This window comes from Cebidichthys violaceus, unplaced genomic scaffold (assembly GCF_023349555.1).
Source record: "Cebidichthys violaceus isolate CVI_PGR_0920_01 unplaced genomic scaffold, fCebVio1.0.p SCAF_9, whole genome shotgun sequence".
NCBI classification, from domain to species: domain Eukaryota; kingdom Metazoa; phylum Chordata; class Actinopteri; order Perciformes; family Stichaeidae; genus Cebidichthys; species Cebidichthys violaceus.
The window spans coordinates 8,616,058-8,758,013 of record NW_027176975.1 but is presented as its reverse complement, the minus strand read 5'-3'; the positions used below and the strand labels follow the sequence as shown (position 1 = coordinate 8,758,013).

At 42.2% G+C, this 141,956-nt stretch overlaps 9 protein-coding genes across 14 annotated transcripts in view; 5 read left to right on the top strand and 4 right to left on the bottom strand.

Moving 5' to 3' along the window:
• The window catches only part of LOC137866933 (junction-mediating and -regulatory protein-like), a 14,193-nt gene extending 9,069 nt beyond the window's left edge, over positions 1-5,124 (top strand). The window contains exons 4-10 of the mRNA XM_068703227.1: positions 1-87; positions 177-342; positions 537-706; positions 1,009-1,083; positions 1,172-1,267; positions 1,361-1,895; positions 1,987-5,124. The exon at positions 1-87 is cut by the window's left edge and continues 83 nt beyond it. Coding sequence (XP_068559328.1) covers positions 1-87; positions 177-342; positions 537-706; positions 1,009-1,083; positions 1,172-1,267; positions 1,361-1,895; positions 1,987-2,294 — 1,437 coding nt within the window. The 3' untranslated portion in view covers positions 2,295-5,124. The remainder of the gene's footprint in view (positions 88-176; positions 343-536; positions 707-1,008; positions 1,084-1,171; positions 1,268-1,360; positions 1,896-1,986) is intronic.
• A 305-nt stretch (positions 5,125-5,429) lies between these two features.
• Positions 5,430-27,812, bottom strand: homer1b (homer scaffold protein 1b). Of its 3 annotated transcripts, XM_068703231.1 has the most exons (9): positions 27,294-27,812; positions 21,705-21,861; positions 19,262-19,393; positions 16,985-17,077; positions 13,656-13,804; positions 8,544-8,700; positions 8,224-8,334; positions 8,046-8,126; positions 5,430-7,929 (listed from the first exon to the last, which is right to left on the bottom strand). In XM_068703231.1, exons 1-9 carry the CDS (start codon positions 27,311-27,313, stop codon positions 7,738-7,740), a joined length of 1,092 nt encoding a protein of 363 aa, XP_068559332.1. In that variant the 5' UTR covers positions 27,314-27,812; the 3' UTR covers positions 5,430-7,737. The 3 variants fall into 3 exon arrangements, with proteins under 3 accessions (XP_068559332.1, XP_068559331.1, XP_068559333.1); XM_068703230.1 differs by lacking the exon at positions 27,294-27,812 and having other exon boundaries at positions 21,705-22,236; XM_068703232.1 differs by lacking the exons at positions 5,430-7,929; positions 8,046-8,126; positions 8,224-8,334; positions 8,544-8,700 and adding an exon at positions 11,607-13,362.
• Positions 27,813-28,997: 1,185 nt separating this feature from the next.
• tent2 (terminal nucleotidyltransferase 2) lies at positions 28,998-34,953 on the top strand. The gene is made up of 15 exons (XM_068703228.1): positions 28,998-29,063; positions 29,374-29,539; positions 29,664-29,777; positions 30,332-30,560; positions 30,667-30,781; positions 30,859-30,947; positions 31,057-31,114; positions 31,305-31,371; positions 31,476-31,552; positions 31,711-31,839; positions 31,923-31,966; positions 32,224-32,360; positions 33,336-33,427; positions 33,554-33,633; positions 33,750-34,953. Exons 2-15 carry the CDS (start codon positions 29,418-29,420, stop codon positions 33,834-33,836), a joined length of 1,440 nt encoding a protein of 479 aa, XP_068559329.1. The 5' UTR covers positions 28,998-29,063; positions 29,374-29,417; the 3' UTR covers positions 33,837-34,953.
• A 1,043-nt stretch (positions 34,954-35,996) lies between these two features.
• On the top strand, positions 35,997-49,226 carry cmya5 (cardiomyopathy associated 5). Its single transcript, XM_068703226.1, has 14 exons — positions 35,997-36,242; positions 37,149-37,791; positions 37,997-40,879; positions 45,194-45,289; positions 45,434-45,652; positions 45,759-45,781; positions 45,941-46,065; positions 46,184-46,318; positions 46,618-46,764; positions 46,941-47,088; positions 47,342-47,475; positions 47,614-47,713; positions 47,786-47,962; positions 48,101-49,226. Exons 1-14 carry the CDS (start codon positions 36,136-36,138, stop codon positions 48,351-48,353), a joined length of 5,190 nt encoding a protein of 1,729 aa, XP_068559327.1. The 5' UTR covers positions 35,997-36,135; the 3' UTR covers positions 48,354-49,226.
• A 1,036-nt stretch (positions 49,227-50,262) lies between these two features.
• mtx3 (metaxin 3) lies at positions 50,263-56,393 on the bottom strand. 2 transcript variants are annotated; one of them, XM_068703937.1, is made up of 9 exons: positions 56,301-56,393; positions 55,142-55,211; positions 54,306-54,382; positions 54,100-54,192; positions 53,829-54,011; positions 53,668-53,744; positions 52,479-52,636; positions 52,106-52,194; positions 50,263-51,931 (listed from the first exon to the last, which is right to left on the bottom strand). In XM_068703937.1, the coding sequence occupies exons 1-9, from the start codon at positions 56,391-56,393 to the stop codon at positions 51,836-51,838; spliced, it is 936 nt and encodes a 311-aa protein (XP_068560038.1). In that variant the 3' UTR covers positions 50,263-51,835. The 2 variants fall into 2 exon arrangements, with proteins under 2 accessions (XP_068560038.1, XP_068560039.1); XM_068703938.1 differs by lacking the exon at positions 52,106-52,194 and having other exon boundaries at positions 51,841-51,931.
• A 1,879-nt stretch (positions 56,394-58,272) lies between these two features.
• thbs4a (thrombospondin 4a) lies at positions 58,273-66,769 on the top strand. The gene is made up of 23 exons (XM_068703068.1): positions 58,273-58,397; positions 59,298-59,495; positions 59,626-59,873; positions 60,048-60,150; positions 60,264-60,355; positions 61,185-61,236; positions 61,337-61,539; positions 61,625-61,762; positions 61,870-61,950; positions 62,036-62,188; positions 62,339-62,443; positions 62,542-62,649; positions 62,778-62,937; positions 63,956-64,074; positions 64,158-64,210; positions 64,290-64,374; positions 64,507-64,603; positions 64,704-64,882; positions 65,125-65,173; positions 65,304-65,500; positions 65,765-65,937; positions 66,031-66,170; positions 66,259-66,769. Exons 1-23 carry the CDS (start codon positions 58,316-58,318, stop codon positions 66,306-66,308), a joined length of 2,865 nt encoding a protein of 954 aa, XP_068559169.1. The 5' UTR covers positions 58,273-58,315; the 3' UTR covers positions 66,309-66,769.
• Positions 66,760-87,200, bottom strand: serinc5 (serine incorporator 5). Its single transcript, XM_068703069.1, has 12 exons — positions 87,100-87,200; positions 78,634-78,801; positions 75,537-75,715; positions 74,369-74,451; positions 73,882-73,975; positions 72,982-73,193; positions 72,621-72,713; positions 70,952-71,078; positions 70,328-70,397; positions 70,103-70,139; positions 69,489-69,633; positions 66,760-68,534 (listed from the first exon to the last, which is right to left on the bottom strand). Exons 1-12 carry the CDS (start codon positions 87,124-87,126, stop codon positions 68,390-68,392), a joined length of 1,380 nt encoding a protein of 459 aa, XP_068559170.1. The 5' UTR covers positions 87,127-87,200; the 3' UTR covers positions 66,760-68,389.
• A 1,643-nt stretch (positions 87,201-88,843) lies between these two features.
• On the bottom strand, positions 88,844-97,904 carry cdk7 (cyclin-dependent kinase 7). 2 transcript variants are annotated; one of them, XM_068704077.1, is made up of 12 exons: positions 97,886-97,904; positions 95,733-95,792; positions 95,603-95,636; positions 95,437-95,504; positions 95,249-95,317; positions 93,509-93,619; positions 93,313-93,431; positions 92,779-92,878; positions 92,593-92,679; positions 92,351-92,500; positions 91,650-91,788; positions 88,844-90,960 (listed from the first exon to the last, which is right to left on the bottom strand). In XM_068704077.1, exons 5-12 carry the CDS (start codon positions 95,264-95,266, stop codon positions 90,932-90,934), a joined length of 753 nt encoding a protein of 250 aa, XP_068560178.1. In that variant the 5' UTR covers positions 95,267-95,317; positions 95,437-95,504; positions 95,603-95,636; positions 95,733-95,792; positions 97,886-97,904; the 3' UTR covers positions 88,844-90,931. The 2 variants fall into 2 exon arrangements, with proteins under 2 accessions (XP_068560178.1, XP_068560177.1); XM_068704076.1 differs by lacking the exon at positions 97,886-97,904 and adding an exon at positions 96,043-96,152.
• Positions 97,905-103,757: 5,853 nt separating this feature from the next.
• Positions 103,758-137,539, top strand: setbp1 (SET binding protein 1). 2 transcript variants are annotated; one of them, XM_068704273.1, is made up of 7 exons: positions 103,758-104,533; positions 110,680-111,263; positions 124,810-125,219; positions 125,637-127,565; positions 127,705-127,912; positions 128,033-129,098; positions 132,688-137,539. In XM_068704273.1, the coding sequence occupies exons 2-7, from the start codon at positions 110,835-110,837 to the stop codon at positions 133,191-133,193; spliced, it is 4,548 nt and encodes a 1,515-aa protein (XP_068560374.1). In that variant the 5' UTR covers positions 103,758-104,533; positions 110,680-110,834; the 3' UTR covers positions 133,194-137,539. The 2 variants fall into 2 exon arrangements, with proteins under 2 accessions (XP_068560374.1, XP_068560375.1); XM_068704274.1 differs by lacking the exon at positions 103,758-104,533 and having other exon boundaries at positions 106,196-111,263.
• Positions 137,540-141,956: the final 4,417 nt, after the last annotated feature.

The following is a 141,956-nucleotide window of genomic DNA, read 5'->3' as shown; positions in this document are numbered from 1 at the left end:
CGCTACTCTGTCGCCAAGGAAACACTGCAGCTCCAGAGAGCTAGGGAAATCTGTCTGGAGCAGAGGAAACGCACACTTCGAGAGGAGGTGTGGTAGTAACACTCAACACCATACAAAACACATAAACACACACACACAGGTTTATTGAGGTGAGTTTTTTTGTCCCGTCCCCTCAGATGCAGAGTCTGTGTAGCAGTAAAGATGCCATGGCCCTCTTAGACCACATGGAGACACAGTACTATGAGCGCCAGCTCCAACTGTACGACATACAGGCTGAGATACTGCAGTGTGAAGAGCTGCTCCTCACCGCTCAACTAGACAGCATTCGCAGACAGATGTCAGGTATTTTGGCTAAATTCACAAGCTACTTTGAGTCCTGACAAGACACTATATTTCACAAATGATTCTGTTCTGTTGAAAGTTTATGGACCTGCTACAAGACAGTCTGAATGAATACTTTATGGCTAGTGTCTGTCAAACACATGACAGACATGTGTATCCACACAAGTCTTTATATTTATATATGTGTGTTTCAGAGTTTCAAGATGAGGTGGTGTACTATGACACCTTTGAAAGTGCAGATGATATAAAAGAGGACAATACAGCAGATAGAGAAGAGATGCGCAGACTTCAGGTCAGCGGTCGTCAGCTGGAGGCGAGAAGGGGGCGCATCACTGCCAAGCGCTCCTATCTGAGGAACAAAAGGGTGTGTGCACCTTATTCACATCAACACTTTTTTGCATTCCTGAAGTGTATCCAGTATTCTACACACTGTTGGTGCATACTATTGAAAATGTGGAATGGAGTGTGTAGTTTGCATTTTGTTTGATTGGGCTTCATATCTGAGCAGAAGTGACCATTGAAACGTTGTCCTGTTTAGCTCTTCTGCTATATCACAAAAAAAAAACTAAAATCACTAAAAAATATGCATTCGAATTGGAGTTTCAGTATGTATGATGCTGTGTCGATGAGTGTGTTGACATTTTCTTTCTTCCATTCTTTCTGCAGGAGATCTGTGTATCTAACCATAGTCAGAAACAGCAGACACGTGAAACCATCCACAAGGACTCCATATCCCACCAGGTCTTACATGTAGATGCTTTTTTATAATAACATGACAACTGTTAAGCATTGTCAGTAACATTCTTCTCTAAACCTCTACATTTGTCAGCTGAAAAATGAAGAAGAGGAAGACGAGGAAAAGAAGAATACCAGAGTTAGTCAGGAGAGGCAGAGAACTCTAGACAGACTACGCACTTTCAAGCAGGTATGTGCCCTCCTATTTTCGTAAATATCAATATAACACTTTTAATTTTTTTCTCACCAATCGACTTCCCTGTCTCGCTGTGTCTTTATCTAGCGGTACCCAGGTCAGGTGATTCTGAAGTCCATTCGACTACGCGTGGCCCACACCAGAAGAAGAGAGCGTGGAAGGAGCATGGAAATGAGTAGTGTGAGTGAGAGGGAGGAGCATGTGGACTGTGTCCAGGCGCGGGGCCACCCGCTGTGTCTCAGTACCAGTGTGCAGACGGACCCCAGCTCCACACTCACCACTCAGCCAGTCACAGTCCTCACAGCATCCCTTCCTCCTCTGCCTTCGCCCAGTCCTGCAGACTCCTCCTGCTCTCCCTGCTCCCTGTCCTCACTACTGGCATCCCCCATGTCCCCTCCTCCTCCACCTCCCCCTCCACCTCCCCTGCCAATTAAGGAAGAGCTTTTGCCTTCTGGTAGCCCAGCCCGGCATGGGCAGAAGGTTGAGGGGAAGAATGCAGCAGAAGAACTCTCCCTCTCCCCACTTGGTCCATTTATCCCTCGCTTCTTTGACAGCAGCCAACTGTTGAGTGCCCGGAAAAAGCTGAGGAAGACTCCAGAGTTTGACTCCCACAGCAGAAGAGGTACTGGAACCATTTAGTACCATAGTCGGCTCTTAGATTAGCAAGTTACAGCCCATCACAGTTTCTCTCCCTCTTCTCTTCCTGTATGCAGTGAGTTCGCCCATGGACGAGGTGCTAGCCTCCCTGAAGAGAGGCAGCTTCCACCTGAAGAAGGTCGACCAGCGGTCTCTGCCTCCTTCCACGGATGACGATGACCCCAATAGCATCCTGGCTCAGATCAGAAAGGGGGTCAAACTGAGGCGCGTCCCCAGGAAAGAGAGAAAGGACTATGGAGAGCTCCCGGCCTCCACCGACCCTCTGACCAGGAGCATCCATGAGGCGCTGCGCCGTATAAAGGAGGCCTCACCAGAGTCTGACTCAGACGACGACGGGCTGGCCGCCCATGACTGGGATAGCTAGGGTTCAACCCTCAGAAGCAACAACTAATACACACACAGATGCCTGCACACTCTAACACTGAACACACTGTACTGTAATGTACTGTAAAGTGCTGCGTTGTACTGTACACACACACACACACACACACACACACACACACACACACACACACACACACAGTTACTCATTCACTCACACTCAAGCACACACAGCCCAGTCACAGATAGTGACTATGCCATTGCCCGAGTCATACTGAATATCACCAACTCACCAACTGCTCCAAAAGTCTATGGTCAACCCGTTCCTTTGTTTTTCCCACTACATTCACCATCATGACGGACATCATTCGTGTTTTTATTTCTACTGTATGTTACTGTGGTTTTATTCTTGTATTTAGATTGTGACGTTGAAAAGCTCTGCACTGGCCTTTTGTGGCTACATTAACGTTCAGAAACAGCACATAACACATTTACGACTGACAGTTATTTGTGAAACTGAAAACCTCATACAAAAAGCTATTTGTGCTGAGTGTGAGGTGTGTGATTTTTTTTCGACTTGCTCCAAAGCATAAAAGTAAAAAACTTTAAGTCCAACCCAAATATGTAATGGGTATGGTTGATAATTTGGGATCATGTGGGAGATAAAAAAACAAATAGAAGATCCTACTGAGATTTGAAGTGGATTTAAACCATTACGCAATCACCTCTGCTGAAGCTCTCTTCTATTTTTACTAATGTACTATGACTGAACCACACTACTGTATGCTGCACAGCTGGTTTTGTCCAGTCACATGTGGGTGTGTTAGTGTCCAACAGGACCACTGCTTGTTTAATCTGACTGCACAAAGACTGTAAATCCTTTAGTCCGTCACACTAGACTTGTGCCCCTCCCCCGCACTTGTCTCCTTGCGACCTTCACCAACCCCAACTCTCACCATCTCTCTGGGTGAGAAAAAATGTATCAACCCATCTGTTCGACCGCAACATATGGCCAGGCTGGTGGGAGATATGGAGATTCACAGTAGGTTTATCATTTGGTGCCGAAACTAGCAACATCTCTGAGCAGAAGCTGGCCACCTAGAGTGGGAGAGGATTAGATAGATGAAGGGTCACCTGCAGAGATGCAGAGTTTCTTTAGCGGGGTGGAGGTCACGGTTAGTGTCAGTCATCTTGATAAAGTGTGGGCAGACTTGTTTGGTGATTCCCAAAATTTGTATGTGGGATAGTCACGGCAGAGCTGTGAAACTATTCACTCTCGTTTGAATGATGGATGGTTTGTGGGAGGCTAGATTCTCTCAGCGCTGTAGGGAGTCACTGTGGGCCGAGGAGCAGGCGGTCGTGATGGATGTGGTTTCTGCTGCCATCTTATTCACTTTCTCTCCTCTTCTCTATTGCGTCTTTTCTAATTTCTTTCACAACACTCAGTGGGCAGAAGCACACAGTAGGAGGTCTGTTACTCACAGTGCTATAAGTGAAAACATGTTCATGCACACATGGACTCACACATTAAACTCACAGCCAACATGTGCAGAAACATAGCGGCAAAGTGAGTCCACAGCCTCTACCCATAAGTCTTCATTTTTTTTAAATTATTTCAGCACTTTCATGGTACATAGTACAAACTCTTCACTTTATCTGTACAGTAACAACTTTTTTTTTCATCACTGGTGAAACATTATATCTGCTGTAGATGAGTCTGTTTAAAAGCACTGAACATGTGAAACTGGACCTACAGAGGTGTGATGGAAGGATAGTATGAGAGGACCTGTGGGGAAGTTTAGCGGCAGAGGAATTTACGCTAGCATACATGTTAACATGAAGCAAAAAGATGTGAATTCATAAACAAATCTCTGAGTCTGAAACAGCCTCGGTATGCACCCTCTCAAAAAACTTTGATGCAAAGATTTGTGCTTTTTCTCTTGTTATTGTGTTGAGAGCCGTTCCCAGTTTAATCATGAACGGGCACTAATGTAGAAAGAGCAGGCATGGAAGTATATGTCACATTTATTCATCTTGAAAATAGCTCAGTGCTAAAGAGAGTTTATTGTTTTCCTGGCAGACCAAACCTGAGGCACTTTTACATGTCTCCTGTCACTGTCAGCACTATATGTTCATCTATGGTGTCCTCATCATGTAGCATGAGTCAGCGCTCTAACCCTGACCTGACTCTAAACTTAGACCTAACCCAGACTTACCTGACTTGATGTCACTATAACTGATCAGGGCAGAGTTTCCCAAAAGATGTTAGCGGTAAAGTTTACGTTGCTCCACTAAACAATGACCAACAAAGTGCTCACAATTTTGGGAAACTGGGCTCAGAATGTGACACCATGGCCATGAATCAATTACCCGACTGACCTTAGAAACACACTGTTATGTTTTACACTGATCTTTATCTATAAATAATCTTAACACAGCTAATTGTCAGCTAACTGTAATTTTACATTGCATTCCACTGCTTTGTTTGAATCCTGTTTTTTTCCCAAAGCATTTCCAGCCAAACCTTTTTGTGATGTGTTTGCTTCTGAACATTTCCTATGGAGACCTGTTATCCACACAGGCAGACTATATGACCCGCTGTCTGAATACGGCAGTCTGACACTTGAGAAGTGCAATATCAATATAGAGAAGTGCAAGCAAAGGGATGAAACAAGTTAATGGGTGATGAGTTCAGATCGATTGCCTAAAACAATGGACTTATTAATTGCTGCAGTTGTTTTTACACAGTAGTGTATAAACATACTGTTCCAAGAATACCTTTTTGCATTTAGTCCTGCCAATTACATTTATTCAAACCTTTTTTTATTATTTACAATCTTGCCCCTGCATTTGAATAAAACCCTGTGAAGCAACTTTTGAGATTGTCTGTTTCACTGTTTAATAATTTAGTTAATAATGTGTTTCTTAAAAAACAAAGAACAGAAGCAATTTGCACACACTGAATTCTGCTGTCTCTGTATTTGAATATAAAACATAGCATTTCTCAGTTCACAGAGGTGTGTTCTCAGCCTGGTAGGGCTGTCTTTGTTGGAATTCAACAAAGGATTTAGTTTGGCTGAAGCACCAACAGGTGCGTCTCCTGATCATTTTTTCACCAGCATTTGGTAAATCCTTTCACCTGTAAACACACAAGTCTCACCAATCTACGAACATCATAAGCCTGAGGTACCTCTTTAATATCATGAGTTCAAAATTACTTTAAATAGTCAAAAATATTGCCAGTCTTCTCATACCTCTAAATACAATAATAATACCTACATTTAAATACCATAAGTTACAAAACAGGAGAATGAAAAGCTTCTTATCCACTACTGTACAAAGGCATTCATTAACAATAGCATTAATATCAGGGTATTCCATCTCTGTCATTCGACTGTCAAAGTTAAACCAGAAAGAAAAAAAAATGGGTAACTTCCTTTACATGGGTCTTATTCCAGTGTATTAACCTGTGTAACTAACTACAATATTGGCATTAAATAATTATGCTGTGCTAGTATTAAATGCAAATCTCTTGATATATAATGTAGTTACAACACTGTAATAACATAGTGCAAACAGAGTGCTCAATTGAAAGGTAGAATAAGCAGAATTTCATGTGAGGATATCGCTTTTAAGAAATGTTAAGATTTTAAAGGAGATTTTCAAATGCAGTTTTGGGATTTTACCGGTACATGAGCTGCTTCAGAAGTGTATGTTTCGGTACAGAACGTTTAACACTATGTGTTTACATTGTGTTGTTACGTATTTTAAATATATATTGAAGAGGTTTTCATTGTTCACCTACAGAATATATACTCTACAATAACTATGTAATACTTTTCCATTGGTTAATACACAACAATAAGCCACTGCAGGGCATTACTGCATTTGAGTTATCCATCCATTCATTTACAATGTCATGAGTAGAAAGTTACCTTATACAGTTCTAGAATTATATCATCAGTGTTATATTCTGTGTAAAAAAAAGAATAGAAACTGAGTCCAGTTCTATATTCACCCGTGAGGAGTGAAAATCTGTGGCCAGTTTCACTGAGGGTGGAGATTTACGAACACGTAGATGACACTCTATAAGCCCTTCACTAAGCATTACTTCGACCAGACAGGGCTGCCACACAGGTTCGCGGTCAACAGTAGTTCACTTTCTGTCGGACAGGGGGGGATCAGCTGAGTTGCATCTGACCTATCTGCATGAGTCCACTGAGTAGAGTACCTGATAGAGTAATATAGAGGTGTTGTATAGAGCCTGTCTGGTATTGCTCAGTGTTTGTGTGTGTGTGTGTGTGTGTGTGTGTGTGTGTGTGTGTGTGTGTGTGTGTGGGCCTTGATGTCTAAAAACAGGGTCTTTCTCTCACAGCACAAATCACACACACATATTATATACAAACATGTGTCAACGCATATGTGCTTTGAAGGCACACGTTATGTCGAAGGTCAGGCCTTATTTGGGGACACACGCCACACTGATTTTGGCAGGAAGACAGGTCAGGTGTCTGCGACGGTGGAAGCAGTCTGGATACAGGAATTCTCAAGTCAGGGCACATGCCCTCTAAAATTTCAGTGTGGCATGAACAATGCCTCTGCAAGATTCAATAGTCAACTATCATGTCAGATTTTAAATAGGGTGTGGATATAAGCAGTCATTCTGGATAAGTAAACCAAACTTCATTTCCCAGCAGCCCTGTGTGCCCTGGCCTATAGGTAAGACTGACTGATTCGTTGAGAGCCAGCCTTTAATTTTCTGTTGACACTCCGCTGGCAGCCCGTGGTCAAACATGGGACTCTGTTTCTCTGTTCAGCACTTCTCTGTACAGTAAGTCACTTTGGATCAAAGCATCTGCTAGTTAGAGGACACTATTTTGGGGGGATTTGGCAGCTTTGGCGCAGTTCTCTGAGTCTTAACAGCAATTATTTCCACATGACTTTCAACATTCCCCTTGGGGGGGCAGTTTAGAGAGGAAGAAAAGGTGTGTGTGTGTGTGTGTGTGTGTGTGTGTGTGTGTGTGTGTGATGTTGTGATGCTGCAAGCTGTGGTGCAGCTCCCCCAGTCAAACAGCAGATGGCACTGAGGCACAGATCTCAAGTTAACTCTTTGAGAGTGTGTAGGTGGTTTGGGAAGCAGTTGCAGAGTGCCACAACATGCACCTCTACCTCTGGAGAGATCAATTCAACTAAGGTTACACCTACACCAGCCAATCAGAAGGCAAGATGAGGTAGTCCCTGCGTTGTCTTGAACTACAGGTGTGACTGCGGTTGGTTGGAGCTCGATGCCGCCAAGGTAAGTTGGGGAGTTAGCTGCCCTTTTTGAGCTAAATCAGAATTGGGGCAGCGTAGTGTCTCAGTTTTGATGTGCGTGGAGTGTAGGAGGAAGGTGGGGCATGGTGGGTTAAATCAAAGTGTGTGAGTTGCGGGTGTCAGTATGTAAATTATCATATGGCTCTGTCTGTGAAGATTAGGCAGCTCCGTCTCTAGCTGGCCTCCTCTATCAGCCGAGCCAAGGTGTCTCTGAGCTCTGTCAGCTCAAAGATCTTGCCGTCCAGCAGCTCCAGCAGCGTCCGCAGGCTCTTCCTGAAATTCTCCTGCTCCTCCTGGTTCTCCTCCAGCCGCTGCTCGGCCCCTGCCAGCTGCTCCTCCAGCACCCGACCGCGCAGCTCTGTCTCCTGGAGAAGGAGAGACAGTATTGTTGGCAGGTTTGTGTCATTGGGAGGTAAATAATAATGTAGGACGTGCTTATTGGGAAACAGTTACATGTTTAATGCATATTTGTATCGCTCACCTCAAGTTTCTGGGTTAGTGTGTCTTTCTGCTCCATCAGGTCATTCATGTTTTCCAATTCCTCTTTTAATTTTTCCATTTCCTGGAGGACATAAAAAGCAGATTAAAAAGCTGTGTAACATGAACCAAAACATTTCAAGCAGGGCACTTCCCCCAATCACACACACATGCAAACACACCTCTTCTTTATCCCTTAGTGTATTCTCTAGTTCCTCTATGGTTTGGTTGAGTTCAGTCTTCTGTGATTTGATCACTGGTGTTTGGTTGCTCTGACACTCGAGCTCCGTCACCTAAAAGGACAAGATGGAGTCAAGATTTAGATCCAGGGAGATAGATGGACACAACAGAATCATGATCTTAACCCATCTTTTATTACCAGATAACCTCTTCTTTATTCTCTCTCATGCCAACAATCATCTGCCCTCTGTTTTTTATTCCCTCCTATTTGATATGAATTAATTAATCACACAAGCAAGTATTTCTGTGCTCCATCCCTCACCCGTTTGTGTAGTCTCTCAGCCTCTTCCTGGTAGGCAGCCAGTTGTTGTTTCCACTGTTTGACGTTGGCCGTGGACTCCAGCAGAGCTGCAGTTAGCTTGGCATTGTTCCCCTTTAGGGCCTCCAGCTCAGCCTCCCAGTGTTTTGTCATGGCAGGGCTGCAGAACACAGAGAGGTTCATACTGTCAGTTTACCAAAAGCAACATGAGATAATAAGTGTTCATGTTTTCATGCTATGGATGTAAGATGTGGGATTCTGAAAGCTCATGATGTCTGATTCTGCTAAACTGAAGTTGTGAATGTGAAGGTTTATTTTTCTACAACATATTAGAACTTTTATTGTTTGTAAAACATCCATCCATCCATCAATCGATTATGAGAATACAGGACCGTGGCTCTTTGTGGTCATTTTGTATCTATTTGTGGTCATTTTGAGTGTTTTTGTGTCTCTTTGATTCACATTTAGTAGGTTAAGCCTAGAGCCACACAATCACTCGAGCCCCTAGGCCGGTACTGCTGGGGACCATTCAAAAATCCATCCATCCTTCCATCCAGTTTTGCCCCAGCACTAAAAGCTAACAAAGGCTGCAGTGGGCACTCAAATTGGATACCACTTCCTGGCCTGTAGCTGTGAAAGCAGCTGTCTGCCACATGAGTTGTAATCTGAGATTATATCGTCAGACTGGCTGGAGCCTAATCTGGTCCAGCTACTCACAGATGAGAAGATGAGATGAGAGATAAGGGAAAAAGTGATTGACTTGCATGATGGAGAGGCATGTGTGGGAGAAAGAGGCTGGTGAAAAAAATGTTTGCACATGGTCTGGGTAGTCGATAGTTCGGAGTTGTAGTGTAATATTAGATATATGTACAAACTCAACTTTCTGGAGGGAAAATGCTTCCGCTGTGCATCTCCCCTGTTAAATCTGAGCATTGCAGGCATTCATTTAAGATTTTCATAATGCCCACTCGCTGTCTCTCACATAATGTCTGACCTGAGTGGGAGATTGTATGAGAGACCTAAACGTTGTTGAGTACTGACATCGAGTCGAGTACCTTTGAAAAGAAGCTCCTACTCCCACATACTTCACAGTAATTCTTCACAGCGGTGGAAACAGATACACAGAAAAACACAAAAGCAAGCTTGGCTTGCTCAAGAAATGTTGAGGGTCTGTGTATGACCCATAACAATGTTGTTTTCAGTTTTGTTCCGCCCCCTCGCTGACACACACGCACACACTGCAGCAGTACTCCACTATGCCATAACGCCCACTCTAAAGTGTAAAAGAGAGAAAGCCCAGGTCTAATTCACGCAGAACTCCCACGGTGCCTTCAGTTCTTACACAACAGCCACCCCCTCTGTGAGTGCAAGTGTGTCTGCGTGTGTGACGCATAGGAGGGAGACGACACTTCATCCTACACATGCACATATTAACTGACACACAACCACTCACACACACATATACACACATGGAGCGATGCTGTCACCAAGACACACAGCCCCGCCAATGTATAAACCCCACACACCAGCTCGCAGAGCAGGAGAGCAGGCGAGACGTCAAGATGTGAAGATGGAGATAGACGGAGAAAGCAAGCAAGAGCGATAGAGGGAGAATCAGAGGAGAGAAAAGAGTGCAAGATGTTTTGACACTGGTGTTTGTCTTCATTAAAAGAGTCTGGCTGAAAGGTCTCAGGGGGGCACCTGAGCACAATTCTGGCTGAGGACAGCAGAGCAGAGCTGAAGGTGTGTGAGAAACACGGTGGGTAAGTTAGCTGCTACTGTGTCAATGAACTGCTGTTTGTAAATATGATGTGATTATTTACTCAATATGATTGCCTTATCATGAGGATTTTATTTGCTAATGATATTTTCTAGTTGCTGATCATTATATAATTTTGTTATAATTGCACTTTTTGTCAAGAGCCAACTGTGATGTTAAACTGTAGAAACAATTATTTTTGCATCAGCTTGAGATTGTTAGGAAATTTTGCAATGCTTTTGAATACTATAATAAAAAATATTTGAATCACAGACTAAAAAATTCTGTATCTGGTTGAGAAGATTACATCTGTGTTACAGATTCAATTTTATCTGTTTTTATCTGTTTTGTGAGAGCATTATTCTGCTACAACAGACAATGTTATGACGAGACACCAGATTTTGTGGGGTGTCAGTTTACTTTTGTATTGTATTTATTTAGAAGATTTAAACTGGTTTTAAATTTATTTATTCATTTTTCTAACTGAATTAAGACTGTATTTTGCTGATTGTACACATTGCCAATAAGCCATGACTCTTGAATAAAATATCGACACTCTGTTTTTGGTTTTACTACTTCCCTATGTAAAGTATAATTCTCCTCCCAAGCTCAATAAAGATAAAAAACACAAAACATAAACTTGAAGGTTTTTCTCCAGCCGCATCCTGACCGCTGTGCGTTGTCAGCCAGGTTCTTCCTCCTCACAGAGCACTTCAAGAAGCAGGGAGCCAGAGCGGTTGCCATGGCAGCACTGGAGGAACGGAGGCGCTCGTAGACATCGGCACCGTCTCCGTTCACACAAGCCTACCACAAGCCCACCGACAGACACCTACATCCGCTAATGCCAGAAGACCATTCACATATAGCCGAGGCAGTCCCAACAAAAGTCTTCCAATATTCAGAAAACCATTCAAAATGACTCCACTGCAGACCTGCCAAACACGCCTACATCCTGCGATATAAAAAAAAAAACTCTCACAGCCCAGCAAACGGCTGTATCTCCTCCTTCTCTCTCTTCCTCTGCCATATGCACCCACACAAACCTGCCTACACAGCCCCACTAAGCAGCAGAGTGGTGTATATGTTATGGATATAAGTCATCATCTAATTCCAGACTCATGGCAAAGAGACAAACCAAGATCATAAAGGTGTGGTGCAAAAAAAGACAGCTTCAATGTGTTAATATATGTGGGTCTGAACCCTCGTGCCTAATATACAAGTAAACACGTTCAAAATACACTACAAACATTTTTATTCTTTTCTTTTGACTACAAAATAAACTATAAGCGTATAAACCGTTACACAAATTGACAGAAAATACATTTTAACTGCAGCTTAAGGTTCATGAAATGCTGAAGGAGCTTCGGTACATGGTGATAGACATGTGAGATGATGCATGTGTAAGATGTTAAATGGAAGAAGAATGAATGATAGAGAGAACAGAAAAAAGAGGATTATGTGGTGAAATATTTGAACGGTCCTAGCATCTACCCTCTCTGCATATGCCTCTGAGAAAATGTTAGACTGAGGTTTGCTTGTTACGTCCATGCTTGCAGTCGTGAATGCCGAGAGTCAACCCAGTCTCCCACGCATGCAGCATTAATAGACACATCAGCAGCAAGGCTGCAGCAGGCAGTGGGTGTCCTCTCTACATTCTGCTCTCACTGCACACTCAGATCTGTATAGCCTTAGCGAGTTCATGATGTAGCGGTAGGGATTTCTAAGCGTTAGCACTTGAGCTTGTCACAGCTTTAGAGACTTCAACAAACTATTAAAAATAACTCTGTCGCAAAAGATCTCTACAATGATGTTTAAATATTTAAAAATGTTTTAAGCCTCCTCTCAGACACCCACCGTTAAGCAAAAAAGAATGATAATACATTAAGCGATTGATTGATATCTTTAATTAATAAGAATCGCAGCCAGAGAAATAATGAAATGAGAATACAGAGATTTTACAAGTGAAAAGACTTCCGTGTACAGTCGACGACAGGTGACAGTAGATAAAAGGAACATTTCCTTTCCTGAGAAAAAAAACTCTTCACTCACTCAAATGATTCAAACTCATTACCCGTGCCCTCCTGTTCAGTTTATTTGTTGTAGCGTGTGTGCAGTTGGTGGATGTTTAGGTATCAGTGACTCATGTGCAGACTTTATACAATACACCTCTCTCTTTCTCTGTCGTTCTCTCTTTCCAGCTTCTGACACACACACACACACACACACACACACACACACACACACACACTGTGTGTCCATCTGTCTTGCTCTTTCTCTGCCTCCCACTACCCACAGTATGTTATATAAGTCTTACATAAACGCTTAATCAACACCTTTTTGGTGAACCACACAGCCACACCTCTTCAGAAAGCCATTATACAAATCCAAAAAATATACATGTCACTTTGACCTTATTATCTTACACAATCTACTGTATATGAACCAGTATTGACAATCAAAAAGGAATATGAATTATCCATTTCAATATTCAGTCAACTGACAGGACACAAAAACAGCAGGAATGTATACAATGTAACAGTGGTGCTGCATGCATAGAAGTGACACCGTCACATATTCCTTAATGCGTCAAACAACATTAAAGTCAAAAGATTTTAATTTGCATTTAAAAAGATATTATTGCATTGCAGTTGGCAAACATATAAATAATATAATAAATAAATGTGAGATTTTCCTTTTACCAAGCATGCTCATTGGACAAAATCTTGAATAATTTCTCTTTCCCGAGAAACACTTAAAGTAACATCTTTTGCTGGTCCATGTGAAGTGACAGCGTGTGATTAAGAATGATATAATTCATTGCACCAATATTCCTCCTGACTGGAGCGTGTGCTGTTTAATCTTGTTTGTTAGCAGTTAGTAAACAAGCAGTGCACCAAGTTTTGTAAAGAAGACCCTCCCTGTTGCTGGCCTGCATTCAGGCTCTTATATTTGGGGAAAGTTTGTGCCTGAACATTTTTTGTTTTGCGTAGGTGTCGCAGTAGTCAGGACTTGTAATGACATCCCTATCAGAAAGAGCAGACCCGACAAGTCTTATACTGCTCCCTAGAGAGGAAAAACACGAGAGAGCAGCCGTGAATAGTAGGAGTTCACTACCATGCTGACGTGCAACATAAATTGGTGCATGCAGACGAAAAGAAAGACATAGAAGAAGAGGAATGAATACTTCTGTGCCTCAGACAGAAAAACAGTGAAAAAAATTATAATAATTAATGTATTTTAGTGTTCTTTGTGTGTAATCTATGTGAAATATGGAGGTATATGGTCAGACTGTTTCATCTGTACTGTGGCAAACATGACAACACGGGACAGTGAACACATCACCATGCGGGATGTACCTGTGTGCAAAGGCCAGTGCGTTCTGAGATGGCTCTGGACGGGTGTCTGAGTTGGGAGTTGTGTCACAAATGTCATCCGTGCCGTTGATGTTTTCCATGGGTGGAGTCACGGGGGTCAATGGTGACGAGAGCTCACCTCCTGGAGACTCCTGAAACAAAGTTGTTCAGCTGTTACTGCCAGTTAAAAAATCAATAAAACACTATTTAATTATTTTAATAATTTTATTCTTGCATACTAGGAATGCACATTTCTGACTTAATCAGTCCCAATACCAATACCTGGGCTTTTGGGTATAGGCCGATACTAAGTACCGATCCGATACCAGCGTTTAATTAATAAGCTGTGTGTAAGTGACTGGGATCATTCTTTTATGGTAAGGCAACATCAGGCTTGACTTAAACATTGCTTTCCTAACTTTGTAAAACAAGACGCAACAAATAAATACATATATATAAATGTACTTAGTTGTTATTTATTACAATAATAGTATCCAGTATCAGATCTGCCTATTTGTCACTAATACCCAATTCAGCTATTTGATTGAGTTTTGGACCGATATCCAATATCAGGATCTGTGTATCTCTAGACGAAAGAAATGTGTTTTGAAAGCCAAAAAAATGTGACATTTGTGACATTTCCATATAAATAAATATCTGTATGATACTCTCTAATGTCAATAATATTAACTAGTAATGATTAAACCTAGTGAGGTCAGAAGAGGCTTTTACATCTGCTACATTTTTTGTTTTTAATGGTGTCTGGCTGCATTTTCCAGAGACACAGCCTCAAGCATACTGGCGTGTTTAACATTACCAAAAACTGAAAAGAACTGGATAGTATTAAGCATGAGCTAAGAAAGACCACCACTTTAGGGCAGAAACTAACAACTATTCTCATAACTAATTAACCTGTCAATTATTTTTTTACGATTAATCAATTCATTTTTACACTATAACATTTCAAGCCCGGAGCTCATGATCACGTGTTTAAATGTCTAGTTTTGTTCGTCCAACAGTTCAAAACTTAGAAAATAGAGAAAAGCAGCAACTTGTATTTGAGAAGCAGAAACCAGTGGAATTTTTGATTTTTATTCCCTTGATAAATTACTTAAACAATTAAACAATTATTAAAATGTTTTTTTAATAGATTTTCTATAAATTTACTAGATGTTTAATTAACAAATAATTTCATACAATTTATAAAAAAGTACTTAGAATTAATAACTACAATATAATTAACTTATATATATATATATATGTTATATTATGAAATGCGTAATAATTAACTTGAGTGATCTTAACAACCTCTTATTACCAGAGATGGCAACAAGATAAAGAGACAAATCTCATTCGTCAATTTGAAAAAATAGAGGTGTGTTTATGTATTTTAGGGGGGTTGAGGTCTCTCACACTCATAAAGCTCTTGCTCTGGTGTTAGAATTGTAAGCATCTTAGTGAACAGTTGCACATGCCTATAGGCCGTTAAATAGCTTATAGCACTGGGAAATTGCAGAATTACAGATTAATGCTTATCTTTATATCCCATACAACCACAGAATTATACGAGAGACAAATCATTTAGCTGCTGCTTGCACATAAAACAAAGCTATTAAGACTCAGGGCTTGTGCACGATACAGTAGCACAATGGCACTGCCTGTATGTCTCTAATGGACAAGAAGGAAGGGGGAGATAAGAGAAAGATTATAGCGTAACAGTTTGCGCTCCACATTGATTAGTATAGCATTTAATATCTGTTCCCAATGCACATCCACTGAGGTCTGGCCTATTGGGACCAGCATATAGCATTCAGCTCTGTGTTTTCTCATCTTGTTTTTGTGGAACAATTCCTCTCTCATATTTTTTAGTTTCTAGTTTCTGTTTCTAGAATTAAGAGCGAAGAAAAGAGAGGATCTGGAGGTTGGAAAGAAAGCCAGCAGGCAGGTGAGTGAAACCGTGACTTTCAGTAGTGAAATAGAGCAGACAGCTCGAGTAGAGCACTGCATGCTTATAGCAGGAATACCGCAGCCTTTACGGTAACAGCAATCCCTCCAGTCCAGTTTCACCACCGTGGTAGTGGCCAGCGCACATGCAGTCTTCAACCCCTGATGAGAGCAAAGCTGTCCACTTGGCTTCATTAAAAACATCGTCCCATGGGAAGCACAAGGTATTGTGGCATTTCATGGGGGCCGCAGCATTAATAGTACAAGTAATAGACCGTAGTACAGCGGGGGGGGGTTTCCCCTAGCCTCCATAATGAACAGAAGAGGACACGAAGCCTGTTAACAGCCTTTAGATTACAGAACAGATTTCTCTGGGGATTTTCCTCTGAAACAAGCTAATTTTCTCACAGATGCAGTTACACATGCCCTAAAACACTCTATCGCTATCCCACACAAACAAGTACCTAACATACAGGCTAATTATGCTCCCTAATTTATGGAGAGTCCACAGACAGCTTTGTCTTTTTCTTATAATGTACAGGGTGGATACATACAGAGAACATTTACCATATTATTTTAGGACTATTATTCTTAACGTCAGTGTCAGGACCTCCCAGGAGTTCATGCAGCAGTGAAAGGTAACTTACATTACACAGTACATTTACACAAGTACTGCATGTAAGTACAATTTGAGACACTTTATAAATTTCAAAAGACAACATTGTGCTTTTTACTCAGCTGCGTTTATTCAACAAAATATATTTATTGGTTATTGTTTAGCTTTAGAGTTGTTGTTGTTGTTTTTTTAAACATTTGATTAACTTCTGAAATGCAATACATATTCAAATATTAGTGATTTCTAACCTTTTTGGCTGATGTCATGTTGGGACCCCTTTTCACATTTCACGTCTATGAGTTGTTTTGCAATTCCACCAAAGAAATATTCTCTACTCTTAAACTCTCTAAACCCCTTTAAACTTATAAGATGATTTTATTTAAATAACTTTTCTTTTGATACTTTTGTGCTGTAACTTTTGTGCTGAATAAAGGACTTGTTCTTGTAGTGGAGTATTTTCAAATGAATGTGTTGGTCCTTACTAAAGTAAAGAATCTGAATACTCTTCCACCATTAGTATCAGCTTTTTCAAAACATTTTCTCCTTTCTCCTATTTTCTATCCAATTATTTCTTATTTCATGAATTTGCCTCTACGCCTCCTCTGATAATGGATCAAACAAAACAACAGCAAAGGGAAAACACATTCTTTGGTTGACCTGTTCACCAGCTGTTCATTATACACACCATGCCTGTGACAGGAGGAGGTTAGTAGGCTGATAAAAAGGTTAGGAATGGGGGGGAGGGGGTTAAGATGGTGTGTACTGAACGTACCTGAGAAGGGGACGTGGCCATGTCCATCTTTTCTTGACTCTTCTCTTTAGCGAGCCGTGCTGCTTCTTTATACTCTGCAAATTTCTCTGCAAACTGGACACAGAAGACAGCCATAAGTATAAACTGTAATTCATACAATACTGTGGTTTAATCTGTGTAGTAAAGCCCTATGTGCATGGATGAACACACACACACACACACACACACACACACACACACACACACACACAGATCAGTGTGTAATAGGTCAGACGTGAAGGATAGGGTAAATCTGCTGCCAATATAGCGACACAGTTGAACTTAGAAAAGATGGCCCTTACCCATAATGCCTCAGCAGAAACATGAGCTAACTAGGTCACCATTAGTAACCTCTATATCATAGACATATACACACACAAGCACACACACACACACACACACACACACACACACACACACACACACACAGACAGAACAAAGTAGCCATTGTGTTTTCCTGGTTGAGTTTTTGTCTTTAATCAGAAGTTGTTGGGGGCTGAAGTTGATCTCCGGGGTTATTTTAGTCAAGGACAAAGATACATCCAGCGATCCTGAAGCAGTAAGGTGAGCTCAGCTGAGGGGCTTTGAGCAAATATAAACACCCTGGCACATTTCCCCAATGTCCCTTTAGGGTGTGGTTCATCACCGACACTACTCCCACAGTGTTACAGAGTAATTTAGTATATGCAGTACTGCACAGGGCTGAGTGGCGAGGAAATCCAATTGACAACACTGAAGCCGGTCTTGTGTCTGCTATTAGTGGAGTTCCAATAAGTAACTCAATATCTTTTCACTTCAGTGCAATATAATAGTTCTGGTCCAGTGATCTAAATGCAGTAGTTTTCAGTGTAAGTGTTTCAGGAGTGTTTGGCACTGCGGTTATCTGAGAGGTGAATCTGATTATTTCAAATTTAGACCACATAAAATACTTCTAACTGGCTGTTAAAACTGCACATTGATAGTTCCTCTCAACATGGTAAATTTAAGATATTTGAAGACATATTTCAATATACTGTATATCTTATAAATCATAAGAGAACAAACCATTGAAATAAAAAAAAGACTAATTTTAAAAAATGTCTTCAAATGTCTCAAATGTATGTAGCATGTTTGGTTTGACTGATTCACAGTGGTAATTACCATGTTGTGAGGAACTATAGCTGAGGTGTAGTTTTAACAATTAGAAGTATTTTATGTGGTCTAAAGTTGAAAAAAAAACAGATTCAGTATTAGAATATTACATGTTAACACATTCATACAATAGGAAAATAACTTTACTACTTTATTTACCTGGAAAAGAAGACCTGAGTGTGCATATTGTTCTATAGTAACTGTCCACCTTAAAGTCACATAATTAGATACTCCATCAATTGGGTAAACCATGAATTTAGTTTTGCACTTTCATACATTTTGGGGCCTTGGGAGAAACATATCTTTAAAAAGGAATGGTCCGAATCAAAGCAGCAGAAACTGAGATACCCTTACTTTTGCTCACTAACTGGAGTAATGCCCGAAGAACCAAGCCGAAACTTAGATGACTCTGGTGACGTCATCAGGGTTACATATACATAATATAACTGTTTTCACAGGTCACATGACAAATAAACTAAACCAAGGTAAAATTGGTGGAGTTCCCCTTTAGTCTCTAAGGCACCCACCACAAGGTCCATCTTTGGGCTGCCAAACCATTTCCAGAATTTTTCACTTCTTAAACTTAGGTGTACAAAGAGGGAGATGATTGGGAAAGGGAAGTTTAAGATATTACTGTAACAATAGGTTTGATGGTTGTGTGTGTGTGTGTGTGTGTGTGTGTGTGTGTGTGTGTGTGTGTGTGTGTGTGTGTGTGTGTGTGTGTTCTTCTGACAGTGGGAATGGTGTAAGCCTACCCGATTCACGATAGAGCTTAATCATACTGCAGAGGAGAAAATCACCACCTACTCTCACTCTCACAGACACATACACACACACACACACACACACACACACACACACACACACACACACACACACACACAGTGAACACACAGATATGCATAACTTTCATAAACACACACAGAAAAAAGCCTCATTAAGGCTAACTGCCAAGCAGATTCTATACCTTGAAAGAAGCTATAGCAACTAGAGTGAAAAGAAAGTTGAAAATTCCATCCTCTCTCTGGGACTGGGGGAGAAGAAGAAAAAAGAAGCCTCCCCGTGATTGATGTGTGGTTTGTGTGTGTGAGTGTGTTTGTGTGTGTGTGGGTTGGATGGGGGTGGTACCTTGGCTAGATGATGCTCAGTGGAGAATCCCAGGCCGTAGACAGTGTTCGCTCGACTGTCCGCCCACTGGCCAAACTTCTGTGAGGTCTTTGTGAACGTCATGTTGGGACTGATAGTGCTGTTGATTATTGCCTGCAGGACATAGGGAACCCACTTAATACATATTAAATCAACTTAATTACTGCAGTGTAATGTGTATGTGTGAGTACTAGAAACAGAGGATCAAATGAAGAGCCAAGGACAATTTTTAGCCCCAAGTACGTGTTTTTTGTATGTCTGACTGAAGATTACTGCCACAAATCAGAACTACAGATGAAAACATCAATGAAACATTATATTTTTGAGAACACACAATTGACATATTAAAAACTCAGCTGCAAATGTTGGTATTAGTGCCTTGATCATGTGTCTTTCAGACTCTCCAAACAGTATTGTAGTGCCAAAACACTTTGCCAATTAGTCAATTGATAGAAAAAGTATCGTCAACAATTTCAATAATCAATTTATCATTTAAAATGTTTATCAAGCAACATTCATGCTTCTCAAATGTAAAGTTTTAATGCATCACATGTGGCTTCTGGGTAATTCTAGATAATTAGCCTACTTTTTACATATTTATGACAAATTTATATTGTGTGTGTGAATGGTCTGTGCTGGGAGATTACATACCTTATCAATTAGTCAAAAAATAATAATTGATCATAGTTCCAGTCCTATACTTCATTAGAACAAATAGTGCTGTTTCTGTTTGTGTGTGTGTGTGTGTGTGTGTATGTGTGTGTGTGTGTGTGTGTGTGTGTGTGTGTGTGTGTGTGTGTGTGTGTGTGTGTGTGTGTGCGCGTGTGTGTGTGCGTGTGCGTGTGTGTGCGTGAGTGTGTGTGTGTGCATGAGAGACAGGGGAAGTTAACAGAGGGCAGCTGAGTTTGACTTTAAAGCCTTCAGCCATGGATTCAGTGATCCACGGTTAGTTAGACAAAACCTACACCAACGTGAGCATGTACATGTATACACACACACACACACACACACACACACACACACATACACAGAGTGATGGCAGAGAGGCACAGTGGCAGATAGAATCATCTGATGGGGAGACACTAGGAAATGAGGTAGTGGTCATGGAAAAAGTAAAAAACTGAATCTGAAAGTTGGTGAACACTGAAATATTGAGAGCTTGAAGTTCAAGTGTAAATCTGGCAATATTTTACATTTTCCTTATTGTCCTACCAACAAATATTGTATGTGTATCCAAAGTATAATTTATTCCTCTGTGCCATTTACCTGTATTGTTGTCCAAAAACTATTAAAAACACAGTGAGCCACACTGGCTGTCACATTGATTTAAAAGGATAAACCTGGACTCCCCTAGTTCATCTAAAGACCCATTATGGACAGTCTTGTTTACTTTGAGTCAATCCCACATACGGCACACCGTTCTGCTGCCATAAATACTTAATAGCCCACTAAATTTGCTCCTGAAAATAGCCACCAACAACTGCACTATTTACTCCTATTTGAGAAACACATTTTATGAAATGATTGAACCTTTTGACTGGTTTCTAAAGATTAATATCTTCAGTAGGAACCAATGGGCTTGGGCGTAGTGCAACAGACAGGATTGTGGAAGTCAGAAAGTATTGAGAGACGTATTAATAGATTTGTTGAAAATAAGATTTATTTCTTACAAGAGCTAAAACATAAGGCTATCTCTAGATCTTATATAATCCAACCTCCCTTAAATAACACTAATGGAGAACAAATTAATGTCTGATCAATTAGCAGTGTTATGTAATGCTTGGCTTTCTGGTTGGCATCAATACATAACGATGAGTTTGGGAGGGGTAGCAGTCTGTGAGTGTGTGTGTTACACAATAGTTGAATTTAGTGATCAACTATCTACTCCCATCGGTCCATCTCGATCCCCTACCTTCACACTTTTCTGTATTTGCCACTCTTGTTATTTCTTCTACCACACATTCTTCTCACTCTGTCATCTGTTTCTCTCATTTAACTTCACCCCTCCTCTCTCCTTAACTGGTGAGGACTGGTCCGTGCCTATAAATCACACCATGCTCAGCAGAAATATCCCTCTGGTTTCTCGAATAAGAATATCCTGAGACAGAAAGTGTAGACTCTGAAGTGCAGACAGACACACAGACACACAGACATGCGCACATAAACACAGTAGTTGCATGCCTACACACAATGAAACATGAGCTGTCAGTCTTGGGACAGGTTTCAATGCTGATCTCTTTTAAGATGTGTTTGCCCATTAGATTCCAGTAACACTTCCATTAACACTCAGTAGATCACAGTGCCACTAAAATCTCCCAGAGCGCTGTTTGACATCTTAATAAAACCACGTCAGTTGGCAGAAATTAAAAATAACAATGAATGGAGTATGGGAGGTGTACAGTAACAATCAGAATCAACCGCTCACCTTGGTGCCATCCAGGCTGATGATGCGGTAGACATTGCGCGTACTGTCGTAGAAGTAGGAGACAGTGACGGCATGCTTGCTGGTGGGCAGCCAGTTCTTCTTGGTGTTGGGGTCAATCTGGAAGACGTGGGCCCTCGTGCTGTAGATGGGCTGCTCCCTGAAGGGGACGAAGAAGAAGTGGTGAACCTCCTTGTGCCGCAACACCAACGTCTCACCAAACCCAGCGCCAGCACTGCAACTCCTACTGTCCACGGGGGAGTCAGATCGCCCTGGCAACCGAATTACCAACTCGCCATCCTCCATAGTTACACCACAGAAAGAGAGGCTGTCAAAGGACGACTACATGTACTCATTGTCTTGTACTGTATACATGGATAACAAGCTAACTGAGCCGTCAAACTACAGCAGAGTTCCCGCATACACCTTAAGTCCAAACCTCCTCTCTGACATCACCGCTGCTTGTAAATCAATACACTGAACGCATGCAGCTTTTCAACAGAAACTCTCTCTGTCTTTCAATCTTTGTAAGCCAGCGCCGTCTCTCCATGCTCTGATATGGAAATGCCTGCAGCACAGAGCGAGGGTCACACAGGGGAGCACAGAAGGGAAAGGAGAGGGTTTAAGGCTAAATATAGACAGTAGGCTACAGTTAACTACCAAAGACCCACCCCACCGAGCTGCAGTTTCCACACAGACAAACATAATGCATGTGCATATACAAACATGCACACATTATGGCACAGAATCATAAATCAGTATTTACGTCTGAGTGTAAATGTGGATTTGTGTCTCTGTAGCTCAGATCAGTAGATGATCAAAACTCCATGATGGGCTCAGTTTAAGATGACTTAATTCCTTATTGACCCCTATATGACACTCAACCCAGAGTTAGGATTCATCACTATTAATGTTGGAGATTATAATATTTTATGATATTATATATAGTGTTTGTTTGTTTTTTAACCATTAATTCGTCTGTCACTCATGCCCTTTGTCTATTTATCATTCTCACTTAGCTCTCACCATGCCCTCATATATTCCAGCATTGTTGTGGCTTCTTGGGTAATATCTACCGTCAGTACACACACACACACACACACACACACACACACACACACACACACACACACTCAAAGTGCAGGGTGCAGAGGGAGATATTCTGGGCTGGCAGTGTTGGCAGAGCAGGAGATAGAGAAGTGCTTACACTGCACTGAGGGGGTGATGGGGGACATCAAAGGCTTGCTGTATAAATGAATATTAAAATTCAGCAGCAGCACCCCTCCTGTGTGTGATTAGTCAAGACCGGGAAAGAAAGAAAAACATGGAGACAGGGGGACAGAGAGAGGGAAGTTAGACAGGAAGAGAAAGAGAATGATGGGGAATGTGGAGAGTATAGGAAGTCAGAGTGAATCTGGGATGATTAATGCCGCTTTACAAAGCTGCTTGTGGAGTGCTGTGCGCGAATTATCATAATCATCGACAGCAGTGTAAGTGGCGGACCTGTGAGTCATTTCAACTCACACCAGCACGGCCTGTCCGTATGATACGTGCAATAGCCGCTTGGCAACTGTCATCGTTTTTCATTGCATAATTTGATGGAGCTGTGGCAAACTTCTTGTTGCGTGATGGTGTTTGTACCAAACACAGCAACGCTCTTGTGCTTTGAAGAGTTCCAAAACGACACCCACCAGTTGTAAAAAATACTAACTCCTACAATTGTACTTTTAAAAGACACCACAATAAATAATGGAATGTGCTTTCAGAGTAAATTCTGCTTTCTTAAAAGATATATCCAACAATAATTTGTATGCTGATTTCCCTTCCTCAAAAACAGCCATCTCCATAACACAAAAGGCATCACTCTCATCACACATGCTTCCCACTATACAGTGACTCTGGTGTGAGCCAATAGCCAGAGTTATCGGTTAGGGGATTGCAATTCAGAACGCGTTGATCCTCTTGCACTCCAGCGTCAAACTCCGGCAGTAGCATGTAGGCTGCATGGCAGCTACACAGAGGTAGCAACAGGGACACAACAAAAGCATGAAAGCCTTAGAAGGCTGTCTATCTCCCATCAGTGCATGAGGGAAGTGCATACACGGGTGTGGATGTGAAAACTAAAGCTGCACACCCCAATATAGGAGGGGGGACATGATCAGAGGAATCACAGGATGAGGAGAGGAGAATAGAGAGAAAAACTAAGCGGGTAAGCCAGGGGGTAATTTCAGTGGGCGAATGAGTGGTAGGCCTACAGGAGAAAGTGTGGAGGAGGAAGGAAAAACAGAGAGGAGAAAGAGGAGGAAGTGTTTAGCATGCAGAGTGTATGGTGTGACACAAGGGCAGGTGATGGAACATGAATGTTAAAACAGTGAGAGGCGGCCGGAAGGAGGGATGAGAAGAACGTAGAGGAGGTAATGTGTAGAGGAGGATGGAGCTCTGAGAAGAAGATGAAGGAGTGGGAAGCTCTAAACTGCTAAACAGCGTGGTATAAACAATTATCTGGACTATGGTTGCTCAAATCTGAACTTCCAGAAACCCAATAAGAGTTTTTTAAGGGAAAAGCATGTTAGTGCTCAAATAGCTATGAGTGAGTAGTGTGCTCTTGCTGACATCCACAGAATGATGAGGATGATGATAATATGATATATAATACTCATGGATGGATGGTGTATGAGCCATATCATGAAAAGTAATATACAGATATACAGTATGTTGTGGTATAGTATAATACATACAGTTTTAACATTTTTTAACTCTTACGTGAAATGATGTGTTCTAGGAAACTGACTATTGAGTTATTGTTGTTGCTCATGTTGACATTGTGATAGTAAAATGTTGCTGTTTTTGAGATGGTCCCACTATGATTTATGACATCATGTCCAATAGTTAATTAGACTGGAGCAATGAATAGATTTTTAGATAGATTTTTCACAGTAAACCTTTAAAACTTCGATACCGGTTAAAGGTTTATTTCACATCAAATTACAGTTATTGCCAGGTTTTAAGTTTTGAAAAAAAAAAAAAAACGTTACAAGTGGACTGATTTGGGGACAGATTGGCTGATCTGGGGTATGTTGTGAATAAAAGGGTAAGTACACACAATTGCAAAAAAAAAAAAAAAAAAAAAAGGATTATCATTTGCCTCTTGTGGCATCTAGCAATAATAGTTTGGATTCATTTGCCTGGGTTTTAAGATATTTCTCTCTTCGTCCCAGTACAATGAAGGCAAATGAAAAATACATCTGAAAAAAAATATTTTTAGTCTTGAAAATCCAAAGAAGTCCCATGAAAGCTGTTTAGTGATGTTAGTGGAGTTTGTGGACCACGATTTAAATAAAAAATGGTGTTATGGATGTAAATATGCAACAAAAGCTTCCTGCATGGCTAGATAACACCGTTTGTTTTTTATGTTAAAATATAGATATTGATCAGTGAACAACACTGTACCAATGCCTACAGGGCATTTCAGATTAAAACAAACACACACACACAGACACACACACACACACACACACACACACACACACACACACACACACACAAACACATCTGCAGTTCCAGGAGTTGCAACAGGTGTGTCCTTTAGCGCCTCTTGTGCCTCAGGGGTTTAATGCACAGATGTGAACACTCAGTCTTTGAGTCATGGAGTGTAACCAAACACAAGCACGTGCACATCATTTTATACTACAAAAGGCATTTTCTTTTCTACTTCAGTGTGTCCCCTTTAACCATACAGCTGGCCCTCTTTCTGCAAACACTGACAGTGAAACAGAAGCATATTCAAATGGTCCTTCTCAGGATTTCTCACTTTCCCTTGCCACCTCCACCCAGCCTTTCTCCTGAAGTTTTCTTTGTTTCCAGAGTTCTTCATTAATTCAACAGGGTAGAGCATGAATGCAAGTAGATCTTATTTAATGTAGTGAGAGGTCAGTAATGACAGAGCGCTGTGTTGTTCCATCTAGTGGGAGCGGCTTTGATGACCTAAGATGTGCCCGTGAACACACACTCTCATACGCACACACACACACACACACACACACACACACACACACACACACACAAGCAAAGACAAAGACAGGGAGATAAACTGAGTCCATCTGTTCATTAATTGTATTAGCCCAAGGAAGTGAGAGCGCACCAGAGAGTTTTGACAGGCATCTCCAGTTCTCGCTCAACACTAATGTTCTTCTCTTTGCCATCCCCATTAGAGACACGTGGACGGAAGTCTGTCCGAAATCTGTCTGTGCCATTACTGCTAGACAGGCAGCTAGACAACAGATATGTGCGCTTTCATCTCATCTGCACATATTCAGACTTCAATAAACACATGTATGCAACATAGTGCTTTGAATCACCGTATACAATGTATTTCACTGTGAATCCATTGAGTCATTGAGTCGCTTGCATAACAGTAACTTAGTCACCAGTATGGCAGAGCCCAGTGGAGAGCTGAAACTGAGTGGGAGACTGCTGAATGATGTGCTGCCCACACTGTAGGAGGGCAGAGTGAGGGCCTGGGAAGCCTCCAGTGTATTGTAAATAGTTAATGCAGGAGTTTTGGCTGATGCCTTCAAATGGTACCATGCCTGTGCCATATTGTTAACCTCCTGCTGTGCAATTAATCACAATGAACTGCAGGAGACAGCCGTTAATGAACGACAGGCTTGGTTGGGGGAAATGGACCGCTGAGCTTGGGGTTAGGGGAAATGCAAATGAGCAGCGCTGTACACTGGCCAGATATTTTACTGATGGGTGACTGTTGTTGAGGAGGTGTAAGGTAGCGGTAACTGTGCTGCCATAGAGACAGGAAGCCGCTTTCTGTCACTGGAGCCTTGTGAAGCATTGTAGCTACTGACATTTCACTGCTTCTGAAATTATACTGTTCCCAAATCTTTTCTAGAACAGGACCCAGAACAGGATAGTACATCAGACCACAGAACTCTGACAATATTTGAGAAGAATTGCTGTTTTTTTATATGTCTTTCAGAATTACATAACTGTCTTTAATGCAGGAGGGGAGAAAACAGCATAACAGAGACACCAAGGAAAAACAGCATTTTCTAATTCACTCTCTCATTGTTCTAGTGCAATACTAGATAATTAAAGTATTGCTTAATTTAGGTGAGAACACCCAAAATCCCATATTCTTCCACTTTGGGAAACATTGCCGATTAGCTCACTATTTTGATCCTTAAAGTTTGACAATTTGGTCACTTCTGCACCCGCATTTGTGAGCCAGTATGTTGGGCCTAAAGTGTGTTTATATTTTAACAACAAAGCATATTCAGAGGAGAAAGAGGAACATGTTCATTTAATGTCTCAAAATGTGTTGTTTTAGTGAGCAACACATCAAGACCGTCAGAAGATCACCACTCAACCACACAGACAGCCTACCTAAGCTATCCACCGTCAAGTTCATTAGACGTCATATAAAACAGAGTGATACATTTTTACGCATACGCCCGGGTCACTGTCATATGCGTGGTGTGGTTTCCATGGGAGAGAAGTTCATAACCTGTGAAGCAGGCGCCGCCGATATAGATACAGAAATAAATTAAATGGACCCCTTTTTATAATAATCACACTTACCCCATTGTTATGGTTGACATGGAGGCGATTAGTGATCCTTTCCACTGGCAATAAAAACGTATATCTCAGATTGGCTGCTGCGTATGAAGGTCTTCTCTCTACACGACCGCCTTCAATGTTTCACTGTTGGTGCGTCTGCAGGAATTTTATGACAACTGGTCCATTACCCTTCCACTGTCACCGCATGAAATCACACATATGTCGTTCTGCACATGGCACTGAAATCAGAATTTGTCTCCTCCTTCGGCGTTGACCGTTTGGTGATGGAGCAGCAGTAGCGCGGAGGGAGATCCAGCGCGGAGTCCAATGGAGATCCGACAGGCGTTCTGCTGTTGTCGTGTAAAAACTACAGATCCTCGCTGGAAGGGTGGAGAAGCCTTTACTGGGAAAGACAACCCTCATTTAGCCACTTGATAACGCACAGAATCATACTGTCCACGCGCGTCTCTCTCTCTCTCTCTCTCTCTCTCTCTCTCTCTCTCTCTCTCTCTCTCTCTCGCCCTCCCTCTCTCTCATTACCACAGGCTCACAGTCTACACCCCCACTCTCTTGCCCAGACTACAGCTATTTCACAGCTATTCCACACAGCTTTACCTCTGCATTTCTATAATAAAGCCGATTTCTGATGTCGCTAGGACTAAACCAACTTGAGCTTATGCAACATCATTCATGCCTTTTCTACAAATGCACGTGCCTGCTCTCCTTATCAAAGTTGGTATGTGAAGTCGTTTGCATTGATTAAAACATCCTGTTTCTACGCTGTAGCTGTATGTGTGCTTTATTGATCTCAGCCTATCCACAGGCCCATACGCGTACCCCGCCCCCCAAACCGCTCCACATCTGGCTGATGCATCGCTTCCCTCCTACTCAGATCACTGTCAGTATTGAACTGCCTACGTCACGACACCATCCTCCGCAGTGACGTCACTCCGAGCTCAAGGGACTGATGTCATTTGATTCTTTATAGGATTATAAGAAGTTTATTGGTAAGTTGCCTACTCACCAAATACTAAAAGAAAATAGTAGTCCAAGGCTTTAATAGCCTAATTGTAAGTTAAGATTTCTGAATCTACATAGGACCTAATGTAAAGTAATCTGCATTTAGGTTTAAAATGACTGAATTATGCACCCTAGAGAACATAATATTGTACACTTATTTCTTATCATCTTATTCTTTTAATTCCTTCATATTCTCCTCTCCGGGTCTCTGTGAGCTGTTCTGTGATTTAATTATTTATTTTTCTAAATACATAATTGGTTCTATCTAAGTCAAAAGTTATTTTGAGGCAACAGCTTATTCTGAACCGTGGATATTGGAGGAGGAAGCTTTTTTAAGGAAGGCAGCAGTCAGTATAAAGATGTTCATGTATCATGGATAAAGTCAGCCATTTCTAGAATAACCCAAGGCTATAACCAGAGAATCTGAAGACTCATTTATGATCCAGGAGCTTGGGTAGCCTATGGAGTCGCTCCATGAGGAATGGAATGATGATGGACACAGTGGATCTGTGGTCTATGTGTAATTGACAACCTGACTGCAGTTATGGTGATTTTACTGCCGACTGAGATTTCCCGTTTCATAGCTTTAAGCTCTACATCCAAATTAAACTAATTTGGATACAGATACTTTTGCCCTTGGGTGGATTTATCTTTAACTCGCGTGGCCACGTCCCCTTTAAATCCAGTTCCATTACGTCATGGCATCAATGCGGAAGTAGGTTCTCAGGAAACTAGCGCCTTCAGTTTTGTTTACATGTGTCATGATATTTGGTACGTGTTACAGAGTTCAGTATTTGAGTAACATTCAGTGACATAATTCTATAGACAGTCTTTGTACAAATCTACAGTGAGGCAGGGTGAATGTTGTAATAATATCGTTACCGATAGTTGCATTAGCTAGCTACGTCTGAGCTAACTAACGTTAGCTCAATAGTAAGTTTCGGTTTCCAGAGAAAGTTCTTGTGACATTAACGTTACCATTGCTGTTGGGTGATTAGTTCAGTACTGGTGGTCGCCACAGTTCTTCAGTATTTGCGGACACGTTACCAGTCGTATTGTCGCTATGTTGTCTTGCTTTCAGGAAATCAGCGGAGTTAATGCTGGAGCTCTGTGAAGAACCGCAGCATGTTTCCCCACAACGCCGTACCGAGACAGCGGTCAGACTACCAGGACGACTTGTACCCGCCGCCAACACTCGTGCCCCGGTGCTACGATTACAACCACCAAAGGCTGGCTGGTGTCAACAAGTGAGCCTGACGAAGAAACTAATTGCTCTGGTGTGATAGACATCAGTAGCGTCACTAAACTAATACTAAATGCTACTTGTGCGCTTTTGTGTACTGCACAGTAATATGTGTGTTTGTGTGGTAGCTTCTATGTTCCTGGACAACATAGGTTCCCTACATATGAATGGAAGCCCAGACCACTCTCCCCAGTCCCTCCTTCAGTCCCTCCTCACACACCAACTATGATCAATAGGCGCAAGTATGATATTTCACCATTTATTCATGTGTAATCTGTCATTTATGAACATTTGCCTTTAACTTGTCTTGTCACATGTTTCCGTATTGTGGTGGGAAAATACAAGTATAAACATAAATTGAATGTTGTAAGGGAATAGTTAGTTTTATTATTCTGTTATATTTTATACTGTGAGATGAAAAGTACAGAGAATACTCTGACATTGTTAGTGATCTCACATTGTGAGTAAACATTGTGGTGCAGTTACATATGAGTAGATATACCTGCAAACAGAGGTAATCAACTAATGTTAACCAATGTGGTGATGGTCTTTTGTGTAACTTATGGTAGTATATCATATTCAATCAGAGAAATGTACACTATCTTCTCTAACCAATCTTGATGTTCCAGCAATAGGCATATGTCTCTTTGAAAGCATAAAGATGGACTGTTGAATACGGTATCAGTATCTGTTTTAGGTGCTTGCAAGTTTATTCTTGAGAATAAAACCTTGAAAGACAACTTTTCTCTTGGGAGTCTTGATTACAGAATTACCACCATCATCGTGTTTCTTGCAGGAGGCAGAATGAGGAATACAACCCCCACATTGTGAAGCGCCAACGCCTTGACCCCCCTTTAACTCAAGCCCCTCCCCCTCGTTGTCCTGGCCAAGTGGTGGCAGGGTCATCAAGATCATCCTTTGCTGGTTCTGATAGCTCTTATCACAGCCCAAGCACCCGTATCCAGCCTCAGGTCACTGCTGTCCCAAAAAGCTCCAACATCTTGCAAGCCTACGCTCAGGACAAGGTACTGTATTTTTGAATGGGCTTAACCTGCAGCTGATGTATATCCAGTCTGACTGTGCATGCAAGTATGCTTGGTTTAGTCAATGTACATGTGTTTGTGTCCTCAGTTAAGTGATCAAATGGTGGAGCTGTTTGAGGCGTGTCAGCAGCAAACTTCCGATTTGGCCCGGAAGGAGACGTGCCGAGCTCGGCTACAGAAAGACATACAGAGTGTCTATGCAGGTGTGTAGGAAATATACAGTTGCGTTCTACTCTGACTTTTTGTTGCGATCCCTATTCACTAAGGGCTTTTCTCACAGTGGCACGGCTTTACTTGACTGGATCTTCAATGAATGGATTGGGCTGCCGGAGCAGTGATGCTGATCTGTGTCTGGTCCTCAAGGGAAATGTGAGTATCCCTCACTCTGCGCTGTGTATGTCATCCAAAGTGTGTGTGTGTGTGTGTGTGTGTGTAGGTGTATTTACAATCGTGCATGTTTTTCTTTTTTCTGTTTTAGAAAAGACCTGATCCTATACATGTACTCTCTGTCCTCCAAAGGTTATTCAGGTCACTGTGTAAGTAATAGTACTTACACTACATTTTTAAATATATGTGAAATCATTTAGAATAGTTTTTTACATATTATTTGCTTTTCTCAGATGCCACAAGGTGGAGCTATTTACCTAGTGGAAATACAAGTTTCAGGTTTACAGGAAATTAAACTAAAACAACAAGGAATCTCATGATGTTGGTTTTGATTTGTAGCGTATGTAGAGAAGACTCAACTGATCAGAGCCAAAGTGCCCATCCTCAAGTTCAGAGAGAAAGGCAGGTAGGAGCCAACAATGTTTTAAGCTCATTTCTTTTTTATACAACATCAACAGAGTGAGAGAGATGTTTTAATTAGACTCTTTTAATACTCCTTACCCTCTTTAGTGATCTGGAGTTTGATCTGAATATCAACAACACAGTGGGCATCAGAAACACATTCCTTCTGAGGAGTTACGCCTATGGTGGGTGAGACAGTCAACAATACATACATTTTTATGGCACAAACTTTTCAAAGTTCCTTTCTTATTTTAAGTCATCCGCAGGCAGAGCATTTGATACTTGAAATGGAGACCATAACGTTTCTTGTTTTGACTTGCTGTGTTTGTGTGGTCTCTCTCAGCTGATCTCAGGATAAGACCCATGATCCTTGTTGTCAAGAAATGGGCACGGCACAATCAAATCAATGATGCCAGCAAAGGAACGTTGAGCAGCTACACACTTGTGCTGATGGTGCTGCACTACCTCCAGAGTCAGTACATTCAGACACACAGAGACAAGCTTTTTTTCAGTCCCATTTGTACTCTGTAATTATTGTGATTGTTTTCTTTACAGCTCTCAAGGAACCGGTCCTTCCCTCTCTACAGAGGGACTACCCAGTAAGTGTCTCTGTTGCTTTTGAAAATTAGTTTTGCTGTTAGCAGGTTCATTACAAGAGATGCAAACTTAAGTCAAATTTAACTGCCAAATCATAGGAAATGCATAAAATTACATGAAATGTAAACTGCCCTACAGACACGTCTCTCCATTGTTAGCCCTGGAAAAAGACATTTCAGCATTACTTTGACTTTGCTTCATCCATCACAAAGTGCTCAGTTATAAGTCTTGTGCTTCTGTCCTGTGCCTTGATTTTCAGGAGTGTTTTTATCACCTCATGGACATTGACATGGTTCCAGAGGGACCTAAACACATCCCCCGCTACATCTCAAGAAACCAATCCTCTCTGGGAGAGCTTCTTCTGGGCTTCCTCAAGTACTATGCTACAGACTTCAGGTATCACCCAAGGACATCACATTACTGAGTGTAGTGTTTCAGATGCACCCATGGTTCTTTTGCCTGCTTATGTTCTTGCACCCATTCCTCATCTCCTGCTCCTCTTGCCAACTTCTTCTACCTCTCCAGTCCCCCCATCTCCTCTCTCCTTCCTCTATCCTGCATCCTCGTCTCTGGTTTCATGTTTCTGGGTGAGGGAAAGGAGCAGGTGGGACCTTTGGCCTTACACAGCACTAACATGACATACCATGCTCCCTGTGTTTGCTGTATGTGTGTTACCGTGCCACGCCACAGTTTGCAAGGTTGAACTAAACCTCGCCACACAAACACGTTGATTTCGAACACGTTGATTTCTACATTTCACAGTATCAAACAGGTCACAGATGTTGAGGGTTTTGCATGTGCTTTTTGTTACTGCTGACATTTTTCAAAATCAAACTTTTTTTTTTACAGTGATGAGGACATTTTTTCTACCTTCTTGACTGAAATTTGTTTCAACCAACACTTATTAATAAGCTATCAAATTTAACTGAAATATTGACTGACATCTACCTTTAACATTAAGGCACATTCTTCTTTTTTTACTTTGAATGTTATGCATTCAATGAGGCTCCAATATTTAAGACTTAAGAGTTAAGACAGTTTAAGGTTTAATAGTTTGAAGGTTAATATGTCGACTCTCAGGTTTCAGTCAAGAAAAATTAGTTTGCAAAACTGTGCATATCACATGACAATTTGTATCTTTGAAAAAAATAAGTTATATGTTCACATTCCGTTTCATGCGGCACTGAATTAATATAAACCAACTGAGACTGGAAGGTACAGAATCTGAAAAAACTTCCCCCTTGTTTGTTGACAGTTATGTGTGCATATTTTGTAGTTGATTAGCTGAATTTGCAAAGCTACTAATCGTTTATTTCCAGTCTAACGAGCACTAAATAATGCCCTTGCTTTTGTGATTCCTGTGTCTTGCAGGTGGGATAAGCAAGTGATTTCTATTCGAGAGGCCAAGGCTTTGCCCAAGAACAACTCTCAAGCATGGAGAAACAAATACATATGTGTGGAAGGTAAACATTTCAGTGGAACTAACAGGCCAATGCGACCACCACTAAACAATTACCAGGAGCCTCAATGTAAGAAATGTCCCCGGTAATGTTACATATCCAGAGTTACAGTAACGCCTTGTGTTTCAGAGCCATTTGAGAGAAACAACGTTGCCAGGGCAGTCCATGAGAAGATCAAGTTTGATAAAATCAAAGCTGAGTTTGCCCAGGTATATGCCAGTCCTGATAACTCTGCTCTCTTCATATTGTTTTTCCTCCTCCAAGCCGCTGTGGGCCAGCTATGAGTTATTCATAATCTTCCTGCTTCCCATCTGTGTCTGCGCAGTCATGCCGGATTCTACAGGACAGGAAGGACCTGAACTCGATCCTCCCAGTCAGAGCCATCATTAATGAGGAGTTTTCCAGGAGATAAGGGGCTCCTCTAATTAGAAGAGCGGACAGGAGTCTTCTACCTCAAGACAGGCCTGTTCCCAGAAACAAAGAGACGTTTAGGATGTGCTGAGAGAGGAGCTCTGCTGCCTCCACACCTCACAGCCACAAATAATCTGGGACTCTGAATGCTCTGGATGCCTTGGTATTGCTCGCATACTGTATTTCCTGTTTTGAAAATACCGCACTAGACTTCAAATGCTTTGCAAACTTTGCCATATTATTCAAACTCATGATTCAAACTCAAAAATGTGTGGAATGGCACTAGAGGGCTCTGAAATCATAATCCTGTCGCATTAACTTGTAACAGAGATGCTGCACTGAAGCATGATAATGGTCAGTGTTACAAGAGATAGTCATTGATGTTACACGGCCCTCCCCCTCCCAACACACATTGCATTATGGGGTAAACGATGAGTACACTGCCAAATTACGAAAGACAAAATAATTCCTGCAACCTGCTCATATCTAGTTTAAATGGAAGCGTGTTTCTCCTCTGATCTCAGTTTTAGTTATATCCACATTGTTAGAGCCATATTGCACCGTTCTGGAAGTCAATAATTTGCTTCTGCAACACATCTGCAGAGTATATACAGTATATTGTCTTCAGCCTGTGTGGACCAACTTGTAACATCAAAGTCTTTTTTCTATTTTTCTAGATCAGTAGTCACACTATGGTGGGTTTAAATGCCATTCTCTTTTTTTCTACAGATGCATTAAATACCCTCTCGTTTTTCATTCTCACATTGTTTAATTTTCTGAGCTCCTCTGAAAACTGAGCTGTTAATTGAGGTTATGTGATGTTTAAGTTAAAGTCATCGTTTAAGTGACTCCAAGGTGATTATTAGAGGGCTGTGAAGAGGCCGGTCTCTGAATGTTGTAACTCCTTTAGCATTGGTCCTGATGTGTTGTGTTCTTTCCTCTAGACTGGTTGGGCCTACTGGATTTATTTGGACAGAAAATGATGTTATTCACTCGTTTTTGTTGACTTGATGCATACCTTATTTGAAGAATTTACTCTTCAAATTTATTTTCCTCGGTCCTTTTTTGTACATTACTGACTTTTAAAGGTTTATTTAAAAATTAAATCTATAAAGATGTGTGATTTCAGTTTTTTTGCTTTATATTTTTGAGCTATATGCAAAGCCCGCAATATTCTTAGCTATTCTACTATAAGTTCAAAAATCATCATTGCAGCTGTTGTTCATATTCAGATATGTTGACTTTGGTGTCATTTTTATATATATATATATATATATATATATATATATATATATATATATATATATATATATATATATATATATATATATATATATATATATATATATATATTTTCATGGGTATGGGAGGTAACAAGACTTAAAAATAAACACTGACTAATCCATTTCCATTTCAGATTTTATCCACAGGAACTATGTGCTTAACCTCGAACACACTTTGATCATAAGCATGAATACAATCCCATAGACCTGGTCTAATCCACCTAATATTTTAATGTCAGGTGTCATTTTGTTTTCTCAAGGTAATGCAGTTCATCAGCCATCATCGGAATGTCTGACATCATTCACGTTATAAGTGCTTGTAATTCACAGGCCTTAAAAAAAGATAATAAAACTAAAAGTTGCTCCTAGAAAAATGCACCTTTTTTTTTAAAGTGTTCTCTGCAGCCTCCTCTGGCAACTCTTGTGTTGATTAGTTTTTGTTATGTGGTTTGACACCTAATTACACAAAGTTTTATGACTTCTGCATAGTGCCAGTACTGCTAGGGGGGAGATGCCATACAAGACGTGTGTGTGAGTGGCCCCGTTTAGTGTTGCCACCGACAGAAGGGGGACCAAAGGGGTTACTGTTTCAGCACATGGCCTATATTTAACTAAGCAAGGGGGATTTTGATCTTAAAGTCAGACTGGCTCATTCAGCCATTAGCCACTGGCACAGACCACCTTAAGGATGATTTTTTTTCTAAATCTATAACAATCTTTTTATGATACATTCAACATCTAATGACTTCTTAGATCAAGTACACAAACAACAAACTCTAGACCCAGTGAGACCTACTGACTCTCCTCTTTCTAGCTCTACTCCCCTCTTTTCATTCCCCACTCAGTCTATTTCTGTCCCTGGCTGAGTCAGATGGACTGCTCCCAACTTAGAAGACACAAACAGGCACAGCAACTCTTTTCGAAATCAGAGTGGCTGAAAACATCTAGAGGACTCTATAATACACAGAAAAACAACATTGGGAACTACAAAGGGAAGAGCTGGAGGATATAAGCAAGATGGAGGAGTTTGAGAGTCTGGACTCGGAGGTGACAGAGTTTCAGAGTGAGGCTTCAGAGGCCATCAGCCAGGACGATGAAGACGAGGTGGAAGAACTGCAAAACAGGTCATTTACATACTTGAGCTAGCTTACAATCAGAATAACCTCAAATGTAGCTCACTTATCTTTGTGTGAAGTGGTGTGTTTTCTGCTTGGAGATCTTACCATGAAATATATTGAATGGAGTGTGAGAAACCACTTGTTTCTGGTGTACTCAGGTCAAACATTTTGCTTTAAAGACTGAATAGAGAAGTCTTACATCTGGAGAGTGTGACTGGACCAGTGCATCCAAGTGACACAAAGTTAATTTAAGACATTACATGATCATCTGTCAGGAATTGTCAGGCACTGCAGACAGCTCTATTCTAATATTTGAATTAATTCACCATATTTTACATCTTATTTATCATGTTTCATACTTGGAGCTCTAGTTTTCCTTGCCATGTCATAAATAGTAGAAGACACTGATATGTTGGATGCATCTGGGAAGGCCAGGCATCTCTTCTCTAATATTACATGAATGACGCTTTGGGACGTCACCTTGCTGTAACCCTGCAGGGGTTGAGCTGTATTGATAGCAGGTGAGTCAGCTCAGAGAACATTTGATCATTATTTTTTCAGCTCATCACTCACATTGGCAAACTGGCACCAGGTCTTGTCTAACGCCAGAGAGCTACACGTCTCAAGTAATCATCTTGAGAGTAGATCAGCGGGTGTTATCGTGTTTTAAGCTTAGATTTGTTAAGTCGCCTCAGGTGCAAAACATGAATTGGTGGTGGTGGTTTCCATGCTGGCACATCTTGCACAGATATGTTTTAATTTGATTAATTGGTTTGTTCTCTGCTTGCATACCATGAGCTGTGCCAAAAGGATCTCCTCTTGCAGACTGTTTAGTCATGCCCTCTCTCTTCTCGGAAACTGCACAAACAGCTTGCTTTCCTTCTTCTAACTGTCCATTTCTCACTCTTCCAGTCTGCGAGAGGCTGTCCAGGACCAGTCTGTGAAGCCTAAGTTCCAGTGCCTGATGGTGGATCCATCGTTCTCCATGGTAACTGTTCAGAGCGAGGACAGTGGTATTGTTTGGGAGACGGCCTCTAGTCGCTGCTCTACCCCTTGGGCCTCTGAAACCAGCTCCATCTCTGAAGGCTACAGCATGGATGGCTCTGGAGCTGCAGGAAAGATCACCATCATCTTTGATGAGGAAAAAATAGTCCGTAGGAGGACGAGGTCTGGAAGGAGCAGCAGGCTGGGGGACAGGCTGAGCCGACCTGGTAGTTCAAGATCAGCTTCAGCCCTGGGAGTAGAGAGACCTGAGATGGCGGAGATTTCTCTTCCCAATGTCAAACTGGAGACAAACGAAACAGAGCCAGACTTGGAGGAAATCAAAAACAAAGATCAGCAGCTGTTTACTTTGATTTCCGAGGGTTATGAGATTCTCAACATCAGAGTCCCCTCCAAACTTCCCACTGTGGACGAGGAAGAGAGCACAGAGTTGCAGGACAATTTGTCTTATTTGGACCAGACTCCGAAGATCAGGTCCCAAAACAGAAAAGACTGGACACTGCAACAAAATCATGCCCTGCCACAGGAGGAGGAATTACTGGATTACCAAGAGGTATTTATTCATTTCTCTATACAATTTGAGAGTTTTCAATAGATAGGTATTTCATTTTCAAAACTTTCCAACACTTGTTTTGGATTAATTTGGTATTTTCTGCCATCCACAAGAAATTACTTAAATATTCATTTGTCTAGTAGAATGCTGTTTTAAACACTTAATTGTCCTCTAGATTGACATGCTGGTTGTGATTTTTCCTCAGTCCTCAAAGCAAGACTCCTCTCAGCCATCAGCAGACACAGAGCTCAGACACACACCCACCCAGAAAGAGAGCACTGGCGACATAGACTACTTTGAAAAGTTTACCTTGGTTGATGTGGCGGTTCCTGGAGAAGAAGCTCCAGAGCTGCAGGAGGAAGCAGAACAGCCACAGGCGAAGTCCAAAGTTGAGGAGCAAAAGCCAGCTAAGGAGGCCACCACAGACAGCCCCTCTGCATCAGAAGACTCCTTTGTCTTTGTTACAGATGTGGAGATAGTGGGGGAACACCTTGATGAGGTCTTCTACGGAGAAGGAGCTCCTGCTGATGCATTGCAGCGGAGAGAAGACGATGAGGCGGAGAGTGTGATGAGAAGGAGACGAGTGAGCCACAGATCTTTAAAGGAGAATGGTTCAGTGTTGTTTGGGGGTGAAGACACTGTCCTCACACCCATTTTTCTCTCACCTGGACCCCCCAAGATCATTGACCAGATCCTGCTGGATGAGCCTACTGCCATGTCCTTCATGTACTCAGACCTTTACGAAGATGCTGTAGGCGAGAGGAGGAAGAGCGACGAGGAACACTCTGAGGCAGAGAGCGTGGCATCCGAGAAGACTTATAAGAGACGTTTGTCAGATTCAGAGGAGGCAGATGGCTACTTGGAGAAGTTTATTTTGAAGGATGAAACTCCCACAGTGGAGGTTCGACCAGAGTCAGTGGAGGAGGAGAGCGAGGGGAGGATGATGTGGTCGCACAGTGAGTTTGACATGACAGGATGTCTAACAAGAGTGGTCAGGGAAGAAGATGAGGACAAGGCAAAGACAGAGGAACCAAAGACACAAGAGGTTGGTGTTGGAGATGGGAGCGAAGATTTACAATCAGCCACATTTAAAGGGAAAAGAGAAATAATTACAGAGTCAAAAAAGGAGATAAAAGACATACAAGTCACCATGGTGACTGAAGAGCAGGCTGTCAGAGAGGCCTCTGACGAATCAATTCAGGTGTCCAAACTGAGAGAGGATCAGAAGGTAAAGAGAGACCAGACTGAGCCTCCTGAGAGCAGCATTGATAAACCACTAACTGAAACTCAGCAGGTAGACATTAAAGTAGAGAAAACAGAGGAGAGTGAGGAGCATCAGAGAGAAGTGCCAGCAGAAACAACTAGTATTATTGAAACTGAGCAGCCATTTCAGACACAAAAAGTGGTAGAAAAAACAGCTCAGGTGGTTTTAAATGCCACAGAGGAGACAGCTGTGGTAGCACCTGTAAGCAGTGAGGCACCTCACATCATCACTGAGATGAGTTTGTCTGAGGTGCCAGCTACTGACACCAAGATGATGGCTGATTATGAGAAAGACTTAACCGAGGCCATAGCAGAGGCCTCAGCTGAAGTGAAAGAGACTGAAAGACAGGAAATGCTCACCTCAACTGAAATAGAGACATCCGCTGAAACATCTCTGTGTGAGAAAGAAGCAGCAGCAGAAGTTGCACCTGTTGAGGTTATCACTGACTGTGATGCTGCAGTACATGCGTTAGTGGAGGTGATTGAAAAAGCAGTGGATGAAAAAGAGATCCAAACTCAAGTTCAGATTGATCTTCAGGAGGCAATAAGTGTTGAGACAGATATTCAAACAGCTGAAGGAGAAGAAAACCATGGCGTTCTAACAGAGGAAACTGCAGTTGAGAGCAAGTCGCCTGAATTCCTTACTGAAGGTGATCAAGAGTCAGAAGTTAAAGCAGAGATCTCAAGTGAAGTAACCGAACCTGCGATGTCAGATGAAGTAAAAATAGATTCCGATAAAACACAGATTGCAATTATTGAATCCATGCATCATCAACAGGAGGAGTCAGCAACAGACAGTGAGCTGATAACTGAACCCAAAGATAAAACACCCACAGAGGACACTGAGACTGTTACTCAGGGGATGGTGAATGTGGATGATGAGTTAATCCTCCTTGTCCCCAAAGGACAAGCTGTAGAGATGGACATAGAGATTGGTCAGTTATCAGAAAAGACTTCAAGTGATGCAGTAGCTCTCTCTGAACCTGACAGCATTTGTGGACGTCTCATAGCACCTGAAACCCTCACAACATGCCCAGAGACTCTTCAGGCACCGAATGAAGAAACAATGACAGAGCCTCAACTGGAAGTAAAACCAGACATAGTTCTGGAGGAAGACGCACTACCAAGAAACGAGTTAGACAGTAGGTACACTCCTCCAGCACCTGTGGAAGAGGCCCACACAGATGAGCAGAAGATGAAAAGGGACTTTGAGGAAGACAAGGGCGCATTTTCCCCTTTGAGGAGCTTTACTCCCCATGAGGATTTGTCCGGGCTACACAGCGAGGATATTAATTCAGGAGCAGCAAACGTAGAACAAAAAGCAGAGATTCACAAGGTGGACGATGCCCCAGAAACAAGCATTTTTACAGAGCATTCAAGTACAAAGATTGATCTGCACAGAGAAGATGTAGAACAAAAGATGGAGCATGACGAGGCAGTTGCAGAGGCTCCAGAGGTGACTGTTGACGAGCTTGAATATGAGGTAATATATAAACAAGATGCCAAAGAGATGCCGAAACCTGAAACACAGAGAAATGCAGAGGAACCAAAGCCTGAGTCTGGCCAGGAGAGAGATGAGAGAATGGAGACGGAGGAGGAGGAGGAGAAAGTCTTTGATCTGTCCCCAGATGATGAGGTCATAGAGGCTGACTATGAGATTATCGATGCAGAGGAAGAGAGTCAGGCTCGACTGGCTGCTGAGCTGCAGCAGATGAACAGGTTCTGTATCACCTGTGGATGTCTGCTGTCAGAGGACGACTGTGTGTCTGGAGAGCATCACAGCCACGAGGTTACTGCTGTGGACCAAGCCTACGAGGAAATAAAGGTAATGTACTGGGTGAATGGGAGTTTGGGAATGCTTAAAATTTGCTTTGGAGTTCATATTGATGGTTGTCACAGCTTTTTAACCCCAATATATAAATAAACAGAACTGGATACAGCGGTAGAGGAGGGGCCCTATTCATTCCAACAAAAGTTGCTCAGTGGCGCATGAAGCAAAAAAAGTTTGACTTCCGAGTATAAAATTCAAATGAAAAAAACGTGATCTTCCGCATTATATAGCCCAAAGAGCATGCGCACTAGCTTTTTCTTTAACCCCGCCTCCCAGCCCTCGGTCCAGCCTCCTTCTCAGACTATTTCACATGAAGGGAGGAAGCAAAATAACTTGCGCAATTTACAACTTTTAGGACCTAATGATTCAAATAACAGCTATTCAAGTATTTGTACTGAGAAGTAAAAAAAAAAGTATCCGCTGATTAACAGACATCTCTTTCCCAATGTAAGTCTATTTTTGGGCCCCATGGCATCACCATTTTGCATATCTTGTTAAATGGGTGCACAACATGACACATTATGTGCTCTTAAAGGGTTAAAAAGGCATTTTTCATTTCATCTTGACTTTATCTAATCTTATATCTGAGTTTTGTAACAGTGTGCTCAGAAGAGGTCTAACATGGAGATAGACCTCTCTGTAGTTGAACCTCACAGGTGTTTCTAAAAGTGTGTCCACCACATTTATACCAATGGGGATAGGTTAAATAACAGAAATGTTATTGGCCAGTAAGTACTATTAAATTAAAATGTATGGCTTAGTTAACATGCACAGTATTAGTAAAATGATCAATGAATATTACATATGGGAGAAGTATTGAATTTAAAGTACTAACAAAAACACATTTACCAAAATGTTGAAGTATTTCTTTTTAGATTTGTTTTTTCTTTTCGTTTTGTATGAGACGTCTCTAACAGCGTCTCCCAGATGTTTCATCATCTGAGCAGTCTCCCGCTGCAACAACGTTTCTCATTTCTGATGGCAAGCTGTAATCAAATAGCAGTTCATCATCATACGATTTACCAGCATTATTACAACACACGGTTGTGATCACACACACTTTACTGGCATTAGTTGGGTCATCATATCATAAAATGTTCCTAAATTAGGCCTCTATAACTTTTCCATTCATGCTGGCAGGCTGAATGCTGCAGGCTGCCATCAGGCTGAAGCCAAGCACATTGAACTGGTGTGATGTAATGCTCCGCTTTGATCAGTGAAAAGGTCCAGTGTGACATCATCAAGGGGAGACTGATATGTGATCTGCTCACACACTGTTCTCCCTCGCTGTCCCCATCGGTCAGTACAGGGTCAGCCATCTGCTTTGTTAATTTGAATTAATGTCACAGAACCTTCTAACAATTTGAAACACTATATTATTGTTGTCTTTTACTTGCAGTTTTCCAAAATCCATCATCCCACTTTTTAACCTGAACGCTCATGCCTTAGACACTTTATTTACAGGAGAGACTATTTAATGTTTTTCTGTAATCTGATGATACGTTAGACAACATGGATGAACAATTACAGGAAAGTATCTCACATCTAAATCAAAGGAAACCTGGAACAAAGAATGATCAAATCAAATGTGAATTTTATTTTAAATATGAGCTTTAAAATGTAGCATTCTGGTGTACTCTGAGAAGAATATTAAGTGATAAGACATTTACTTTAAGCAAAAAACTAATTTATTATTCAGTTATTAATCAGTATTTCAGCTCTTGAACCCTTTTACTGTATGACTTAATATTAATGGACTTCTACCGATACTGTAAAGCTGTTAGAATTGTAGCTATTTGCAATTAATATGCATTCAATCCAGGTCAATTATTTAAATCAAAATGATTATCTACTCTGGTTAAAGTAGTTTATCACGAGTAAAATAATAGCTGTGATTTAAAACTGCAAGCTTCCAATCTATACACACCTCTGCATTAGTTTGGAGACCACATGTTTCGTGGTCATAAAAAAAACAACCTGCAACCAGATCCGCCGGTGTTCCGGTTTAACGTTAATGAGTGACCGCGTGAACTGAACCGGGGCTGCATGTTTCATCATGTTACGTTTTTCCTCCTAAATCGTGATAATGACGAACGTTAACAGTCGACAACGTTCCGCATGCAGTGAACGTTAGCATTACCCCAGCAAGTCTGAACTGTAACGGACCATAACGTAACTTAAACTATAACGGAGGGAAATTAAGACGCTGTAGTCATCTTAATGCTGATTGGCCAAGACTCGACACATCAAAGATGTTTTATTGCGATCACGACATCACCTTTCTCCTCGTTTCACTCCAATCTGAGCAACCCCGGAATGGTCAGTTGACGTGGTTGCCGCAAAGAAGTGGCTGTTGTCGTTCTCATCAACAGTTGTATTGTTGCACTCACCTGTCAGAACTGCAGCGCGAAGTCCTTCACAATCTCCCCCAGGTTCACCTTCTCTTCTCGTTCATTCATAATTGAACGAGTCTGTGCTGAATGAGGCTCAACCCTCACACAGGGATTAACGGTCTCAATGAGCAGCGTTTAGCATGCGCGCTTTAAGACAGGTGTAACATTTATTAACTATGCCGAGGTGTGATAATGCTAACTATAACCACATCCCATGTGCAATTCCTTGGCCAAATTCCAATGTCCTCCGTAAACCATAAGCCCTGAACCCTCAAGGACTTAATTGACGTCACCTGGTAAGTGGTTGAGTGTGAGAGGCTGCAAGGGCTCGAAATGGTGTAAATATGAATGGGACAGCACTTTGCTGCAACATATCACCTTAAAATGAAAACGACAAAAAATAAGATGTATAACTGTGGGTATTTATTTTATACTTTGTACTCCCTGATTTGAACGTCTTCAGGCTCTTTCCTCACAAAATGAGGTCATTTCATAATATATATATATATATATATATATATATATATATATATATATAAAATTTTTTTTTTTTTTTTTTTTTTTTTTGTCAAAACATCTTCAATGACAAAATCAAATATTTAATGGATAAATAAATAAATATCCTCTGATTTCAAGTTTATTTTTTGTTCCATCTTTAACCCTTAATGTTTCTGTGTAAATATAATAAGACAGGCTAAACACACAGGAGCTGTCCTCTTTGTTTACATTTTTTTGAATGTCTCCATGCGTCCACTGGTTACCCCGTGTTTAACGTCACGTTGCTATGACTGGTGGGTAATTCCATTAGGCTTACGGAAAGGGTTCATAAAGGGCTCTTAGGCCAAATCCCAATGTCCCCCCTTACGGACTCACGGACTTTTAGGCGCGCTCCCGTGAAGTCCGTGAGGGTTTAGGATGTCCCACTGTCAAATCATCAAGTGTTTGAGGGCTCTCTCGCAGACATTTTGAGCCCTTTATGAACCCTTTCCGTATTACCCACAAGTCATAGCAACTTGACGTTAAACACGGGGTAACCAGTGGACGCATGGAGACGTTAAAAAAAAGGTAAACAAAGAACACGGCTCACATGTGTTCAGCCTGTCTTATTATATTTACACAGAAACATTAAGGGTTAAAGATGGAACAAAAAAAACATGAAATCAGAGGATAATTATTTATTTATCCATCAAATATTTGATTTTGTCATCAAAGATGTTTTGACAAAAACAAGTACATAGATTATATGAAATTACCTCATCTTGTGAGGAAAGAGCCGGAAGACGTTCAAATCAGGAAGTACAAAGTATAAAATAAATACACACAATTATACATCTTATTTTTTGTCGTTTTCATGGTAACGTGATATGTTGCAGTCCCATTCATATTTACACCATTTCGAGCCCTTGCAGCCTCTGACACTCAACCACTTACCAGGTGACGTCAATTAAGTCCTTGAGGGTTCAGGGCTTAGGGTTTACGGAGGACATTGGGATTTGGCCAAAATGTCTGCCAGAGAGCCCTCAAACACTTATGGATTTGACAGTGGGACATCCCTAAAACCTCACGGACTTCGCGGGAGCTTGCCTTAAAGTCTGTGAGTCCGTAAAGGGGGACATTGGGATTTGGCCCTTGTGATTGTGCCTCGAGGGGCCCCAGCACGTGAACGCGAACATGTGTAACAATCATTTCTGGAGTGTCTCCACTCTGGACGGAGCTCTGCCCTCCTGAGGCCTCAGAAACACCTGCAGCTTGTTCTCTGGTGCAGGTGCTGATTCGTCTCTTTTTTTTCTGTTCTATTCTCAAAGTAAAATGACCAAGTATACAAAAAACTACTTTGTTACAGTAACGAGAGTGAATGTAATGCGTTACTTCCAGACCAGAATTTTACCTGTACGTGTCATTTTTTTTAAATCAGGAGAAGCTGGGTGACTGGATCTCAGAGCTTCAGGGGAGGTCAGAGAACATCGAGGACCTGGTGTCAGAGATCGAACTGGCCTACAACTCTGTAGAGGTAAAAACTGTTTACATATTTAATACTTTCCCTTTTTAATATTTGCCATTAGATCAGTTTATAGGCTTCATTAAATGACAAGATGGACACTGTTACATTTGTAAATACAATATCTCTGTTTCCCTTCCCGCTACTCTCGACCAGGACCAGTGTGTGGAGAGCGAGGCAGCGATGCAGGTGCAGAATGAGGAGATGATGGCGCTGGTGATGGAGCAGTACAACGGCATGTCTGTCAGCATGGAAGAGGAGAAGAAGGCCAAACTGGAGCAGCTATATGACCAAATTGTCGCCTTCCAGGAGAGCATCGACACCGCCAAGGCCACTCTGGAGACCACGGCCAGAGAGGCCGAGACTGACGCACGGGTGAGTGAGTGTTGGGGATTATTGATCAGTGGTTTCGTATGCTGCCAATAATCAGGGTTTATGTCAAATTTCTGATGAATTCCTTTTCAATCTGTTCTCCCACTAGTCACCTGAAGACATTAATGCAAGGTAATGTGATTTCAGTGGATGGAGTGTGAGCCAGTGTGGTTTTCTAATACAGTTTGCTGCTTGACCTGCAGAGCTACCTAAACTCTGCTCAGTATATATCTTTTTTGACACTGACCTGTGGTTGTGGCCAAAGGCTAAAGGCTGTGTATGTGTGGTCAGTCTCAAGGCAGCTCTGGACTCAGCCATGTCACTGGAGCTGGGGCCCAAGGGATTACTGGTGTTCGAGGACTATGCCAGGGGCAACTCTTCTAGCCCTCACCTCGCACAGCGCAAGGGAATCCCAGGTAGCTCTGATACAAACATATCTTTGCAGATTTACCTGGCATCTACAATAAGTCTTGTACCATGTGCATATATATGTAGCAGTTATTAATCTTGTATGTCTCCTGGTCTGTGCCTCAGTGCCTCAGAGGCCTACGCTGCAGCCTCAGGAGCCAGGCTCAGCCACCAGCACCAGTGTCACTGTTTACTGGAAGGTCAACCCTGGAGATATCATAGACTGCTTCCAGGTCTACTGCATGGAGGATCCACAGGGAGGTAAATATGTTCAGGATGGTGTTACAGCTGGAAAATGGTGGCAAAAGTGCTCCCAGCCTATTTTTAATCACCATCTACTTCAGGTAAACTGACAGAAATTAAGTTTATTGGATCATTTCATTTTAAATTGAAAATTCTTATTTTTGTTTATTTAGAATAGGTCTTTTTGCACAAATAAACATTTTATAGATTATTATCTTGTACTATTTATAATAGGTATAGCTTTTGTTGATATGAAGTTTGTGATTTACTAAATACATACAAACAAGTGCATGTGCTGTGGCTGCTGTTGTCCACAGCTGTGTCAGAGGAGTACCGTGTGACAGTGAAGGAGAGCTATTGTGCCCTGGAGGAGCTGGAGCCTGACAAGACCTACAAGGTGTGGGTGATGGCTGTCAACTACACAGGCTGCTCTCTGCCCAGCGAGAGACTCTCCTTCAGAACTGGTCAGTCCCCACACTGAGCCAAAGTCACAACAAAACGACAACTTTGTCTGACAATGAAAAGCATAATTGTATTCGTTACTGGTATTTTGAAGCGAGTTTAGATTGGTAATTTATTTTGTGACATTACAGTATCTACATTGTGGTTATTGACCTGACTTATTCTCTCTTTGTGGCAGCTCCGTCAGTGCCAGTGATTGAAACAGAGCGCTGTACCGTCATGTGGGATTCAGCTACACTGCGGTGGAGCTCAGCAAATCTGACTCCTGAACAGAGTTACACCCTGGAGTACTGTCGCCAGTATGAACTAGAGGGAGAGGGGCTCAGGTGAGTGTTTGTTTTAACCAGACAGGGACATATATAGAAAAGTGCAGGCATTAAACATAATAGGAAATCCAGTCAATTTGGTTTGAAACAAAGTAAAAACGATCTGACATAAAAATATGAAGACATAACCATACTTCTTGCCCAAACTAGCCAGACAAATAATCTACAGTAAAGTATTTTATACAGTAAGGTTTATTCGTTTAATCTACTTTATACGTGTGCATGTATGTGGGTGTGTGTGACGTACTCCTAGGTCCATCTCAGGTATCAAAAGCTGCGAGCAGAGGGTTCTCCTGCAGCCCAATGAAAACTATCTGTTTTACATCAAAGCTGTGAATGAGTCTGGAGCCAGCGAACAGAGCGAGGCTGCCCTCATTTCCACCAAAGGTAACAGAACACTCACTTTAAACTGCGTTTGTACCTCCATTTGTGTGTAACATTACACAAATACAAAAACAGTACATAATTCCTGTAGTTTCCTCGACACATTTACACGTTATTTTCTCTTACCTGTAACTGTGTCAGGGACGAGGTTCCACCTGCTGAAAGCTTCAGCTCACCCCGCTCTGGAGCTGTCTGTGGACCAGAACACCCTGTACTACGACACACCATCAACAGACAAACAGTGAGTTTCAGTCAGCTCCAACCACCTAAGCTTATAAAGAATATTCATAAACCAAGTTTGTATGTATTCTAGGTGTCCATCCATCTTGGGTGAGTTGTTGCCAGCACAAGGACATTACTACTGGGAGACCCTCGTGTCAGGAAGCACGGCTTACAGGCTTGGAGTGGCTTACAACACAGCCAATAGAAACAGCCCACTGGGAGAAAACAACATGTCATGGTGTTTGCAGTGCATCCCTACACCATTGGGGTAGGGATCCCCCCCCCCCCCCCCCCCCCCCCCCCCCCCCACACACACACACACACACACACACACACACCCTTTACAGTACTTAAGTTCGCTATTCTGGTCTAAACCCTCCTTTCTTTGCTTTCTTTGTCTGTCCAGCTGCAGGTACCAGCTCCTCCACAGTGACATTCAGTCCAGTGTGTTTGTGATTGAGGTGCCTGAGCGAGTTGGTACTCTCCTGGATTACCAGCTCGGTCGCTTGTCTTTCTACAATGCCCAAAGCGGTCAGTTGTTGGGCACTTTCTGCCAGCGCTTCACCCAGCCGTGCCACCCTGCTCTGGCCCTGGAGGTGCCGGGCAGCCTGGAGGTCAGCATGGTGCTGGAGGTGCCGGAGTTTACCAAAGACAGCTAGCTCTACTATCTGCCTCACACACTGAGGAGTTTACAGTTCATGTTGGACTTCATTGGATTTGAATGATCTTAATGTATTATGACTCAACTTACTCACTGCATTACTGAGAAAACTGCAGATATGACAAGACGTAAAATACAGATACAGATATCCCACAGTAAAAGCAGAGGACATATTTCTACATACATACCATTCTTCTATGGGTTTGTGTGTTTATGTTAGATCAAAGCTAATCAATACTGCAATTATTCTCTAATTAACAGGAAATCAATTCAACGTTTATCTCTTTTAACAGCAATGTCTTGTCTAATATCTTATCTAAAATGTCTTGTAAATACCAAAGACAAAGGCAGTGAACATGAATGATGACGGTGTGAGATACTGGATTGAAATTTAGTGCCTTCAATTTGTTTCACAGGTGAGTGTCTTGTATTGTATTTTGTTTTGCCACAGGAGAGGTGAAATGTTGTGGATATAACACATGCTGATGGGATTCTTTTGTACTGTTTTGTAAATGTTCTTTGATTTATTCACGTTCCGTTTTCTCTTTCTTTAAACCCTTACTTATAGGTACTGTGAGGTGAGTAAAGGGTCTGACTGCATACTTAAGTCAAACACTCTGAATCATTACTGAGACAAACAATAGTTAAAGCCCTTTGGCGACACAGAGTTTATAGTGCCAAGAAACATACTGTGGGACTTTTAAACTGTATTTCATATTGTGAATTTGTGTAAATAACCTTTGTAAACAGATGTGATCTCATCTATATTTTGTTATGTGCGACAGCAGCAAGTGGAGATTAATTGTTTTCCTTTCTTTGTCTTGTAAACTGATTTTAACATCTGAGCTGAATGAACATATTTATTTTTCTATTTGCTCCACTGGACTGATTGTTTTTAGCTTTCTGACGTCCATTCACCAGTAGAGGGCCTCAGAGGGCTACTGTATTGGGAGCCATACACATCGCTGACGAAGCTACATAGTTCTCCAGGGGACATGTCATTTCTCAATTATTGCTAAACTAGTTTTCCAAGCACTCGTACTGTTTCCCCTCATCTCTGACACCTTTCCTCATTTCTGGGGAAACAGAGAGGAGGGGAGTGAAATGAAGAAGAGGGGTGTGGGGCATGCAGACTGTCAGGGAACAGCTGCAGGCTTCCATGTGATCCGATGGACTGCTCAGCTGGAAGAGGAAGGTCTCTTTGAAAAGGGACAGCCTCATTTTACAGGGACTGATAACACTGGATTATGAAGAACATCTTTTATTGTAGCTGAACTCAGGAAGCAGAAAGTTAAGACCCAGTCTCAGTGCTGCAAACTGTATTTGTACCTCGACAACAGAGTTCTTTTCAAACTCAAAAAAACACAAGAACAGGATAGCAATAGTGTCATTTAATCACAGATATTAAAAAGATAGAAATACGCAAGATATTTTTTGCAGCACAAAATTGTCAACATTGTAATTATTTCCCTTTGCCACACCTATTAAATAGCCAGCCAAGAGAAGCCTCAGCATGAGCCTCTACCTCCAATGACTTTGACAATATCTGATGTCAAGTATGAATCATCTCCTTTCAGCTAAATTACTCTCATTTTTTCCATGTCTAAGGCCAAAAACCAAACAAAGAGCTCACTGTCTTCCCAACATCTAAACAACCGACCATACAATAAGCATGGTGGGCAAGGGTAAAATCTTCTGTCACTATTACTGGAAAAACAAGTTACCCAATAGCTCGCCTTGTTGCTTCACCTTAGAAGATGGACGTTTTTTAAAGCACAATATATGACCCAAACAGCTCTCATATAATATAATAGAATATAATTAGGCTCCAGTTGACCGTTTACGGGCACATTTAGTGAAATGATAATATATTCATTTAGCTTCATAAGAAAAGACAGTGGTCGTGGTTGGATTATCATATTTGTATTTCAATTATATGATGACAGTTGTTACCAACCATCCAAACAAAATGACAGTAACAGTAACAGAAATGACAAAAGATAATCTGTGGTAATGTATCAAAGTTATGAACCATTAACATTTGGACAATTGCACAAAGACACCAGCAGTCATGAAGGCACACTGCAGCCTTATGGTCCTCACAAGCCTGATTTTGTAATTGACAACGCACGCACGCGCACGCATGCGCGCACACGCACACGCACACGCACACGCACACGCACACACACCAATGAATGCTTTTGTTTCAGGGTATGGTGCTTTAAAGGGAATGTAACTATAAATTGTTGTGTTTGGAAGTTTAAAATCATTTTTAAAAAGGCAGCTAATGAGACATTCCCAAATGGGACAGACACTTTAACAAGGTGTTAAATAGGCACAGCAAAAGACATCACAGCTGAAAAATCTAAACAAAATAAATGCTATACCTGTAAGATTGATTGTGGAAAAACCATGGCAACAATTGCGAGTGGATTGGTAATGACAGTTATCTTGCAAAACAAAGAAACTATAATAGAAAGACACACTGGTTTCTGATAGTCCTTGGGTAAACTCTCACACAAACACTCATTAGTCCCAAATATTCTGCATGAATAAGTTACTGCAGTGTGTATGAATTACCTCAGTGTATCTAGCAAAGACCGTGAAGAAGATGATCAGCCCTATTAGAGGAAATCACAAGTAAATTGCATTGATTTCCATCATGAAAATATTTACAACTATACAAGTATACAAAGCAGGGGAGATGAGCGCTAAACAAAATAAGTGGTTGTTTTTTCCTAGTCATGACTGTATACATACTGTACATAACACTAATTTAAATGTCATTAGAATTTACAGAAGGTTTTTACAGGAGATGAAAGATCTGAGATCACCATCATGCTAAAAAGAAAACTGATTTATTAACTGGAGTAACATAACTAAACAAATCCTCCCATTTGCTGCTCTAGCACAACTCTGCACCATGTTAGAGATCGACGCACATTTAACTAATTTCAATACCCTCATGACGCAGGTGAGGAAGTTTCACACGTGTCCTATGATGCATGAACTGAAGTGTGATGAAAAACAGGAAAGAAATTGAAAATACATATTTCTTACAGAAAACAAAAGGAAGAAGAGGTTAGGTGGTCACTTCTTTTCCCTGCTGGACTTTTACTTTCCTTCGACTTTTCCTTTGAACTTTCTGTGTCTTTCTCATCAAACGCCACTTCATAGAATTCCATCCATAACCACATACATGCACTCAACCTTTTTCTAAAACCTCACACATGCACTTTTCCATCTCTTTCAGACCAACAGCTTTGAAATCAATCATCATTATGTTTCTATAAAATAGCCTCTTTAATAGTTATATAGTCATACTTCCAATAATTATTAGGTTATTTTCCATTCAAACCATATTTCCCCTGGATGACATTTTTTTTTTGAGTTTAGGATGTTGAGTCAGAACTGCACCTTTCATCTACAGGCTGTCTCTCCTCCATTCTTAAGCCTGGATCAGGGTTGACGGGTCAGGGGTCAGGCAGGAGTAGAGCTCTGCTCACTGGCCAGACTGGGTTTAGAGTCTGATCTGTGGGGTTTGTGCTGAGGGCTGCTGCGGAGGTTGTCATCCATCTACAGTACAGGATGTCCAGTTTAGTTAGAGCACACATGCAGCCAGAGGCAGATAATACAATGACAATGATTCATTAAGAAACACTATATATACTTTTAGTACAGCTGAGACTGTACCTGCCAAATGCAACCATGCACCCATGCAAAGAGATGATAAAAGGAAAGCAGAAGCACCTTCTCTATTAAGTTGGACTCTTTGTTTACAAGCTGAGTTAGTTTCTGGAGGTTGGCATCCATTGTTTCCTGAACAGGTGGGGGGGGACCTGGAGAGAAATGATGTAAGGGGACACCCACAGAGAAGATAGCAGAGAGTCAGTGGAGGAGGAACAGCGTTAGGCTGATGACCACCCAGAAAAAGAGCAGGTACAAAGAGCAAGCACGCCGTGAAACAAAGATGTGAGAAGAAGGGAGATGCTGATGATGTTAGTAGTTTTGTGTGCTTGTGTATGTATATCATGTAAAATGTCCCCTGCATCTTTGTATGTGTGGATTTCACCAAGCTAAAGCCCAAGAGTGCGAGTATTTCCAGTGCGTGCAGCGATCTTACAAGGGTGGTCCGAGCTGAAGTAGACAGCGAGAATGTTGTCACAGAAGCTTGTGAGGTTATCGAGCTGTCTGAGGTGGCTCTGCAGAGGGCTGCTGGGGAGACTGGCTTTGTAAATTGGAGCCACAAAACCAAACACAAAGGCGTCCAGGCTGGTCGGCCTACCAACACAGACAAAAATAAATTATGCACACACAGAGACAAGCGACATTGCGCTATACGAGACATCACATGCAGTTTTACTCATTGTCAGTGTTCCATAAATCTGAATTACAATTGATATGTTTGTCTTAATAAAAGCCAGAAAGCATTTTCTGTGTCTGATTTCTCTCAGAATTATTCTGAAATACACTTCAGAGGACCCATTCCCTCTAATATGACGATCATCAACTTGACAACTTCAATACTATGAGAGAAATCCAAATACATGGACCAAAATTTGGCCATTTATTGTGATCAATTGTAATCAAATGGCCAACTAAATATTTAATCAATAATATTCATTCATTCATTCATTCATTCATTCATTCATCTTCGTCCGCTTATCCGGGATCGGGTCGCGGGGGCAACAGCTCCAGCAGGGGACCCCAAACTTCCCTTTCCCGGGCCACATCAGCCAGCTCTGACTGGGGGATCCCGAGGCGCTCCCAGGCCAGTTTGGAGATATAGTCCCTCCACCTGGTCCTGGGCCTCCCTCGGGGTCTCCTCCCAGCTGGTCGTGCCTGGAACACCTCCCTAGGGAGGCGCCCAGGTGGCATCCTCACCAGATGCCCGAACCACCTCAACTGGCTCCTTTCCACGCAAAGAAGCAGCGGCTCTACTCCGAGTCCCTCACGGATGACCGAACTTCTCACCCTATCTCTAAGGGAGATGCCAGCCACCCTCCTGAGGAAACCCATTTCGGCCGCTTGTACCCGCGATCTAATTCTTTCGGTCATGACCCAGTCCACACGACCATAGGTGAGGGTAGGAACGAAGATTGCCCGGTAGATAGAGAGCTTTGATTAATGAATAATATATTTTTTTTAAATTAAAACTAACCCAGACAAAGACTCTGAACAACAAATTCAATAAAATAAGAACATCCATCCCAAATTTTCATGATTTTTCAATTTTCTGTCTCATGTGCAATAGCTTTGCACATGAATGTAATGTACATATATGGTCCATCAAAGGACATTAAAGCACTCACAAGTTGCCAAAGAAGTAGTTTGCAGTTCCCAGTCTGTATGAGAGGAGATTCAGGCACTCTTTAGCATCACTGTAGATCTGAGGCAGACAGGGAGAAAGATTTACAGTTTACAAAGAGTTGACACAACATGTGACTGATGAATCAGACAAGTAAATGTTTACCTTTCCCTCGACCTCAGTGATTCTGTGTAGCGGCGCCTCTCCTTTCGTTAGAAGGATGCGGGAGAGGGCGGTGTTGGCATAGTGATTGGGGACGAAAAAGTTAAGAGGGAATGGCGAGCGTGAAGCAAACCATGGCCGCGTCAGATTGGCGTAGTTTTCTGCATCCACCCAGAAAGTGTGCAACTGTGGGACACAAAGCATCACTCTAATTAAAATCATTACTCACAGATTAGTTCTCATCAGGGATCAAGCAGAGGAGAGATGGTGTTACCAGAGCTGGTCGTAGTTTCTCTTCAAGCAGAGCGATGTACGCCATGGTGTCTGCTCCTTGTCTGGCTGTCAGTTCATAGTCTGCATTAAACCTCTGAAAAAAGAACAATCACATGTATTACAGTAGATCTACTGAATCTCCTACACGAGTTTTGGGACATAATGACCAGGTGACGGACAGTGAGCAGCATTGGAATTCACTGTTACCTGTTTTCTCAGGAAGTTGAGAATATTTGTAGGTTCTTGAACTGCAGAGTCTCCACACAGCAACTCTGGGACTGTCGCTGTAAGTTGAACGACAGGAAGAAGATATTACAATTCAAGACAAAGCTAGCATCTGGTGTTGCATCTGCATTCAAGTTATTAAGATCTTGTAATCAACAATATATTGTGTACCCACAAGTTAGATGAATTCACTCCCTTTTGTAACCCAATCAGATGCATAAAAACATTAAATCCAAGCTTTAAATCTGTGTTTTTCAATCTTTTCTGGCACATTTTGGGGTCCATAAAATGTTCATGACTTGGTGCTTCCCTGAGCCTTCCACTTAGCACTTATTGTTTTCATACTAACTTGTTGCACTTATTGTTTTCGTATTACTTATAGCACTAACTGTTTTTCTTGTTTCTGCACTGTACTTTGGCTCTGAGTTATGCTCTGCTTCATGATCTTAGATGCTTGTTTGGAAAAGGAAATGTACTTATGACTTCTGGTGACTAGTAGTTCTTTTGATTACCAATGTTGATGCACTTATTGTAAGTCGCTTTGGATAAAAGCGTCTGCTAAATGACTGTAATGTAATGTAATGTAATGGTCAAATAGTGTTAGTCATCATGTGATTTTTAGTATGCACACTGTTGTAGTGTAGGTTCCTACATTATTATATACATCTAATATTGATATATTTTCCAAACTAAAATGTACTGTATATATTTAAAACATATTCCTATCAGTTAGCCACATATGTACTGTATATTAAGCAATTCCCATGTGGTGTCTGGACCACGCTGTTATGTAATTCCGGTTCATAGCTGCGGCCCACCTGTTAGAGTTTTCCATGTCCAGTCAATAGGAGAAACTGTCACTTTTGCCCCAGAAAACTTGGCGTATGCCTGAAAGAAAACACACTTTTTAAAAAAAGAGAAGAAAAAAGAAGCAAAACCATGAGCAAGAAGAAAAGAAATCTCACCAAAATGAATTCAATTAGATGTATAACGAAATCAACCATGGTTTCCACTACCAATTATTTTTGTATCGAATAATTTGTTGATTATTTTTTGGGCTAAAAAAATTTAAAATAATAGAAAACAGGCTATTACAAATGTATGGAGTCTGAGGTGAAGTCTTAAAATGTTTTATTTTGTCTGATTAACAGTCCAACACCCAAAAAATGTCCAGTTTACAATCAATAAAATAGACAAAAGCAGCAAAACACATCACAGGAGGAGCTAGATCCATAGAATGTTTGTAATATAAAATAACAAACATTTAATTGGTTATTTTAAATCGATTAACCATTTCCCTGAATGTCTGTTTCCGGGTGGTGAACAGGACTATCCCTGACTAACTGACACTTTATATATAACGTTATATATTAGACTGCTGTCAATAAAGTAACACAACGCATTAGTATCGCTCACCAACGTCTCATGCTTTTAGGGTGACACACACGACATCTGTCAGAAAATGAGTCAAAGTGTCACCTTGTGGCAAAAGTAATAACTGCATAGATTCACTGACTGAGCCAGCAAACTCCTCACTGTTCATGTTCTGACAAGGTTATTTATTAGATGGGTCATCGTCGATAGCTAGCTAACGAGGGTAATAATTAATAAATAAACAATATGAATGAAAACCTCAGGATCAACAAGCTGACCTTGAAGGACCACATTTATGTTCCCAATGAGAGTGACTTCTGACAGCCAGGAGCAGACCATGCAGTCAGCACAGTTAAGTTGCAGCTGGGCAAAAAAACGATATATATATATATCAATATCAATATTATTGTCAATCCTGCAGACCGAGCTGAGCATGAGCAGCTAGCTGAACAGGCAAACTGCAGGAGGCAAGTTAGCATTGAAGCTAACCAGAAATACCCAGAGAACACGCAAAGAACACCGGAAAAGAAACATTTCGTCTCGAAAGGATGGCTCGATAGAATGACCGTATGTTTTATTCATTCAAGCAGACGACAACGTTACCTGCACTATTAGAGACTCGGTGTGGACAGAAGGCAAACCCCAGTCTCCTCCCCAGCATCTCAGCTCCATGGCAGCCGCCATGTTTTGATTCATAGAAGGGAGCTGGTGACGTCACTAGGTGACATATCGTAAGTGAAGAAATTAAACAGGTGGTGGATGTCAAGCGCTAAGATGACATATATGTGTTTTGAATATGCTTTTTTTCAGAAATCTGTCTCTGGCTTATGTTATTAAACTGTAATGGTTTATTCTCAGTTAAAAGGTCAGTTTGTTAAAACGATTACTTCACTTAAAGGGTCATACAATGGTAAGTAATGATGAGGAACTCAGCATGATGCACCTTTATGAGAGGGGGCACAGAACAAGTAAACATAATGAGAAAGAATTTGTCAACATAATCCAACATGGATGAGAACCTGTAATAACATCTATGACAAAATTTGAACTCTACAAATTCATGACAACTGGGCAGCACTATCTGTTGAAGAAGGTTGTGTGATTAGATCGAAAACTGCAGAACAGCTACTAATAGACCTTGTGGTGAGACTGTTTTACCAAGCAAAGTCAATTATGAACTCTATATTAATAGGGAAATTGTGCCCTTTCAGAATGTAGCCTATTTTCTTATTTTCAGTAACAATAGCATGATGGACTGACAGTCGGACTGTTGAAGGCTGCCAGGTGTTTGGTCGGAGACCAGACAGCCAGACACAAACGGATGCACGTTGATAATGCTCTGAGGGATGGTAAATGTCTCTCCTTGGCTCGGAGCAGCTGCTGAGATGTTGAAATGTACTTGAGGTTTGTAGAGAAAGTTTTAAGACGAGTACCAGACATCTATCATGAAATGTTTCCAGGGTCCCGAGTCCAGCCCTCTTTGTCCTTCCCTTCCCACATTCTCCAACAGATGGAATTTAGAAAAGGTTTACAGTGGCATGTAGAACAAGTTAGATTCAATTAAATTAAAATTAAATATAAATGAAAAACATCTGGTATACAGTTATTCAATTTAACTGGCTCACTGGAGATGAGCTAGGAGATCAAATACACATCTATGACACAGGTTTTTAAAAACATTGGCCAGCTGGAATCAAGTTTTCCTCCTTGAAGACCCAGGTACAATCCATTTCAGACATTTGTTTGAGTTGGCTGACTGTGTACAAGCTGATTTAGAGTACTTTTTATGCTATTATATTACTAATCCCCAGAAGATAGTTCATATAAAGACTCAAGGAATAAAAACATTATCATGACTCTAAATAAAATAGGGTTATAAATGCATGAAAATGCTCACATTTAGTTCATACAGTATATTACATTATTTTATTTATGCAGCACCTTTCAAGCGTAAATACAAAGTGCTTTCTAGACTAAAAGTATTTAATTAATACAAAATTTAAAAAATAGTCAGAAATCTATTTAAGCACTTTCATGTATGCAGACAAAAATGAGAGCACATCAATCAGCACTGGGCCCATACATAAACACATGCAAAATAAAATAAATAAGTTTATTTATAATTAAGTTAGATGTGGATAAGAGAAATACGCTCATATAAAGCAGGTAAAATTGAAGTAAAGGAAATACCCACATATATAAACAAATAAAATTAAAATCTCAAGTAAAAGTATTGTATTGTACAATGTATAATTCCTTATTTATTTTTTTGTGCATGTAGTAATAAATGCTCCAGCTTTTACACCTAGTGACTATTATGATTTATCATTTGATGAAGCTATAGCAAGGGGACACTCCCTCAAACTATTAAAATAGTTCCTACACTGTGCCACTTTCGCAATAGAGCGAAGACACTCCCCTTTGCTTTAAAAGCTGTGCCTGTGTCCACAAAACCATCTCACCTCTGCTGAGATTTTGCTTCAACATCTGGATTTTCTTCATTCTGTGTTAAAATAGGCGATTGATCTGCGATAGGCTTACTGATCTACAAGTGGAAACTCAATTATTTCTTCAGGAACACTGCTTCTGCTGAGGTGTGTCCCATACTGAAGTACTAAATGATGGATGTGTGGGCCAGAGCTGCGGCTCTGTCTCTGGTGCTGCAACAGCTGGCGCTCACTGTCACGGCTCAAGGCATCAGTAAGTACTCTTCACCATCTATGCCCCTTTGGAAAAAAAGCATTTTTGTGTCTGTATCAGCATATTTCAACTGACTGTCTTTTCCTAACAATCTGTTGTCTGATCTTACAACTTCTATTCTTCAGCAACCCTGCAAATAACAAGGATAATTCTCCTAATTTCAAATTTTTTTGTGGTTAGTAGAATTTGCCATCCAGGATCTTGTAACAGTCTGACCTAAATGAGTAAATCAGTTTTAGATGGTAAAACAACTCTAACTGCCATCTGAGAAAGTGCATGTGCAAAACTTTGATTTGCCCGGAATCCACACGCAAATGTTTCCACATAATTTCCTGTCACTTTGTATTATTCTTGAATTTAACTAATGGCTGTGTGCAAGTGTTTTTGTGTATGTATATGTGTGTACGTGTCTTTGTGCGTGAGTGTGTAGAAAGTGTGGGCGTGAGGCAGTGGGTTTGTTCCAGTGGAAAGAGTTTATTGCTCCTCCTTTCTGCAGCTCCAGTCTACCTCTCTATAAAACACAGCAGGACACATGTTGTGCACTTACTTACACACACACACACACACACACACACACACACACACAGGTATACTGTCACACATAAAGTACAATAGTGCACTGACTCAGCAGTAGCAATCTGCAGTACACTGTGAGCCATAGCCATCAAGACACACACTGAAAAAACTCAATAGTGACAAAAAAGAAACCCAGCACCACTAGTGTACCAGATTGAGTGCTTTCAGTTGGTATGTGAATATTTCCTACGCTATTGACTGACCACTATACTGTGTGTTTCCCTTACTATCTGTGTTAAACTGTGACTTTTCTCTGTCACAATTATGATTCAATCTGTTAACAACAGTACAATGCAGGTTTTTAACAATCCTCTCCTGTGTTAGTCTATGACCTGCTGGTGTCTCCAGACTGCCTGCCAGACTTGCTCCAAGGAAGCCTGAAGAACAAAGGGCGAGATGAGGCGTTCCTCCTCTCCTCCTTCAGGCTCCACAGCAAGGCCCCCACCTCTCTCTACAGTGTCATCAACCCCAAAGACAACACCAAGTACCTGGAGGTCAGCGTGCAGGCCAAACTGAGCAAGGGTGAATTATTCTATTAAAACACATACTGGCGTTATACAGTCTGCATTATCAGCTATCTGTTTTAACTTGTGTTCTCCTGCTGCCTTTCGCTGCCTCCCTGTCTTTTATTCTCGCTTCTCTCCATCTCTAGTGACCATTCGTTACCAGAAGACTGACGGCCGTTTTGTCACAACCAGTTTCAACCACGCTTCCCTGGCAGATGGCCGAGATCACCATGTGATGCTACATGCCAGAGGTCTACAGGGCGGCCCACCTCGCCTCAACATCTATGTAGACTGCAGACTGGCGCACAGTTTGGATGATCTGCCCACTGCGTTTGGGTCACTCCCCCCTGGTTCAAACAAGGTGGCACTTAGGACCCTGCAGTCGAGTGCACAGGTGAATAAGTGGCTTACAGTTGAGAGTAATTTCATATTTGATGGCAGAGATATAGGCTGCATAAAAAATTAGTAAAGCCCCAATATTACTGCGTAAATATGAATACTTTTAGCGCAGTGCAATAACTAGACATGCCACATGTATATCATTCCAGTTTGTTTCTTTCTTTGCAAGGATGAACTGACAGACTTGAAGCTGGTGATAGAGGACACCATAGACAATGTGGCGACTCTGCAGGACTGCAGCGTGGATCAGCGTGAATCTCTGCCGCTGCTGAGTGAGAACACTTTGCAACCAACTGTCTGACATCACCTCATCATTAGAACTTAAACCGGCTAGATGTGGGATGTGTATCTAATACTCTAATTCTGATTGGTGAAATTATTTCAGGCATTCAGGGAGGCAGGACGGCACATGACCAGGCCACCATGGAGGAGCTGAAGAGCATGCTATCTGAGATGAAGGAGCTTCTCCACAAGCAGGTATCCCAGCTCTGAATCCCAGACTTGTGTGTATAACATGGGTAACTGATGGAAAGAGAAAACACAACAATTAAAAATTGTTCAAGATGATTTGGAAAAATAAATCAAAGTCTAAATCATAGAGGTCTAATAAACAGTCCAATAATTTGTTGTTTGCCACCTGTTCCTTTTTTTAAGACCAGGTTGATGCTGAGATTAAATTAAATGGATAAAGAAAGAGAAACTTTTCTTGGAAAACATTGGATAGCAGAAAATGTGGACAGGTCCCTGGTTGTTTAGAGTAGTTACCTAATTTAAAAGTGGAAGAATGTGGGCTGATTCATAACCATTTGGAAATTAATTTTTCCTCTGGATAAGATTGGTTTTGCAATAAAATCAGCAATTTGTTATGAAAAGTGAGAATCCAGACTGTGAGGACCTGCTGGCGTTCTCTTGTTGCAAGACTGTATGTATAACCTCTGCAACAGACAGCTGAGTAAAAGCAAAATTCACCTCAGCAGCAGATAGATGTGGATGATATTAGACGTTCATTTAAAGCAGAGGATTTGTAAAGAGATAAGGCATCAAACAGGGAGGCTGAGGCAATAAAGCACTTGTTCTATAGTTCAACCTCTTAGACTTGTCGTGCACATTGAGAGAATCCTCCATAAAAGAAACAGATCGCCAGAGCTTTCCTTAGCAGACACAAATTTTAGTCTCATTCAGATTTTCAATAGGTATTGAAACATAAGATTGTGATTTGCCTCCAGTGATATAAGCTGTAAAGTAATAACACTATTACCCAAAATAGTTTGTCCTGACTAACACTTCTTCACTGCGTTTCTTTAAGATTAAGGAGACAACTTTTCTGAGGAATACTATCGCAGAGTGTCTTGCCTGTGGTAAGCAGTACAAAAATCATGATCATGTTAAGAGTATTTAGATACTGACAAAGTGACATTTCAACAAGGTGCTTTCATATCTGGCTATGTGTGCCCACAGGTCTCGGGGGTAATCCAACCAACACAGGTCCAGCTCCAAGTCCACCGCAGTTTGTCATTCAGCCTCGGCCTCTGACTCAGTGCCCACCTGGCACCTGTTTCAGACAGAACATGTGCATCCGTTCAGAGTCTGGGGCTTTTCACTGTGCCCCCTGTCCTGATGGATATACAGGAGACGGGGTGCACTGTGACGATGTAGATGAGGTATGTATTATTTGTTTCCTGGAATCTGCAACCAGTAAAACTAGCAGTAATTATCATTTGATCGTGTTTATTTTGTATATTTTAGTGCCAGTTTAATCCATGTTACCCTGGTGTCCGGTGTGTAAACACTGCTCCTGGTTTTCGCTGTGAGAAATGCCCTCTGGGATACAGTGGACCAGAGATAACTGGAGTGGGAGTGTCCTATGCTAAGTCCCACAAACAGGTACAACAAACACTATTACTACACTGTATATAAAAACATTCCTACTGTTGGATATATCTGTGCCTGTTGGCAGAATGTGAATTATATCTTCTATCTGTTCTTTCCAGGTGTGTGACGATATAGATGAGTGTCTGGGCCCGTTAAAGAATGGAGGTTGCACTGCCAACTCGCACTGCTACAACACTATAGTGAGGCCACTGTAACTAGAATATGGTTATTGTCACACTCTCTTAGCAGGAGGACTGTTTTTTGACCTAGTATTCTCCTAACCAGGGCTCCTTCCGCTGCGGAGAGTGTAAAACTGGCTTCACAGGTGACCAGGTGGGAGGCTGCCATGGTACCAGGCTTTGCCCAAACGGTCAACCCAGCCCCTGTGACACCAATGCTGAGTGTGTCGTGGAGAGAGACGGCAGCATTAGCTGTGTGGTAAGGATTTAGAAATTACTGAAGTCATATTCGACTGTATACGTACCACTGGGTCATGAGTGTGAATCACTAAAGATTGTGCTGTTCCTCATTACATCATCTACATAAAACATCATAACATTACTTTTTCTTCTTGTACGTGTGTGTTAGTGTGGAGTTGGTTGGGCAGGTAATGGCTATGTGTGTGGAAAGGACACAGATATTGACGCATATCCTGACAATAAGCTCCAGTGCAGAGACAACAACTGTAAGCAGGTATACTCATTTCAACACCCCCTACCCTTTTTTTTTGCATTTATTTCATGCTAGTATTATACATTAATGCTGTGTGTGTTTTACTGTGTTGTCTCCAGGATAACTGTGTCTTTGTGCCAAACTCTGGCCAAGAGGATGCAGACAGGGACGGGCTGGGTGACTCCTGTGATGACGATGCAGACAGTGATGGCATTATTAACATAGATGTAGGTAACTTAGTTCCACAGGACTAGCAGACAAATGTTGATGGGTTCTAACATTTGAATGAACAGGAATTTTTACTCGCTCACTTGAGCCCCTGCACTGTACAGTAAACCCTTTTTTTCTGTCCTAGGACAACTGCTGGCTCGTACCTAACGTGGAGCAAAGGAACAGCGATAAGGATCTCCATGGCGACGCCTGTGACAACTGCATAACAGCTGAAAATCCCTCACAGAGGGACACCGATCAGGACGGGCTGGGAGATGAATGTGATGATGATATGGATGGGGACGGTAAGTGTGTTTGTTATTATATAACAGTCAAATTATTATTATTGTCACATAGTTTTGTGATTGCTGTACATCCCTGGGTGTAGTTGGAGGGGCAATTTTTGTTAATGGTCACATTGAATGAAAAGGTTGGATGGTCATTACTGTGGGAGGTGTAGTAACTAGGCCATAACTACTTTTATTGCATCAATTAGAGGTAATATATGGAGGAACACATTGTGAAACCAAGTGACTGACAATCACATTAAACAACTAACGTTACCATGTCTGTGAGGGCTATCCAAACCACAGCCTGTCGGTACCAGACTGTCTAGACAAGAAGACAACCTTTACCATCCTGTTTGGTGGAAAGTGTGGGCATTTCTGTTGCTTTCACTGGACTGGCAGCACTTTATCTGTTCAAAACATCTCCCTGGTATTTTTGTGTCTGTTTCCAATTCACATCCTCTACCAGTTAGATCATTGGCTTTCATGGAAACAACTCAAGCCTAGAAGACTAAAAACACCAGTAGAAAACAGTGTTAAATGCTAAAATGTTCCAACTGGAATTGAAGGTGTAAAAACGTCTCACATACTTCACTTGATTGACCTTTTCAAGCACCTCTCATTTGTTCCTTTAGAAACACAGTTTTAACTTCTTGTCTTCGTGTGTGCTCACATGTTTACCTTTGCATGCTTACGCATGTTGCATGTTGGGACTCTGTTTGTAGATGTACATTCCTTTTGGCAGAGCTCCAATCTCTTGATCATTTGGTTATGTCTTTAACTCCAAGGCTGGATTGCTAAGCGCTTGGTCATGTCTGTCTCCTCTCTAAAAGCATTTTTCCACAGTAAGCCTCCGCCAGGCATTGAAAGCCACTGGAAACTATTTCACCTTCTTCTTCAACAAACATTGCCATCTGGTCATGCATTTGACAGACGGTGTCTGCAGACTGTGTTCTGTCAGGCTTTTTTGATTTTCCTGTCAACGTTTTTACACATGACGCAGAAATAAAAAGGCCTGAGTTGTTGATGTTTGCAGGCTATAAGAATATCCTCGACAACTGCCAGCGAGTCCCCAATGCAGACCAGAAAGACAGAGACAACGATGGGGTGGGAGATGCCTGTGACAGTTGTCCTGATGTTGCCAACCCTAACCAGGTAACAAACCAAACAATGTCCTAAAAAAAGACTCATCTGATGTTGCTACTCTGACCAACCGTGTTTGTTTTGTCTACCTGCAGTCTGACTCAGATGATGACCTTGTAGGAGATACCTGTGACGACAACATAGACAGGTAGAGCCCTCTGTCATGACCAGTGGTATGAATGTATATACAGATGTGTAATTCTTTTGACCGACCTCCTCTTTGTCAGTGATGGTGATGGCCACCAGAACACAAAAGACAACTGTCCCACAATCATCAACTCCTCTCAGCTGGACACTGACAAGGATGGAATGGTTTTAATCTCCTTATTCATACTTTACTTAATTTATTAGATTAAGCATATTTCATTAATTCCTCTCATGCATGCTGACATATAGATGGCTCTGTGTTTACCCTCCTCCAAATGTGCGATATAACCTTGATAGGGAGATGAATGCGACGATGACGATGACAACGACGGCATACTGGACAATGATGACAACTGCAGACTAGTCGCCAACCCAGACCAACAGGACACAGATAGTTAGTGTCACTTAATGTTTTTTCATTGGTGCGTACATGCATGTGTACAGTATGTGTCTGTGCTATGTGGTCCCTACTAAGCTGCATCCTTGTATTTCAGATAACAATGTTGGAGACGCATGCGAAGGAGATTTTGACAAAGACAACATCATTGACATAATTGACCACTGCCCAGAGAACGCTGAAATAACCCTGACCGACTTCAGAGCCTATCAGACCGTAGTGCTGGATCCAGAGGGGGACTCTCAGATTGATCCCAACTGGGTGGTCCTGAATCAGGTAAACAATAGCCAAAGTTCAACCCCCTTTCCTAGTCAGCCTCTGTTACAGTAACATTACAAGTTTTTGTATAAAGCTCATACCTGTTCCGTCCATATTCTTTACAAAATGAGTATAGTACTGTACTGGTAGTACAATTATTATTGTTGTTAGAATTCAACAACATATGTAATGAGTCCCATAATAGAACTAAAAGGAATAGGAATAAAATAAAGTGAAGCTGTTCTGATTTGTCCTGACAGGGCATGGAGATAGTTCAGACCATGAACTCTGACCCCGGCCTTGCAGTCGGTAAGCACAGAATACCTTCATGCTGTCTCATCCTCATCTGTTTGAATATTCCCATCTTCTTTGGTGTTTTTTTTGTCAGCCTTTGCCTCACATATATCGTGTCCTTCTTCTCCGCTGTCCTCATCTGCAGGCTACAAAGCGTTCAGTGGGGTTGACTTTGAGGGAACATTCCACGTTAACACGGTGACGGATGATGACTATGCTGGTTTCATCTTCGGCTACCAGGATTCCTCCTCCTTCTACGTGGTGATGTGGAAACAGACAGAACAAACCTACTGGCAGGCTGCACCCTTCAGAGCCGTTGCTGAGCCGGGAATACAACTCAAGGTAAATGGCTGCATTTCTATACACATTCACACGCCGGTGGCAGCGAGCTACAGTTCAAGGTGCTTGCCTGACCACCAGTAGCAATTTGATGTTCAATGTCTTGCCCAAGAACACTTTGACAGGAGGATCTGGGGATTGATCTGACAACCTTGTGATTAGTGGATGACCCACTCTGCCTCCTGAGTTACAGCTGGGGGAAGAGTGTTTACTTTCATCATCTCTTCTTTCCCTCTCTTATGCTATCTGTCTCTTTATTACTACTAGGTAGTTAAATCAAAGACGGGTCCTGGTGAGTATATGAGGAACTCACTCTGGCACACAGGAGACACCTCTGATCAGGTCCGGCTCCTGTGGAAGGACCCCAGGAACGTTGGCTGGAAGGACAAGGTGTCCTACCGCTGGTTCCTGCAGCATAGACCACAGGTTGGATACATCAGGTACATACATCAGGACACCTTCCAACACACGGAGACATACACACTCATACTGTGTGGACTGACTTAACTAGTTTCACCTCCTGTGTGAACCAGGGCTCGCTTCTTTGAGGGTTCGAAACTGGTGGCGGACACAGAAGTGATAATTGATACTAGTATGAGAGGCGGGAGACTAGGTGTGTTCTGCTTCTCTCAGGAAAACATAATCTGGTCCAATCTGAAGTACCGTTGCAACGGTGAGTGTCTGCAAGTTAGAGGCAGTCCTATCAGCTACATAAACTTCAAGTATTCCTAAACATCTCTTTTTCTTTCTCATCACCACAGACACTATTCCTGCTGACTACGAGGATCTCAATGCCCAGAACACAGAGTGAAGCCAGAGAAGGGGAGTGATCCATTAGGAAACAACTTAGCAGAGGAGCAGAGCTGGACTGCTGAAAACAAAAGAGTTAGAGGACACAAGTTAGAGAAAAAAAGTTTAGTGTGAGAGGGAACATGATGGACAGTTTTGGTGAGGGACTTTGGTGATGGTATTTTAATTTTGACATTTGAGCTAAACTGTAACATTGGGCATTATATACTTTACTTGTGTTTAACTGAAGCAGTACACTCTTGTATAAATCACCAGGTTGTATGTTTATGCAATATCTTAAATGCAATTCTATGAGCATTTTTTGAGTAGTGTTAAAGATGCAATACTATTTTTGAATGTGTTGGAAGTACAATAAATTCTGATCATTAAAGAAAACCTCTTTTTTTTTTTCCCCGAGATCATTGTGTTATTTACCTGTATGAGAGAAAACTTCAGCAAATAAAGACACCACATGGCGTTCAATGGCTGTTTTATTGAAAGAGTGTGAACAATGAATTGCATGGCACCCAAATCTCTGTATTTCAAACATACATCTTGGGTCATGCCGTCTGATTTAGGTTTTTGTTTAGATTGATATCAAAGCTGCAGAGCACCATTCAATTTCTACATTCATACCAAATGTTAAAATGCAGAAATGTTTCCAAAAAAATGAAGTCACCTGACAAAATTTGCATGTATATGAAACATAAACTGAATGAATGAATCCACAGATCACAGGACTTAAGCCAAAACGTACATAAAACGTGTTAGTAATACAATCAGACAAAAAGGACATTCTGATTTATAGATGAATGAGAAACAAAAATGACTTGCAGTTGACAATGTGCGATAAATTGTAATTTTTTTTACAATATAAAAAATCAGCTACACAGGAAAGCAGGTGGATGATTTTGTGTGAATTTGAATTCGGCAATAAACTCAACATCCAGTGTTGAATAACTTGCTAATAAAAGCAATTATGCTACCTTATTCTTACCACCATTATGAGATGACAAATGTAACAAAAGCCTTTATAACTGTACAGAAAACAGCTGATTTAAGTGTTTGTGTTTGCATGCAAATACTTTTCTCTGTTACTGACCAAACAATTCTGAGTAATTTGTTGTTTTCTGACTACCTTTGGCAAACATTCCTCATCTGTGACACTACAGCTCTTCCAGAGAGGCAGCCGCGGCACTCCACCAACGTCACTCTTACATAAGGCAGGTTGATTTGAAGAGCACTGCCCTGTACAACAACAACGACGGCAGGAAATGTTGTACAGATGACATGGATTTTCCTAAGAAAAAAGATCTTGCTCAAAAGGGAGCACTGACATTAATAAAATCTGAATTATCCTTGTAATCTAAGTGGAAACTTCACAACACTGGGTATAATATTGAAAAGGGTTTGTTCTGTTGCATAGAAAACTTCTACAAAAGGGAGCAATATAACAAAGCACAAACATACACAGCTTACATGTGAGCCTGAGATGAGTTCTTAAACAGAGCCAGGGACAAATCTATTTCAATTCCCACCACATTCCTTCACAAAATTAGTTCTGATTACTTAAGACACACGTAAATAAATACATTTTCTCTTGTAACATCTCTAACCCGAAATACATTTGTCCCAAAACTTTGCTATAACTTTATGGTCCAACCGTACAGAACTGAAATGTCTGGCTGAGAGTAAAAGCGAGAAGAAAAAAAAACACAGGCAATATTTACAAAATACACTTTAAATGAAATGATGAAGGAATCTATAGGGGCCGGATGATTCTCGTGTTTCACAATGTTATTTAACTCCCGTGATTCTTTATGTAATTTCAAATCTATAAGCAATACAAAACTCCATGAGTAAACTGGTAGTAAAAGATAACAAATTTACCATCAAGGTATCAACATTGTAAAACAAAGTAAAACACTATCATAAAAAACAAAAGGCAACAGACAATCCTCCATTTTGAACACTGAGGGTAGTGTGGGGTTGTGTTTCAAGGTAAGAGGGAGGGGTGGTACTCCCTTGGCTCAGCGTGAGAGCGTCTGCCTGGCCACGTCCCAAGAATCAGAGTAGCCTGACTCTAGTTTAGTGGCGGGGCTCTTAGGCCTCAAAGCGCTTCGGGCAGACCATGGGAGCGAAGAGAGTCCACATGTAGAGGATGAGACAGACCCAGCAGGAGGCCATCTTGATCCAGAACACTGACCAGCTCCCGTCTAACAGCTTCTCAATCTTATGGTCATTATAACTGCAAACGTAAGCACAAAACGAGAGAACTGAGCAACGACTACGAGACTCATTAACAGCTAAATGGTCCACTGTGTACACCAGCTAGATGATAACTTTAGTCTGTCTGGTTTTTGATGTTCAGTAAGTAGAAGTGGCTTATTTTCTCTCTCGGAAAACAGCTGGCTGCTACAGCCGAAATAAACGCTGCGAGAGTGAAACAAATCTGCAATGAGCTGAAATATGCTATAAAGCTCCATAGAGGGAAGGCAGAGTCAGGTGATTAATCCATATGCGTTAGTCACCATTAGTCCATAGTCATGTGATCCATGGTTATAACAAAAATATTGATTATAGCCACTTTAACCTAATTGAGACAATACTAAAGACCTGCAACCTTATCCTTAATCGTATCTTAATTAGAATAAAGTCACTACAGATATTTTTCATATCTGACATTTTAAACTTGTCATAGTAGGAGAAGCACAGGCATAACTAATAACATTAACAACGGCTCATACAATTAAGTGTCCCAGAAAGCCACACCAGGACCCTTGGAATGGCTTATCAAAATGGAAATCAGTCATTATTAAAATAAAACAAATATTATTAATAACACCTCTTATGCTAAGGCATGTCAAAATGTTTGCTGAGAAAAAAGTTTGTTAGCAAAAGGAATTAAATTAAATTAAATATATATTATTTATTTATATATTTTTGCATATGTATATGGCGTCAAAAACACCTGCATGTTGATACTGTTACTAATTATTTTTCCAGTTGACCAAACAAATATTCATCCTGTGATTGGATAATTCTACATATATTGCTTGTTCTAAGTTGGTTCTTATTTATTCTGCACTTAATGAAGTGAGGTCTGCTTAGTTCAGTCTGATCATCCACAGTGACTGTAGTACATGAGCATACCCATACTGTATATGTCCGAGCATTGTACCACAATCTGAGCATCACTTACTGGAACCAGTTGGTGACGGTCATCATGACATACAGGGATCCCAGGAAGAAGACAGAATGGAAGTAGGAGTAGCTGTAGATGGTTGCTTCTCTCTCATCATACATCACATTTTGGCCTCCACCAGTGTTCCTCTCCTCATAGTCATCTAAAAAGCACACATTAAAGAATTCAACGAGGATGTGAGGGAGTGACACTTTTAATGTGAGAAAATGCCTTATAACACTGATGTCATTCTGGATTTGCTTATTTAAAATACATGCAACTCCCAAATAGCATATTTGTACAAGTGGAAATATAATTCATATATAACTTTGTGTATTTCCAGCAGGGGGCAGTGTCACCCTACCCACAATTCCACTTTGCTTTTGGTCCTGCTTCACTGTGTCATACTACCCTCCTAGTAACAGTGACATCATCTATGTTTGCTGACCAATACTTTCTCACCCTCCGCAATCTGGCTGAGGAATAGCAATGAGCATAGCCCCTCTGTGAGCAAACACTACGGCTGGGTGCATATGCATACACACTGAACAGGCTGGAGTGGCAGGGGGGAGAGAGGGGGAGGAAAAAAACAAGACGAGACAGTGAGGGGACATTTTTTTGACTTTCCTCACCTGTGTCATCTCCAAAACAGAAACAGCAGCGAGCTCTCTGCAGGATGAAGGAAAACGTACAGGTTACCACCAAACTGGAATAGACACACATCTCTCTCGGGTCGAATTAGTTTAATTTAATAAGGACGTCTAATTAAAAGCATCTGGTCAATGGGTTTTTTTGGGACAAGTCCTGTTAATCTGTTTAACCACACACCCTAGTGAGATCTGAATATTTGTGTGTACCTCAGTCTCTGGCTCACTGTTCCTACACACTCTGAGTGCTGCAGAGCTTCGCCTGGTGGTGGACGTCAGGCTAGAGGGAGGGTGGAGAAAAAGATAGAAACACAGATGGAGGGAGAGAAGGGTTGTAATTCCGTCACAATGTATTTTTCCATTAATTTGAAGTTTCAGATTGCTGCAGAGTCTAATTCCCTCTCCTTCAGGGAACGGCCACAATAGACACGATGCCTCCACTTGATGGGAAACGCATGTGAACAAACGAAAAAAGCCATAGTTCTCTTCTGTCACACCCTTCGCTTAGCCACAGCCAATCATGCACTGCCTCTCAAGAGTCACAGCCAATCAAAACAACCCCGTCTCTGTCGCTACAGCCTGCCATGAAATGCTTACTGTTATTCAACATTGCATATAACAGAACTGCTGTTAATGGGTTTGGCATGTAGCCTCTACATAATCTCTCAACTCTTTAAATTTAATGATATAGCACTAAAAAGGGATAGTTTGTAGGGAAACCTGGCTTGTATTTGTCTAGACATTGAGATCAGGAAAAAGGAGAAGCAAGGTGTGTGCTTGTGTGTGAGTGTGTGTGTGTGTGTGTGTGTGTGTGTGTGTGTGTGTGTGTCTTACCAAGAGTAAAGGATGCAGCCAAAAAGGATAATGGTTCCAAAAGTGGTCACAATCTTCTTGTCGCTCTCAGTCTCAGAGTTGAAGAAAAACATACAAACGGTGGTGTTCACACCATCTCTTTCCACAACTAGACGGAAAGAATGGAGACAGAGATGGATGAGGCAAAAGAACAAGTAGAGGGAGTATTGTAAGGCAAGGGGATAATGTGAAAGATGCAGTGAGTGTGTGTGTATTTTCGCACAATGTATCGACAGCGGGAGGCGAAGGGAAAATAGAGACAGTGCAACTTACACTAAGTACAAAAGCACCAACATCCTCAGTAACAGCATACTTGAGTAAAGTAACAAAGTAACTTTGGAAGCATTTGCTGATATTAAATATGTATGGTAAGATTATCTTTACAATAGAGTCTTAGCATAGGATATTATCTTGACAGCTGCTGTGGAAATAGGAGCGCTGTAGGGATGGAAATGTACCTCACACTCTACAGTGATTTGTTTTAAAGGATCACAACTTTCTCTAAAGCTCCAAGTTAAACTTTGTTTATCTTTGTCAAAGAGATATGAATCCCTTATCTTAGACAGGCCTCACTATATTGTGCTTATAGGTTTATGGTTTTTACACTCGAGCGTACACATTTCACAGAACAGATGTGCAGGATGCCTTATCTGTAATGATAACATTGAACACTTGACTATCAAATCTGGGTCCTCAACCGTAACAGAACAGAAATATGATTTCTGGCTTCTGAAATTGAGGTGTTCCTCTTTGCTTTAAATGTGTGTTTTATTGTCTCCATTATTTGTGGTTAATTTGAACCAGATGACTTACAACCAATATTCATTATTAAAAGTCACATGTTATGATATGAGCATAAACATTTTTGTAATTTCTTCAGAGTTCTTTTTTTTAACTTGCAAGCTGCAGCTTGAGTAAACTGTCAAACCTCTGATGTCTCTTATATTCATCACCACCAATGAAATACATGCTAATCTTAAAACACCATTAAAACACTGTAGTTTCTTATGCCATTTTAAAAGGAGCAGTGTGTAGTATTTGGTGGCATCTAGAGGTGTGGTTGCAGATTGTAATCAAATGATTCCTTTCCAAGTCTGCGGTAATGTGAGCCGCCGAGTACAAAACTGTGGTAATGCTGTTTGCCCAACTCAGAGGACATCCATACCATATATAATACATAACATAATAACCATACATAATAACTCTGCTTTAGGAGCAATGAAAGTCAGAAGGCGACTGGCGGTTTCACAAGTGTGTCAGAGAACTACCATGGCCTTCAGGTAACGTGAAAACGTGAGGGGCCCTCTCTAGAGTCAGTGTTGGGTTTGTCCATTCCGGGCTACTGTAGAAGGTGTTGCAACATGCCTGATGCCGTGAGGAGGCCCTGCTCCCTATTTAGATATGAAGGACTCATTCTAAGCTAACAAAATCACAAAGATTCTTATTTTCAGGTGATTATGCCCTAATGAAAACATAGTTATGAATATTATACTCCAAATCTGCTAATAGAACCCCCGAAATGCTACACAGTGGCCCCTTAAAAACACACTTCTCTAAACATAAAAGTGCACTCAACATGTATAATACCGGTTGATCGAACCCAACAATGGGAGTAACTACTAGTTGGAGATGGGTGTCTGGTCATACTCACTTTCTTTTGGTTTGCTGGAGAAGGCTGAGAAGGTGAGGTACATGACATACAGACTGATGACTCCTGGCTGCAGCAGGCCTGATGTGGGCTGCACTGCAGGGATACAACAAAGGTAAATAAAGGATTTAAATATCACTGGCTATACTGACAATAGATTCATGAGTTGGTACAAATGTATTTTACAAAATAGTGTAAGTATTGTAGCTAATAGTATTACTTATCGTGTGTTGATATTTGTGAATTACTCTTTGTGATAAACATTCAAGCTTTCTATAAATGGCATCTAAGTGCAAATGCTCGTATTTTAATTTGTATTGCACAGTCAAATGAGATAATGTGCTTGTGTGTACAACTTCCTCACGTTTCTGTATGCATGGGGAGATGGCCAACAGGGAGACAATGAGGCACAGGCTGCCGTTGATGCCCAGGAAGATCTTGTTAAGCAAACAGGCCTCGGGGTCGGTGTAGAACACACCCATGAAGACCAAGGCCGCCACCGCACCACTGAACAGCATCAGAGTCACGAAGGCCAAAGCTGCGTACCACATACTGTTATAGTTCAGTCCTGAACTCCTGCAGACAGACACACACACACACACACACACACAGACACACACAGAGAGAGAGAGAGAGAGAGAGAGAGAGAGAGAGAGAGAGAGAAAACAAACAACAGAAAAGAAAAAACACAAGATGAACAAGGGTAACGCAAATTAAATAAGAAAAAAAGATCAAGTGAACAGGGGAAAAAAGCAAGAAAACTGACACAGGAGAGATTGGCCTAAAGAAAAATTCAAAGAAAGAGAAAGTTATGTTAGTGAGTTATTTCTGCAGTCTGCCGAGATGGAAAGACAGGTTTATGGTTCTTTAAGTGCTTTCACATTCATTTTATCTGGTCTGGAAATTCAAGGTTTTACTAAAAAACTAAATGGGCACAAGTGCACATACCAATACTTGTTTAGAAGTTTGGGTTTACTGCATTGGTTACTAAAATATTAGAAGTTTTTAAAACAATCTGCTGTGGTATGTGTGTGTTTGTGTGGGAGGGGAAAGGGAAACTGAGTGCAAACTCCTAAATCATTTGCATCCTGTAGTTCTAAACAGGGCCGGCCTGCTGACAAGCCTCCCCTCCGCCCACAAAAAAACAAAGCTACATGACTCCCTCTTTCCAAACCTTTTTTGGGGGATTTACGTAAGTGAGCTGGATTCTTTGAGTTACCTGGACCAAAGAGACAAAAGCGTATAGAAGACATGTTGCTCTCACCAGTTTGTGTTCCATCTGTGTGCAAACTCCACCAACAGCATGAGCTGGATCAGCAGGAAAAGGAACCCGCCAGCTGCTCCTATGTAGCGCCACACTGTGGCATTGAAGAGTTGGAGAGACGGGGAAATTGTTTTTGAGATAAGACGACCTTACAGCAGATATCTGTTACTTGTTGCACTTCGTGTTGTGAGATCATATTTAAACTACAGATAACGTGGCAGGTTCATTTTAGAAGTTTGACTAGAGGCCAGTATATTTGAGTGAGCTTGGAAAAGGATATGGCAAATGTAAAAAGAGAAAACATTAGTCGTTACTTCCGCTCTTCTTATTACTTTCCTGTGTCTTCAACTTTTTGCCACAACTGAGGTGGATTTACAGTACATGTATTTATGATCTATATTATTATGAATGTTACATATATGCCGAATACGAGCTTTAAAAAAAGATTACAGCAGTGTAGATTTACTATTGAGTGTGTTCTCTTTACCTTCCAGAAAAGTTTCCTCTTCCGGGATGAAGAAGGCTCCAGCGCAGCATCCCACCAGCACAATAAACTTCAGCAACCAGAACCTGACATTTAAATCATAACGTTAAACGTTGTACATTTTATTGAAAAAAGAAAAAAGAAATAACATATAAAACTATTTCTCCTGACAGAACAGATTCAGCTTTACTTAGACCAGAATTTTAATGTAGGAAGAGACATGCAAGAAATACATTTAGTATAATGAACCCAAAAATACTAATAAACATAGCTGGTGTCCAATGTAATGGGAAAAAATATATTCTTATATCATGAAATGTTTTAAAAGATGTAAAACTGAAAGGTAAGGTGAGGAACACAAATACTGACATAACACAGCAGTCCTATAGAAGTAGTTAATCAGTTTTAATGAACACAGTGTCTTGTTTCTCATGGCTGGTCACACACTCCCACTTCAGAAAGAGAAAGTGAAGACACAGTGTCTTCTTTGTCTGTATGGCAAGTTTGAGACGGACCGTAGAACAATCACTGACTCCCAGTTAACGCACCTGGCATGTGTTTAGATAAGAACGATAGCCAGGGTACGAGAACATCCACTCCCTGTCTATGATTTATCCCAGGGCGTGAACTCATGTGTGCATAAAATGGTTTGGTATCTTGTACGATGTTGAACTTTTCACCACAGACACTGACTGAGGTGGCTGTGGTGCATCTTTCCCTTGCAAGCAAAATAAAATAGAAGGGGACAACTTTGAATCATTTGAAGACTTCATTATTTTCTTTGAATTTGTGAACAAAACTCTTCTCCCGATTTATAATTAGAAGTTTTTCCAAAACACCAAGATAACAGGTGATTATGTTTATGACATAATTATGCTCAGAAAATCTATTGAGGGATCACTTGTAATGCTGCAGGATAAGGCTGTTTGCTTACAGTGATTTTTACTGTTCATATTCTTAGAAACTGAACCGTACTAATGCGGGCATTAATGAAAACATGCTTGCGAGTTATGTACCTACCTTCAGCCAAGTGTTAGAATTTCTTTCGCTTTTGCCTTAGAACTCACAAACGAGCACTATACATTAGCAGCCATGCATTATAGGTGAATATAAATTGTTTAATTACTGACGGGACAAAAGGGTAACAGAAAGAGGAAGAAGGCCTTCTTACCCGTTATGCACGTTCGCCCTCCAGCCTGTGCTGTTGGTGATGCGTATGGTGAAGAGAGCGAACAATAAGAAGAAGCAGGCCATTCCGAAGCACACCTTGTAGACAGCAGAGTAGCCAACCAGAGTTTTGCAGTTCTCCCCTGCATTAATCCTCTCACACAACTCATTGTAGAAGGGGATCTGATTGACAAAATCACAAATGCACAAAACACTTAGATTAGATAATTATGGAGTGCCCCACATCCCCCCCCCCCACCCCCCCCCCCCCCCCCCCCCCCCCCCACACACACACACACACACACACACACAAACAAACGCACACACCTCTGCTCATGTTTGTCTAGTACGCGGCCTCAGAGAAAAGGCCCAATAGCTTTTATTCTGAGCGTCACGCCTCTAAAGGAGCAGAAAGAGAGAACAGGCAACAACAACAACCCCTCTTTCTCTCCACGAAGCCTTCTTTCATTCCTCGTTCTCTACAGCCTGTTAGAGGGGCCTTACAACTAACTGTCAGTGTACACAAACAAAAGACACCGATGAATAAATTAACCGCCTTTTGTCAGCAAGTCAGAGGGGTTGAGAAGAGCGAAAAGCAGAGACAGCATGAGCACAAGAGAAAGATTGGCAGATCCGTTTTAAAATAAATATCCAAAATGTATTTCGACCCACAGTGAGCTGCATAAACAAGAACAGAGAAAAACTGGATAGAGTAGATAAGGACTTTGTTGTGGCCTTCAACAGGAAATTGGAAGTGCTTCAGTGGCTCAAAGCCAAGAGAAGAGACGACCTTTAAAAGATAACCACAGAATAGAGGTTCAAACATCTATTCCCTCCTCTGATACCCCCTGACTGTAGATACGTGAACCAAAGTCAAATACAAGAGCTGCTTTTCAAACACAAATAATTTTTTGAGAGAAATACAGACATTTACTTTGAGTCGGCTTTACTACTTATTGGCAGAGTATTTTGGTCTCTGAGGTTGTACACATGGGTGAGACGCCAGTGGATTGAGTTGTCATCACCTCAGTGTGCACCACAGTCCAGGCCAGATCACAACATAGAGTAAAAAGCCCATTTTGGAGCTTTTGTCTCGCGTTGAGGACCATATTAGCATGTCCATGGTGTCGTGATTAAGAGGGAAGGGGGCCGGCTGTTTCAGACAGCTGTAAATCTCTTGAGAAAAGACCAGCACTCTCATACGCACAATGGCTGCTCTCTTAGCCGGGACTTCCCACTGTGCTCAGTGTGTGACTGGCGGTGTGCGTGTAAATGTGTATATACGTGTGGGTGTAACTCAGCAGGCTTAGCGTGGGGCTATCAGAGGCCATTTTGTGCCTGGATAGGCCTTTTACAGGGTTTTCCTCTCACAAGAAGACACACAGTTGGGAGTCGTTTTCAATACTGTACAGTAAACACTGCCGGAGAAAACAGCAGAAGAAGGATGGTGGAAAAATATCAGTCTACAAATAGCCTGAAAAGCTTGCAGTCATTGCCATAGTAACAACAGAGTCAGTTGACGGTATTCTTCCCAGTCTTCAGAGTCTAGTGAATGCTGATACAGCAACTGTACTGTGTGGTACCTCGCAAAAGGGACGTCATTTCTCAAGCTCAGATATTCATCTATAAATGTTAACTCAGACAAAAGACAAGGAAGGATGAGAAGGCGATGTATCACTACAGCCTCACCAGGATAACCAACTATATTGTATCAGGAGCCATAGAAGCCTTCCAGTTAAGTTGGAGTTTTTCAGAAACAAACCACAGAAAAAGTCTGATAAAAATCCTGCATTATGTTGATTCAAAGACGTAAGTTTTGGGGGAAAAAAACACATGAAAGCCTTAAAGATCAAAAGAGAGAGCAGTAGGCCTCCTGTGTATACTTCAGAGGCTATGTGGGCGGTTAAAAACTAAAAACTATGAGCCTGAACTCCTGCCACCTTGATTATGGCCTCACCACTGAGAAGATACACGTGGGACCTCAAGGAAAAATAGTGGGATGTCTGCTTTGCCTGCAGCAATGTTATAAATCTTTAATTTTGCCTGTAAGCAATGACATGGCAACACTTGTACATTCTCCGAAATTGTATTCTATTTATGCCACAGAGCCAAACACAAAAGTTGGCTTACCTGACAAGAGAACATCCAATTTCAAACTATACAGTATGTGTGGAGAGTGAAGCCTACAAATTCATTCTTGCTCTTTCTGTAGTGGAGGAATACAGTGAGCCATGACCTTATATTGATCTAATGTCCTCTCTATTACCAGTTATGAACTTACTTTATATGACTGTATGTCTGAAGATAAGAAGTATCTGTGTCTCAAATAACAGTCAAGATCTGTCAGTACATCTGAAAATAAAATAAGTATCTACATCTGTGTAGCTTCAGAAGATGTATAAATGGATACTCAGAGAGGAGAAAATTGCTCTCTCAGCCTGAAACTCTGTTGAAGGTTGATTGTTCCCGCTTTGAAGTGTGGCATCTAAGACTCAGAAAGACACTCAGGATTTCCTTTCCTTTTCAGTTGTGCTCCATGTCAGCATGCGTTTCTGCTTACTGCACTCTACTGTCTAATGGCAGAGGTTACTGTTGGCTTGGTTATTAAAGCCTCTGAGCCGACCCCCACCTTTCGTATATGTGTATATGTATATGACGACAATAACCTGAACTTTTAAAACACAAATCATAACTATAATAAGCCTTATAAATGTGTCACCCCAAAAAGTCAGCAGGTATGCTGCTTCCAAAACAACTCATGAGCTCCAACCTGAGTTGATCAGAGTAGATGTCATTATAATTATTATCAGCAGTCATCACTTTACTACGAAGCACTTATCTGTTAAGAGTCTTTTAGGACTGAGTTTCGGAACCACTCCACTCACACTCCATTTAAAACGAAGCCGTTATGGAGCACAGATGAGAGCTTTAATTTTCTCTCTGTGCTGTTTATACCTTCTTGTAATCAACACTTTCAACCACTGACAATTCCAACAAATATATTCCTAAATATACCTGTAATTTACAGTTAAAAGAGCGTGTACATGTGTATGTGTTGTGGTTAGAGTGATACTTTGCTGTGTGTGATTTTTTGTACTTACATTGACTCGCAACTGCTCCTCCACAGTGGGGGACATCATGACGACACAGATGACGGTGACCAGCAGGAAGTAGAGGGCGTACATGATTCGGGTCCCTGTGGACTGCTTGATCTGGGGGCAGCAGCCACAGCAGCACGAGCAGGCCGCTGATCCACAGCAGCAGGCCAGCTGCACAGAGAGAACAATGGAGAAAAGAGGGAGGGACGGGCAAAACATTAGCATATCAATTTCAGAATTTTCCACACGTTATAAGCCATGTAACAGAGACAATGTATTTACATTCAATAGACATGGATAAGGAAAGACCGGGTTCATGTGTGCATTTTGCAACCACCTCCCTCAGCTACAGACGGAACGGAGCAACTAAAAATCCCCCATCAAATTTCTGCGAATGAGAGCAGTGGACAAAAAGTATAAAAACTAACAAAGACAAAAAACAGAGACAGAAAATAATAATCACATGGTCTCTTTCCTCTATCTTAAACCCATAATTGAGTTTAGACAACCTCCACAAAAAAAAAAAGAAGAAAAAAAACCTTGAACAGGAAAAGAAGGGAGGAAGCTCAGAGGAGCAACAGGGGAGGGATTCATTTTCCAGGATGGACCGACATGCAATGAACAGAATATGGACAGAAATAGCAGAAGTAAAATACTACAGTTGGTTAAACCTTAGAAGCCAAAACCAAAGTGCTACAGACACTTTAAGGCGGTGCCTTAAGGTGTCTCCTCCTCATGAAACACTATAAACACATAACACTTCCATCAACTCAAAGTTCAATGTTACAGTATCTAAGAGGACTGCTGTACTCTCCATGGATACTTTGGTGTTTACAGATATGGTGAGTTTATACCTTATAAAATGCAATATTCACTTGACACCCCTAAATTGTAAAAACGTTATAGTAAAAGGTGCATGGTCAAGCATTTAGAGCATCTAATGGTTTTTTATTAAATTGTTTAAAAGGTTGCAGCCATTGTGTCAAAATAGCGGCAGTATCTGATGCCTTCTGGGACATTTTCATCTTTCAATTACTGCAGGTCTGAGCCGAAAGACAAAATGATGGTAGCTTACTGGACAGGAGGACACTTACATTGAAGACATTCGCCTGAGTGTCTCTTTGCTCATTCACGGTTTCTATCACGGTCTCTTTCACAGTGCCAACTCTTGGTCAGTGCAGACAGTGAAGTCTTGTCCGAAAACACACACAAACAGAGGCCTACTCTGTTTCTTCTGACGGGCCTTCACAGTCTCTAAAAGACGGCCCTGTGTTCTATTTAGGAAAGACCAGGATCTATAATTATACAGTAAAGCTTCTTTCTGTAGCCGCCCCACCCTGCTTTCGTCTCCTACTCCTCGCCTGCAGAACGCACACACTGCTACGATGAGAGCTGAACTTCTGTTGTGGTCTACCGTTGAGGTGTGGCCCACTGTAAGGCTACGTTGGTGCTTCACTGCTGGAGGCTAACACGCACCATTTCCCTTTGTATTTCCTCCCCTTATGAGATGCAACTCATACTTTGCTAGTGATAAGGGAAAGGTGCAGGTAGGAAGACAAATGGTTAAAGAGTTAGGTAGCCATTATGGCATTAGGTGAGAGGTGAAAGGTGGAGAGAAATGATGTATACTTCAGATTCTTTAATAAGAGTAAAAAAAATCAACATCTCAGTGAATACAAATGTATTTTATTGTGTACTTAAGAGAGAAAGACTTCTCACAGCAAAATCAGCAAGTTATGAGAGGCTCTCTGTCCCTCAAGAAGATCCCATCCTCTCACACCAACTTCACCTTCACATTATTTGGACACAACATCCTCCTCAGTAATGGACTCAAAATGGTTGCTACATCCACACAGAAAGCTTGGCAGTCTAACCAGCTCATGGTGAAACTAGAATTATGCCACTTCATCGTTTTACGCTATTAAGACATTTGTGTGAAATTCTCAAAATAAACATAAGAATTCTCAAGTTATGGCCAAAAATGTGTTTTATGAGATCATAGTAACCCTTGACTGAACGCTCAAGGCGTTCCCTGAGATATTGCGTTCACAAAGATGGGTGGACGTGAGGTCACAGTGACCTGGACCTTTAGAAAATATAATCAGTTTAACCTTGAGTCCAGGTGGACATTTCTGCTAAATCTGAAGAAATTATCTCCTGGCGTTCCTGAGATGTAACATTCATGAGACGGGAGAGGACGGACAACCCAAAAGCCGGGGGGGACGTCAAAATTACATCGTCAGAGTCATACAACCAAGTCCACTATTGGTTCAAATGTTTTTTCTCCTGACACGTTAATGCATCCAGGCAAGATCAGTTCAATTTGCCTCTCAGTCATAACAGTAATCTTAGCCCAAGTCTGTGGGTCTGTGTCCTAAGCCAGGGTCTGTAATCTAGCCAGCATGTACTGATGCAGTAAAGCCAGTGTGCAACATTGTCTGATGTGTGGCGTTCCGCTCCAGATGCCAGTAATGTGCGCTACGCTGCAGACTCGTGGATCCACACAAGCACATGGTCAGGATCAAGTTATTCTCTGCCCACATGGCTCTGCCTCCCTGCTCCCTCTGTCCAGGGGATTCCCTGCCTGGTTGTTCTTGCCTGGAGCTGAAGAACGATTAGCAGTGGCCTTGCCTTTTAGATACAAGCTGTGTGGTGTTGGTTTGCTAGTTTTCTAAGTAGATTCCCATCTGAAACCAAACTCAATTATGTTTCCACCCTGTTCTGAGAAAAACATTGCTGTCTATTGCTCATGTTACAGAAGTAGAAATAATTACAATCAAGAACAAATAACTGCACCTTTTGGTTCAGAAATCAACAGTGTAGGGCACCATGGTAGCATTGTAAGTAAAGAATCCATCCTTCATCTGAAAATCTGGGTTCAGGCCCACGTGATAGTATGTGTGTGCCTTGTTGTAGCATCCTTGATACAAAAAATTAAAGCCTCCCAACGCCAAGAGTTTATTCAAGCACGAGTAAATAGGTCAACATACAAGGTTCACCTGTAACTCCCAAAATAAGAACAGCAGAAAAATAGGTTGTATCCTAAATTTGACATCCTTGTGCTATCTAGGCAACAAATAAAAAATCAACAAAGATCACGTGCAAACAATTTACCTGAGATACCACAGAAGAGTGCGTATGAAGAGGTTTGAAAATTCTGCCTCTTAGGCTGCATGTGTTATTTCTGCTTTTACGCATAAACAGACTTCAAGCCTTGAATCTAAACCAAGTTTTAAGTATGTGGCCCCTGGTCTCCATTTGATTACACACGTCTTAACAGGATGAGCGGTTTCCTTTTTCTCTGCTGGACCCATATGTGTTTCTCTATTCAGATTAACTAACCACAACAGACTGAATGTAAGCAGAAAAAACAACAACATAATGATTTAAGTCGTGAGAGTGTTTAAGTTTCATGCACACAGTTAGGGGGCCAAACTACAGCCAAACTGATGCAGGGAGGGGGAGCCAGGACAGGGGAATGTCTCGAGGAATTCCACCACACACAAATCCAAAAAGAGTATCCATGGTAACCAACGCTGACCCTACCCACTTAATGGGCCACCCTGCCTGCCCCTCCTCCGCTGCCCCACCAGCATGTCGACAGGTGGCCGGCGTGTCTGCAGCGTACACCCCTATAAAACCAACAGCAAACCTCCTACTTGTGTGTCATTTCGCTCTGGCCATCCGTCAAAAAGATCACCATCACATGCTGCAGCAAACATGGCACTTTGACCACTTGCGAGGTAGTCTAGCTTTACCAGACTTCAAATGAACCAAGTCTCTCACAACCCTCCACTGAAGGCCACAAGACTCCCTACACTGTGATTGTGGGACTCTTGAGAGACAAAGACTTGTCTCATTCACACTCAGGCTGAAGCTCTCCGTTTCACTCTCTTCATCTCATTTCCTCCATCCTCATCCTCCCCCACCCTGTTACTTGGGAGGAGTATTGTTATCATCTCATCTTTCTTCCTCCTTTTTGCCCTTTCTTTGTTGTCTTCAGCTGCCCTTTACCCTAAATCACTCATTCCCCAGCTACCCTCCAGCTGTTTTAGGGGTCGGTAGGATGACCATATTGCTCAAAGCGTGCGCACACACACACACACACACACACACACACACACACACACACACACACACAAACACACACACACACACAACATAGAAAGGATGGACACTGGACACAGCAGTGAGAATACCTTTAGGAAATTAACCTAAATGCCATTCAACATGAAGCAAGTGGTTAAACAAGGACTCTGACCTACAACTGGATGCTTAATCAACAAACGTGACACAGTCCTATATATAGACAGTAAGACCACATCTGTGACCTGTTTATCAGAGCAGTGATGATGATTACCATGTTTTTTCCCCCCTCCTCCATTCTCTACCGTCTTATTATCCTCAACCAACCAGTTATGTAAAGAATTGCAGTATTTTACAAACAGGAAATGGCAAGGGAAGCCAAAATCAACTGGGTGAACTCAGCACATAGCCACACAGACACTGCTGCTTACGCAATATAAACAAAAAATAGGTCACTCACTATATCACAGTAGGCACAGAGAAAGAGAATCAGGAGGGTTAGACAGATGCAGAGCTAGTTAAGGGATTTCTCCTCAAACAACCAGCATAGTTGGGCAGTGAGGACATCTGACCATGTCTGAGTGGAATTCCTAGGAAATAACCTAAAGAATAAAGTACTATTGGTCGTACATGTGGCATTTCTGAAAGGAGTATTTGGCGCCAGACTAAAGAAGCAATCTGTTCTTATTGCGGCTGGAGGGGACTTCCATTACCACGATTTAAACAGAGGGAACTACTTTCATCGTCCGATTTAAGATATTGACTTTATGTTTATCAGTAGTGAAAAGGCTAAAAGTTTTCAGTGGAAAAAAACTCCAGACAGACATGACTCATAGCTGAGATGAGCACTGTCAAAACAACTTTACAACTTGACAGTGTGACTGCTCAAATACATTCATCTTTGTTCCCCATCCTACTTCCTTTAGAACATTGTTCCTTACATAAGTAGACTGCTGTAGCTGGATGCTTTAAAATTGAGGGAACTACCTGTTAGTGAGAGCTTAATCATAGTGGCCACTGTGGATAAAGTTGGCCACAATGAATCATGACAGACCAACATCTCAGTCGAAACTGCAGAGGGTACACACCCTCTTATCTCAAATTACAACAATGCATAGGGCTGAAGGGAGCGAGGAGGAACCAGCACGAGGAAAAAAAGGAAAATATGTAAACGCGAAACAAAAAAACTTAAAAAAAATAAGACACATGGCAGAATCTTTCTCATACTTAAGTTCGGTTGGCGCAAGCTCCAGTCAAAGACTCCGTTTCCTCTCATGTTGTGACTGACAGCTCCACTATTGTTCATATAGCTAGGCAGCTGTATACACACAGCAAAAATGTATCACTGCTCTGTTTCCTATACACAAAGGGAAGGCTTTGCTTCTCTCTTGGCAAATACAGGGCCTAGCTACAACCAACAGAGAGGAACTTAAGTCCAATGGAAATAAAGGGAAAGACAGACAAAGAAGAAGGTACAGTGAAGAGCTGAGAAATAAGGGCAGAAATGAAACAATCCTGTGCAGACGAAGGAGTTCGTCACAAAAATAACCAAAGGAAACAGACCAAACAAGAACAGGGGGGGACAGTCAAAATACAAAGCAATATCAGATCAACGGGCACAGCCTTATCCGACGTCATGCTGTGTTTAGCCAACGGTCTGTTTCACTTCCCAAAGTGTATTGTTTACTAGTGTGACGCTTCAGAAAGCAATGGTTAAACACAGGATAATGTGCTTCCTAGCCACAGCCTTAATGTTGGCACCATTCAAAGAGTTAGCTGGCATTTCAGACGCTTACATCAGCACCTTCAACCTTTGCTCACAAATACTGAATTACACAGACAAGACATGGGAAGATGTGCAGAGGAGGAGCTTGCGTAAGACATTATGGCTGTCGCATGGCAGTTCAGAGGCAGACAAAAGAGATTGCCAGTGATGTCCCTGTGGGAAAACAAGCTCCTGCTGCTGCTGACCACAGCAAAATTCCAGAGGGGGTGCTGAAAATAGCAGACATGTCTCACAGGGATACAGTTGACCAGTTATTCTCAACATATGTGACCCAGAATGTTTGTTGGTACAGATGTTTGGTGAACGTATTTACCTGGGGTAATAGTTGTACAAGTCAAGTGATTTTACAGACGGACAGCTGTGTTGGTGTTTGTTGCTGGGCTACAGATAAATGCTCAGGATTTCACAATATTTGTTGATATGGGAAATCTCATTACAGTCAGCTGGCATTCTTGAGAATTGCAGAAATCGTTTTACAAAAACTGAAACAATCATGGAATGAATATATATATATATATATATATATATATATATATATATATATATATATAATATAAACACCAATAATAAAAGCAATATAATGTCTCCCATTCCTCATTTATCAAATACTTTTGGCTCTTTTGCAGCACCCTGAGAAAGGCAAGACAGCCAAGGCGTGGTGTACTGGAGAAGAAATGTGCAATGTCAAAACAGTCTTATTGATTGCACATTCACAGGCCAGGGACTAAGTGCTTGATGTCTTACTCAAGGACACTTTATCAGGACGGATACTTGCTGGACCACAGACTCTAGTGTCCTCTAGACTTATGTACAATGCCAGCGTGGCTTGTACCATAGCTGTGCTGCTTGAAACACCCACATGGTTTCAGTCCTGTCCCACACTTGCAGCCAACGCTTGCAGCGCTTTGGACAAAACTCAACATTAGCGGAAGCCTACCCTCTATCCCATCACAATATGGCATGCATCCCTGATCCCACTGCGAAATTACAAGTGAGCTGCTCCCACGCCATGCCTGCTCCCCTCTCCCAATCCAACCCAAACAACGCCTACCCTCCCTTACGTCCGCCTCCTAACCACAGGAAATTAACAGACCACACATCAATTTAGGCTACTCTAAAACTCAAGAGGGGCACATATATGCACACTCAAAAAAAGCTAATTACAAGTTTACAAATAGAGATGGCGACAAAACTAAATGGGGTGCCTGTGACAGGGATTAGCACCCCAGCAGCGTACACAAAACTGATTTTATTGTTTGCTCTTCTTAATCCTTCCCCGTTTCCATCACCCCGTATTTGAAAAGAACAGGAAATAGAAGTGAGCTCCCTTAGAGGAGGGATGCGTCTGTGTAATTAAATTCCTGACCAGCTCAGCTCAGCAGTGGTAACCCTATGGTCAAAAACAATCAGTTGGATAAAAAAAACACACACTCAGCATTGAAGAAAATCCTCTCTTGATTTACATATAAACCACGAGCTTGTTGTCTTTTCAAAGCAATTCTGCAACTTCATGTTATTACAGCCCTTAAATAATTCAGAAACATGAACAATGAAACCACCAATTAGTTTAATTGCTGGCTAAGTTGGAGATTATCTTCTTGATTAATCCTTTGATGCATAAAAAGACAGAAAATGGTTTTAGTCCTGCCAACAGTCCAAAACACAAAGAAGTTAAATGTACTATGATGGAGCACATAGAAAACCAGGTTATATTTGCAATTCATAAGCTAGAACTGGGAAAACATTTTTTGCCTAAACAATAAATCAATGAAATGATAAATCAATTATCAACATTGTTGATATTTAATCGGAACATGAATGATCAAACTATTGTTTCAGCTCCAAAAGCAGCCATGATATTTACAGTGGTGTGTATAATGTGGTTTATTGTAATTCAAACTGACCTCAAACATCTTAGAAGTGAGTCTGCCTTCTAGAATTAATTCTGCAACTATAACATATTGTCCATAACCAATTAAGAAAACACAATTGAAACCATAACATTTCTATAAGGCTGAGTGTACTGAGAGAAGAAGTACCAGACTAGCTTGTAATCGCTTTGGCCTGAAGTTGTTGAGCTCGCGAGCGAGATGTTCCTCATTGGTTGGAAAAGTGCAACTGTGCATTACTGAAAAGAAAACAAGAAAACCACAACGCAGACACAATTCCACCACATAAGCGACACATGAGCTCTGTAAACCCAAAATGTGTCTCGGTTTCCGTCCAACACATCTGTAAGATATGACGGTCTGTTAGCAGGTACTGTGTGGTGTGTGTGGCTGCTGTTTTAGCTCGTTGCCTCGTCTCTCTTTGTCTTCCAACGGCGATAACGTCAGATAACAGTGAAGTTATTCAATCATTTTTATAATAACTCCATATTGTTGATGAATAGCAGTGGCTGACATTGGTCTCGGGGATTCAACCGCGACGGGAAAACGACTCGCGCTAGCCGACGATGAATGGCTACAGATATGATACAAACAGTAGAAGAAGTCGACGTTACACCGAGCTTAACGCTCCACTGTAACGTGTCACAGCATCGTTCACAACCGTTGACCAACAGAATAAACAGCAGTAAGACGGTATTTGTTGCTCACCTGCGAGACACAACACGGCGTACACATTTTGCGGGGAGACAATAAATAAAATCCGTTGAAGAGTGTGAGGAGCTCGCTGCTACAGTCGCTTTCTTCCTCCACATGAGAACAACGCCCCCCCCCTTAATTCCTCCCTGTCTCTCCTCCCACTGCACATCACCAACACAAAGCCAGATGTCACAAATGAATTGCAATAAAACCTTAAATACATTAGAAGACCAAGGAATATTAAATGAATGTAGAACAATTTCATGAGATTTCACACTATTATTCAAAAAGATCTACAGTACATATGTCTACCGAGTGATCTGGAACTAAATATAATAATGCCCCACATAATGTAAATTACTTAACACCTATTTTCTATCACCTTTACATCTGGCTCATATTCAGTACCTTCATACGAGGCAGTGTGTTTAATTAATTTGTGGAGCTGTTGTATTTTTTTGCTGTGGGATAAAATGATTCCAACAGCTAGGGAGGTTATGGCTTGGTAAGGAATATGAATCTGTGTTGTTTTATGTTATGTTTTATATTATTGTGTCATACACATGCAAGTGCATCTTCAACATCCTCCAAATGACAGTCTTAAAGAAGACCAGTAAACCTGTCTGTTTTGGTTAAATTCTGCTTTACATAAGGCTTTACACAGTTTTATTCATGTCATGATCTTAATCATCCCACTGCAGATCATGCCATATGCTCATCTTGCTGATTCAGGCATATGAGCAAATTTCTTTCTCCCACCAAACTTGTGCTCATGTTCTGTAACAGTGTGTTGGTTCAACAGGGCTTTTCCTGGCCACTGAAACAGCCTTTGAATGAGCCTGAGCTGATAAGACTGCTACTGTAGCTCTCCATGACTGTGCTGCTATTTACCAGATCTGTCATCTGACCCAGTTACCCAGCACATACGCACTCACTGTAGCCACTCACTGCCACCACACAAAGTCATTGTGTCCCCTCTCAGTGCTGTATTGTGAGCATTTATGAATATAGGCACGAATCACACAGGCTGCCTTCTCTCTGAACTTATGGGACCATGACCGCAAACCCTCTGTGCCCAGGTCCAGAAAGTGGTCACACTAAACAGGATGATAAAATGTAAGCCTTTGTTTGGGATTTTTTTTTTACTAAAACTAGTCAGACATCCCTTAAGGGAAATTAATGCATGGTCTCATTGTGAGAACTGAAGCAGATGACATTTAACATTACACAGAAAATAGAAATCTGCACTGTTTTGTTAAATAATATGATTTGGTTAAATATAAAGACAGATTTTTTTTTTTTTTAAATATGTAATATACTCTCATTCTCTAATCTGATACTGTTTGACAGAAAACCAAAAGGGCAGCAGAACACCTGCCAGAGCATCAGGCCTCCAACATGTCAGACTGCGTTGAATCACAGTAATGTTGAAGAGAAAGGACAGCGAGGGTGCGATATACGAAGCGACACATTGTTGAATGAAACTGTCAAGCCAAGCGTCGCCCTGTCTGCCCTGAAGAAGCATTATGGCTTATGCCACAGAAACACAGTTTAACAAATACACACCTCAGTCCCTCTGACACGTGAATAAATAAACCACGGGTATAATTACAGTTGTGGTCAAAAGTTTACATACACTTGTAAAGAACATAATGTCATGGCTCTCTTGAGTTTCCAGTTATTTCTACAACTCTGATTTTTCTCTGATAGAGTGATTGGAACAGATACTTCTTTGTCACAAAAAACATTCATGAAGTTTGGTTCTTTCATGACTTTATTATGGGTTAACAGAAAAAGTGGCAAAATCTGCTGGGTCAAAAATATACATACAGCAACATGAATTAGCAATTTTGGTGACTTAGAAAGTTGTGTCAATGAAATGAGCTTCATAGCATGGCCTCTTAACTTCTTGTGAGTGATTATGAGTGACGACAACTGGTGACTTCTCTGAGGCCATTTAAATAGGGCTCATTGGATACAAACGCCCACAAACGCTACAATGGGAAAGTCAAAGGAGCTCAGCATGGATCTGAAAAAGCGAATCATTGACTTGAACAAGTCAGGAAAGTCACTTGGAGCCATTTCAAAGCAGCTGCAGGTCCCAAGAGCAACAGTGCAAACAATTGTTTGTAAGTGTAAAGTGCATGGCACTGTTTTGTCACTGCCACGATCAGGAAGAAAACGCAAGCTATCACCTGCTGCTGAGAGAAAATTGGTCAGGAGGGTGAAGAGTCAACCGAGAACCACCAAAAAGCAGATCTGCCAAGAATTACAAGCTGCTGGAACACAGGTGTCAGTGTCTACAGTCAAGTGTGTTTTGCATCTCCATGGACTGAGAGGCTGCCGTGCAAGAAGGAAGCCCTTGCTCCAAAAGCGGCACCTTAAGGCTCGACTGAAGTTTGCTGCTGATCACATGGACAAAGATAAGACCTTCTGGAGGAAAGTTCTGTGGTCAGACGAAACAAAAATCGAGCTGTTTGGCCACAATGCCGAGCAATATGTTTGGAGGAGAAAAGTTGAGGCCTTTAACCCCAAGAACACCATGCCTACCGTCAAGCACGGTGGTGGTAGTATTATGCTGTGGGGCTGTTTTGCTGCCAATGGAACTGGTGCTTTACAGAGAGTAAATGGGATAATGAAGAAGGAGAATTACCTTCAAATTCTTCAAGATAACCTAAAATCATCAGCCCGAAGGTTGGGTCTTGGGCGCAGTTGGGTGTTCCAACAGGACAATGACCCCAAACACACATCAAAAGTGGTAATGGAATGGCTAAATCAGGCTAGAATTAGGGTTTTAGAATGGCCTTCCCAAAGTCCTGACTTAAATCCCATTGAGAACATGTGGACAATGCTGAAGAAACAAGTCCATGTCAGAAAGCCATCAAATTTAACTGAACTGCACCATTTCTGTCAAGAGGAGTGGTCAAAGATTCAACGAGAAGCTTGCCAGAAGCTTGTGGATGGCTACCAAAAGAGCCTAATCGAAGTGAAAATGACCAAGGGACATGTAACCAAATATTACCACTGCTGTATGTATATTTTTGACCCAGCAGATTTGATCACTTTTTCTGTTAACCCATAATAAAGTCATGAAAGAACCAAACTTCATGAATGTTTTTGTGACAAAGAAGTATCTGTTCCAATCACTCTATCAGAGAAAAATCAGAGTTGTAGAAATAACAGGGAAACTCAAGAGAGCCATGACATTATGTTCTTTACAAGTGTATGTAAACTTTTGACCACAACTGTATGTCCACACATTAAACAGGAGAAAAAGTAGACCCTACGATTTTTTCAAACATGAAATCAGTCTGTATGAGGTGGACGGTATGGACGGTATTGTGTGAACTAGGACAAATATTTGAATCATATATTCCAATGTAGTTTCATGGTGAGCTCAGGTAGTCAGACCACAGTGTGAAAATCCCACATATGCATTTGCACTGTTTAAATATATATATATACACACATAAATAAAAGAAATCAGGCTTGTTTGTTTGGTTGTTCTTATTTTCAGTCACATAAATATACATATTACAACAGGCTCCCAGAGCTTAGGCATCATTGTTACAATGAAGGAAGACCAGACGCTATTGACCTCTGTTGTACAGCAGCCGATGGGGTGCTACAGACAGCAGCACCTTCGACCAAACTTTAGGCACAATTCTCAACTGATTTAACAGCTACTACCACTAAAATGTCCTAAAGTCGACCACATCTGAGCCCTTTGGTCTGTGCACTGCACTTCTTTTGTTTCATTCCAGTGGACGATCCTGAGCATTGCGGGACATCTGAGCCACAGAATGGTGTGAAGATGGTGATCATCTGATTACCAAAGGTCCCATCAGAAAATGAGCTTCTTCTTCATCACAGCTGAAAATAACACAAAGACTGTTGTTACAAAACATATTTAAAAAACACTTCAGAACAATACAGCAACATACTGTATCCACACTACATGTGCAAGTAAAACAAGCCTATAATGAGAAATCTGCTAACATCTAAAAATTCCGTCTACTTTAAGTATTTGGAAATTCTCTCTGTAATATACTGTAGCATACAGCATAGTGTATAGGCAAACCAGATATTTTCCAAACCACAGGAACTGGAAAAGCTTTGAACCTCCCAGTAACACCAAGGTCCTCCTTTAGTAAAACATAGCCTACCACAGTCCACTAAACTGTATGCGTGCGTGTTCTACTTTGCTATATTCTGAATTTCTAACTGCAGTTAAATGAGCAGCCAACACCCTTTGAATTGCTAGGTTCAATCATCGTGGTGTGCATAACCATGAGAACACAGGATCGGTTCACTGGGCGAACATTTCACAACATGCTTGATGTAAGTTTGGTCTGAATGGGATGTTCTAAAATGTCCAGCTCGTTCAAAGTCTGGCTCTAACATTCTGTGGCAGACACCGTTTAACCAGTTTTACCATAATAATAATAATAATAATAATAATAATAATAATAATAATATTGACCGGCTTTATTTTACTTTGGAGGTACTTTAGGATTAGGGGTACATATAGCAACTGTGAGCTAATAACATGTGTGGATTACTTGTCTCCAGGCCTTCAATTTTCCTCTTGAGCCCGACGGTTTCCTTTTCCCTCAGAGCCTCAGCTGAACAGTTGGGTCGGGGGAGTTGTGGACCAAGAGTGGGACCAGGTCGATTACTGAAGTACCTCATTTTCAGAGCCTGGAGAACAACAGACAACAGTAAAATGTCACAATAATGTTATAATGTCATCACCTGCTGATGGGCAATCAGTCCTTACAAAAGTATACTGCAAGTATGCATTTACAAGAGTATCTTCTTGTATACGTCAATTTTTTTTGTCACCTTATTTACTGAATGGAGTCTGAAAAAATGCCAAAAGATGTCGTAAACCGTTTCCAAGAAAAGATAAACTGTTTTATTCCTTTTATCTTACTCTTTGTTGTTCCTTTTTTTCTGTTTCCAAAATAGCTCTATACAAAGCATAATGCTGATCATTGGAAAATGTGTAGATTAAAAAAAGACATCTGGATATTTGTTCTAGACATGTTGATCAAACTCACCATTAGGGTAATGGTTTATTGAAATGTTTAACTTTTTATTGTTAGATTTTCTTGCAACACATCTCTCAATATATCTTAACTTTAAATGTAAAATGTTCCTTTAGACTTGTAGTCTTCAGTGTCAGCACACAATTAACAATAGCACATTATTCCTATAATGAGAGTATGAGAAAAGCTACTTTGCTTTAGTGGTGTGTTACCTGGGTAGCTGTGGTCCTCGTCAAGGGGTTAAAGGTGAACAGGCCCTGTAGCAGCTCTAGTAAGTCGTCTCCAGCTGCACTAAATATATGTTCCAGCGGTGTGCCAGGAAATATTTTGAAGGACACATAATCTGGTAGACTATTCATTCCCTGCAGACGTATAGGACAAACAAATTAAACAAGGGATTTCACTTGTGAGCAAAGCCAAAACATCGATCACTGGGAAAAAACAAGATACCAACCGGCCACGTCTCTTCTGAAGGCGTCCCAAGAGCCTCAAAGATCTTTGTCAGCTGGTCAAGATCTGAGTCTCCAGCCAGGAATGGTATCTACAGCAAAGGAGACATGCAGAGACGTAAGCAAGGAAGCAAAAATAACAGCATTCCTTGTTACTGAAGGAATATATCTTTGAAGTGAGGTTTGTGTACCCGAAGGAGTAACTCTGCCAAGATGCATCCCACTGCCCACATGTCAACACCCACACCGTACATCCTGGCACCAAACAGGAGCTCAGGGGAGCGGTACCACCTAGGAAAAGGATCAATAAACAGAGTTACTTTGTACAACACTTAAAACAGGCATTAAGTACGCTACTCCTCCAGAGAGATTGATCCTGTTGAACTAGAATGACGCCTACAGCACCTGGGAAACCTTAAGATTCTTTAGCCAATAGGGGCCGAGGTTTCCATGGGTCTAACCATCTATTTTAGAATATGTGCTGTCACACATGTCTTACCTTACCCATGTGTCGGCAATTAAGGCAAATTGAATCAACCAGTCTCAAACGTATCTCCAAATGACAGACAATTGACATTACATTTAACGAAATTAAGCACATGCGGATTAATTTATCTAAATTGATTTAGTTAAGGAGATTTAAGTGAAGCAAAAAAACAAGGTAATGTACAGATAAGTATAAGATCTGTATTATTAACACAATAAGTTGGACAAAAAGCACAGACCTGGTAACAACTTGATGTGTGTAGACTCTGTTGGGGCTGCCAAACGCTTTGGCCAAACCAAAATCAGCCAACTTCAACACTCCATTGCCGTCTAGCAGCAGATTATTGGGCTTCAGATCCTGTATGTACAAAGCAGCAAAATGTACATTACTGACTATGTGGTGCATGCGTGTGTGCGTGTTATAAGTGCTCTTACCCTGTGCAGGACCCAGTGGTGGTGCATATACTCTAATCCCTGTAGGGTCATGAGGATGTAGGCTTTGATGTTGGCCGGAGTCAGGACTAGGCTGGTGTCTTTGATGATCACCTTAAAAAAAACAAAGGGGCTTAAGTAAGGCCGGATATCTGAAAACTAATAATCTTCATCCATTACACTCTAGGCTCCACATTAAAAATGACTCCTACCAGATCAGATAAGAGAACCAAAGACAACATAGATACATCTCTGACGACGTAGACACAGCTGCTGCCAAGCTAAACAGCACAAACCAGATTCAACCTCTCACCCACAATCTCCATTGTTCCTCCAGCTCCACCATCACTGACTCCACTATCCTGCCACTTCATTTTATTGGTAAGAAAAGCATCGAACATCTGTAGTTGATAAGCTCATGCAGCCAAATGCAACCTTATGGCCTAAAAATAGTCTTTCAGCACCGGTGATCATATTTCACCCTCATGTCTGTCTGCTGCCTGTGCGACACTAATGGCATCAATTCGCTGTGAGAGCCAAGAGTGGAGTGTTATTGATTTTTTTTAAAGCGTATTTATCTTGTTTTGCATCGTTCTATTAGAGCCTGATATATATTGGTGGTGGGCGCCCATCTGGAGCCTTGTATGCTAAAACAAACCAGAGAAGGAAAATAAAAGCCTCAGTGACCTTGCAGAACCACTTAATGGTTAAACGGGAGCACTCACGCTGCTATCTTCGTCATCCTGCTCCTATTTTCAGTGCTACTTTGTACGTCTTCTGACCTTACACCCCTCAATTACACTCATTCTGTAGCCAGCTCAGCCAGTCACAGATAGAAAGCTGAACAAAGCATCAAACTAATTACTATCAGAGTTGCCCCACACCTAAAGTAGATATTTGTGAGGAAAATAAATCACTAATGAAACCCAGCTATTAAATGCTCTCTCCCTGATCTCAATTAAGGGCGAGGTAATAAAGACTGAAATTTCCATCTGGTGGCCCGCTAATGAAATGCAACATAAAGTTATTTAACAACCATGAATGAGTGTTGTAAACTCTCCACACAGAGACAGTGTATAGAGTACCCACCAGATATCAGTGTTAAATAAATAAACTGTATGTCTCACTGTGTGAACAGACTGGGATCATTCTTTTGTGATTTCAGGCTGAACTTAAACATTGCTTTCCTACCTCTGGAAAACAAAATGTAACAAAGAAATACATTGATATAAATTAGCTGAATTGTTGTTTATTATTTCAATAATAAATCCTACACCAGGTACATGGTAAACAATCCTTAAAGTTAACAGGAATCTCAATGCAAATATACACATTTTTAATGCAAAAAACAACTTATAAATAAACTTATAACTTATAAATAAAACAACTTGGTCAAAACCTAAACAGGGATCAAATACATTTCCAGTATATAATGTAAATATAAACATAGAATTTATTAGATGCCACAATTATCACCAATACCCAATACAGCTATTTGAGTCAGTATCGACCCAATATCCGGTGCATCCATATTAATGACAGACAAACACTTAGAGCTTTACTATTTTAAGTATTGGCTAATATCTTTCCTGATAAAACTTACTCAAGACGCACTCGGGGAAATGCAGTTTTTCAATGGGTTATTGTGAGAGTCTGCATAATATTGCACCATGTTATTCCGGTCTATCCCTTGAAAGACACAGACGGACAGAGATTTTCTGAAAAGGCAAGAAAGTGTCTCACCTCCAGGTCTGTTTCCATGAAATCAAACACCAGGCTGATGTTAGATTTGTGTCCAAAGGCGTCTAGCAGCTAAAAACACACAGAACATGACATGTTAATGCAACATGGTCGTTTTCCCTCACAAGTAATACCCTTTACATTTCATGAAGAAGATTAAAACAATGCTGACACAATGGATGTTTACCCACCCCAATGATATTTGTATGATGCAGTTCCTGCAGCAGTTTGATCTCTCGAAGAGCAGTCCTGTTAATACCTATTGATTAGAAATCATTCATTAGGTGGGTGGCAATGAGCTGCACTGTGTGGTAAAAACATCATATGTGTGCCAATAGTCATTCAGCATTTAATTACCATCTTTAGCCTCAGTTCTGTGGCCAACCTTAATCTGCAAGAAGAAGAAAAAAGACAACAACTTGTTGTTTACCGTCTGCATGGCATACAAATGCTAACAGGTGTCTACATTTATGCTACTTTGTTTTACCTTTTTAATGGCAACTATGGTATCAGTGGTTTTGTCCCTGGCTTTGTACACTGTGGCGAACTGGATGAGAGAAACAGAGAGAGATAAGTACAGAAACACAGCGCCCGAATGTCTATTTATTTTACAACACTGATGCTGTCAGCACAATAGCATGAACCAGCAAGGCTTTGTTGACATTAACAACCAGCTAACGCTTGTTAGCTTTGCTAACATGCTTTCTACACAGCCACTCAGAACCCGCGAGGAGAAGAACGTGGACAGATATTAAGACCGAGATTATTATTGCCGAATGATTATTGCCTCTGCCTACCTGACCCTCTCCGAGGAAATCCAGTTTCTCGTATCGTTTGTTTCTGGATTTTACATCATGCGCCATGGTGGCTAACTGTCAGTTTCACGAGGACACTTCCTGCCTAATTAAAGGTCCGTTTGTTCTCATTCCGGGTTAAAGGAGGTTTTGTATTGACCAACACCACCACCTACCGGTTCAGGTTTACACTGAGAACACTAACGTTACATCAACTTGGATAGCAGTATTATCAATTCTATTTAATTTTTAGGAATACAGTGAATTATCTTTTTACTAATTGATGTTGTGGATGCCGTGCCACAATCGTTTTACTGTATAATTGAATGAAGTGTGTTTACGTCATAAACGTTATTGTTATTTGCATTACTTTATTATGACGGTAACATGTAACGTCTACTACTACCACAAATATTAATAATAATAATGATAATAATAATGATAATCTCCCTGCTCCTTTTTCGGTCATGGAATGTGTAAATAGAGTTGTGTTCTGATTGTGAATATTTGTATGAACTACTGTGAGCAGAACAAATAATAAAATGATATCAAAACTAAATTAAATAATAATGTTTAGATAATATTCAAATATTTGCCGTCGTACACTTAGTTGGATTTCTTAAGCAACTAAAGAAAAATAAATCTCAGTTCAAATTTGATCTGTTATCAAATTACTAAATTTATGTAGCAGGTTTGTATAATATCATATTACATATATCATATAGCGTTTCTTTTTATGACTATTACCACAACCACTACAAATTAGAATATTAATACTGTGATTTTAATACAGTAAAACAAAATCATAGTAAACTTCATATGATTTCTTAATTATTGACAGAACCACAAAACTAATCTCAACTCAGATCGTATCTGTTCTCAAAGTCCTGTAACATTTCACAGTTATGATGCAATATGCAGTACTGTCATGTTCCAGACAGTTTGCCTTTTTTCATTTTTTTTTAGCAGTTACCAGTTTGACATTGGTCTCTTGGGAGTCTCTTCTGTCAGTTAGGAAGGTTTTGTGATCCATGCACCGCTGAACACATCTCTACATCCTATCTCCATACATATAGATACCCTCCCATCCCACAGGATTAGGCACAGCTCCTCTCCTTTGACCCCTCCCTGCCTCACACACACACACAGACACACACACACACATACACACACACACACACACACACACACACACACACACACACATGCACCCTTTCTCTCTTTGACTGACTTTCATTTTCATGTTAAGTTTGACAAGAGGAGTATGAAGGATCAGCAGGCCTAATACACCCCTCAGTCTTCCCTCAGATGCCTGCACATTCATATCCTGACAGCTCACAGATGTGACTGACAGGACCGTATGTGCCCATGCAACCATGCAGAAAAGAAAAGAAGAGAGGAGAGGAGAGAAGACAAGAGACTTTAGCAGCAGTCTAAATCTTTACTGGCATTGTATCATCAACCTTTAGGGACGCACAGGCGGCCTTAATGTGGAACATAACTGTCCGGTGGCGGACATAACTCAGACCCACTTACATCTTTCGCTCTAAAACAAATGTGACATCTTGATATCCTCCTCTAATTCTTGTTATGATTTGAGGGCATTATTGTGCTCATCCCTCTCAGTCTCTTTCTGAGGCTGTGGATGAGGAGAGTGGCAGCTGAGTTATGGAGGCATAAGTGATTCTGGTGGCGTTTACACAGTTTTTCACAGTAAATCTCATGATAGCATGGGTAACATTACACACAATAACTCACTCTGGTTATATGTCACATTAGCAGATGGTGATGCTGTTGAGCTGGTGTGTGTGTGCATGTGTGTGTGTGTTTGTGTGTTTAGGCCTACCTCTGTTTGACGGGCAGGAGGAGAGTGAAACCACAGGGCTGTTTATCAAACTCATAGGAAGTAGGTGTTGTTGAGCGAGGACGTGTCGCACCACCACATCCTGCTGCTGGGAGGCAGCTTCAGACGGGACAGTGTTCACACAATATACAGTAAACAACAAATGCAGGCCATGTGTTTTTTTGTGTGTTTGTGTGTGCCTGTGGTATGTGGCCACTTCATTCAATACTATACACTGATTGTATAGCCCTGATAATCTGACCAGTTGTCTTTGAGAGAGTGAAGAGGAGGCCATCAGTTGGTCCCTGACCAATTTTTTTTTACAGTTCATTTCCTCTTTGCATAACCCTGTCTAACACTAGTTCTGTCACACACACTGGCAGATTTGATTAAACCACCACCACCATCCACAAACCATGTATATCACATCACAATGCAGAAAACAAGATCTAAAAATCCATAGGCCATGTCTGAGAAAAAATAAAACTGTCAAAAGCTTCAGTCATGCCCTAAGCACATCTAAAAAGATTAAGATGAATATCGGACAGAATTTTGGTTATTGTACATTGACCTGCTCTTTCTGTTTTAGTTGGTCAAATTGCACCATTGGACTCCAGATTACTTGCCCTCTATTAGGTAAAAATATTGGAAAGATATGATTAAAAAGGAGTTTTGATACACTGACTGAATGTGTAGATGAAAAAATGATTCAGCGCTATCGCAGCGATCCGTATCATACACCTGCTACATCTCTGTCTACGTTTTACTCACCGAATCTCAGGGGAAGTGGCAGTGTTCTTTCATCAAGGGAGTTTTCCTCTTTGTTTCTGTTTCTGACTCTCTCACATAGGCCCACACAAACACACACACACACACACAAATGCAGCTGTATCTGACCACATGCACAGTTATAACACAACAGGATGTTGTAGGGTGGAAGTTTGAGGTGTGAAGGTTCACACAAGTCGTGACAAACAATATCTGTTTCTGAGAACTAATTATTTATTATTCACGTATATAATGGATGCTTTCATTCTTGATATATTGCTTGTTTTTTCTTTAGTAAAGCATAAAAGCCAGGAGTGAACCCAAATGTATCTAACTTCTGACATTGACATACTGCAACCACTCACAGTCCACAACATTAGTCACTTTGTTCATTACACGTTTATTTTTTTGCAAATGTCTGTAGTGACAAGACAATACAAAAGATGAAGGACAAACAGAAGGACAACCATTATCTTCCTTGCTGCCGTTTGTTTACAACCAACGCAGAGATTCATCAAATTGGTGCTGTCAGTCCTGGGCTCCATTGTTAGACGCCAGAACTGTCAGTTTGAATAAATATTAGGGCAGAATTTATTCTTTTTGCTCCCTATTGTCTTCCTCCAGCATCTGAGGCATCAGCATACACCGGGGCTTGTGGAGGACTTCAAGATGAGCCCACTTGATAGCTCGGCTCATACAGAGACAACATTATGATAATGTCCCTATAAGTAGCAGGGGGATGGGCGCAGTGTCATCTCTTCACATAAACAGAGCCAGCGGGGAGTCCGCAGTCAACTGCATTTAGGGCTGTCTTTGTTGTTGTCTTAGTTCCCATCTGCGTCGTTGTTTTGTTCTGGTCTGCATCTCCTCTCAGACGTCGTTATCGCTCTCATTAGAAGAATCTCTATCTCAGCCACAAATGGAGAACAAAGTCTTCCAATAACTTTTTCTCTCCCTTTGTTTGTGTGTGTGTGTCTAGCGTTGTATATGCAAGTGTGACTGCATGTGCAAACAGCAGGTGGCCACTTTAGTCCTTCAGAGAGACTGTACACTGTGTGCTGAGCAGTTCTGTTTTAATGAATTGCTGTGTGTTGCCTATATGTTCAGTTTTTTTTGTCTTAATTAATGGTGAACAGTAGGGAAATACATTTGGAGATACAAATAGAGGATGTGTGAAATGTGGGTTCCAGGGTGAATTCAAACAGTAGGTAGGTAAATTAGGGAGAAGAAAAGGCCATTCTGGTTCATCAGAGTGTATCAGGAGCAGGAGATTGCCCGAGTAGTGTGTTATCCAAGAAGTCGTTTACTTCATTAACCCAGCCAGATCACTGAGGCCTCAGTAATCAACCTTGTCACACGTCCCATTAACTTCTCACTCTATCAGCATGGCCCTTGCTCCTTCTGACACACACACACACACACACACACACACACACACACACACACACACACACACACACACACACACACGTACACACACACACAAACATATGCACTGTTTCTCGCATCTGTATCTGCAACACACAAGGGCACGCTATCACACACACAATTGCTTGTTCCTTGCATGCTTTCACTGTCTTACTCATGGCGACAACCTTTTCTCCTGCACACACACACAAACACATGCACACACACGTGCACACTCTCTTCCTCTCTCTCAGCTAACCCCATTACCTCTGTCAGTCCCAGGGGTCTCTCAGCGCTGATGAACCCTCTGCTGCCCTGTGAGATTAGTGGACTCCCTGAGAGAAGCCCCTTCATTGATTGAACGTGAGTCTCTCCTGCTCACAATGTCAGCTCAAGGTTGGTACGTTGACTCAGTCTTTCCCGGCGTAGTCCAGTGCTGTTGCTTTGTTATGAATACCAGTGTATTATTATTATTTAAGCTCTGCTGACTCCATTGCTTATATTATTCATAAAGACAGTCAACCAATTATTGACATTCACCTTCAGAGCCTCTCTTTTCTCCCTTTCTAAATTCTTCTCTCCAGTGGCCTCACTTAAATCATTTGCCAAAGCATTTATTAATTGTTAAATCAGTTTTTTTCTTCACTTCTTCATCTCAATCTCCTTTATCCCCATCGATGAAACCACAGAGGAACTGTTGCCACATAAAAACCTCTGCATTTGGTAAAGTGGTTTGAATGAGATTCACTTTTATGTATTGCAAATCAGGCATGGGGAAGCATTTACTTTGCGTCCCACTTGAGGGAGTGAAGATGTTTCAGACAAAAAGGCAGGGAGACATGAAGGAATGGGGCCAGCTCTCCGTCTGTATAGAGTTAGATAAATGGCTGGATCGGGAAGACAGATTGATCTTTTTATGTTGAACTTGATGAACATGAATGATGCAACAGATTTCCTGTAGCGGTGAATAGAGATGAAAGGATTATCTAGATATCTAGATCATTCAGACAGGAACCTTGCCCTGCTCTGCTGTCTCCTTCTTCCCCATCATAATTCAATATTTACAGTTTAAGCTGGAAAACTGCTCCCTCTTGGCTGCCTGTATCTTGTATCCATGGCAACAGATTCAAGAACAGAGTGCGGTCTGTATCTTGCCGTGTGTGTGTTTGCATGTGTGTCTATGTGTAATGTTTACTGATACACTGCAATTGATTGGTTGTTGGGGAGCAGCTGTTGACCCCTCACTCTCAGGGGTCTCTTTGTATTTTTGCACACATCCCAAATCAATAGACACACATGAATGTGAACAAACACACACACACATGCGCACACACACACACACAAACAAACACACAAACACACACACATTCATTTGTTATTCTATACTTGTGCAGTCTCAGAGTTTATCTCCAAAACCCTACAATCCCCATTAACCGTGAGCTTAATTTTAATTTTGAGCTCAGTTTACAGCCCTAAACCCAGTTGTAACTCTAGTTCTTTATTGAACATCATTCCCTGAAATACCCCAGAATTATCCTAAAAGCAAGGAGCAATAATGATAATAATCTCACAATAATTGCATTTGGACCTCATAAAGATGTAGTTCAAATGCACACTAACACACACATGCAGTAATACAATAGTGGCCCCATGCCCATATGTGAGTAAATGGGTTACACAGAGTTGCTGTTATGAAAACACTCCCAATGAGTAGAGACTCTTTTTACACACATATAACACGTTTGTGAATATAATCAATGTGCCACAGCAGGGGAAGTGAAAAGTAACAACACCTAAACCACTGATGGCATTGCACATTTTTGAAGTTTGAAACTGTGCTGAGTGTTTACATGTTACTGAGCACACACGATCACAAATACCACCCCGGCTAATGAAATACCTCTCAGTGGGTGCTCTACACGTGGGCATGCGCACACAAATGCACACCCACACTCACACGCTGGGGATGAGAAACAGCTAGTAACTGTGGGGCATCAAGAGGTAAAGGTCATTTGACATAATTTGCATTACTTGTTAATGTTAAAGGATGTTTTCCATACAAGGAAGGTCAAGGTTTGCATGGAGATGCAATATAAACACAACTTCTGACAATGATGAATTACTGTAATAGAACAACTGTGGCTTGTTCAAGGTTGCTTGATGTGGGTTTTCCATCCTGCTGCAATTTTACATATTAAAGGGAAAGCACCAGCACACGCGCACACCTTAATCTACCTTTATTCACCCACTCAACCCCGCTCACACACCCTTCCTGTCTTCTTCTGACGCAAACGAGTGTTGTGGCAACTTTTGTCTCAGTGATCACACATGTTAAATTGGACTTAATTATACTGCGCCTGTCAAATAACAGGTTGTTTCCGTTTATGGGCAAACCATTAAGACAATGGTGATAAACTTTATTTATAGGTTACCCCACGGGTTTGCAAAATGTTTCATGTCAAAACTTCCCTGAGGATGTGCAATAAAACATCTGATTAGATTTATGTTTTTAGTAATGACTCAGCAGAGGTTTGCATGGCTGTCTATTGTAGATGAGAGATGATTATTTATTTTGAGTAGGATAATGATCATCAGTTTGATCTGTTTTAGGATGTTATTCATCCATTTTATGTATTTATGTTTGAAGAATTTTAATCCACTGTGTGTCTGTTACAAATTGACAATTTAGCAATAAGTGTAAGTGTTTTGTTAACCTTAACTTTTCTCTTATCGGTGATCGTGGCTAAGTGGAGAGCAGGGCCACCTTTCAATTAGAGGGTTGGCAGTTCGATCCCTGGCTCCTGCTCTACTAGTCTCATGTCAATGTGTCCTTGAGCAAGACACTTAACCCCAAAATTGCTCCCGTAGCTGCGTCTACGGTGTGTAGATAGATACTGAGTTGTAAGTCGCTTTGGATAAAAGCGTCTGCTAAATGACCGTAATGTAATGTCTTAATATTTAATCTAATTCTGTATTATGTGTTTTGCAGGCTCTGTGTTGAATGTAGAATGTGGTGCTGTTGTCTTGGCCAGGACAGAAACTTTAAACTAAAGTTAAGTGAGGACCGCCTCATATTTCTGAGCGGTATCTGTGAACAAGAAGGACCATAGATGTTCAAATGGAGTCTGATATTCTGGTATTAGACTATTATCTGGTCAATGTCGCAGCAAAGTGGTGTAGCGACTGACCCAAACAGGATTGACCAGGTTTCAAGCCTCTGATTTGGTAAAACTCAACATCTGTTGAACTGCCAAAGCAGCAAAAGTCATATATAATTTATGTAAGGCAATCAAACATTTAATTGTTATAGTTTCAGACATTTTAAACCAAAATTCTATATTTATAATGATCCTACACGTTTATCCAATACATATTCATGTTAAAAATAATTATTTCATATCACACTCTAAAGTTCTGCAGGATATACATGCATGTATCAGTATTTGTTGAAAAAAAGTGCAAAACTTCACTCAGTCCTTACAGCAGTGACTCAGCCAAAACAGCAGGCCTTTTGCCAGATGTTGCTTTCACCCTTTGTATTACAGTCCCACAGGAGAAGGCCATGGGAATTAGAGGAAGGTTGCAAAAGGAGACGCGCTGAGCGTGTTTGCTGCCAGCTGGAGGCGATGTCGCTCCTCCTCTCCTCTCTCCTCTGCTCTGCTCGGCCACTGAGCTTTCAGTCTGCTGGGTGAGATCATTACCAGACACCAGGCTCCGGGACCTGACATTCACCGATCGGAAAAGCAGAGAGAGAGAGAGAGAGAGAGAGAGAGAGAGAGAGAGAGAGAGAGAGAGAGAGAGAGAGAGAGAGAGAGAGAACCCTGATCCGATGCAACCGGCGAGGGAAAGCGACCCAAACCACCGTCTCCTGCCTCGGCTCCTCAGTCTCCCGTTCTGACGGATGAAAGCGCGGTCTGGCCGCTGACATTTTCCCGCTGGATTTGGGCTTGTAGTCGGATGCGGGCTTGTTTTGACTGCAGTAATAGTCCGACTCCCCCCCCTCCTCCCCTACCAACCGAGTAGCGGATTTGCGAGGGATCTCAGCGCTTTGCAGCTCCCCGAGTGACCAGCGATCCTGCAAGGCATCGGGAGACGCTCTCTGCACCGCCGCGGCTCCCACCACACGAGTCAATCCGCACGAGCCTCTAAAGATCTTATTTCTGTGAGGAATTGGACATAAGCGCCAAGTTTCCAATTGGATTTTTCCCCCCGTGTGTCTACCTTGCGTCTGTCATCAGATCGGCTGCAAATCCTATTTTCGCTTTTTTTTTCTTTCCTAAGCACCGTTGACGCCATTTTCCTCGGGGTTTTCTGTCAAAAAATATATACCTACATATATTCTGGCACCGTTTGACAGCTCCCCGGGAGGCTGTCATCCCATCCGTCGCTTGTGTAAAATGTGTCTAAATGGATTGTAAATGATCTTGATAAAATATTTACACGTTAGAGCCGAGTGTGTGACAACATTAGACATGGGTAAGTAGACTCGCCGCATTCCACACCTGAATACACCTTTCCTATAAATGTCTTTCATGTTTTTATAAATGTTCATAGCTCATTTGTGTCTGCTTTTCATGTTTGCTTTTTACATGCTACCTGCACCAAAGTAGTTTTTTTAAATATATATTAAGCTATGTCTATGCCGTTTTTATTGTGGAATTGACGTGAAATATGTGGAATTGCTTGTAGTTACATGCCAACAAATTCCGACTAAACATACGCACGCGTGCACATACTCAGAGCACCCCGCGCACAGTCACGCACGTAGACACAGACCGCCCAAAACAATGCTGTACCACTCAGTCTCCATGCATACTGTGTAATACCTTGGTAATTAGATAGTACTAAGATAAACAGCTAATTAGGTCAATGGGGTGAAGTGTCCACTAGACGTTGATCAAGGACCAGCTCAACCACTGCTGTTCACACTTAGTTCAGATGTTGTTCCACTAGATCCTGCATCTTCATAGTCCATCACATAGCATCACAGTCTGTGACATGCATGCATGAGAGAGCTGATGGTTGTTTCTCCTTCAGTCTGTCAAGAGTGACGTCATATTTAATTGTATTCTATAGCATATTGGAAATATTTCTGGTTTGGATGGATCTACTTGTTCTGGTCGAGTTGTCGAGGCTGGAGAGGGACAACTCAACTGCCACATGAATGATGTCAAGTGCTGTGGAAGTTGCTATTTGAAGCACACTCAGTATGCGAGGAGTGTGTTTCATTCCTCACTTTGCATTCAGTCTGGTTTGTTTTTCAAATGTAGCACAAAGTCTACACACGCCACTGTAGCATGAGTACAGAGATGCCAGCGTACATACAAATGACATGTAGTGGGCTTGGTGGAAGCCAGCGCTCCTCCGCTCTGATTATGTTTAGCAATAGCTGATCACTTTCACGTGGGGGTCAGAAATTTTGACCAATGTTTGGCTGTGTGGAGAAAGGTGACGGGAGAAAGTGAATGACAGTACGCCAGTGTTATCAGCAGCCCCCCCAAAAACCTCAGCCATAACCACAGCACCAGAAGATAAATAGACAAGCCCAGCTGAGAGAAAGTGTGGAAAAATGTTCAGGGAATGACGGTGTGGAAATGAGCGCTGGATGAAAACGAAGAACAAGGGCATGAGAGGAGGCAATTGTCAGAGAAGTGCGTGACTAGATGTAAAGAAATGTGGTTGAGGGATTGATTGTCAAGGCGATTCTGACTCGGACAGAACCATTGATCTTGTCTTGTTAACAGGTTTGAGGGAGTTGTGGCGTGAAAGTATGAAGCAGACTGTTAAACCTCATATTAGGTAATGAGATGCCCATGCCACCTTTAAATTAAAGCATGAGAAATCGATTAGGTGTATCCCCTTCTGAGCTGGATACCTCGGGTCGAAGTAGGATCACAGAGAAGGGGAGGAGGGAATGTGAACGGGATCCAAGGACAAATCTAACTGTTGGCAGGCTCTCTTAGCAGAATATCAGCACTGGAGCACCTTTTGGCAGAGCACGCAGAAAGAGGGAGGGAGGGAGGGAGAGGTAGGAGGGTAAAGGAAAGAGGTAGCACGGAGAAGAGGGGAGAGAACAGAGGTTTGGGGGGGGGGTGAGGTGAGGGGAAGGAGGAAGACAGTTGGGGAGAAGGGGAGGTGTTTTTGCTGACAGCCATTTTGTGGCTTCTGCTGCAGTTAAAATGGTTTAACATTCATCTGCTTCTGCGGGGTAGTTAGGTGAGGATGGTTTTAGTGCTACCTGGCATATGGCTCATCCAGAGGAGCGTGTGCATGCGGGACTGCACAGAGCGCCTGCAAGGCCATCATTTTCTATTACGGCTGTCCCGCACATGGTACTTTATGATTGTCCTTCTAGCTGCCCTACAGCTGAACACATGCGTGTGCCATCCTTCCTAAGCTGGGAAAGGGAAAGGGTTTTATTCTGTTTTTCAAATCCAAATAGAAGTTCTTAGTGGTCACTTGAAAAAACACAATACGCTCTTTGATGTGGACAGGGTAAGAGATGGCTTCGTTCACCGTGCCGTGCTCTGAGGCAGAGGACTAATAGACTTCCAGTTTGAAAACTCGTGCTTGTGCCCACTGGATTTGGAAGTATTAGAAGGCCGGGGCCATTCCTTTTGATTTGTCTCCAACCAAAGATTGGATCCTTCTAGAAACATTGGTTTACGTGATTGCCCCTTCACTAGAGGGCTGGAATAAAAGGGAAAAAGAGATAAATGAAAAATGAAAATGGCAGACAGACAATGTTCATCATCCCTCTGAGATACTCATCTACAGCCAGGGATGGCAGAGCCTCTACTACGCTCTCACATCAAAGAAAAGGAGAAAAAGAGACTCTTCACCTTGTGCAATCACAATGGGCGTTTGGTGTGCTTGTGGATGTGTAAATGTGTGAGCCTGTGTGTGTGTGCGCATCTGTCTGCTAGTGTGTATGAGCTATTTTTGAGTCCACCTCAGGCACTGGGCTGCTGGGTATGCAGCCTTAAAAGGTTGTGTTTCTGCTGCCATCTCTCTCTCCCTCTCACTCTGTTTCTCACTCACACTCAGACTCTGTCTTCCTCTGTTTTGTCTGTATCATTCACCATCTCTGTTCTGTCCATCTGCATTCCATTATCGATGCTTTATCATAATTGTTTTTCAAAGGGCAAGGCAACATGCTGGAGGAGTGTATCACTCACAGCCTCTCACGTCCAGCACAGCGGATGACCTTATGCTTTTTTGAGAGGGAAGCTGGTTAGCACTGGTAGTTTTGAGAACATAATAAAGCTATTTATGCAGTGAGTCTGGCCTCTCACAATCACCCTGCTGTCTGAGGCTAGTCGAGGTGTGTATGTGTGTACGTATGTGTGTGTGTATCAGTGTGTTTGCGTGTAAGAGAGAGAGGAGACAGTGAGGCTCAGGCTAGGCGAGGAGGCCCGAGGAGGGGTCAGACTTACATAAACTCTCAGCCTGTCTGCCAGTAACAGAGAACTAACACAGCTTTGGGCAGCGAGCAGTTGGGAGGGAGGAGGAATATGACCCAGCTAAGTGGTTTACACAGTAATGGCCCAGAATGAAGAATGTACTAATGCATGACACCATTTTGTTGTCATACTGGCTTATATTTGTGAGAGGGCACTGAGTCTTAAGAGCACCACCCAAAGTATAGCGGTTTCTTTTGTGTGTGTGTGTGTGTGTGTGTGTGTGTGTGTGTGTGTGTGTGTGTGTGTGTGTGTGTGTGTGTGTGTGTGTGTGATGTTGTAGTTGGCAGCTGTCTCTTTTTCCTGTCATTGTCCTAAGTCACATGACAGACAGGGTGGCTTTCACACATGCCATGAGAGCGAGTCACCAAGCTGACATTAGCGACTGGGAGGTACCTGGAGGTCATGTGGGCACTGCACGATCAAGTTGGGACTGAGCCTGGACTCTCTGTCTTTTGGTTGTCCCTGTAAAACTTTGAATACTGAAACATTACTGAGGGACCACAGTGGTGGTTTTTGCATGTTGCAGTCCATTAAATGCAAATCACTACACTGTACATCACTTCTGACTTTTTCCTGAAGCATACCATACGTTTTTTGGACTGATTTCCCAACTTCCAGGCAGCCAGTGGTTTCTATTGGTCTTAATGGGGTATGAAAATCATCTGGTAATCCATCAAACTGAACATTTAGCCTCATCTGTGTGTGTGTCAGTGTTACTGATTGATGTAACCCTCGTTGTCCTGTGTTTATGCAGCAAGCAGGGTCTGTTTTATAACTTTTTAGTAGAAGAGTTAAATCAAGTATAGGCTCTGACATCTGAGATTTTAGTTTTCAATATTTGTTGTCTTGACATCAAACTCAAAGGACAAACAATGGCAGTGTAGAAAGAATAACTGGAATTTTTGACATCAAACTCAAAGGACAAACAATGGCAGTGTAGAAAGAATAACTGGAATTTTTGACATCAAACTCAAAGGACAAACAATGGCAGTGTAGAAAGAATAACTGGAATTTCTGAGGTTGCTGTTGGACAGTTAACTTAAAAATCTTACCAAGGCAGCAACAATAAATAGTTTTCAGAGCAGTCCCTGGTATTACCATGTGAAAATAATAAAAAATAAGGCAGACTTTAGACTCAAGTTCCTTTTCATACTGCACTTAATGAATGAAAATCAATGACTTCCAGGAAAGTTGGAAATCAATCCGAAAAAGTATTAGTATGCTTTGGAAAATTACTGGCAGTATAAAGTTGGCCGTGTAGTATAAGTGACTTGGAGTTCACAAGCTTAAACATGCAAAACCACTGCATGGTCCTTTAGGTCCTTTTCATTCTTAACCGCCATGGGGTAACCAGAACCTGCATCAATAACCCTTATGAGTCAGCTTTGAAACACTGTGGTTTCAGATTGGCAAACTTTACGGCTAAAGAGAGGGTTTTGTAGAAACAAACCTTTTCATTTTTATTTAATGTAGCAAATGCAGAAGTTAAAATGACTGACTTTGACCTCAGGGTTGGACACTGTTTATGTGCAGTCTTACACTTAAATACCGCTGTGGATTATGATTATTCCATCACACTGTAAGCACGCGGCAGCATGGTGGTACAGTATTTAGTGCTTTTGCCTCACAACGAGAAGGGTCTGGGTTTAAACCTGGGTTTATTCTGGTTCCGTCCCACATGCAGGTTAGGTTAATTGGCGACTCTAAATTGCCCATGTGTGCCCTGTAATTGACTGGCGACCTGTCCTGTACCTAACCTCTTGCCCAATGTCAGCTGGGACCCTCTAAAAGGATAAGCGGGTGTAGCTGGATTGATGGACTGTAAGCATGTGCTGTGGGGCCTGTTGGGTATTATGATGGGATCAGCTGTTAGTACAGTGGCGGGGGCTGGTACAAGAGTGCACACAGAGAAAACACACACTCACACACACACACATCTTCTTTCAGAATGTCAGAAAGTGTATTAGCAGGGTGTAGGAGGTGGGTAATTCTCAGTATATACTGTAAACCTTTTGTGTTCTCAGGTTTGTAAGCATTGTAAGTCTGCAGTAAGCTTTTACTTGAGTCATGTCCGCAGGTAGTGGTCTAGTCTGGGTTCACATCAGTGTAAATGGTGTCAGTCTAGGCTCAGTGTGTGAGACAGCAATCCCCACTTCCAGCTCAGTCATGCTTCATGTCATATTGACTGATGGGATTCCCTGGAGCTGTACTGAGAAGTGTAGTCCAGTGTTTGTTTTGGTTGCTTTCTGTTTATACGCCTGTGTGTAAGTGAGACTGTGTAAGTACATATGTGTGTATGTGTGTTGATGCACTGTAAGTATGTAATATATATCTGCGCCAGCATGTGCAATGATCCAAAAAGGAAAACCTGAATCCTGTGAGAAATTGCTACCACAACATTTTCTCTAGAGAGCAGAAATAGCAGCAGGGGTGCATAAGTGTACTCTGCAACACTGTCCTTTGTGTATTAATGTGCATGAAGTTTTTCATGCATGTGTGTATCAATGCCACTGCATGCGTGTGTAAAACAGTTCAGACTCTGGTTTTTCCAGACCAGCTCGTAAACCACATCTGGGGAAAGAATTTAGATTCCTTCCCTCTGTCTTTCTCTGCTGCCTTCCCTTCTCCCCATGTGTGACTCCCTCAATCCTTCCCTGCTCTGGTGAAAAGAAAAGAAAAACAAAAGTCAGCTTCTTTCATTTTTTCTGTCTTGTGTCCTCGGGCTAACTTCAGCCTAGTTTAAAAGCAGTGAAGAGGAATGTCTTATTTTGCACTGACCACTCTAGTGTCTGCTCGACTGTGCTTCAGTGGGGGACAGAACGTCTTGGGGGACAGAACGAAAGGGAGGGAGACAAGATTAGCAAAGAGTGAGTAAAGAAGAGAGTAGAGAGCAAGGGAGGCAAGTGGTAGTGGGTGTCAGAAATGAGTTAATGCAAGGTACAAAATGCAAATCAGAGCGTTGCAACATGTTATGAGCTCTGTGATGAGCTTGTGTGTTTGTCTACATACATAACAGGCAGCTGATGATGTTGATGACAGCAGACAGGCCTGTGCTGAGCTGAGAGGTAGCACTGGAATGGAAGCTATATGTGGATGACAGGACTCTGTTTTAGTCGCCCTTCTTTTCCTAATCGTATAATTCACCTGCTCTCTTTGCAGGCTGTCCCTGGCTTCGCTGTGTTCCTGTGGGTCCAACCCACCCCCAGTAGCTGACTGACAACAACCAACCAGCCCGACAGACTACTGTTCTCTATCTTCCTATTGGCTGGCTGCCACAGCTTCCCCCATCCTGACTGGCACTGGCGGGAGTGTGGATGGAGCCAAGGGACCTGGTTGGCTCGGCCCGACCCAAAGAGGCGGAGTTACAGGGAGGCAGGGTGGGGCCGAATGAAGAGGCACAGGAAGGAGCAAGGGCCATCGGTTTGGCGCGCAGCGATGATGTGATTAACGGTGCCATAAGCGAAGGGGAGGGGCCAGAGGAACAGGGGGAGGGGCTTCTGGAGGAACAGGAGTTCTCCATCAAGGAAGCAAGTTTCCAGGAAGGAAGTCTAAAGCTGAAGATTCAGACCACCAAGCGCACCAAAAAGCCCCCCAAGAACCTTGAGAACTACATTTGCCCACCTGAAATCAGGATGACCATCAGACCTCCAGCTGGAGAGGGCAAAGGGGGGCGGCATGGACGAACAGGAGGTGGAGCAGGGCGGGGCCAGAAAGACGAAGAACGAGGACCCCCCAGAAAAAGGGTAAGTCACCCTCTCTGGAAGCACTGCCCCTTAGGTCTGTGTGTAGCATGTCCTATACAGTATGTTTTTCATAAGGTTGAGTTTTCACTGAGTCAAAAACTCTTTTCTATCTCAACATCTTTGAATTGACCACTCCCTCTCTCATACGCTCCACCTCTTTCTCTCTCTCTCTATCTCTCTCTCTCTCTCTCTCTCTCTCTCTCTCTCTCAGTAGCTTGTTTCCCTGCTTGGTTACACAAGGTCAAAGTTTGCTGCGTAATTGAAACCAGTCGTGGCTACCTGAGATCACACAGTGACACACACAAGCACACAACACACACACACACATACACTCATAAGAGCTGAGAATAGGGCTGACACAAGCAAGTGACAGCTGGTGTCTGCTCTCTCCATTTGTGGTCATATACACAGAGACCTTTCCTGTCTCCTCTCCTCTCCTCTCATGAAATCAGCTCTTGTGGGTCACGCCCCTTCATCCCCCTCCTCCATCACACCTTTTACACACTACACTGATGTTTCGTGTGTGTAACACTGTGTACGTAAAGGTCCTTGGGGGAATCTAGTGTTTGTAGTGTGTGTTGACCTACACAGTGGTGTGTGTGTCCAAACCTGACAGCCATCTCAATGGCACTGAGCTCGACAGGCCCAGCAGGATCATGTCAGCATGATGCTGGGACGCGTTTTGTTCTGTTGTGCTTCAGTCTTGTGGTTTTAACTCAAATTTAAAAGGAAAGTGCATCGTCAGATATACTGTATTTCTGCTATGCAAAGCCAATACATTTTTTCCAAAATTACAGTATAATTTTTGTTCTCCAGGACTCTAAACAACGTTCAAATAAAGCAAGGAAAACCTATTTTGGTTGAATTGGTTAAAAAAAGAAAAAAAGAAACAGTAAACCTTTGCAGCTGGTGACAAGAGGTTGGAAATTGATTACTTCATAAGCCGAAAATAGTTGGAAACCGCTGCTCTACATGTATGTGTGTTTGGTTTTTCAAATAATTGGAACATTGGTTGAAATCACCAACCAAATCTGACACCTTGTGCTTAAAGTCTGAGCGGTGATTCAATTGCGTAGTTGTAACCTAATTGGAAGGAAAGCATGGGGGTGTTGCTTTGTCATATAGGCAGATTTTGACGTCATCCACAGTGTTAGCGAGTAGTCTGCAGGATGTCTCACCACACAGTAGATTATGAGTATGTCCGACCTGCTGTCATCTTTCTGTAAATAAAGTATGAAGAGGTGTGTTTACCATTAAAAATGTTTAATCCATGAGTAAGCTGAGTGAGCTGAACCCTGCACTCATATATTTGGGCAGCCATTCCTAATCCGCCATCGGTCCCCATTTGGAAACTCACTGCTACAGTATGATTGACAGAGGTTGTCATAGTGACAGGGGTAGCAAGCTGGTCTCTATTGAGATTTGAGGTTTGGGGGTGGAGGGGAGTGGAGGATGTGTTGGTGTTGATTCAGATCAGTTTCAACCCCTCATTCCCTACACTCTGTCCCTCAATCACGCACCCCCATCCCCCCCTACATCCTTTTCCCTCCATCCACCCATCACCTGCCACCCCAAGGGTGTAATACAGGCAGGCTCACTGGAGAGGAACGGGTTAAAGAGAGAGGCTGGGCTGCTTTCTGTCTCTCTGTCTCCCTCTCATATGTGTGTATGTGTGTGTGCGTTGAGGTTAAATACTCTCTTTGTGGTGTGTGTGAGGCTGTGTGTCAGAAGGGGAGGGGAGGCGAGAGGGGGAGCAGATGGACAGCCTCTCTGCTCTCTGCTGTATTGTGTTCACATCTACTCTCTCCCTCTTTCTCTCTTCATCTTTTATCTGTCCCTCTTTCTCCGCTTTTCCCCTCAGTCTTTTCTTCCCTCATGTCTTCCTCTTTTCACTCACTCTTTTTCACCACTCTTTTCTTCCTCTTTCTCCGTCTCTCACCCTCTGTTGTCTTGTAGCAGATGGCAGCGTGGGGCAGCAGCAGCAACAGAGCATAAGCCAGAGTTTGAGCAGGAGATGGGAAGAGGAGAAGGGGGTTGTGGAAAGAGGAGGAGGAGAAGAGGGGGGGGGTCAGGCATATGGAGAGCCTGGTTAAGGGGCCCCCTCAGAGGGAGTGTGTACGTGCGTGTGGTAGTGTGGTGAATAGAGAGGGGGGAGAGGTAGGATACAATAGATGTCCATTAAGACAGAGATTTGACTCTAATAGACAGAGAAGGGGAGAGACAGACAGACAGAGTAGGCAAACATGCTGAATGGTGCAAAGAAAGACATAGAAATGGCGAATTTGGCAATTTTTCTTTTGAAGAATTTGCAACTTCCATTCTATGACTTATAATAACGTCAAACTTTCTGTTACTTATGTAGCAAAACTGGCATGATCCAGCAACAACAATAGTAAAAATAGATGCAAATGGGGGTTATATAAATTGATCACAACTGACTAATTCAGCAGAGACAAGGCAAAATTGGTGCTTGCATAGTGAAATAAATTGTATGGATTCAAACACTGGCTGTGTAGGAAATCACTCCCTATGTACTGTATAGTGCACTTTACAGTAAATAAAGTAAATATAAATATAAATATAAAAAAAAGAAAATAGCTCTTCAAGGGCCTTTAGTGCCGTCAAAATTCAAACAATGGAATGTGTTGCATTTTATAGATGAAATAACTCATACCAGTGATAACATAGAGTGAAAATCTCACTTTACTGCTCACTTTAAAGTAAACTACTGAGTGTCCATTATGAATGTGGTAGTGAACAAGGGAATGATTTTGGATACAAGAAAAAAAGGATGTAATTTCCCAGTCCTAAAGGTAATCTCACCCACCTATCATCTTCATAGCAGGCATCTATAACCAGGGAGGTCAATGAGCAGACGCCTTGTGTCAGGGGACAGACCAGTACACACACACACACACACACAGACACACACGAACACACACATAAAAGGGATATGATGGGCTCCCCTTCTCTGTCTCCAGCTGACATCACACACATGCTGAACGTCCCCTCACACACAGCTCTTTGTCTGGGCACGCTGTGTGTGTTTGGAAGATGAATGTGTGTGTTCTAACGGATTGGGTCCTGGGTCAACCACTGCATCACTCCTCCAGACACACATGCCCACACGCTCACACATAGACACGGCTATTGATCCAATGCCTACACATGGGGGAGCATGGCCAAGCTAAAATGCATCCTCTCTCTCTCTCACACACAAACGTAGAGGGAAAGACACACACAAATCATGTTGAGCAGTGATTGCAGTTAGACAGAGTGTTTTCCTGGTTATCTGTCCAGTTCTCTGGACGTGCCAAATGTGGCTCTTAATCCATTTCACTATCTGTGGGGAGAGATAAGCCAGAGCTTTTCCAGGAGTACAGGCCAGGCTGTGTGTTGTTGTTGTGATGTGTGTGTGTGTGTGTGTGTGTGTGTGTGTGTGTGTGTGTGTGTGTGTGTGTGTGTGTGTGTGTGTACATGTGTGTAGTGGTGGGTCTACGCAAAACCCTGACGCTAGACACACACTTATCTTTTCTTGACAGCCCCTCTGCTTGGTGGTCCCCCTGGCTGTGTGTATGTGTGTGTGTGTGTGTGTGTGTGTGTGTGTGTGTGTGTGTGTGTGTGTGTGTGTGTGTGTGTGGGTGCTGCTTGGTGGTCCCACAGTAGTGTTTGGGATTATTATGTGTTAGTCAAGTGCATTCACAAGGAAATTAATGCTGCCACAGTTGCCACGCCAAGTATGTGCGCATGCTATACGCACGCACATGCGTGTGTGAAATGGTTAGCCTTTTGATGTGAGCTTTTTTATCCCTGGCTGAGATGGCGGTTGGTGACCTGGGGGACTTGATGAGCTCATAAAATAGGAGCGTGTGTGTGTGTGTGTGTGTGTGAGTGTGACTGCTTTTGTGTATGTGAAGCATTGTGCTTACCCACAGAGAGCAATCCTTGACTGATTTATGAAAGTGTACGAACATGAAATGATCACCTCTAATATAGCCGGACCAAACTGTCATATTGGAGTTATTTTGGTCTCTCTCATTTGATTGAAAAAAAGGCTTTTATTTTGGCGTGTGTGCGTCCTCAGTGTGCAGTCTTTGAGAGTATGAGCTGGGAATGCTTTAAGGGGCGTTTCCCTGTAGTCGATGGGGGATGGGACGTGTGTATATTTCTGTGTGTGTGTGTGTGTGTGTGTGTGTACGAGTGTGTGTATGTGTGTGTGTGCTTGCACGTTGGGGAGGGGTGAGTGATTTAGCACCACTGAAACACCAGCTGTCCATCTGTGTCTGACCCCCATACACACCCTGTACACACTTGAAACACACACCGACACCTGCACACACACACACACACACACACACACACACACATCTCCTCGCATCTAACCTCTGATCTGCTCTTGAGTATCTCTCAAACCTGAAGAAAGTCCAGACAAAACACAATCTGTTCGTCTGTCTTTCTCCCACCAAACCCACACACAAATATACACACACTACATTACACTATGCAAGATTGCTCCCTAATCAGCTCTGCAGTAGTGCTGTTGCTGCTGCTGCAGTGTATCCACAATGAACGGCTCTGCAAGGTCACTCCTAGTGAGAACACATACATGCACACACCCAGACACACACACAGTCACACAAAGAAACCCTGGAGGCTGGCAGAAGAAGAGATGAACTTTGACCCTGCCGGACATTCAGAAGTTGAGGTGATAGCTGGACTCCACACAGTTGTGTAAGCTTGTGTGTCTGTGTGTGTGTGTGTCTTCATGTGTGTGTGTGTGTGTGTGTGTGTGTGTGTGTGTGTGTGTGTGTGTGTGTGTGTGTGTGTGTGCGTGCATGTGTGTGTGTGTGCTGTATTGTTTGTTTGTGCGAGTGGGTCAGGGTTGAGACAACTGGAGTCCGGCCTTTGCTTTCTTCCCCTCAGGGCTGGATTTGGTGTCTATGAGTGTGTGTTTGTGCTGACCATTTGGTTGGAACTGTAGCTAATTTCTCAATCAGACACACACATACCATCTTCTCAATCTGTCCCAAAGGTCAAGCCCTATTCATTTACTATTGTGCCCAGTCCCAGTGGGTTGCTGTTCCTCTTTGGGCAGATGAAGGCAGAATATAATAGCCAGTCCAGCTCAAGTTACAATTTATTGAAGATCTGAAGCAGCTACTTGCACTTAAAGAAATGCCATTAGCTCAGTCAGGGAGCAGCTTCCAATGAACATTATAGCATTTTGCATTAGCAACGAATAATTAACTCTTAAGAATCATAATAAGAGTTACAGGATGTTTTACAGCCGATAGTGTTTTTTACATGAATATGTAGTCATTCTTAGAATTATACAAAACTAACTTTGTGTAGTCAAGAGAACATCGTCACCCTCTAGCTTTAAAGAAAACAACAATATGGAAAGCCTAAATCCAAGTAGTCATGGGTTTGATATGGCAACATCATTGTAAGTGTAGACTCTATAAAAAACGTACATACAGTCCTGAATTTGTTTTTTGGACAGCGGTTGCCTGTGACTCACGTAACTGTGGGATTATCTGGAGGGCGGCCATCTTTGATGTCCTCTGTGGTCACGGATGATGTTGAGTCACAGCATCATGTGTTCCTGGTGGCCACTTTGTTAGTGTGGCTCCATCATGCCTCTGCCTCTGTGGTTAGTCAACATGTACTTGTGTGCCTGCGTGTATGAGTGTGTGTGTGTATGAGGAGAAGTGTATTCTGTGGTTTTGAGATGAGGTCCAGCAGGGATAGAGGGCGATGTTCGGTGCAGGGAGGGCAGAAAAGGGAATTATTGGAGTCAAAGGAAAGGAGAAGCAGGCCCAGAGTATTGACTTTCACTGTGTCTCACTTGAAGCGTAAGTGTGTTTGTCAGTGAAATCTGATGGCCCCATCAGCTGTCTGGGTCGCGCCTGTCAGAAGGGGTGTGTGTGAGTGTGTGTGTGTGTGTGTGTGTGTGTGTGTGTGTGTGTCTGAAAGCAAGAGAGATGACAGTGGAGAGGTGATGTCCAATACTCCTCTTACAAAAATCCTTTTTCTTTTTTCCAGTCTGTCACCGTCATTTTATCAGCTTGAATGGCATAACAGATGTTTACAACAATATTTTTAAACCATGTTAACATTTTTGATTAGTTTGGTTTGAAAACTTACTGTATTCAATCAATTAATCAATTTTATTTAAAGTGCAGAATCACCATGCAGCATGATTCCAAAGCAAAATTCCCACTACCTGGTATAAAACATTTTATATTAAAACATTTAATCATACAGATCATTAAAAAGCTGCTACGCCGGGGCTTTTCAGACATTTGCGTGTCATTCAGCCCAGCTTTTCATGTCTTAGTACCAGGCTTTGTAAAATAATCAGTCTGTAGTTGTGCTGTTTATTTATGCTCGTTGTCTCTTAAGTATGGATGCGGACATGAATAAATGATATAAATGTGTCTGTCTGTCCTTCTGTCAGTGTGTCGGTCCCTTGGGGCGGCTCAGACTAAACAAACATCTGTGTTTATGAAGCAGGGAAGAGCCACAAGGGTCTTCTGTTTAGTGGTCCATTTCAACACACACACACACACACATATGCTCACATGCGCACACACATACACACTCCCGAATGCCCTGTGCTCCTCATCTTTTACCTGCCCTGCTCTGTTGCGTTTTTGCCCTACTCTCTCTCTCTCTCTCTCTCTCTCTCTCTCTCTCTCTCTCTCTCTCTCTCTCTCTCTCTCTCCCCCCACTGCTCGGCGTAGTGCTCGCTCACTCGCTCGCTCTTAGACCGAGAGGAATGCCACTCCGTGTGACCTCTCACCTACAACAAGGAGGGGTGCCGGTTTAGACAAGGGAGCGAGGGGGCAGCTGCAGTCATGTGCCCAGGGCTGGAAGGAAACACACACACACTTACACACACACAGCCAGGTTATTAACTAGAATACACACACTCTAATTCTAACATAGTTTTGTAGGCACTGATGCAGCTCTGGATGTGGTGCACTTCTTCTCCCACCTCTTGTTGTGACTGTCTGAGAAAGTGTAGGATGCTATGCTTTGGTCTCTGTGTGTGTATGTGAACGCGAGAGTGGAGTGCAGCCTAATACAAAGGCGTTATTGTTGGTACGAGGGGACCTGAGGGGAGGCAGGCAGTCTGATTGGTTAAGACTATTGTGTCTCACTTTTGCTCATTCTCCCCGTCACTGAGGATGTCATAAAGTGTCTCTCTAACTCTCTCTCTTGCAAGCTGGGGATCATCTGAGGACTTAAGATATTCACAGACAAAGCAATGAAAGTGTTACTTTGCAAGATTTACACTTGAAGTGCAGAATCAAAAGTAATTTTTCAAAACAGTAATTCTTAATTAATAATTATGACAATTTCCTAAAGCCTATGTTAGCATCTTCAAATTGCTTTTCTTTCCAACCAACAGTCCAAGGATATTCAAGAGAAAAATTATAAATCCTCACATTTACAAAGCTCATAATAGCATGTTTGTAATTTTTGCTGGATAAATGACTGAAACGAGTATCGGTATTGTTCACACACTATCTGTTATAAAAAAAACGAATTCACTTTCTGGCGATTTATTAATCAATTAGTTTCAGCAGCACAATGTCACTGTGTGTTTCCTGTATTTTTTCACATACATTTTTTTTAGTGTAATAGAGCATTATATGACAATGGAGACACCAGTTCTTGAGTTTTTAAATCCCAAATATGTACAGGAATACAGGTGATTTGGTAATTTATGAATGCGAATCACCTCAGTAACTAGACAACGATGCGTTAGAGTGCATTATTTTTGATTAACTAGTCAGTGAGTGAGGCTTCGCTGTTGCAGACCACGGTTTGCCAGAGAGGAAGTGTTTAATCTCAGCACAGCTTCTGTCTTGAATTACCCATCATTCCACACAGGAAGCCATCCCTTAGGATTTAGAGCAGTTCATTGGCTGTTAATTGTTTCCTGTTGTACAGAAGTGGTACGATTGGGTCATATGGTGCACAGAGCACTGTGAACAACACGTTCCTTTGGTTTTGTACTGTCTGCCGTGCACATGTATGTAGGTTTGTGTAATTTACTGAAACAGCATTCAGTCTATTCATGAAACACTCCCAACTATTACACTTGTTCTTATGCTTCCCCATAGAGAGAGCGACAGTATGTGTGTGTATGTGTCTTTTTGCGTGTGTATATTTTCTTTGTGTTGAGCATGCTGTCACTGGAGGTTCGGCCACATCCATGAAAGGAACAATTGGTACATAATCGCTGTAATAATCGCTATGAAAAAACTCTTTTAATGTGGTTCTTAGTGCTATTCACAAGCAGGACACACATATCCCCCCACATACACCATTAATGCTAATAGCGGGGATTAGATGTATACTTTGTGTAGCATGTAAATGTTTCTGTCATTACTGAGCCGGTGAAAACCTCCAATTGCACCGTAATAACATGCTTCGGTTCAGCCAATCACAGGCTTTTGTTCAGATTGAGTCATCTACGTCTGAGCGTGTCTGAAGAGAGTGTGACAAGGAGACTCTTGGGTGTTTCGCTGCTATCTTTAGGAACACTCCAATCTGAGGGATTAACGCTGTGGACGTAGGAGGGAACATTTTGCTTGGGACCTACTGCTGTGCATTAAATTTGGCATCTGCCTTACAGTTAGTTAAAGGACAAATGTGCTGTAGATCGAATACTTGATCATAACCAGCAGGGAGGGAACTGTTTTCAGAACACAACAGCATGTAGAAAAGAAAGTGCTGGAGAAAAAGTTAGATTTTGGCTTGAATAATCAAGACAGTTATTTTTAACTGTATCTGTAGGCTAAACACATAGTTGATGAATTGCAGCATTAGTCCAAGAGTGGAAGTTTTGAACGGAGCCCAATTTCCAAACTTTCCCACCCAACTTTCCCAGAAGATGCCTCGTCTGGCACAGATGCCACCAGATCTGAGATGTAGTGAAGCCTTGGCTGAAACGGCGCACGCTGAGTGAAAATAGACATACAGACCACACATTCACACAATTTTAGGCAGTGGGCCTGATCCCAGTGATCCACAAACTGTCCCACCTTGACACCCCCTCATCTTTTCTCCCCCTTCTCCTCCCCCTTTTCTCTCCCCTGCTGTGGGTCTCCTCGGGCGCATGAATGGAAGTCTTTATTCCCGGGAGAACTGGTGGGAAGAACGAGAGAACGAGAAACATGGATGAGGGGGGTGGCAGGGAGGGAGGGGGAGGTCTGTGAGAGTGGCCACAAGATCAACACAGTGCCTCTTTTCTCCTCCATCGCTTTTCCCTCCTTTTCTCTGCATCCCCCCGTACACCCCCCCTCCCTCGCCTTCTACCCCGTTTTAAGTGCTGTGGACACAAAGCCGTGTTAGTATTCATGGTGTTTGTTTGCAGAGGAGCTGTGTGTGTGTGTGTGTGTGTGTGTGTGTGTGTGTGTGTGTGTGTGTGTGTGTGCATGCGTGCGTGCGTGCGTGTGTGTGTGCGTGTGTGTGTCCAGAGCTGTCAGAAACACAGATCACAGCAAAGCAGCGCTCTGAATGGAGCTGGAGAGAAGGGGGGTAGGGGGTAGTTCCCACAGGGGAGAATGGTCAGCTCCAGAAAAGAGAAAAGAAGAAAAGGAGGGATGTGATAAGGGGGGGGCAGTGCACAAGGCCACAGGGGCAGAGGGAGACAGCATGGTGTCAAAGCCAAGGGGAGTGTGTGTGTGAGTGTTGGTGACAAGCAGAGGGAGAGAGATAGAGAGAGAGAGAGAGAGAGAGAGGATCATATCAATCATAATGTTTCGGAGGGAACTAGTTGTTAACGGGTCTAGGCACCTCTCTTCTTGTTTTTCTGCTGGTCCTCGTCTTCCCTCCCTCTCTGCCGCTCTCATTCTTTCAGTAACCCCCTCCCTCCCCATTTCTCCCTCTCCGTCTCTCTCCCTCTGTCTCTGTCTCTCTCTCTCTCTCTCTTTCTCTTTGTGTGTCTCTCTGGACAGCTGCCCAGTTCCATACACAGGGAAAAATGAAACACTCTAACCACCGGGCGGGCAGCCAAATAAAAGGCTGCGAAAAACTATTTGAAGGGCAGGGTGTTTGTGTGTGTCTGTGTGTACGTGCATGGAGTTTGTGTATATGTTTGTTGGTGTATATGTGTGCTGGGTTGTGAGATTTGGGTGTGCCTGTTTAGGGTGTTCTTTCCCAGTATAATGGTGCAGCCAGGGTGCTCTGTGTGTTTATGTGTGTGTGTGTGTGTGTGTGTGTGTGTGTGTGTGTGTGTGTGTGTGTGTGTGTGTGTGTCTGTGTGTGTGTGTGTGTGTGCGTGTGCGTGTGTGTGTGAGAGGGAGAAGTTCCACTCAGAGTTTCAGTTTATTCAACAGTGGAAAACGAGAGGCTGCAGGAGAGGAAAGGACAGGAGAGGCCGTCACATACCTCCCTTCACATCAAATTGGAGTTCAACTTTTTACATCCAGATCTCCTTTTACATCAGCCTGCTAAGTGCAAACGTTACATTCAGACACGCGCACACAGGAATTTGTCAGTAAATATATGCTGACTCATTTGCAAAGTGCCTTTCAGTTGGGTGACTGCAGCACTTAGTCACATATTATCCCTGACCTTATCTGACGGTTACATCACCAGTGGAAAGGAATGTGCAGCACCATATCTGCCTGCATTCGGGTGTTGGAGAGCCTTTGTGTGACTGGCACCGGTCCATGTTGTTACAGTGCTGACCCAGAGGAAGACATCCTAGAAATGGTTGTTGAACTAGCTGTGGAGTACGACCCTTAACCACTGAATACAGCCCTGAGAGCCTTGAGGGAGGGAGAGTGCATCAAATGGGTTCAGGACTAAACATGCCTTGGGTCTGTTTTCTGCTGGCCTTTCTCCTTATCTAAATTTGATCAGAGGGCACTTGTAGAGGAGGGACAGTGTGAAAAAGGTTGAAGCCTCACAGCTATCGTGCTTGTGGGCCGCTCCAGGGTCAGAGTCCATGGCTAGTGCTGATTCTCCTGACCGCTGCCCCCTGCTGCAGGCCACCAGTAGCACAGTCGACTATTTACTCAGCACATGACATGACAGGAGCAGAGTAATGTACTGTATGCACAACAGAGAAACATCTGAATCATTTTGTGAAACTTAATGTTTTTTTCTGTGGCATTGGTGAAGCTGTGTGGAGACTTGTGAGTTCCAAAAAAATGTATAAGGACAACAACTTCAATAGAGGGATAAAAGGGCAATTCAAAACATGCAATAGAGAAAAGTGCACAGCACATATCACAATATTGAGTAATTATCATTTGACAACCTGTCAAGATGTATCAGTGACTTAGGTTGTGTCGAGGGAACACGACGAGAATAAGGAGTTTTTTTCACACCATGATTCCTACAACAACCATGGGAGTACCTCAATCCATATGACCACTATTTATATCAACTTGTATGAATACAAGAGTGTATTTTTCCTTGAAATGCCTCTTGGAGTGTGAGAGGCGGAGAGGAGCAGAGAGGGGGAGAAGGGAGGAGAGGGTTGTTGAGGGGCAGAAACTAAGAACAAAAAGCTGAACTGGTGCCAATAACCCAACCACAACCAGCGGGGGGGGGGCTCCCTATTTCTGTCTGTGCACTTCTATCTCTAGTAGGTATGGTGTCCATGCCTCCTCTTTTTATTATCTCTCTCTGTTGGTTTTGTGGTAGTTTTTTTTATGTGTGTGTGTGTGTGTGTGTGTTTGTCTGTCTCACTCTATCCACCTCAATCTCCCTGTCCGTTTCTTCTTCTGTGGTCTCCTTGAACCTGAAACAGCAGGTATTCTAGGACAGGTTAAATGAGAAAGCATGTGTGTATCAGGTGTCGGTCATCTTATCTTTCGGTGGACTCACAGCGTCTCCTCTCCAGTGTCACTGTGCACACACACACACACACACACACACACACACACACACACACACACATACACACACATTCACATGTATACACTCAAACATACATCTCAGAACTGAAAGGACACCACAGCAGTCAGTGTTCAGGAGATAAATGAGAGCACATGCATTTTCTGCCATGGTTAATCATTTACGCTGCTCAGTGTTTGCTTGTCTGTGTGCAGTGTGTGTTTTCATCCATGTGCTGCGCATTCACGTGTGTTATTTTGCACTTGTGAGTTTGTGCAGCTTGCATCTGGCCGACAAACAGCTTCTGCAGCCAGTGTGGAAGTACAACATTAGTCTAACTGCCTTAATACTGATGGGGCAGCAATAGAGAGAGAGGAATGGATAGTGATAGAGAAAGGACTCGAAAGTGGCTAATGAAATGAAGGCAGAACAGGACATTGGCAGGATCAAAGATAGAAGAGATTAATTGCTTGTTCTTGCAAATATGTGCACTGTGATGTGAACTGCGTACATTTTATGTTCCATTACTGTGTGTGTGTGTGTGTATAAGTGTGTGTGAATCTGCAAAGAGAGAGAGCTAATCATCTGGCACGGTGCCGATCCATCGAGACTAAAATTGGATGCCTGACTGTGTTACATTAGCATTTTGTGCGACTATGTGTGAGGCCAGGATTTCATAAAGCCTTTGAAACGTGTACATCTACTGTATGCATGTGTGAGTGTCTGTGTGTGTGCGCATGCACGCCTGTGTGTATATGCTGAGAGGTAGGCCTGTGGTTAGGTTACATCTCCCTGCAGCGCAGCAGAACAGTGTCTTGTTGCGTCATACTGAGTCTGTTAATAACAGGCTAAACCACAAAGGCCATCCGCTGCTCTATTTCTCATCTTCCAGCAGTGCGCTTATTATGCAGCAGTGATACATTAAGCTGGGTTATATTGTCTAATACAGTATATTAAGCTTTTACATCTTCAGTTTTACATGGACAAATGTAAACTGGTTACTGAGCGAAGGTTGACTTCAGATTTGAGGCTCATCACTGGAAAAATGTATATAAATTGTTCCATAGTTTCAGGACATAAATTGTATAAGCAGTTTAGGAGTTGGTCTATATGATGATGATTGTAAGTTACAGTTGTGAACAATACAGGAGAGTTGTCAACAAAATAAAGATATAATATGATATATATAATAAATCATTATGGTTCTAGGGCAGTCAGGGACACGGCTGAGCTAGGCTACTGTGTTTAATACCGTGTGCAGTCAAACACCCGCAATTCCATCCCCCCCAGCTCTCACAGCATGCTACATCCTTGCCACAGGAATTTAATTGCTCTGTAAACAAGCCTTTTGTTTAGTTGCACACTGTTTGCTCATGCACACAAGATGTATTAAAAGCTTCAGTCCTGCCGTGAGTGTCCTATCTGACCACAACAAAGCAGTGATTTGATAGATGCTGACAAAAAGAAACTGGATGCAGAACTGGATTCTGTGCGACATACTGTGTGTATTATCTATGTGGGGATAGGCTGATGTTATGAAGACATGAAATAGAGTATTAATAGTTTTATGATTACATCATTGTGATGTCATTTTTCTATCCCTGCAGCTATAAAAAGCTGTCTTGTGATTGCAGTTTCTATGTAGTAACCGGTCTTTTTTTCTCTTTTCTGTCGTCCCCAGACATACGAGCGCCAGTTCAGAATGCCTGAGCAGAGAGAGGGAGGCCTGCTGCAACTACTGGGAGATCACACTCTGCCCAAACACCAGCTTCGCAGCTCCCTCCCTCCTGCACACACACAGCAAACACATCACACCCTCACACAACAATTCCTACACACTCATGCACATCAACACCAAATCAATCCAGACTGGATCACGTCTTCAGCACCTTCTGCATCCCCGGCCAATCCTGTAGATTCTGAGCCAGCCAGAGAACTGGCAGGAGCCAATAGGAGCTCTTCACTTGATCCAACCCAACCTTTCTCACGAACAGCTACACGAAGCCCCTCACCTCAGAGATCCCTGACTCCAGACCTGCAGTTGCCAGTGGTTACAGATGCCAGTATTCTCAACCTGACCTCTCTCAGCAGGTATGACTCATTTTCTTGTGAAGTGGATGTTATCATGATCCAAACATAAATACTGTACACTGCACTGGGGATGGGAGAGAGTCGATACAATGCTGTATTATCATATTTTGTGTAGCAATATTATATACTTTCAGGAAAGTCATTCTTTTTTTATTCGTCTCATTTGATGATAATGAAAATTTAAAGGGGGATGTGAAAACTTAATTTCATTTGGTGACACAATTATGATACAAGTTAGGTAATAAATTGCAGGATATCTTATTGTATAACAAGATAAAAGTAATACTGTCCATGTATGTCACACACAAAAAATAGTAAATGTTCTGGTAAATGTTGGTACAAGTTGTGTAGTGTTTGTGAATTATCTCTCCCTCCATTCCACTTGTCACCATTTTTTCTCTGTATATATCTCTCCAGGGGGAGGGGGTTGCAAGAGGTCAGTGAGCAGCTCTTTGGAAACATCAAGAGGAAGTACGGCAGGAAGGACTCCCAGAGGATGCTCTGTAATCCCCACAGTGCTGATACACCTTGGGGAAGACAGCCAGAGAAAGGATCGGAGAGCCCAACTAATTCAGAGGAGAGGCAGAAGTACAGGCAAGAGGAGACAGCTGAGCGGGTCCATGAAGATAGAGAGGAAAGGAAAAAAGAGGAAAGAGAGCGAGCAATTGTTGGGAGGAGAGGAGATGAAGAAGACAGAGGAATGCCCATGCTGACAGAGGAAGGGAAAGGAAGAAAGAGGCGGAGGAGGCCTTCTTTTGACGAGTCATTTTCTGCAGAGGAGCGATTACAGCAACGACAGGACTCTGACACTACAGAGAAACACCAGCCTGGGGCCCCAGAACCCAAAGTAGCACATAAGATGGAGACTCACAAAAACGACCCTCGACTCACAAGTCTCACCGATGTCAGTAGAGAGCGGATAGAAAAAGCAGAGAGAACAGATAAAGGCGATAAAAGAGAAAAGGGAGAGAGGGTAGACAGGGCAGAAAGAGGAGAGATAGTTATAAGCGGGTCTGGCCCAGAGTCAGCTTTGAGTGCAAATAGAGTGAAAAAGAACCCTGTGGGTCGTCCTAAGATCAGCACAGACACCCTTAAACACAGAGAGCTGGCTTATAATCATATCAACAAAGCCAATCTTAACACGAACCCCAGACTCCCTAGCCCAAACCCCAGCCCCAGGGGCAGCATCAGTCCGAGCCCGAGGGCTAACATTAGCGCCAGTCTCAGCCCCAAACCCAGGGTGGCCTTGAGTCCTAGCCCCAGCCACAGCACCAGCTCCACGGCCAGTTCCAGAACAACCAAGGCCAAGGACAGATGGTCCTACCTGAAAGCTAAAAGCCATGCAAGCCTCACATCACCCCAGAGAGACAACCGGGGAAGCCCCTCAACCTTAGCTGACCCACCTTCAGCCTTCCCCATCACCCCTTCTAGCCCCCTCTACACCAACACTGACAGCCTGACCGTCCATGCACCTATTAAGAGGAAACGAGGACGACCCAAGAAACAGCCACTCCTAACAGTGGAGACCATCCATGAGGGCACCTCCACCTCACCTCCAAGCCCACTGGCACAGGAAACCTTTGCAGGGCTAAACCGTAGGAGGAAGACACACACACTAAACACATTAGTGCAAATGTCCTCCACGACCACCAGTGTCAATTCTAATAGTCTGAAACTAAAGCGTGGTAGGGGCCCTTCCAGGCCAGTGAATAAGATGAAGCTTGGGAAAATGCAAAGCATCCTGAATGAGATCCTTTCAGGCTCCAGTCAAAACGGCACTCTGGCTCTGAAATCATCTTCTGCCCCTGTTACCTCAGCTATGAGTGCCATGGCGTCCACTATTGAGGCTCGGCTGGGAAAACAGATAAATGTCAGCAAGAGAGGAACCATCTACATTGGTAAGAAGAGAGGGCGGAAACCCAGAGCAGAAACCCAAGGCTCCAATCCTCCCAAAACCACTAGGGACAAGCCCCCCCTGTCTGTCTCCACATCCAGTCTCTATGAGAGCTCTGTAGTGCCTTTGGCCACCTTGTCTCCCAGCTCCAGTGCTCCATCCTTAAGAACCGGCCACTCTGATGCCACTATGCCCAGTTTACAGCCCATCTCAGCCCTGCCCTCCAAACCACCAGGCAGGAGCTTCCTCTCTGGCGGATGGAAACTGTCTCCTCCACGCCTTCTGGCTAATTCACCTTCCCACCTGTCAGAGGGGGCATCAGTGAAGGAGGTGACCCTGTCCCCCATCAGCGAGTCCCACAGTGAGGAGACTATTCCAAGTGACAGTGGGATTGGGACAGACAACAACAGCACCTCAGATCAAACTGAGAAGGGCTCCGCCTCTCGACGCAGGTACTTTTACAGTCTTGAACCTTCATTTATATTCTTTTGTTGATTTGTATTTCATATATTTCAAGAGTTTATAGCTCCATGGTATCCATACATGTGGTGGTTTTAATGTGATTTAATATTTCATGTTGTGTTCATACAGGTACTCATTTGATCTGTGTGGTTTTGAGGCTGCGGAGGCAGCAGCCCTGGAAGCATCCAACAGAGGGAGCAGAGCACGCTGTGAACGGCAAGTAACTGCTGGTGACAACTTCCTGTCACAACAGGAAAAGAAGCAAAAACATCATCGACGGAAGAGGAAGTGCCTACAGAGTCGGGATCATCTTCACTTTCTCTCTGAACTGGAGGAGGTAAGAAACACAATAATAAATTCTGTGTATAATATTTGACCAAGCACTGTGCAACGTGCATGTATATGATGTATGTATGATGTATTTTTCTAAATATTTCCTTTTTCAACCTCCCTGTAGGTTGTGGTAAAGCTCCAGCAGCTACGAGTGTCTCACAGACGATACACCTGCTTCCCCCAGCAGCCATATCCCTCCATTTTCCGCCTCAACTTCCATCATTACTATCCTGTTACCTATGACTCCTACTCCTGTGACTCCAGCTCGTACCTCCGCAGGAGCGCCGATCTGAAGGCTAAGAGGAGACGCGGCCGTCCAGCCAAAGCCAGCGAGCAAATCACATCGAAGCTGCCTTTCGTTCAAGGATATGGTTATCCGCTGGCAGGGGGAAATTACTATGCAGCACCGTATGCGATGCCTTATGCACCTCCTCTGAGTCTGGGCTACTTTCCCCCTGCTCCCCCATTTTACCTGCCTCACCACTCACTAGGACCTGCACCCCCTTCTCCCTTCATGAGGCCTGCTGTCCCCCCTCCCAAGGCTTTCCACTCCAGTGGACACTCACAACTCCAACCAGGGGCCAAGCTTCGCAGCGCCAGTGGCCCACTCCAGGGGCCCTCTGTAAGAGGAGAGGGCCTGGGATCCTTGGGCAGTGGCAGTACAGGTGGTATTGCTGGGGTTCGCCTCCATAAGAGGAAGCACAAGCACAAACATAAGCACAAGGACGAACCCCTCCTTTCACTGCGAGATCGGCAGGAGTTGGGTGGGCTCTTCAGCGGAGCTAAGACCAGTGCACGCCTTAGCATGCTGAGTGACAGGAGGGACTTGGTCAGTCAGGGCCCTTCAAAGCATCTGGAGAAGCAGAGGGGCAGTGGTAGAGGCTCAAGCCTGGGATCCAGCTTAGGGATGTTTGAGTCGGAGCAGCTGTCCACACACTCTCTTGCTGACAGCCAGTTCCACTCCCGTCAGACTCGACAGCCAATAAACAGCTTCATGAGCAGCTACAGTAGCCAAACCCAGCGGTCAGAGTCAGCTTCTGACCTTTTTTTGGGGTCACGAGAGGACGAGTGTGGAGGGCGGAGCCGGAAGACGAGGCTCGCTGTGTTTGGAGATCAGGGCTTAATGTCATTCCAAACTACCAGGCAGGAGCCAGGACGGATGAACAACTGCTCTGGTCCCTCCCACAATGGTAAGAACCACTTACATTAGGTTTACCTGTTCATTTTTAACTACACTGTGTATTTACAAAGGAGTTCACTGCCCCTTTGCCATGATTATGAAGCAAAACTTACTTACTTTGATGACATGTTGGAGGTTTGAGGTTAGCCCAAACTGCAATAACCGCTTCATACTTGCTTGTCCTTATCTAACCAGTTCACTTATGACTGTACTTCCTGTAGCTACCTCACAATTCAAAGCATCAGCAGGGCATGTTTGGCTGACACTAACAGTAGCTTAACACAGCAATGGACCTCATTACAGATCTGATTGCAAGGCAAAGGAGTGCAGATCATAAAACAGTGAGACGACTGTCTGTTGGAGAAAAGTAGGAATATATTAGTGAAACAAAACTACAACTGACTTCTAGTCATTATGTGACCACACATTTAGCCTAGGAGTTTAACATCATGTTGAAATAGCTTTGACGTGGGTTGCTGCGTGCACATCCAGTGCTCCCTCCCAGAACTTTTAATATGGTCAAATCAGGAGCATGTTTGGAAAAGTAATTGCTGCCCACCATATTATTCTGTTCCCTAGTGATAAAGGGCTTGTTATTTGCTGGTGTTGAGACTTAATCACATATTTAGTCAGAGTTAACAGGGTTTTCCCTATTTGAAATGTAGATGGCAGCAAACTTGTCAAGGTGATTCCTATTTATATATACGCTATGTTCAGCATTATCAGGACTTAAAGCAGACAAAGAGGCAGGGTAGCCCCAAATTCTCACTTCCAGACTAATGTGTATTTTTGGTACATTCTGTATTCTGCTGTCTTTGAGCACATCTGGCTGGGGATAGAGAGAACGTAATGCATGGATGGAGACGACTATAATTCACCAATCTCTCCTTCCTCCCCGCCCTCCCTCCCTTCCGACTCTCCTGCCAATGCCTTTGCCAGAGATATATTATTCACACAGTGTGATTTATTTTCTACAGACACGCCGTAAAAGGCCCTTGCCTGTGTTAAAAGAGCTGGCTGGCAGCCAGGGGTTTAATGACTGGGGCCTAGTCCAGTGGTGGGGAGGAGAAGCCAGGGGCTCAGTTAGAATACACCCCCCACCCCAGGGGATCCAGGACGGATGACTCATATACACCCCCCCCCCCCCCCCCCCCCCCCATCCCTCCAGTGTTGTTATTCCTCTTCTACCTTCCATGTCCTTCCCTTCTCCCCCTATTGCTGCTTCTGCAGTTCTTGCTCCTGCTTTCCTCCTTTGCCTCTCTCCCACAATCCCCACACTCAGACTTCCCCTTGTTCCTCTTCGTCCCCCTCCCCCTTCTATCTCTCTTTCCTTCTTCCCTTTCTCTTTCTGCTTTTTCCCTTGGCTCCCCTCCCCCTCATTCCCCCATTACCCTCTCTTTTCCCCATTCTAACTGGCCCTCCTCTACCATGACTTACTGCCTCACTTCACAGCTTTAGCCCAATTAAAACACAGGCGTGCGTGCATACATGTATACATGCACACATAGACCCACTCTGATATTCACACATATACACACACAGATAGATGCATCCACATGCTGATACTAATGCAAAATTAATATTATTGTCTTAGCATGCAACTGTGAGTAAATCATTCTTCACTAAAACTACTTTGTAGTGATTTGATTTTGTATGCGTGTGTGTCTGTGCTTGTGTGTGTGTTTCTACAGCAATCAGCAGGTCTCACTGCAGCTGACAGCAATCTCTCACATGCATATTTGCATAAAAACAGGTCATCTTCTACTAAATTAGTGAGAATAATTGTCTTTGTGTCACATAACCTGTTCAAACACATGCATGCACTTTCATGCAGAGAAACACTCTTGCTAAATGATATACATCAAGGATGACTTTATCCTTTTCTGGAACCTGGTCTATGAGCATGTATCTCTGTGTAGTAGTGACTTCCTACTCCACAGAGAAACAGGTCCTCAGTGCTATACGGCCCCTCGCACTGCTGAAGGTCACTGGTTTTATGTTCCGTGTATGCAGCTCATAAATTTCTGCTACTTTGTACTGTGTGTGTGTGTGTGTGTGTGTGTGTGTGTGTGTGTGTGTGAGAGAGAGAGAGAGAGAGAGAGCTGAGCGTGTGCACAGCTCATAAACTACTGCTACTTAGTGCTTTCTGCAAAAGACTAATTTCACTGTCTGCCCTGAATTCTTGAGCAACAATAGAGTGAGATGTTCCGCTGAGTTTTAAATGGAGGGCGGTCAGGCCTCTCTGTATTTTCCCTTACACTTAATTCATTAGCAAACACCTTGCCAAGGAGCTACAAACTCTTGAAACTTTACATTTTCCCTTCAACATTCTGATTTGGTTTCTTTAAATGTAAAAAAAAAAAAAAACATTGTGTGACAGTATCACAAATCTGTATCTGCTTGTTGTAAAATATTCTAACCCAAGATGTTATGTTTGATGAAAAAAATAGGTATATTCTCAATGTGTTGTGCATTACCATTTAAACACCTTGCAACCCAGCTTGGCCATGTTTGTTGTATAAAATTCAGGTTTTTCTAGTTTATCGCAGTCAGTATGTGTTCGAGCACTGCAGAAACCTGCAACATTGAATCAGCAGGATTCTGGAGAGAAAGAGGAGAGGGGATGGTTAGGGAATGGAGAAATAGCAGTAAAAGCTCAAGAAAAATAGACCAGGGATGTTTTATGCACACTGCTTAGGGACTGGTGGCTGATTGTGCTTTTCCTCCATTTTGGCTGTGGCTCAGTCTGAGCCCCGGGAACAGTGCCCAGGCAGAGAGGAGGGGGGAGCTACGAAACGGGACAGAGATGGGAAACAAAAACAATGACAGCGATGGACCAAGACCAGGAAGCGGTTTCTGAAATAGAGAAGGAAATGAAATGGTGCAGTGTTACCAGTTTAATTGAAAATTAGAGAGTAGCATGTTGCTGCCTATGAAGAGTAAAGTGGAAAAAAGAATGAGAGTGATGGGGAAAAGGGGAAGGAGACAGGGTAGAACAGCGGGTAAAGGGCACACTGCCCAGTTCACCAGTGTGAAGGAAACAATATGGCTCCAGTTTCTTCTGCTCAGCCATTCTGAACTGCTGAATTCATTATTTGTGCATGATGGGCATGTGCGTGTATGTGTGTGTTTGTATTTGTGTCTGTGTGAGGACGTGCATTAAATGTGTCGATATGTGTTTGGCTTTTTGGCAGCCTGTGCTCCAGATGCGCAGGGTTGTTATTGTGTAGCGACATATTAAATGGTTGAAGGAGACATTTCTGTGGGTTTCCTGCTAGCAGAATTGGACCTCCTCCTCTCCCCTCTCCTCTCTGCTCTGTAGTAGACAATTACAGGATAGGATCTGCTCTCCTGGCTCAGCTGGGCTTTGAAAGGCTTACATGAATATGTCAAAATTAGCAGGAAGCTCTTGAAGCAAAAAAAGAAGAAGACATTCTCACCATGAGCTAAATTGGCTTGATGTCTTTCCTGGCCTTTCCAAGGCCGCCCATTTTTACTGACATGCTAGCATAAAAACACCTTTTTACTTTACAGACTTGAGTCTATTTATTTACCTTGTGATGTCTCACCTCACTCATGCTCACTCTCTCCTCTCCCAGATGTTCCCAGTAAACGGAGGTATAAGCGACGCGAAGTGGAACAGATCCAGAAGGACGTGAGGAGGATGCATTCTTTGAACTTTGAGCATGTGCAGAAGATCCTCCGTGCCAAGCGCCTGCAGCGACAAGCCAAAACAGGAAACAATGTCGTCAAAAGACGGCCTGGGCGGCCCCGAAAACAACCCATAGAAGAATCCGAGCCGACTAATAGGAGTGTGGATAATCGGGCTGATGGTCGGGGTTTGGACATGCTGGTCGGTAGGAGAGGGGATGGGAGAACTCAGGGGATGCCTGTCCTGGAGAGGTGTGATGACCTGCCAGGTAGGCAGAGCCTCAGGTCAAGCTTGACCCCCGAGCCACTGGAGTTCTCAAATCACGATTCCATCTCAGCGACAATTGAGACTGTGGTGCATCAAGCGCGATCTGTGCCTCCACTGGCCAAAGGGGGAAAACGCAGAGGCAGGGGCCACAGCAGGGACGAGTTATGGGCTCCTTCCAGTCAGTAGATCTGCAGGAGAGAGCAACTCTGTAACCGAACAGAGAGCAGTTGTTGGAGTCAGTGCTGTTTCAGATGCAGTGCCCTTCATTCTGGGACTCCTTGGTGCACTTTGACTTTCTCCTGTCTGATTTGTGAGGACTACAGAGGGTTGCAGGAGGAGGGAACACTTACGGTACCATCCCTCTGCTTGCTAAACCCAACCAGACATGAGCCTTTCAAGCATTCATTGGACCTTCATTTGCAATGGCACTATATGGTACTGTTTGATACTGAATCTGATGCTATAAAAGTGTGTGGTACTTATGATAGTGTAGGATATTATGTGATTCTTTATGTATCTGATACAGTGATGTGTATGGTACTTTATGATACTGTATCTGAATGTGGCTTTAGCCATATATTTACCAGCAAGGGGAGGGGGAATGGTTAATATTAAACTGTGCAGCTCTGCTTATTTTTGCCTTTCTGTGGACGCTTGTCAAAGACATGGGATAAAAAAGCAGTAATTAAGCCACCTTACCCCTTTACTTATCCCTGTTTATTGCTCACACCCTTATCTGTACCTTCCTTGTTTTCTTACTCTCTCTGAGGAGAAACTGATACTTGCTGGCACTCTCCACGCCCGTCACTCTCCCCAATTCTTTAGCTCTCCCTGGTCCCTGCCGCTCAACTTCATCTCCCTTTATCCTCTCATCTACTCCCAAATCCTAATTTTCATTTCCCATTGCTTGTGCTCCCTCAACCTTCCCCCGTGTCTCATTTAATTCTCCCTCCCTGCTCAGGCCTGTCCTGAACAGTGACATATAGGCAATATGGTGGATGAGACTGTCCCAGACTGTACATAGAAACAAAGTCCACTGTTGCCTGCCTTGTACAATGAGAAACCAGCTCATAGACATGTATACATGACATACAGTATATCAAATAGAATTGTTGTACCATAGACAATGAAAGTTGTGTATTGTTTTATAACCAAAAGCAGACATGGATGCGACTCAAGACAAGTTTGTTTTCAGACAGAAAGAACCACATATATTCATTCATACACTCATTTATGTGTTTATATCCAGGGGGCATTGCATACAGGAAAAATATCAGGTGTGTTTTTGGTAAACCTTAAAATTGGTTTATTGCACTATGAAAAACCATACACTTGCATCAATCAAATGCAGCACTTACATGCTTGTTCCAGCCTTATGTTTTGGCCTTCAATGGTGTGGATATCCATTCCAGAGAGCACGCATTATTTTAATCAATTTGTATATGCAGGCTGCGCAGCCAAAAGCGTCAAACCGAAGCCCAAGTCTGAATTGTGATTGGACAGTTCAGCTGAAGAGGGCTCACAGTCAGTGTTTTGAAAAGCTAATCCCAGTCTTTCTACCTGATTTGATTGAACATGATTTTCAATCCATATTCTTGGAAATATTTTTTTTAAAGTAAATCCAGTATTTAGATTTAGAAACCAAAGTCTCAGTATTCAGTGTGAGGATGTATTATTTAAAAGAATCTAAATCAGAGTTTGACAAACTCTCCACCATGTTGGCACCAATGTAAAGCATCCCTGTGTGCACTCTAGAATGTAGCCATCTTGAATTTTTGTGTCAATATGCCAAGCCTTTGTTAAACTCTATCTACAGTATCTGTGGCTTTGGGTAGTGGTTGGTATTTTCTCAAATAAGTATTTCAAAATATAAGCAATGGATCAGTGTTTCTTTAGCAACTTTGTTAAAGTTTTGTTTCAGGAGATTCCGTTTTCTTTGGGTTGGGTGGGATTCTCAGTTGCAGCAGTTCAACTTGTGCCTTATGTTTCTTTCTCTCACCAGTTACATTTGACCTGAGAAATATCAAGCGGCAAAGAGTGCCCCCGAAATTGACCCAAAATATTCATGATTGTGCATATGACGTGTCTTAGTCATCAGAACCCTGACACTGCCTGTGTCCATTCAAAGCTTCCACAGTCAGCATCCTCTGTCACCAGCTTCCTCCTAGTTTTTTGACCCATATCATCATAACAGAACTAGAAGGGCAGGACAGATCAATATAATACGATATTACTGTGTTGAATACACACCATGTACTGGCCTACATTCTGCTTTACAGCAGTGATGGAAATAGAAAGGTCCACTGTATCAGATCAGTGTTTCTATCCAGAGATATTGATTGTACTAAATGTCCCAGATATAATTGAAGATCATTTGCTCTGCCCAGTATGTAACCTGTTATTGAAACCAGATGACTGGTTATGTGCTTGGCAAAGGAGGAACAGAGGAGGTTGTCATGGACACGTTCTCCTACATTGTTGTTTGCTATGCATCAGGCCATGTCTGGCAATGACCTGAAAAGGAATTTCTGTTCTGGGTCCACCCTTCGACAAAGAGAAATAAGTGGTCTTATTTACTGAATAAAATGAATTCATATAACAAGAGTTGTGAATAATACCAGTAATAATTTGTAATAAGTTGTGCAGAAAGTGACTATCATTTCATGAAAACTATAGTGACTGCAGCTCTATGCAGTACAGCCTTAACCAGATGTAAAACTACAGTATTGGAAGTGTTTGTTGTAAATAGTGTTAGTATGTCCATCCTGCATGGATACCAGTTGGGCTCGGCTATGCTGGGACTGTCTCCTAAAACCACAGTAGACACTCTCTCTCTCTGTATTAAGACTGCTCAAGACCCAAGAAAACATACAGAAATTACTTCCCTAATTGATTTTCCTATTTGACAAATTCTGCTGTGCATCGACAGTCATCGTTCCAGTCCGTTAAATTACACAGAATGCTAAAATAGTTTGTCTTATCACACCTTCAAAAAAGAGGATAAAAGCCTCACTGTAGTGTACTCGACCAAAAATAGGAATCCCCGCTGAAATGCAGCTATTTTGCCTGCAGCCAGTTGGGGCAGTGCAGTAGCATGAAGAGTAAGCAAGAAGGTTGCGTGTGGGGAGAGTTGTCAGAGGAACTAGCCAAAAATACACTCGTCCTGAAGTTAGCATGCTTAACCTTGCTTTGCTTGATGACTTTCGGTGGGTCTGCAGTCTGTTGTGGTGAAGATGAGGTCTAGATGTGTGGTCCGTGAGGTGTAGAGACTACACGCTTGGCAGCTTACTCCATACTGTGGTCAGTCAGTGGTTTCTGATGTAAGAGTTAAAGACCCCAGGTGTTGTCTGTCCTGTCTGTCTCTTCTACCAGCCAATGCTCCGGTGCCTTCTAACACTGACAAGTATTGTCCTAATCCAGAGCTTTCACTCTTTACAGAGACTGCAGAGGGGATGTGGCTGTGAATAGGGTTCAAGGTCACCGTTGTTTGGTACTTAGCTGCCAGAACCAGTCTGGTCTGGACCAGTGGCTACAGGAGGCCCCTAAGCACTGATGTAAGGATCTTTTATGATGTCTTTGGTCCTAGCATCAAGGGCAGCGCAGCAGCGTTTAACCTTAAATCAGTGGTTGGGGTCTATTTACCGAAGTCCACACTCACCAGTTCACTACAACAACTAGAATGGGATATACTGGCGCCTAAATTTTGATCACCCCCCATTCCCTTTGTAGCATGCTGTGATGAGTGTCCTACACATGGAGTGAGGGGTCACGTGAGACAGAGCCTCATAAATGTACATGTAGTCATCCTCACAGCATACGTTACAGTTCTAAGCTACAGTGTTGTTCAAAGCTGAAAGTGCAGATGAAGCATTGAGAAAACCAATAAATGTACTTCTTTAGAGCACAACGTGAGCTCTTCTAACAGTGTGGGCATATTTTAGTTTGTATACATAGTGTATTTGAACCTTTTTCTAGAGTGGGTTTCCTTTATTTGCATGCTCAACTTGATTGTATGCATAAATATTTTAGACAAGCCGAAAGTTGAATTTTAATTGAATTTGGAGCAAGACTTGTACATTGTTTGATATGTTTCTTTTTGTAATGAATTTTTTAATTCATGAAGCAATTTTGTACATTGTATGAATATTAAAAACTGCAAATATTTGACATATAGAGTAAATACTAGATGCGCATGTATATGCATATATCCTTCACAGTATGTATGTGTAAATGTACACATATATTTTGTATTTGCATTTGCTGGCATACAGATATATGTCTTAAGCACATATATACATGCAATATATGTGTATATCCATGTCCGCTGGCATGCTTTTGGTCATGTTTATCTTTCATGATCTTGTAGGTTCATATTTTGTTTTGTTTTTATTTCTCTTTCCTCAGAAAGAAAAGCTCATTCTTTTGCTACCCTTCTATTGGCTGGCAGTGTTGAGCACTTATTAAGAAGAACTACAGTTGAAGTTGTTCATGTTATCCATTGTGTGAAATAATAAATGACTTTATTGACAGCTGATGGTGGCACATATTTTCTTCTTTCTGGTTAAGACTTGTTTGGATTTGATATTCTGATCTCCTTAAAACTGCTTTGTCACATGCCAAGATAAGGCTGATAAGTTATTTTGTGACAAGAGCCAGTTGAGACTTTGTGTGTATGGGTGCTTGTGTGCATGTGTGTGTGTGTGTGTGTGTGTGTGTGTGTGTGTGTGTGTGTGTGTGTGTGTGTGTGTGTGTGTGCAGCATGCATGTCAATGTGTGTGGGAGCGAGATGACAGAAGGGTTTGCTGCATTGTTGGTGCTGACTGTCAGATGGTCTCAGTGAATGAGTACTAACCTGCAATGTGTTAGCTTGTTGCGGCTAAAAGAGAGGGAATCCTCTCATTAGATTATACTACAGCCTCACTCAGTCACACGCACACACACACACACACACACATACCTACACGCTCTTAACTCTCATACTTGTTCCTTAGCCAAGCCTACATCTCTAAATCCTGCTTGCACTAGCCCATCAGTGTCTGTTCTATGTGGGCTGGGCTGCAGGCTGCTCTGTTATTGGATGGAGCTGAGTGGGAAGTGCCCCACCATTGGCTGCTGCCAACTAGTAAAATTCTTCTGTTACCATGGTTGCAGGGTGAGCTGCCCAAATGTGTCTCAGTGTATCTAGTGGTGCTGATGGAACCGTTGGCACGACCGGTGCTATGCTGAAAAAATCCCCCCGTCTGATGGAAGTCAGGGCTGCACCCAAATCACTCTCTAATGATGTCTGTAGATGAGCCCCACATGGCCCCACTTCACATTCAGCACAAGAGAGAGGATGAGATGTATCACCTGTGATCACAATGAAACACATGCCGCATGAAGGGTGCACTGTTCAGCCAGAGGTACACTTACAAGGGGAGAAACGGCATCATCAATTTAATGCGCAAAATGTTGATTTAAACCAGGTTTAGTTGCAAATTACATTTCTTCAGTTTTCTGGATCCGTTCAACACAGGGGAATATGAAAAATTACATGAAATATAAAGAGTACATGCATATTTAAAAAAAAATCACACTGCATGTTTCATGGAAATATAAAGGTACAATATATTCCACCTGGTCAATAGGTTGAGCCCCCATGCTGAACTGAAATTAAAACGTCCCAGCTATTGTTTTGCCTTCTTGTTGCTCCACGTTTGTGCAAAAATCTTTTCAAACTTTTCAACTTTACAATATTATATATTCTTACAAATCTTATATTCTGTGACATCTGTGCAAGGCAGAAATACTTCAGTATAATCAAAAGTACACAATATAAGAAAGAAATATTTGCAGAACTGGATCAGTGCTATGAGATGTTATCTGGAGATACAGACTGTATTGGAAATGTAGTGGTGGAGGTTTGTACTCAGAAAGTGTAGGAGGACAACAGGGCTTATAAATTGAGGTGCCTGTAGGTTTACTGCTTCCAAACTTAAACAACCTGCTTTTTAAGAAAAATGTTCCAAAGATTTGGGAGGATCTTCCTCCCAAATCTTTGTGGACCAGCCTCTTTTGGAATGAAGGATTTAGGGTTGAGGGCATGTCACAGTGTGTGCAACAAAAAAATATGCATGGTCCGTCCGATCTGACAGAAAAAGTTGATTAATTAAATTCTTTGCATCTCCTATATGTATATCATATATCTTGTTAGACGTTGCACCATAACACATGACAAAGATGCACATACATTCTGTGCCTGTGTGAGAAAAACATAAATAGCCACCACAAAATGTGCTGACAGACCACACAAACACGTCATCATAATAATTTTCCTGACACTGTCACTGTGTTCTTCTCACATTTTTGCTTATGGGCTGAGAATACAGATGTGTCTGTAAATCTTTACTGGTGTTGTCAGACTGTACTGCTCATTTCTTTGTAGAGGTGAAAAGGTGGTCAAACAAGAGCCAACAAGAGGCAGCAGTGCTGGACACATTGTAAAAACTACAGACATTTAACGACAGCCCAACGACGGCCAGCTGCATGCCTAGCATCGCTGCCAGCCACGAGTATGCTCCTCCTTTGGTGGAAGCTTTGAAGTGTATCATAGATGAAGTGGGTGGGCCTTTGGTGATTATACTCTCAAATTGTTGAATCTTCCTCCCAAATTCTGCCCACTTCATCAAACCTGCATAAATCAGCATTTTACCTCAGCATATGTCCTGGTAGCACATTATGGAAGACAAAAGGACACGTTCGTGGAAATATATCAGAGCCTGCTTTGTTGCTGGTTTCTGACCCGTTTTGCTGACAAAGTACTATAATTATTTTCATACCAACATTCATCTCCATCAAATACATATACTGGTATTTCTTGTTACATTATGGTTAGACCTTTGTGTCCACCTCAAGGTGTGGAGCACACAAACACTATGAAGTCTCAGAAAGTCTACAAGTGTCGATGCAGCACTTTTACATTTATGAAAAGTATTCTTTTTCTGTTGTCGTTGCTTTTCAGTGTAAAGACCATCAACCTAGTCCTATGAGCGCAGAACTTTTTTTTATTAAAAAACATAATTTACTTCTTTCCTCACTGTGACTGCTTGATTCCTAAGTGCTGCAGTGTCCCTTCAGGACATATGCAGAGTACAAAAAGAAGACTCTCTAAAGGGACACTGGTGCTGGCGACCTGAGTGGTTAGGGCAAATCCCCAGAGCAGGTGGTTTGATGACCAGGCCATTTGCTACATGTCATTCCCTTACTCTTTTTCTCCAAATGTCCTGTTTCTTTCCGCTATCACTGTCTAATAAAAAATATAAATATACAGTATATATATATATATATATATATATATATATATATATATATATATATATATATATATTTTTTTTTTTTTTTATTTTATTTTTTTTTTTAAAGTAACACTGCTTATACTGCATAATTTTAACCAATTTTGTCATTAACTATTTATGATTATCTCCAAGTCTTAACACTAAAAATTTTAGTCAGGATGTATGAGTGAGTGCCAGTGACACCCAGGCCACTGACAACAGACAAAGCCATACATTTACAAGAGATAGTCCGGCAGTGCAGGACAACTAACCAGGAAGCCTGCCATGTAACCGCCCAATCTATCTCGTTTGCCGTTTTCAGAGGATGAGTATTGCTTGTGTTTATGAAGATGGATAGAGCAGGCAACGCTGAGCTCCCTCCTCTCTCTTTCTCCACTGCACAGTGATGGGAGACACCATCTGGTGGTGAAAAGTATCAGTGCGGCTCAAAGCCCTCAAAGCCCTCATGACACATACACAGAACTGAGAGCATCATCACCAACAGTAGTCAAGTCAGTTAAAATGACAGGCAGGCTACATTGATGCAGTTTTCTAGTTTGAGATGGCGAAAGGTGAAATGTCTTTTAGGGATTTGAATGACAACAATCTGAACTATGACCTCAAGCAGTCAAACCTATACACTCCAGTGCTTTATTCATCTATCCACTTGAGGGATCAGTGCAGAAATGACTGTAGCTGAAAGTCGGTTACGTCTGTGTGTGGTGCATAGAAGAAAAAAAAACAAAAAAACACCACCAGTGATATGACAGAATGTGTTCTGCATGGAGCTGGCCACTGTTGCCACGGTGACAGTGTGACTCATGGCAGTTTGATTTGGATTTAGAGCGGTGCCCTGGTTTGTGTGTGAGCGTGTGAGGTGTGTGTGGATGCGCATAAGTATGTGTGAAAATGTACCTATCTGCATATATGTAAATACATGCATGTATATGCTTATATTTGTGTGCTGGTGGGATGAGAAAGAAAAGGGAAAAAAGGGAGAATTTCCTCTGCACAGCAGTAGGGAGTAATTGTCCACCTCTCTCATGTCTCCTTGGTCACAGTTAAAGCTTTTGTTAGCAGATTGGCTCTGCCTTAGTCTTATTAATGATGCCAACACTTAGGTAATGTGCCTTTTTGATGAGAGTAAGCCACTTAATCTCTCTATTCAGGCTCCATCTCGCACACACACTCTTCCTCTCTCTTCCTCTCTCTTCCTCTCTCTCTCTCTCTCTCTCTCTCTCTCTCTCTCTCTCTCTCTCTCTTTCTCTCTCTCACACACACACACACACACACACACACACGCACACACCTCCCCCTCAATCCTCCTAATAAGCTGTCTCTCTGTCTCCTGTAATTTGGCAGATGAGTCTATTATATGATACAGTCATATTTTATTAATGGACCCCTGTAGCGAACACACGCACCCCTTAGTGGATGAGATTATGTGATACACAGGGAGCGTGTCTCTGTGTTAAAAATGATTTCAACTCCTCGGTTAGTTTTCATCTGCACTGTTTGTCTGCCGTGTTGTTAGTATTGGGCTGGAAGGCAGAACCACAGGCATTTCTGCTGAAGTTGGCACTGTTCCTCCACACTTCATTACACTTCCATCAGCTCAGTGATAGCATGGAACAGT

What these genes read in the sequence shown, in the direction of transcription:
- setbp1 (XM_068704273.1), top strand. Translation starts at nt 110,835, where the DNA reads ATGGAGCCAAGGGACCTGGTTGGCTCGGCCCGACCCAAAGAGGCGGAG. An exon ending in GGCTCCGCCTCTCGACGCAG is followed by an intron (nt 127,566 to 127,704) that starts GTACTTTTACAG and finishes GTGTTCATACAG; the next exon opens with GTACTCATTTGATCTGTGTG. An exon ending in CTCTGGTCCCTCCCACAATG is followed by an intron (nt 129,099 to 132,687) that starts GTAAGAACCACT and finishes CTCCTCTCCCAG; the next exon opens with ATGTTCCCAGTAAACGGAGG.
- serinc5 (XM_068703069.1), bottom strand. Translation starts at nt 87,126, where the DNA reads ATGTGTACGCCGTGTTGTGTCTCGCAG. An exon ending in ACAGTGAGCCAGAGACTGAG is followed by an intron (nt 70,140 to 70,327) that starts GTACACACAAAT and finishes TTCATCCTGCAG; the next exon opens with AGAGCTCGCTGCTGTTTCTG. An exon ending in ACCGTCACCAACTGGTTCCA is followed by an intron (nt 68,535 to 69,488) that starts GTAAGTGATGCT and finishes TTACGTTTGCAG; the next exon opens with TTATAATGACCATAAGATTG.
- cdk7 (XM_068704076.1), bottom strand. Translation starts at nt 96,108, where the DNA reads ATGGCGCATGATGTAAAATCCAGAAACAAACGATACGAGAAACTGGAT. An exon ending in ACACATCAAGTTGTTACCAG is followed by an intron (nt 92,879 to 93,312) that starts GTCTGTGCTTTT and finishes TCCTTTTCCTAG; the next exon opens with GTGGTACCGCTCCCCTGAGC. An exon ending in TGGCAGAGTTACTCCTTCGG is followed by an intron (nt 92,680 to 92,778) that starts GTACACAAACCT and finishes CCTTTGCTGTAG; the next exon opens with ATACCATTCCTGGCTGGAGA.
- tent2 (XM_068703228.1), top strand. Translation starts at nt 29,418, where the DNA reads ATGTTTCCCCACAACGCCGTACCGAGACAGCGGTCAGACTACCAGGAC. An exon ending in AAGTTCAGAGAGAAAGGCAG is followed by an intron (nt 31,372 to 31,475) that starts GTAGGAGCCAAC and finishes TACCCTCTTTAG; the next exon opens with TGATCTGGAGTTTGATCTGA. An exon ending in TCAAAGCTGAGTTTGCCCAG is followed by an intron (nt 33,634 to 33,749) that starts GTATATGCCAGT and finishes GTGTCTGCGCAG; the next exon opens with TCATGCCGGATTCTACAGGA.
- mtx3 (XM_068703937.1), bottom strand. Translation starts at nt 56,393, where the DNA reads ATGAATCAAAACATGGCGGCTGCCATGGAGCTGAGATGCTGGGGAGGA. An exon ending in TCAACTTCCTGAGAAAACAG is followed by an intron (nt 54,193 to 54,305) that starts GTAACAGTGAAT and finishes TTCTTTTTTCAG; the next exon opens with AGGTTTAATGCAGACTATGA. An exon ending in AGTCCAACTTAATAGAGAAG is followed by an intron (nt 51,932 to 52,105) that starts GTGCTTCTGCTT and finishes CCTGTACTGTAG; the next exon opens with ATGGATGACAACCTCCGCAG.
- thbs4a (XM_068703068.1), top strand. Translation starts at nt 58,316, where the DNA reads ATGATGGATGTGTGGGCCAGAGCTGCGGCTCTGTCTCTGGTGCTGCAA. An exon ending in TGAATCTCTGCCGCTGCTGA is followed by an intron (nt 60,151 to 60,263) that starts GTGAGAACACTT and finishes AAATTATTTCAG; the next exon opens with GCATTCAGGGAGGCAGGACG. An exon ending in ATGGCATTATTAACATAGAT is followed by an intron (nt 62,650 to 62,777) that starts GTAGGTAACTTA and finishes TTTCTGTCCTAG; the next exon opens with GACAACTGCTGGCTCGTACC.
- homer1b (XM_068703230.1), bottom strand. Translation starts at nt 22,007, where the DNA reads ATGGAGGATGGCGAGTTGGTAATTCGGTTGCCAGGGCGATCTGACTCC. An exon ending in TCAGCCTGGATGGCACCAAG is followed by an intron (nt 19,394 to 21,704) that starts GTGAGCGGTTGA and finishes TATGTCCTGCAG; the next exon opens with GCAATAATCAACAGCACTAT. An exon ending in CTGAGAGACTACACAAACGG is followed by an intron (nt 8,335 to 8,543) that starts GTGAGGGATGGA and finishes TTGTCCTTTTAG; the next exon opens with GTGACGGAGCTCGAGTGTCA.
- cmya5 (XM_068703226.1), top strand. Translation starts at nt 36,136, where the DNA reads ATGGAGGAGTTTGAGAGTCTGGACTCGGAGGTGACAGAGTTTCAGAGT. An exon ending in CCTGAAGACATTAATGCAAG is followed by an intron (nt 45,782 to 45,940) that starts GTAATGTGATTT and finishes ATGTGTGGTCAG; the next exon opens with TCTCAAGGCAGCTCTGGACT. An exon ending in ACACCATCAACAGACAAACA is followed by an intron (nt 47,714 to 47,785) that starts GTGAGTTTCAGT and finishes TATGTATTCTAG; the next exon opens with GTGTCCATCCATCTTGGGTG.